This window comes from Phyllobates terribilis, unplaced genomic scaffold, assembly GCF_046119375.1.
Source record: "Phyllobates terribilis strain yellow unplaced genomic scaffold, ASM4611937v1 Scaffold_1__5_contigs__length_1240528914, whole genome shotgun sequence".
Taxonomy (NCBI): Eukaryota; Metazoa; Chordata; class Amphibia; order Anura; family Dendrobatidae; genus Phyllobates; species Phyllobates terribilis.
In genome coordinates, this window is record NW_027362761.1 from 1,002,300,637 (window position 1) to 1,002,444,815 (window position 144,179).

At 40.9% G+C, this 144,179-nt stretch overlaps 1 non-coding gene across 1 annotated transcript; it reads left to right on the forward strand.

Annotated features, from left to right (window-relative positions):
• The first annotated feature begins 103,506 nt into the window (after positions 1–103,506).
• Positions 103,507–103,578, forward strand: TRNAY-GUA (transfer RNA tyrosine (anticodon GUA)). The gene has a single exon. It is a non-coding gene; the product is annotated as a tRNA-Tyr (tRNA).
• The last annotated feature ends 40,601 nt before the right edge of the window (positions 103,579–144,179 follow it).

A 144,179-nucleotide genomic window follows, 5' to 3' on the forward strand; every position in this document is an offset into this window, starting at 1 on the left:
AGCGCACTCGTCTGTCTACTGACAATGCTGACAAGCTGACCCCAAAATGAACAAGGGCTGGATTGGGCCAGACTTCTCACATGCACCACTTCACACCCACACATGGGTATACGCTTCCTCATTTCGGCTGTTTTATGTTCTTCTCCTTATCCTCAGCCTCCACCACCACCACTATACCACCAGGGTGACTGTGGTCCGTGTTGCTATTATTGAAAGTTCCTCCATCCTTATTTTTGTCAGCTTTTGCTTGGAAGGCATAAGCAAAGACTGTGGGAGACCCACTCCCCAATAATGGGAATAATAGTTTTAAGATGCTGTACTGTATGGCTCTTGTAAGAGGCATTAAAAGCGTCTTGTTAAGCTACTGCGACCTCCACGACTCTTCCAACGGGCATTGCATTTCCTCCTAATTTTAGTCAGCTTTTGCTTTTCAATGCATAGGCGAACACTAAGGGAGTCCCACTCCCCAATAATGGGTAGAAGGTTTATAGTACGCTGTAATCCACGTCTGTTTCAAGGGGCATTGCAGTTCCTCATAATTTTTGGAAAGCCTTCCATTCACTGCTTAGGCCAACAGTGCACAGGAGACCCAGTTGCTATAAATGGAAAAAATGGTTTAGTTAAGGCCCTCTGACCTCCATGTCACTTCCAAGGGGCATTGGAGTGCCTCTAAATTTTTGGTAGGCATTGCAGTCAGTGTATGCCCTATAACTGTGTAGTCGAACCGCTCCTTTTGGTACAGAAACATATCCTACAATACATGTGTGGTTATCTGGCCTGATATTGATGTGAATGGTCCCTGTTCCTCCTGCTCTTTCTCCTTTGCCACTACCTCATCCATCATTTATCACCTGAAGCTTTGTTTTAACGGGAGTCATAGAACTGGGATAGTAGCAAGAAAACATCCAGCAATCCTCAGAGGAGGTAGGATATGTGCCAAAACGCTGACCACCTCAGGCCTATCCGCTACTACATACATGTGCTTGCATTCCAAGAAAACAAAGCAGATGCTAACTTCTATCATCATCATGCTCCTCACCTTGGCACTCTCAACTCCCCTGATGGAGAATCCAGGGCCCACCGGAGGAGTCTGGTTCTCTGGTTGGCTCGTCCAATGCTGCCCTAAAGCAGGACAGGCTAAGAAAAGCGTGTTGGAAGGTAACAGGAGAAATAGGGGCAGCTGGGGACCATTTATGGACACCCGGCCGCCCCCAGGCAGCTGGGGACTGTGTGTGGACACCCGGCCGTGGGGCGGCTGGGGACCGAGTATGGATACCCGGCCGCCCCCTGACGGCTGGGGACCGAGCGTGGATACCCGGCCGCCGGGCGGCTGGGGACTGAGTATGGATACCTTGCTGCGGAAGCTGCCATGAGGTAGTGGCCTGCTTCGGCCTCCTCCAAACTAAAAGGCCCCATTTCAAGTGAAAGCTAGAAGTATGGTTTTGCAGCCTGCAGTTGGGTGGGTGGTTGGTTGGCTGCATATTTGCGCTTGCATTGCAAGGAATGGGGGATGTACAATTGAACACTGCCCTGGGACAAGGACTTGCATGGGGATAGTTGCAAGTCTGCATCTTCTTATGCAGCAAGGATCACTTCTGATGGGCACACTTTTAGCCAGTGACCTGGGTGTCAGAGATGCTTCCAGGGGTCTTCCCTATGTTGTTCCCATGTCTTTTCAGCACTGTATGCATGTGTCACACAGCACATGGCCAGACAAGAATGTAAAATGTTAAAATGACATTTCCCGGTGAATGCATTTGTCATCGTTGAAAGCAATACAAAAGTGCAAAAACGCATAAAAAGTGCTACTTGTGAACATAGCCCAAGGTGTGGAGGAGTATTTTTTTGGGGGGTTATTTATTTTACCTTATACACAAGTCTTTACCCTGGAAAGGAACTTCCTTAACATATTTCACAGGAAAGCAGTTTCAGTTTTGTTTTTGAAAGTTTTATTGTGAGCCCTTAAAAGTGGCATAATACCTCTGACCACGTTGTTGACAGCAGTGACCTGGGGGTCAGAAATTCTTCCTGGGGCGATCCCCATGCTGTCCCCATGTTATTTGAGCACTGTCACTATCGTTTTGGGCACTTGTTAGGCTTTTAAAAGACTGCCGGGGATGCAGCCGCAAAAATGCTCGGGTCTCCCATAGACTAACATTGGGCTCGTTGCTCGGGTCGAGCACCTGAGTATCATGGTGAGCTCGGCCCGAGCTGCGAGCACCTGAGCATTTTATTGCTCACTCAACACTAGTTCTTATAGCTTTAATGTAATTTAAAAAAAAAAAAAAGAGTGCAGGTTATTTAAGAATTGAGAGAATAGCTCAATGGTAGAGCATTTGACTGCAGATGAATAGGTACTTGGTTTAACTTCAAGTGCCCCCTCAAAATAAGTCTTTTTAAACCAAATAATTCTTGCTTGTTTTCTTGTTTATCCATTCAAACATTTTAGGCATGTAACGTTGAATGCATATTGATGTGCATTCTTCATATGAAATCTATTTAAAAATTCAGCCAAAATTCGAAAAACCTTGCATGTAAAAAGCGAATGTGAAAAATGAATAAGATGATACTTTTAGCACTTTGGAAGACTCTAAAACTAAGAATTGACTTGTAAAATAAAAATTCCTGAGTATTTTTCTGTACTTTTCGAATTCATTAAAGATTTTTAGAGAAGAAAAATGCATAGGAAAGAAAAAAGTAATCACAATGCAAAACTTTGCAAAATGCTTTAAGGTTTAATGTAATTTAAAAAAACAAAAACCTGTATGTTTATTAAATATTGGGGATAGAGCTCAGTGGTAGAGCATTTGACTGCAGATCAAATTGTCCTTTGTTCAACTCCAAGTGCCCCCTGAAGATTAGTCTTTTTAAACCAAATAATTCTTGCTTTATTACTTGTTTATCCAATTCAAACATTTTATGAGCATAATGTTGAATTCATATGGATGTGCTTTCTTCATATGAAATCTATTTAAAAAATCACCCAGGAGTTCGAAAAATCTTGTCTGTAAAAACTCAATGTAAAAATTCTATAAGATGATACTTTTAGCACTTTGGACGACTCTAAAACTAAGAATTGACTTGTAAAATAAAAATTCCTGATTATTAGTCTGTACTTTTTGAATTCATTAAAGATTTTTAGAGTAGAAAAATGCATAGGAAAGAAAAAAAGTAATCACAATGTAAAACTTTGTAAAATTCTTATAGCTTTAATGTAATTAAAAAAAAAAAAGAGTGCATGTTATTAAAGTATTGGGGGTATAGCTCAGTGGTAGAGCATTTGACAGCATTTCACGAGGTCCTTGGCTCAACTCCGAGTGCCCCCTCAAGATAATTTTTTTTAAGCCAAATAATTCTTGCTTTATTGCTTGTATATCCATTCAAACATTTTAGACATATAACGTTGAATTCCTATAGATGTGCTTTCTTCATATGAAATCTATTTAAAAATTCAGCCAAAAGTTCGAAAAACCTTGCATGTAAAAAGTGAATGTAAAAAATGTATAAGATGATACTTTTAGGACTTTGGAAGACTCTAAACCTAAGAATTGACTTGTAAAATAAAAATTCCTGAGTATTTTTCTGTACTTTTTGAATTCATTAAAGATTTTTAGAGAAGAAAAATGCATAGGAAAGAAAAAAGTAATCACAATGCAAAACTTTGCAAAATGCTTTTAGGTTTAATGTAATTTAAAAAAAACGACTGTATGTTTATTAAATATCGGTGGCATAGCTCAGGGGTATATCTCAGTGATAGAGCGTTTGACTGCAAATCAAGAAATTCTTTGTTCAACTCCGAGTGCCCCATGAAGATAAGTCTTTTTAAACCAAACAATTCTTGCTTTATTTCTTGCTTATCTATTCAAACATTTTAGGCATATAACGTTGAATTCATATGGATGTGCTTTCTTCATATGAAATCTATTTAAAATTTCAGCCAAAAGTTTGAAAAACCTTGCATGTAAAAAGTGAATGTAAAAGATGTATAAGATGATACTTTTAGGACTTTGGAAGACTCTAAACCTAAGAATTGACTTGTAAAATAAAAATTCCTGAGTATTTTGTTGTATTTTTGAAGTCATTAATAGAGTTGAGCCACCTCCGTAGTGTTCGAGTACGGTTCGGTTCGTTGAACACCCGTATGTTCGCCGAGCTGTTCGCCGAACTGTTCGCCGAACTCCGTTAAAACCAATGGCAGGCAAACAAAAACACATAGAAACACATAGAAAACACCTTCAAAGGTGTCCAAAACCTGACAAACTGCTCAGAAGACACAACTAACACATGGAAAAGTGACAAGTACATATAGTCATGCGAAAAGAAAAGAGGTGGAGGAGTAAAAGGAGGGGGAGACACAGATATAGGCATGTCATGCCCTTCTAAAACCAAAAAAGTGCGAAGCTGACACGGCCAGTCCGTTCCTGCCCGTGCAACCTCCATGTCACCGGGTTTGTGCCTGAGCTGCGGTGGACCCTGACGGCCAGCCCCCCTCTCCCAATACTGGTGCCTGTCCGCTGGTGGGTCAAGCGAGCCCCCTGCGGTAGAGGCAGGTCTAAGCTTTTTAATTTAAATTGTCTCTGTAATTTGAATGAGTACACTTTAAATCCTTTTACAAGGATCTATTGGAGGGCAAGTCTCATGCCAGCAGCCACGGTAGCAGGAAGTGGAGGAGGTGTGGCCTGTGTTCCTAGCTGATTGAAAGCTGTGTGGAGGAGCTCCTGGGAAGCTCCAACTAGGACTTTTATCTAAGCCCGATCCTTGCCTCTTCGTTTTCCCAGGACCGAGGCCGGTCTGGGCCGGGTGGGGTCGGAGGACTGAATATGGATCCATCAGAGGACTCTGTGAGGAGGTCTGGGAGGCTGTCCCAGCGTGAAGCGGCTATGGTGAGCATGCCGGCATCGGCTAACAAGGTGACTGGCAAGCCCAAGGGAAGCAAGGGGAGTGCCCCATGGGCCGAGAGGGGCCCGGACGAGTCAGCGGAGGCTTTCTCCCAGCGGGTGGTGGAGATGTTGCGGTGCCACGAAAAGGGGAAGGTGGCACTGGCGAAACTCCTGCTGGAGTTGCGGCAGGCCAAGGCGCTATATAATGCAGCAGCCCAGAGGAAGCGCCTGGCGATCGCCACGCAAATCCAGAGGGTCAAGGATAGGATTGCTGAGGTGGAGCAGAGGCAGGCGGAAATAGAGAGGGCTGTGGGTCCCTTTCTGGAGAAATTCTCTAATGATCGGCGGTTCTCGGGCCAGGAGGGGTTAACCACGCAGCAAGGAAGGGGGACGTATGAAGGGGGCCTGCCGGCCAGTGAAGGCACTCCCAGGACTATGCATGGCAGCCAGGAGCCTGGACAGGAACGTTTGTCTGGAGCCCCGCCCCCTTGTTCCACCCACCACAGTGCTGGGTGCTGCCCCAGGGGTTACCCCAGCCATGGAGGAGGAGAAGCTGGGGGGTGGAGGAAGAGGCGTGCTGTTAGTGAGAGCAGAGGATAGTGTGGGTGTGGGCACAAAGGCCGGGGGATCATGGTCCGGGGCTCCGCCCCTTGCCCCGCCCACCTCAGAGCGCAGCGTGGCGGCTGTGAGAGCCGCAGGAGGAACTGCAGAGCCCAGCGGTCCCCGGTCCTGCAACCATCCCCTTGCCCCGCCCACCTCAGCGCTCGGCGTGGCCACCATGAGAGACACACGTGGAACTGCAGAGCCCAGCGGCACCTGGTCTGCCGGCCCGCCCCTAGCCCTGCCCACCTCAGCGCTCGGCGCAGCCACCATGAGAGGCACACGTGGAACTGCAGAGCCCAGCTGCCCACAGTCTGCCGGCCCACCCCAAGCCCCGCCCACCTCGGCACTTTGCGCGGCCACCATGAGAGCCGCGAGTGGAACTGCAGAGCCCAGCAGTTCCCGGTCTGCCGGTCCACCTCTAGTCCCGCCCACCGCAGCTCTCGGCACTGCCTCTGTACAGTCTGTGGGCGGAGGGAGGCAGGAGGGACCTGAAAGTAAAATCAGCTAGCAATGCTTATAGTACCACAAGGCTCAGCAAGCCTTGCGCCGGTGCCCCGCCCCTCGTCCTGCCCACCGCAGCACCTGGAGTTGCCCAGAATAAACCTGCGGCTGGGAGGGAGGCAGCAGGGAAGACAGCAGGAAAAACAGCAGGGAAGACAGAGGTGGATCCAGGAACAGTGTCCCAGGAGGTGGCAGTAACCCCGGTCGAGCAGCCTGCCAGCATTACTGGGGAGCCTCCTAAATCTTCCGGTCTGCGTCCTGAGCAGGTGGCGCTGCCTGCCTCCAGCACATCAGAGGAGGAGGACATGGAGGCGTCTTCGGGGTCCGGGGGGCTCATGGCGGCCATCCAGTTGCTGGAGTCCCTGGTGAAACTCCAGCATTTTTGTTTTGGGGACGAAGATCCGGGACGCGGAAAGGAGAAGAAGGGCGCAAGAATAAGGCACAGGAGACGGTGAGTATGCGTTACGTGTTTAATAGTGTTGAGCGATACCTTCCGATATCGGGAAATATCGGATCGGATTGGATCGGACCGATACCGAAAAAGTATCGGATATCGCCGATTCCGATACCGGAAACCAATGCAAGTCAATGGGACAGAAATATCGGAATGAAAATAAACCCTTTCTTTCCTTGTAGGTTAATTCTACATGAAGGAAAACAACTAAGAATAATGTAGAATGTATTGGGGGAGGTGGGGGAGACAATAAAGGCATAGAGGTTTAGCCCAATCAAATGGAATAGCAGGAATTAATATTTTTTTTTAAGACGTTCTGAGTTACGGAAATATTGACTATGTTAAGTATTTTTATATTTTGTCAGATATTTATATTTCACTACTTCCATGCTCTTCACCTTCTTTTTTACTTCTCCCACACTTTCGCCTTCATCATCCTCAGCATCTTTTTCATCCTCTTCTTCTTCACCTTCTTCATCTTCTTCTTCTTCACCTTCTTCGTATTATTCTTTTTTTTTACATTCTTCATATTCTACTTCTTCATCTTCTTCATATTCTTCTTCTTCGTCATATTCTTATTTGTGACAGGCATTCCTGTAGTTGTTATCCATAAAAGGTTGGACATTACACCTTTCGTTCTGCCGGTCACAAAAGATTTACAACAGGATTTGTCCGCGTTCAGTTTGGCCTGCAGCAGCAGGTCTTTCCCAGGGGCACCACGAGGAGGAACGGACTCACCCCCATACACTGCTTAGTCATCTTCTGCTTATAATTTAGATATTATCTTTTGCTCTGATTTTTAGTCTTATGCTTAATGTTCTTCCGCTTTTTGTTCTGCAGCTTCTTGTATTTCTGCTTCTTGGTTTTCTGTCTCTTGTTCTTCTGTATCTTGGTGCTTGTCTTCTGTTCTTTGTCCTCTTGGTCAACTTCTTCAGGGTCATCTTCTTGGTCTTCTTCGGGGTGGTCTTCAGGGTCGTCGTCTTCGGGGTCCTCGTCTTCTTTGGGTTGGTCTTCTGGGTCCTCGTCTTCGGGGTCCTCGTCTTCTTCGGGGTGGTCTTCAGGGTCCTCATCTTCTTTGTGGTGGTCTTCAGGGTCCTCGTCTTCTTCGGGGTGGTCTTCAGGGTCCTCGTCTTCTTCGGGGTGGTCTTCAGGGTCCTCGTCTTCAGGGTCGTTGTCTTCGGGGTCCTCATCTTCTTAGGGTTGGTCTTCAGGGTCCTCGTCTTCAGGGTCCTCGTCAGGGAGATCCAGAGTGATTACCAAGAACCATTTCAAAAAGCTTGAACTTGGAAATGTAGCAGAAGGTACAAGAAAGCTGAGGAACTACCGAGAACCAGCTGACGGTACTGGAACCCGGATGGGTAGCAGAAGGTGCAAGAGCCAATGGAACTGCCGAAGACCAGCTGACGGTACTGGAACTCGGTTACTAAGCAGGAGGTACCTGTGCCAGAAAGCACTACCAAGGACCAGCAGACGTTGGTGGAACTTGGATACCGAGAAGGAGGCACCTAATCCAAAGGCACTGCCGAGAACCAGCTGACGGTACTGGAACCCGGATGGGTAGCAGAAGGTACCCATGTAAAAAAAAGTTCAAGGCCGCGAGCCGGCCGCAGTTACCAAAACCCACAGTCCTACAGGGGGTGCTTGTCCTATTGGCCTATTGGCACTATGGAACCAGCCTTCATTGCCTGATCCCGCAGCCCACATAGGACTCACCTAAACTGCAGGCACCATAGAGTCGGCTAACCCGACCGCAACACGACAGGACAACGCATTGGAGGCAAAGTGACGTTGACACTACCCGGAAACAGCTGGCGTGCTGGAACCAGGCTGGGCAGGAGGGAGTACCCATGCCAAAGTCACTGCCGAGAACCAGCTGACGGTACTGGAACCCGGATGGGTAGTAGAAGGTACAAGAGCAAATGGAACTACCGAGGACCAGCTGACAGTACTGGAACCCGGATGGGTAGCAGAAGGTACAAGAGCCAATGGAACTGCCGAAGACTAGCTGACGGTACTGGAACTCGGTTACTAAGCAGGAGGTACCTGTGCCAGAAAGCACTACCAAGGACCAGCAGACGTTGGTGGAACTTGGATACCGAGAAGGAGGCACGTAATCCAAAGGCACTGCCGAGAACCAGCTGACGGTACTGGAACCCGGATGGGTAGCAGAAGGTACCCATGTAAAAAAAAGTTCAAGGCCGCGAGCTGGCTGCAGTTACCAAAACCCACAGTCCTACAGGGGGTTCTTGTCCTATAGGAACTATGGAACCAGCCTTCATTGACAGATCCCGCAGCCCACATAGGAATCACCTAAACTGCAGGCACCATAGAGTCGGCTAACCCGACCGCAACACGACAGGACAACGCATTGGAGGCAAAGTGACGTTGACACTACTCGGAAACAGCTGGCGTGCTGGAACCAAGCTGGGCAGGAGGGAGTACCCGTGCCAAAGACACTGCCGAGAACCAGCTGACGGTACTGGAACCCGGATGGGTAGTAGAAGGTACAAGAGCAAATGGAACTACCGAGGACCAGCTGATGGTTCTGGAACCCGGATGGGTAGCAGAAGGTACAAGAGCCAATGGAACTGCCGAAGACCAGCTGACGGTACTGGAACTCGGTTACTAAGCCGGAGGTACCTGTGCCAGAAAGCACTACCAAGGACCAGCAGACGTTGGTGGAACTTGGATACCGAGAAGGAGGCACCTCGTCCAAAGGCACTGCTGAGAACCAACTGACGGTACTGGAACCCGGATGGGTAGCAGAAGGTACCCATGTAAAAAAAGTTCAAGGCCGCGAGCCGGACGCAGTTACCAAAACCCACAGTCCTACAGGGGGTGCTTGTCCTATTGGCACTATGGAACCAGCCTTCATTGCCAGATCCCACAGCCCACATAGGAGTCACCTAAACTGCAGGCACCATAGAGTCAGCTAACCCAACCGCAACACGACAGGACAACGCATTGGAGGCAAAGTGACGTTGACACTACCCGGAAACAGCTGGCGTGCTGGAACCAGGCTGGGCAGGAGGGAGTACCCGTGCCAAAGTCACTGCCGAGAACCAGCTGACGGTACTGGAACCCGGATGGGTAGCAGAAGGTACATGAGCCAATGGAACTGCCGAAGACCAGCTGACGGTACTGGAACTCGGTTACTAAGCAGGAGGTACCTGTGCCAGAAAGCACTACCAAGATCCAGCAGACGTTGGTGGAACTTGGATACCGAGAAGGAGGCACCTAATCCAAAGGCACTGCCGAGAACCAGCTGACGGTACTGGAACCCGGATGGGTAGTAGAAGGTACAAGAGCAAATGGAACTACCGAGAACCAGCTGGCGGTGCTGGAACCCAGAGTAAATACTAAAAACAGAGTGGAGCCAGAGGTGTAATTGGAGCAAGTTTTAAATCAGTAGTACAGTGGATGTGGACAAAGCAGGAGAATTTGCCGGACACACAGCAGGGGAACAGCTGATGTTACTGAACCCCAATAACACTGGAGCAAGCGTTGACTGTGCAGACGGCGCTTCTGAGCAGCAACTAGCGGTATTGGAGCCCAGGGTAAATACTAAAAACAGAGGAGCCAGAGGTGTATTTGGAGGAGGTTTTAAATCAGTAGTACAGTGGATGTGGACAGAGCAGGAGAAATTGCCGTCCGCACAGCAGGGGAACAGCTGACGTTACTGAACCCCAATAACACGGCAGCAAGTGTTGACTGTGCAGACGGCACTTCCGAGTGCCAACTGGCGGTGTTGGAGCTCAGGGATAATACTGAAAACAGAGGAGCCAGAGGTGTAATTGGAGCAACTTTAAAATCTGTCGTAGTGAGAATGTGGACAGAGCTGGAGAAATTGCCGTCCGCACAGCAGGGGAACAGCTGACGTTACCGAACCCCAATAACATGGCAGCAAGTGTTGACTGTGCAGACGGCACTTCCGAGCGCCAACTGGCGGTGTTGGAGCTCAGGGATAATACTGAAAACAGAGGAGCCAGAGGTGTATTTGGAGGAGGTTTTAAATCAGTAGTACAGTGGATGTGGACAGAGCAGGAGAAATTGCCGTCCGCACAGCAGGGGAACAGCTGACGTTACCGAACCCCAATAACATGGCAGCAAGTGTTGACTGTGCAGACGGCACTTCCGAGCGCCAACTGGCGGTGTTGGAGCTCAGGGATAATACTGAAAACAGAGGAGCCAGAGGTGTAATTGGAGCAACTTTAAAATCTGTAGTAGTGAGAATGTGGACAGAGCAGGAGAAATTGCCGTCCGCACAGCAGGGGAACAGCTGACGTTACTGAACCCCAATGACATGGCAGCAAGTGTTGACTGTGCAGACGGCACTTCCGAGCGCCAACTGGCAGTGTTGGAGCTCAGGGATAATACTGAAAACAGAGGAGCCAGAGGTGTAATTGGAGCAACTTTAAAATCTGTAGTAGTGAGAATGTGGACAGAGCAGGAGAAATTGCCGTCCGCACAGCCGGGGAACAGCTGACGTTACTGAACCCCAATGACACGGCAGCAAGTGTTGACTGTGCAGACGGCACTTCCGAGCGCCAACTGGCGGTGTTGGAGCTCAGGGATTACAGTTCAGGTGGTAGAAACATGAACAGAACAGGAGACCTGGATACTTTTGCCAACAATTATTTATTCTGGAAGAGGACTGGCAAATTCATGAGAGATCCAGGCCTTGTTCATTTTGAGAAAAGTAAGCCGGTCAACGTTATCGGAGGATAGTCGCATGCGACGGTCTGTTAGTACACCACCTGCGGCACTAAAGACGCGTTCCGATAATACACTAGCAGCAGGGCAAGCTAGCACCTTCAATGCATACTGACTTAGCTCTGGCCATGTATCTAACTTACAGACCCAAAACTTGAAGGGAGAAGAGCCGTCTGGGAGTACAATAAGACGGCAAGACTTGTAGTCTGTTACCATCTGACGGAAACGTTGCCTCCTGCTGACTGGAGCCGTCTGTGATGGTATAGACATTTGTGGCGGCGGGGACACAAAACTTTGCCACATTTTGGCCATACTGGTCTTGCCTTGTGCTGAGGCGCTGCTTCTGCTCCCTCTTTGTGCAGAGCTTCCTCCACTGCCTCGACGCACTGAGCTGCTTTGTAAAGCACTAGCAGCACTGCTCTCGGTTGGAATGGAGAACATGATGAAATGCACCAGTGCGTCTTGGTACTCCCGCATTTTACGCTCCCGGTTCAACGGTGTTATGAGGCTTTGTAAGTTGTCCCGGTAGCGAGGATCTAGGAGGGTGGACACCCAATAATCAGCCGTGTTGAGAATGTGGGCGATGCGGCGGTCGTTTCTCAGGCACTGCAGCATGAAATCAACCATGTGCTGCAGACTGCCAACTGGCCAAGAAACGCTGTCCCCTGCTTGAGGCGTGATCTCTGCCTGCTCTGCATCACCCCACCCTCGCTCTAGATACTGACTACTAGAGCATTGTGTACCTCCCTCCTCTGGACAGATGTCTTCCTCATCCATTGACTACTCCTCATCCTCCTCACAAAGTGTCCCCTGCCTAGGCCTTTGTGAGGAACCACGTTGCGCAGACTGTAGAGAAGCAGATGGCATTTGTGACTCCTCATCCTCCACCTCTTCCAAAACCTCGTCCCTTAGTGCTTGCAATGTTTTTTCAAGCAGGCAGATAAGGGGGATAGTCATGCTGACTAGTGCATCATCTGCACTCGCCATCTGCGTGGAATAATCGAAGGCACGCAAAACGTGGTAAATGTCCTTCATAGAGGCCCACTCAGTGGTGGTGAAGTGTGAACGGCGCGCACTGCGACTTGTTTGCGCCTGCTGCAGCTGGTACTCCATTACTGCTGCCTGCTGCTCACACAACCTCTCCAACATATGTAACGTTGAATTCCACCTGGTGGGTAGGTCACATATGATGCGATGTTCCGGAAGACGTAATCGGCGCTGCAGAGCTGCAATGCGTGATCTTGCATTGCTGGAACGCCGCAAGTGAGCGCACTCTATGCGGACCTTGTGAAGCAGTGCATCAAGATCCGGATAGTCCCTCAAAAAACTCTGCACGACCAAGTTGAGCACATGTGCCAGACATGGGATGTGAGTGAGGTTGCCTAGGCCCAGAGCTGCCACCAGATTTCGGCCATTGTCACACACTACCATGCCTGGCTGGAGATTCGCTGGCACAAACCACACGTCGCTCTGCTGCTTGATGGCATTCCAGAGCTCCTGCGCTGTGTGGCTTCGATTCCCCAAAGAAATTAATTTTAATATGGCCTGTTGACGTTTGGCCACGGCTGTGCTCATATTGGTCACCATAACAGGTAACCGTTCACGGGTCGATGTGGAGGTAGACCGTGACGACTCCTGCAGCGCTGATTCAGAGGAACTGGAGTATGAGGAGGAGTCAATGTGTACAGACTGGATTCCTGCAATCCTTGGAGTTGGCAGAACACGTACAGCGCCACTCTCAAGATCTGTACCCGGCTCCACAACATTTACCCAATGGGCAGTGAGGGAAAGGTATCGTCCCTGTCCATGCTTACTGGTCCACGCATCGGTGGTCAGGTGGACCTTGCTACTGACGGCGTTTTGTAGCGCATGTTTAATTTTTCCCTCCACATGATGTTGCAGGGCAGGGACGGCTTGCCTGCTGAAATAAAATCAGCTGGGCACGTTGTATTGTGGGACTGCCAATGCCATAAAGTTACGGAATGTGTCAGTCTCCACCAGCCTGAATGATAGCATTTCAAGGGCCAGTAGTTTAGCAATGCCAGCATTCAGAGCCTGTGCTCGGGGGTGGGTTGCCGAGTATGGGCGCCTTTTCTCCCATGCCTGTGCTAACGATGGCTGTAGACTGGCCTGGGAGTGTGAGGATGACTGGGAAAGTGGTGCTGTGGGTGGAATTACACTGCGTCTCTGTACAACAGTGCCAGAGATTCTTCCATGGCGATCCTGTGAGGAAGCCGAACCAGCTGTGTGTGAGCTGGAGGAAGAGGCTACAACACGAGCTGAAGAGGTGGTAGGTGGCGCTGTAGGTTGGCCTAGGTCTTCAGTGTGTTTTTGTAACTCCACCACGTGCTTGGTCCGCACATGTTTCCACATATTTGTGGTATTGAGGTTGCTGACACTTTTCCCTCTTTTCACCTTCTGATTACACAGCTTGCATTTGACAAAGCAAATGTCATCTGCAACTGTGTCAAAAAAGGACCAGGCACTGCAAGTCTTGGGAGCGCCCGCTTTGGATTTTGGAAGAGCCATGCTCCTAATGGGTGCCAAAGTGGAGGCTACAGGCAACGAAGTCTGCCCCCTCCCTCTCCCTCCTTTTTGGGCTGTTCGGGGAATCTCTTCCTCAGAGCTGCTCCCACCACCTTCCTGTCCCTCAAGCCATGATGGGTCAAGGACCTCATCATCTACACCACCCTCTTCAAACAACTGCTTCTCCTGGGTAGTCTCGACAGCACAGTACGCACCAGAAAGTGGCACCTGAGTCTCATCATCAGATGCGTACTGAGGTGTGCTGCTGACCATAGGCACTGGCCCACCCGCCTCTTCAGATTCAGAGAGACAAAACGGTTGCGCATCACTGCATACTACCTTTTCTTCAAATTCTCGAATTCTGCTTGGCTGGCCCCCTCTTTCCAAGCCAAGAGATTCAGAGAACAGAAGTAGAGATGGCTCCTGTCCAGGGCTCTCTGACTGCCTGGGCAATTTGGCAGGTGGTGAAGAGACAGATGGGTGCTCTTCAGTGCTCAGGACCTAAGAGGATCTGGAACTAATTGAAGTCGATGCATTAGCTGCCATCCATTCGACAACGGCTTCAATTTGGTCCTCCCGCAGCAGTGGGGTACGGCTAGCTCCTACAAAGCTGCGCATAAAGGACTGTTCCCTGGTAAAACTGGGGGATGCTGAGTCACTGGTGCCCGCAGCAGGCACAGAATCCCCACTTCCTCTCCCTGCAGGCACAGAATCCTCACGTCCTCTCCCTGCAGAAATTCCACGCCCACGCCCACAACCACATGCCTTACTCCCTGCCTTCTTCATCTTGGTAGACTGATAAAGATAGGCAGAAAAGTACTAAGGGCTTAGTGTGCTTATTCCTGAACAGCTGCTAACAGGTATAAGAAACACTAATTTTATAAAGTGTGGACTAGACTTTAATATGAGCTAATGTGGCCTACACAACTGTAAAGTGGAGTGTTTGGTGAACTTTATTTAGGGTTTTTTTGTCACAAAAAGACACTGGATGTGCCTAAAGATGTAATAACGATAGTATCGCAAACTTTTTGTAGCTATTACAATGTAGGAAGGTAACCTACAATGCAATAGATGAGGCTGCAAAAAATAGGCTAATACTAATCTGGCTGGGGCTGCAGGGCCCAATGCTGCAGAAAGGCTCCTCTAACTACTCCTATATAGTGTGTTTGGAACCAATTTAGCTGAATACGGATGGAACCACCACACTAATAGGAGAAATCAGGAAAAATTATGAATTGGCAAAAAAGGACAATGTATGAGGCAGTGACACACACTGAGTGCACTACAACCAGACGGGGTTGAAGCACACACTACAGGGTGAGCTGCACTCACACACCAGACCTTGCAGACAGCAGTGAACAGTACAGATGCAGAGCACTTTTCACTAGCGCTGCAAGACCAAAAAAATTTCTCTATCTACTCCTATATAGTGTGTTTGGAACCAATTTAGCTGAATACGGATGGAACCACCACACTAATAGGAGATATCAGGAAAAATTATGAATTGGCAAAAAAGGACAATGTATGAGGCAGTGACACACACTGAGTGCACTACAACCAGACGTGGTTGAAGCACACACTACAGGGTGAGCTGCACTCACACACAGAGACCTTGCAGAAAGCGGTGAACAGCACAGAGAACTGTGCACTAGCACTGCAAGGCACAGCGATTTATAAAGTAGCTTGGGTAAATCAGAATAGACCAAATAGGTAGCTAAAACTGTCCCTCAGAACAACAGCATCCTATCCCTAACTGAATTCACAGCAGAGTGAGCTCAAAATGGCGGCGGCGGCTTTTATAGTGCATCATGACATCATTTCAGCAGCCAATGCCATTAGTTAAGATGCCTACATGCCTAACAGGATGTGCCCACACTTCTTAGGATCCTCATTGGCTGAATAAAATGAAAATGGCTCATTGCATTATGGGAACTTCCGATTCCGGTATACGATATTGCAAAAGTATCGGAATTAAGTATCGGAATTCCGATACCGCGAATATCGGCCGATACCCGATATTTCAGTATCGGAATGCTCAACACTAGTGTTTAATGATGATACTGATGCTGCTCCTGTCTCCTGTGTAACCCCCGCCGGTCAAGGGCACCCGGATCATGAAGTTGGTCCTCGGCGCAGGTCCGGTGGGGAGAGTAAAGGCAAATTTAAGGTGAGTGGTGATGGTGTGGCGATCCCTACGGAGGACTGCAGGGATGGCAAAGGGTCATCGCTGGCGGTGGCGCCAGACATATTCAGTGTGGTGGAGTTCCCGTCTCTGTCTCCCATGGCCTCTGGGTCTCGGGCAGAGGGAGGTGGGGGTTGTGGCGGTGGAGCCGGAGCAGCTTTTTCAGAGATCTTGGCTGAGGTCCGGAGGATGGTGGGGGAGGAGAGAGCCACTGCTTCCATATCTGGCTAGAGGGTTGAGGGGCCGCATGCTGGGGACAAGGCTGCCGGGGGTAAACCGGCCGGGGTGTCTGCACCTGTGAGGTTGGTAAAATCCGGCTCCCAAAATTCCGGCCCCTGTGATACCCAGCGCATGAATATTGGAGGGTCCAAGGTGGCAGAGGGGGAGAAGGGGAGTAAGGACAATGCTGCGAATGTGGTGAGTGTCCTGAACCCCCCCCCCCAGTGATGCCGGGACCTTGGGTAAAGCGGTTAGTACCCCACCTGTACTGGCTGGCATGGATGGGGTGCATGAGGTGGGGATGAATGGGGTACATGAAGGAGGTGAGGATGTAGGTGAGGATGCAGGTATGGAAGTGGTGAGTGGTACGACTGGTGGTGATGGTAGTGGTGCAGGGGTGGTAGGTGAGGCTGTGAGGCAGAGTGTGAGTGTGAATGAGGGGCCAAGTGTGAAGCCAAGGAATCCCGGTTCGTTGGCAGCCTCGTTAGAGGGTCCATGTCAGGGGACGCTGGGCAGGGTTACTTGCAATGGCGTCTCCTGGATGCCCTGAAGAGGGGAGAGCAGTCCATTACAGTGGAGGGTAGGGAGGTAGATTTATCATTCTGGATAGACCGACATGGTCTGTCCGCCTTCCGAGAGTTAGGGGCAGAGAACGTTACGTGGTCTCTGCCGACAGCAGTGCAGGGTGGCGTCCGTAGGAATGTGGTCCGTCTCCGGTGGGAAGGCAATGAAACGTGCCCCTCTAGGGACAAGTTGGTGGAGCTTTTCCTGGGGATGGGCTTCAGGGCTGATGACATCTATGCCCTGATTCATCCCTATAGTGCCACCTTTTTCAACGTCAGCTTTGTGAGATCGGAGGGCCTAGAGCTCTTCTGGTCTCAGTATGAGCTGGCTCGGATTTGCCCTGAATGGTGAGGGTTTATAGTCCAGGCTATCTCTCGCCAAAACTCAGTGAAGAAAGTGACCGTGCTCACCAGTAATGAGTCACTTTCTGAGATGGACATCATGACCTGGCTGAGCAGGTATGGGAGGTGGTCCAGATTCCCGAAAAGAATCTGGACAAGCATGGCATCTGGTCAGGGGCCTTAACCTTTATGGTAAAACTGAAGGTCTCCGGTTACTCGGTTACCCACATTCCCACTTCAACATTCTTGGGAAGGGACCGAATCCTGATCTTTTACCAGGGGCAGCCGAAGTTGTGCCACAGGTGCGGCAGCCCATCTCACTTCAGCACGGGGTGCAAGGTGGAGAAGTGCGCGATGTGTGGAGGGGTGGGTCATCTGGCCGCAACCTGTAGGGACTTTCGGTGTAACCTGTGTGGTGTCTTGGGACACCCGTTTAGTCGCTCTCTGCGCTCCCATGCCAATGTTGGCCTGAATCCGGGAGGTGCTGGTAGGGAGGAGGCGAGGACCAGACCAGCCAGTGAAGGGACTAGTGGTGGCGTAGGAAGTAAGGGATCGGTGAGGAGCAGAACTCCCCCTGAGGCGGGAGGGAAAGAGCAGCGTCTGAGGAGAGTGGTGGAGAGGGACCAGGGGGTTATGTACCTGCCTCTGGTCCCTAGTTCGGGGGAGCTTGCAGCTGAGGTCCCGGACAGTGAGATAGACGAAGAAGTCAGGAGGATGGTCAGGGAGGATGGGGCCACCTCTCCCTTATCCTCATTCAGCGAAGGTTTGGATGAGTGGGTGAATGAAGAGTGGCAACAGCAAAAGAAGAGGGAGAAGAAAAGGGTGAGGAAGAAGGGTAACTCGAAGGAGAAGGCCACCCAGGGCCAGGTGACAAAGGAAGGCTCTTCCTCCCTTCCTCCGGTGGAGCTCTCCAACCAGTACCAGGCCCTAAGCGAGTCTCCCTTGTCTTTGGATGGGGGGGAGGAGGGGGGTCTGGTGCTGGGGGTTGCGGACAAGAATGTAGGGGCTAAAGGTGGCGCCAGGCCCTCAACATCGGGGGTCGGGGAAACCGGGCCTCTGGTGGGGGGGGGGTCAACCCAGGGACTCCTGAAACAGTTGTGCCCGTTAAAGTTGTGTCTGGAACAGCAGGTATGGATGTGTCGGTGTGCCTGAAACGTGCTATATCGTCCTCTGAGGAGGAAAATGGAGCACATGTAAAGGGTAAGGGGGTGGGAAGAAGGTCGCTGTCCAACCTGATCACTCATGATGGCGGCACTCACCCCGTTGACGCTGGTGACCATTAATGTTGCCAGCATAAAGTCTGATGCAGCTAGGTTCACGGCCTTTCATTTTCTCGGCCAGCTTGATGCCGACATTTTGTGTTTGCAGGAGACCAGGTTGGCCGATCTCACGTCCCTTAAAAAAGCTAAGAGGGAGTGGGTACACGGGCCTTCCTATTGGTCTCTTGCGGCTGAGCAGTATAGCGGGGTGGCTGTCCTTTTCAAGACCGCAGATGTAGTATGCCGATGGGTTATTGATTTGGAAATGGGGAGATGCTTGATCTTGGATGTGTTCATAAGGGGACAAGAGCTTCGGCTCATAAACATCTATGGTCCCCAGACTAAGTGGGACCGCAAGTGTCTCTTTATGAGTATTAAACCCTTTTTGTTTTGCAGCCGACAGGTGGTCTTTGGAGAGGACTTCAACAATGTCTCAAGGCCCCAAGACAGAGGAGGTTCCAGAGACCGGTTGGCCTATGACAGCGTCGCCTTGAATAGCATAGTTAGTGAGGCTCACCTAGTGGGTGTCCACATCCGGAACACCACGGGCCACACGGGTTAAACTTATTTCAGAGGTAGTCAGAGTAGGTCTAGAATAGACAGGTTTTATTTGAAGGAGGAGGCAGTCTCTTCACCTTTATCGGTGGTAGAGGTTGAATTCTCCGACCACTGCCTGATTATGTTTTCTCTAAATGTTACAGAGACTCCTCGGATGGGAAGAGTTTTTTGGAAGCTGAATTCGTCACTCCTGAAGGAAGCAGCTGTAAGACGGTCCTTTGAGGATTTCTTTCAAAGTCAGGTACCGCTACTGGGCCTTGGTAACACTAAGTCAGAGTGGTGGGAGATCTTCAAACATCGGGTGGCGAGATTCTTCCGCCTGCTTTCTAACCTCAGAAGCCTGAACAGGGATCTCCTGTATCGGGGCCTGAGGAGGAAACTCGAGGAACTTGTCTCGACTGGGGGTGGCCGTGAGGACATCACCAGGGTGAAAGCCTTACTCAAGAGATGTCAGTATGATAGGCACACATCTTTGGTTTTTGAGAGGGACTTCGGGAAGTATCGCTCACCCGACCCTTACAGAAACTGCAAGATGTCAGTGAGTAGTAAGATAGTGGCGGGTCAGAGGGACAGTACAGGATCCCTGACCAGGTCCAGGTCAGGGATCTTGGAGGTCGTCAGATCCTTTTACTCACATCTCTTGGGGAGGAAGGAGCTGGATCGAGATGAGACGTCGTCTTTCCTGGCTGAGGCCATTCCTGAATCAGGGGTAGACCCCTCGCTCGATGTCTTGGTGGATGAGATCAAAGAAGAGGAAGTTAGACTGGCGATTGACGGGCTCCAGTTCAAAAAATCACCAGGTCCGGATGGCTTAACGTCGGAGTTCTACAAGACCTTTAAGGACCTTTTGGTCCCCTTATTGACTCAGGTTTTTAATGAGTGTCTCTCCTCGGGCACTCTTCCGAGATCAATGAGGAGGTCAGCTTTGATCCTTCTTTCTAAGGGAAAGGATCCGTCGCACATTGAGAACTGGAGGCCCATAGCGCTTCTCAATGTGGACAGGAAGGTTTTGGCTAAAGTACTCTTTAACAGGTTGGTGAAATTTGCGCCACGGCTCCTTTCAGAGTCCCAGCACTGCTGTGTTCCTGGCCGTAGCACTTTTAGTGTTGTTCTCGGTATCCAGGAGGCTGTGGAGAAGGGTAGGGCTGGCCTCTGGAAGGGGTATCTGCTGTCCTTGGATCAGGCCAAAACCTTTGACCGGGTTGATCATGAGTACCTGTGGTCCGCTCTTCTGAGGTATGGTCTGCCAGGGAGGTTCGTGGACTGGCTGAAGACATTGTACAGAGGGGCGAGAGTTTCCCACTTGTGAACGGTTGGATTGGACAGGCCTTTGCGGTGGGCTCCGGCGTTCGTCAGGGATGTCCTCTCAGTCACCTGCTATATGTGTTCGCGATTGATCCCTTCTAAAGGAGGGTGGATCGTGGACCAATAGCGGGGGTGAGGATGGACCAGGTGGGCGAATGGGTGGCCGCCCTGAAGGTAGTGGCCTATGCTGATGATGTCTCTGTTTTTGTCTCCTCGGAAGAGGAGGTGCGGGCAGTGATGTCTGAGGTGGAGGGCTTCTCCAGGGCCTCTGGTTCCATTGTCTATCGGAGCAAGTGTGGGAGTCTTTGGCTGGGGGGAGGAGATCCCAGGTTTGATCTCCCGGACACCCTCCCAGAGCCCCAAGAGTATGCCAAGATCCTAGGCGTTGAATTTGGCAAGGGTGATTACCCAACCAAAAACTGGGAAGGTAGACTTAAAACTGCCGCCCATAGAGTGGACCAGTGGAAGGGTTGGTCTTTGACCCTGAGGGAAAGGGTGAGCTTGTGCAAAGGTTTCCTTCTCCCATTGTTAATGTATCTAGGCAGCGTTTGCATTTTGCCAGAGCCTCTCTGGACCCGGGTCTACAGCCTGTTTTTCCAACTGTTATGGGGAAACAGGCTGAACCAAGTCAAGCGGGAGGTTACTTACCGTACGAGGAGACTAGGGGGGTTGAATATGGTCAACCCCGTGGTGTTCTTGGTTTGCACCTTTCTTAAGCTAAATGTATCAAACCTCTGGAAAGAGAGGGCTCCTCTGTGGGTATTCTCCTGTAGGGGATGGTTGCAGTCCTTCTTCCAGGATTGGGAGACAGGAGGGCGTGTGAAGGATCTTCGCACACCGCACGGGCATCTCCCGGCTTATGTTACCCCAGTTTTGAAAGTAATACGCTGGTGGGGTTTGGGAGTGTGGGAGGTGAGGACTCTCACGAGGAAACTTCTCGAGGAGAGGATCTTATCGACCCATTTTCAAAAGCCACTGGCCCTCAGGGACTGCACAAGTCGGGATCTGGAGATGGGGTTGCGTCTTTTAAATTCAAAACGGATCGCCGCGCAGTATTGGGACTTGTCTTGGCGCTGCTTTCAGGGTAAGCTGTATGTGAGGGAAAAATTGAAGTAAAGGAACTCCGAGGATAGGAATTGTCCTCGTGAGAGTTGTGCTGACACGCTTGAGAGCATGGAGCACTTCCTGCTTCAGTGTCCCTTTAATGCAGAGGTATTCAACAGGGTGGGCGCTTCCATTGGCTGGCCTAGGCTGGAGGGCCTCTCCTACGCTGAGTGGGCCTATGGAGCGTTCAGAGACCTTGGTGGACGGAACCAGTGCACTCTTTTTCTAGTTAGCCTAGTGGTTAGGTTTTTCACATGGAATGCACGGTGTTTAGTGTCGACGGGCAGTAAAATCCTCCCAGTGGGTGAGGTATGTAGGAACATCCTTGGTGACCTGGTGAAGGTGCGCTCCTTGGAGTATGAAAGGCTGGGTGCATCAGGGGCCTCCCGTCTCTGGAGGGGTTTCTCCTTCCAGGTGCCTTAGTTCTGGATTGCTCCAATCCTCCTGGTGGTGGGCTAAGTTCTCACCATAGCTTTTTGTTTTGAGAATGGTATCATGAAAAGGGTTTACAAGCACCGAACCGGTGCGGATGGTATTTTTGTTATTGTTCTTGTTGTTGTTGTTATTATTGTTGTCTTATTTTTCTTTTACTTTGGGGGCTAGTTAGGTTGGGTGGGGGTTTTGAGGGGGGTTAAGCATGAACTTGGACTGGCCTGGGCCCAAAACTGTCGGGGTTCGCCATAAGTCCGGAAGGACTTTTTCGGAACTTAGAGGCCGGTTCGGGTTGGGGGTACAGTGAGAGTTGGGGTAGTGTATGTGTTATTATGTGTTACTCATGATTTAAGTGTTGTGTGTTATTTCAAATGGTTTATGTGGTTTATATTTTGTTACATGTATTTTGCTTCTGCATCTCTGGTTTTTGTTATGGCAGAATCAGGTGTAAGTCTGGAGGAAGTTTGAGGTATGTTTGGATAGGCTGTGGTTGTATGGTGGTTGTCAGGCAGGTGGGGTCCCTTGTATATACATTGTTTATGTATCGGTTATATTGCTGGACATTGTTTTCATTACTTGTACTAGTTTGTGTTTTTACATTTATAATAAAATAGAGTTCCAGCTCCAGTAGCGTCCACTAAAGCTGCTGCAGTTAAAAAGCTTTTATAAGGATCGAGATTGGCGGTCCACCGCAAGGCGTCCTACCACCAGTCCCAGCCCCTGTGCCTTGGGGTGCCTCCCCGATGCTTTTCACTGAGTGTCCCGGGGGCTCGAAGCATTTCCTTTGAAAAAATTAAGTGTCCAGACTACAGGTGGTGTAGCTTGCTTAACAGGTGGGATAATCCGCTGACTAGCAGACACTGCTACTAGGCACAAAGTATTTTCTGGGCTAGATGCAGTTAAAAATTTTTAATTAGATACTCTCGTTGGATGCTGAGAAAGCATTCCATAGAGTCTCCTGGCACGCCATATATTATTCTCTTAAAAAGCTTGGGGTAGGGGTCTAGGGGACCCTTTTATAGCCAAAATCATGGCCCTGTATCGCAATCCGTCAGCTAGGCTGAAGATAAATGGAACATTTTCATCACCTTTCATAATCACCAATGGGACAAGGCAGGGATGTCCTCTGTCCCCTCTCTTATACATCCTAGTGATGGAGCACCTGCTCTCATCAATTCGCGATAACCCCAATATTAGGTGCATTTGCTGATGATGTCCTAGTATATATCACTCAATCACATATATCCATCCCTGCTGTTATGGCTGAAATAGATCACTTTGTTACATGGTCAAATTTTAAAATAAATGCAGCGAAGTCTGAGGCCCTCGATGTCTCCCTCTCCAAATCCATACAGGATTCCATCCAGTCCAACTTTCCCTTTGCCTGGCCCTCACAGGGTATCAAATACTTAGGAATTCGTATTCATAGAGACCTCTCCCGTCTATGTTATCTTAATTTTGGGCCCTTTATTGAACAACTCCATAAAGATCTTACTTCTTGGACGGTGAAGGATTTTTCCTAGTTCGGCAGAATAAGTATACTAAAAATGAACATCCTGCCTAAACTCTTATACCTCTTCCAAACCATTCCCGTGGTAATTCCCTCAAATTTTTGGAAAATACTACGCAGTAGCTTTTAGTCTCCCCAGGATGACACAGGTGGGGCAGATGGTTGTTGTCCCGGCCCGCTAGGCCGCATTGTAGCACAGTGAGCTTCGCACTGCAACTTATGCTTCATATCAATGTGACGGTTCATGCATGAAGTACTCAAACTATGGATTTTTTGGCCTCTACTTAGCTTTTGGTGACAAATGTTACAGATAACACGAGTTGGGTCATCCTTAGCGATCTGAAAAAATGCACAGGCTATGCAAGGTTTAGAGCCCATGCGACTCTGCTCCTAGCAATACTATCAAATGATTGGCTGGGTTAGATGCAGAGTGTCTGGGATTGGTTGGGGGTCCCCACAGTCTGCCTAGGCTAGATGCAGTTAAAAATTCTCACCAGATACACAGGCGGTGCAGCTTGCTTTGCAGCTGGGCTAATACGCCCAAAATATTTGTAGGCTCTATACTAAATAAGGAAGGGTTCACTGACTGTGGTGACCCCTCCGTGGGCCGTGGCGATTGGTGGAGATTTGGTGGATGATTATAGGAGAAAGCTCCTTAATAGAGAAATTTGGTGGATTTATACTTTAAATACACATGTACCAGCGGCTTTAAACATCAGACATGATTTGATGTATCATTATGAGTGATCATTTTTAGATTATTATTATATATATGTTCATTTTTTCTTCTTTTCTTTGTCTTTTTGATTATTTACATTTATATGCATTGTTTCTATGCTATACGATTTTAACATGGTATGTGTGTTTAAATTTCTGATTAACTCAGCCTTGAACAGGTGCATAGCAGGACATGACATATAAATATCACTTCCTTACTGTTTTTTTGCTATGCAATGATTAAGAACTCGTATATATATTGTGCAGAAAGAAGGGTGAAAGTCCGCCCAGGCAGGAGGAAATTTGAGTTTCATAACACATATTTGAACTGGAGAGGTATTAGATGCCTGCAATGGCCACAGGTACTAATGGAGGTAATCAAGGTAGGGAGAGAGGCAAGAGGTTCGGTCATCTTAGTTATACAGGCCGGGGGAAACGACATAGCTTATCACAAGAGCACATAACTATTGGCAATAATGAAACTAGACACTGAGCTCTTCAGAGAATTTTTCACAAAACTAACTATAGTATGGTCAGAGATTGTGCCGAGAACGGTATGGCAAGGTGCGTGAGACATCACGGCCATCGAATGGACAAGGCAGGAAATAAATATTCGGATGGAAAAATTTATAAGAGACAGAGGCTGTGTAGTGATACGACACCGACCACTGGAAGGAGATAAAGCAGGCCTCATACGGCTCGACGGTGTTCACTTAATGGATATTGGACTGGACATATTACTGTCAGGACTCCAGGACGGAGTGGAACATGCGTTAAGAGTAGTGTTGAGCGATACCTTCCGATATCAGGAAATATCGGATCGGATCGGATTGGATCGGGCCGATACCCAAAAAGTATCGAATATCGCCGATTCCGATACCGGAAACCAATGCAAGTCAATGGGACACAAATATCGGAATGAAAATAAACCCTTTCTTTCCTTGTAGGTTAATTCTACATGAAGGAAAACAACTAACAATAATGTAGAATGTATTGGGGGAGGTGGTTACCCAAATCGATGGGAACAGTGCTCACAGTGAAACATGAAAAGACGGCAATTCAGCAGCGGCATACACCGGTACCCGACAATTTAAAACAGAAAGAATAGAGCTTCACCCATAGATTAGATAGATAGAAACATGTAAGTCACATATATATGAAGTACAGTGACAGTGTTGCTTACTGTACTTGTCATTTAGTGTAAAGGATTTATTAAAAAAAATATTAGTGTTTTCATGCACCGTCTCTTTAAAAAAGCCGGCCGGCAATTCAGCAGCGGTTCCCGACAATTTAGAATAGAAAGAATAGAGAATCACACATAGATTGGATAGATAGAAACATGTCAGTCACATATATATGAAGTACAGTGACAGTGCTGCTTACTGTACTTGTCATTTAGTGTAAAGGATTTATTTAAAAAAATATTAGTGTTTTCATGCACAGTCTCTTTAACAAAGCCGGCCGGCAATTCAGCAGCGGTACCCGACAATTTAGAATAGAAAGAATAGAGAATCACACATAGATTAGATAGATAGAAACATGTCAGTCACATATATAAGAAGTACAGTGATAGTGTTGATTACTGTACTTGTCATTTAGTGTTAAAATAAAGGAATTATTAAAAAAAAAATTGGCGTGGGGTTCCCCCTAATTTTAGTCTCTAGCGGAGGTTAAGTAGACGGCTGGGGCAGATGTTTGAAGCCTGGGAAGGGGGTAATACCCACTGAGCTTCCCAGGCTACTAATATCAGCCCCCAGCTGAATACCTAGCCTTTACTAGCTATTAAAATGGGGGACCCCCCCAAAAAAATGACGTGGGGTCCCCCCTATTTTAATAGCTAGCAAAGGCTAGGCAGACAGCTGGGGGCTGATATTAATAGCCCAGGAAGGGTGCCATGAATATTGGCCCCCTCCCAAGCTAGAAACACCAGCCGTCAGCCACCCCAGAAATGGCGCATCCATAAGATGCGCCAATTCTGGCACTTAACCTCGCTCTTCCCACTGCCCTGTAGCGGTGGCAGTGGGGTAATGGGGTTGGGGTTGATGTCAGCTTATAATGCGAGCTGACATCAAGCCCAGGTTAGTAATGGAGAGGCGTCTATAAGACACCCCCATTACTAACCCCATAGTCAAAGTTAAAAAAAACACAAACACCCAGAATAAAATCCTTTAATTTAAATAAACACACAATTCTTTATTGTTCTAAATTAAACCATACTTACCGTCACACCCATTCCAGCTGAAGCCAACGATCTCCTGCAATAAAAATAAAATAATAAAGCAACATCATCCTTACCTTCCCATGGCTCCCAGGACAGCTTCAGCTCTGCTACATCGAGATGACAGGCTGGACCGCAGCAGAACGCTGCCATCCAGCCTGTCATCCCGCAGACACTGAGAAGCACAGGCATGCTTGCGCTCCTCAGTGTCTGGCTGTGACGGCATCCAGATGAGCCGACAATGAACTCAGCTCACCTCATGCACGTCACTGACAGCATGGGAGAATTCTCCTGCGCATGCGGTGAGCGTGAGAGACTCGGCTCATCGGGATGCCGTCACAGCCTGAAACTGAGGAGCGCAAGCATGCCTGCGCTTCTCAGTGTCCGCGGGATGACAGGCTGGATGGCAGCGTTCTGCAGGTCCAGCCTGTCATCTCGATGTAGCAGAGCTGAAGCTGTCCTGGGAACCATGGAAAGGTAAGGATGAGGTTGGTTTATTATTTTTCATTTATTGCAGGAGATCGTTGGCTTCAGCTGGAATGGGCATGATGGTAAGTATGGTTTAATTTAGAACAATAAAGAATTGTGTGTTTATTTCAATTAAAGGACTTTATTCTGGGTGTTGTGTTTTTTTTTTAAATACTTTACTAGAAATTCATGGCGGTCATGTCTAATATTGGCATGACCCCATGAATTTCGGGCTTAGGGCCAGCTGATAATACCAAGCTGGCCCTAACCCCTTTATTACCCAGTGAGCCACCGCACCAGGGCCCTGGATGAGTTGGGTACAGCGCCAGAAGATGGCGCTTCTATGAATGCGCCATTTTCCGGGGTGGCTGCGGACTGCAATTTGCAGCGGGGGGGGGGTCCCAGAAAACTTGGGCCTCCCTGCGCTGCAGATTCCAGCCCCCAGCTGCCTAGTTGTACCTGGCTGGACACAAACATAGTGCGAAGCCCCACGTCAATTTTTTTTAAATTATTTCATGAAATAATTTTAAAAAAAAAGGGCTTCCCTATATTGTTGTGTCCGGCCAGGTACAAATAGGCAGCTGGTGGTTGGGGGCAGCCCGTTCCTGCCTGCTGTATCTGGCTAGACACAAATATAGGGCGAAGCCCCACATCAATTTTTTTTTAATTATTTCATGAATTTCCTGAAAAATTGACGTGGGGCTTCACCCTATATTTGTGTCCAGCCAGGTACAGCAGGCAGGAACGGGCTGCCCCCAACCACCAGCTGCCTATTTGTACCTGGTTGGACACAACAATATAGGGAAGCCCTTTTTTCTTTATTATTTCATGAATTTCAGGAAATAATTTAAAAAAAAAATACGTGGGGCTTCTCCCTATTTTTGTGTCCAGCCAGGTACAACTAGGCAGCTGGGGGATGGAATCTGTAGCGCAGGGAGGCTCAAGCTTTCTGGGCCCCCCCCCACTGCAAATTGCAGTACGCAGCCACCCCGGAAAATGGCACGTTCATAGAAGCTGGATGCTGTACCTGGCTGGCATACAAAAATATGGCAAAGCCCATGTCAAAATCTTTGGGAAAAATTAATTAAAAAATAAATAATAATTTAGGGACTGCATCTTTATTAACTCCTCAAATGTCATTTAGTGTTAAAATAAAGGATTTATTTAAAAAAAAATTGGCATGTGACCCCCCATAATTTTAGTCTCTAGCGGAGGTTAAGCCGACGGCTGGGGCAGATGTTTGAAGCCTGGGAAGGGGGTAATACCCACGGAGCTTCCCAGACTACTAACATCAGCCCCCAGCTGAATACCTAGCCTTTACTAGCTATTAAAATGGGGGACCCCCCCAAAAAAATAACGTGGGGTCCCCCCTATTTTAATAGCTAGCAAAGGCTAGGCAAACAGCTGGGGGCTGATATTAATAGCCCAGGAAGGGTGCCATGAATATTGGCCCCCTCCCAGGCTAGAAACACCAGCCGTCAGCCACCCCAGAAATGGCGCATCCATAGAATGCGCCAATTCTGGCACTTAGCCTCGCTCTTCCACGCTGCCCTGGTGTGGTGGCAGGGGGTAATAGGGTTGGGGTTCATGTCAGCGCCAGCTGCCATGAAGCCCAGGTTAGTAATGATGGGCATCTATAAGACACCCCCATTACTAATCTACAAAGTGTTAAAAAGAAAAAAACACACTACACCCAGAAAAAAATAATTTATTTGAAATAAAACACACCATTTTATTTAATTCTTAGTTTACTAAAAAAAATAGTTACCTGTCCACGTTCCTGCGCTGATATCCCATGCACAGCTGTCACATCTGGAGATGGTGACAGCTGTTCATGGCTGCTGTAAGCTCACGCTGCCGGGAACACGTCCGCTCCCGGCAGCGTGAGCCCCTGACTGAGATCACCGGAGTGCATTCAGGCAGCACAGCTCCGGAGACCTCCTTTACGGCACTGCTGTACCGTGGGAATTTCTCACGATACAGCAGGGCCGTAAAGGAGCTAACCGGAGCAGCGCTGCCTGAACTCCGGCGAACCCGCTTATGCAGTGACGGGGCTGCTTTACGGCCCCGCCATTCTAGCGGCGGCAGCGGTTCAGAGTGGTCACATTCTATGTGGCTGCTCTAAACTGGAGATCATCGTGGGACACTCGTGGACTACTACGGAGGGGTAAGGATAAGGTTGTGGTTTATTATTTTAGATTTTATTACAGGAGATCGATGGCTTCGGGGAATTAGGTGTCTAGTTGAGTATAGGTGTATTTTTTTATTTTTTACTTTATTTTAGGTGGCGATCGGCGGGGACAGGTAATGTATGAACTAATTTATTGTAGGTAACCACTGGCCACCAATGACATGTATTTAAAATTTATTGGGGACACAGTAGGGCAATTTAAATAGCAGGGTCAGGCTGATGGGAACTACTGCTCCCATCGAGCTGATCCTGCTGGCACGAGTGGACGGGGGACAGACATAGGCCGATGGGAGTAGTAGTGTCACATCGGCCTATGTCTGCCTACACGCACACCCCCCCCAGACATTGCACAGACACGGCGCACACCCGCACACAATCGCAGACATCGCACAGACACCGTGCACACACCCCCAGACCGCACAGACACCGCGCACACCCGCACACACTCGCAGACATCGCACAGACACTGCACACACTCGCAGACATCGCACAGACACCGCACACACTCGCAGACATCGCACAGACACCGCACACACTCGCAGACATCCACACAGACACCGCACACACCCGCAGACATCGCACAGACACCGCGCACACACTAATCATGATGGGCTGATGGTATGGGAGGTGTGGCTGACCTGTGCGGCCGTGGGAAAGTTCATGTGAGTTCATGCAATGTAGTCAAGCATGAACTCACATGAACCCTCTGAGGGCACCGCGGCTACTTCAAATGAACAGCTGATCAGCATCACCTTATACCTCAGCTGTTCATTTGAAATAACCGGCGGGAAAGCGCAGTACAGAACGGGAAAGCCGGCTGTGAAGTCTTTTCACTGCCGGCTTCCCCGCCCAGGTCCTTTGCTCCCCGCTCCTTGGTGCTGCGCTCCCCACCCGGTCCTAACTTACGATCGGGATGGGAGGTGGCGAGGGGAGCGGAGGACCGGGGTCGGAGGCTGCGGGGAAGCAGTATGGGGCTGTGTGATTGTTTAAAAGCCAGCGGCTTTTTACCGCCCGCCGGCTTTTAAACAATCAGGAGAATTCTCTCACGCTGGGATGGCATTCTGATGACAGGCTGGATCGCAGCTGAGTGCTGCCATCCAGCTTGTCATCCTTCAGAGACACTGCAGAGCGCAGGCATTATGGGAACTTCCGATTCCGGTATTCGATATTGTAAAAGAATCGGAATTAAGTATCGGAATTCCGATACCGCGAATATCGGCCGATACCCGATATTTCAGTATCGGAATGCTCAACACTAGTTAAGAGTGATGGATGGGGGTCAGAGTCCTGCATACGAGTAAGCAGGATCCTCCATGGCCTGGAAATAGAAAGGACATGTTGGAGAGTTACACTTGTTGGCCAACTTGCCGTTGTGGAGACTGGAGACACAGGGCATGCTGCAACAAGCTGAATTATTTTAGAAATAAAATGCATTTCTAATGGAATAAGTATAAACAGTTAATAAAGCTGTGACCGATCCTCACCCATGCAGTTGTAAGCGTTACACGATTGTATTGTCAATGAAAGGGGGGCGTTAGGGGGCTGAGCGTCTGGGTTTGGTTAGGGGTCCCCACAGTCTGCCTAGGCTAGATGCATTTAAAAATCATTATTAGATACACAGGCGGTGCAGCTTGCTTCGCAGCTGGGTTACTACGCTGACTAGCAGACACTGAATCTTTGGAGCAGACCTCTGAGTAAACAGCTCTTCAGACTCAACCATCTGTGTTACCCCAAGCCATAGTGTATGTATTTTCTTACGGTTAAAAGGGGGGGAGGAGACCCAACCCACCTCTAATTGACGATGGCAACGTCAAGTAAAACAAAGCAAGGGGACTCCAAAAAGAGTCTCCATTTTTTCCAAAAATTTGTGGCACAGACACCACTTAAGTGGCATCAATTGCCCCAGAGTTGCTTAAAACGGTTGGTTAGAAGGAGTACCACACACTGCTACTATGCCCAAAATAATTTTCCAGACAAGATGCAGCTAAAAATTATTAGTAATTTGCAAGCTGGTGGAGCTTAGTATAGATGGCATAATAGAATGAGTACCGCACACTGCTACAGGCCCAAAATTATTTTCCAGACAAGATGCAGCTAAAAATTATTAGTAATTTGCAAGCTGGTGGAGCTTAGTATAGATGGCATAATAGAATGAGTACCGCACACTGCTACAGGCCCAAAATTATTTTCCAGACAAGATGGAGCTAAAAATTATTAGAAATTTGAAAGCTTAAAACGATTGGTGAGGTGATTTTACGAAATCCTCAAGCTTTTACTCTCCCCAGGATGACACAGGGGTAGAAAAGTCCTTGCGGATCCATGATTTGTTCATCTTTATGAACGTGAGTCTGTCTACATTGTCAGTGGACAGCCGCGTGCGCTTATCTGTCAGCACACCACCAGCAGCGCTGAACACACGTTCAGAGAGAATGCTGGCTGAGGGACATGACAAGATCTCCAAGGCGTGAGTGGCGAGATCAGGCCATTTATCCAGATTGGAAGCCCAAAAAGAGCAAGGGTCCAGAGACACAGTCATGGCTTCAGTGTTTACTTGGAGATACTCCTGTACCATCGTCTCTAGGCGTTGACTATGTGTCAGACTTCTTGTCTCCTGTGGCCTTGCAAAGGATGGGCTAAACAAGTGGTGAAATGATTCCGCAAAATTGCTGTTACCATCAGATACTGTGTTTCTGTTACAGTTTGAGTGCTGAACTCTTGACAGTCCCACGGTTGGCAAGTTAGAACTGTGATATTCACTACGTGCACCACTGGTGTTTTTTGGAAAAGCACATGTAAGATTCTGCAACAGTCTCTGCTGATACTCCTGCATCCGTGAATCCCTTTCTATGGCAGGAATTATTTCGACAAATTTACTTTTGTACCGGGGATCTAAGAGTGTGGCAACCCAGTAGTCAGGATTATTTTGAATTCTGACAATTTGAGGGTCACATTGCAGGTAGTGCAGCAAGAAGGCACTCATGTGTCTTGCGCATCCAGGAGCACCAAGTCCCTGTTGTATTGGTGGTGAGGTAACAATCATGCTTCCTTCCTCTGCCCTCTCCCCCCAACCTCGCACAACAAAAATGTGATCAAGGTCTCCCTCATCTGATGAGTCTTCCATGCCCATCGCCAGTCCGTCCTCCACTTCTTCCTGGGCTCCTGCACCTTCCTCACTAGTTTGGCTGCTACCATGCGCCCTGGTAAATCCATCTCCCCCACCCTCACATGCCTGCCGCCTTGGTGCTGCCGACCGTCTGGACCTTGCAGATGTTAGCCCTTCTGCATACAACTCCTCCTCCTCTACTTCCTCCACCTCCTCTTGTCGCACCACCTGACTCCGAATTCTGTTTAACATGTGCTCCAGCATGTAAGTCACCGGAATAGTCATGCTGATAATGGCATCGTCAGCACTAAACATCTTCGTTGCCATTTCAAAACTGTGCAGAAGGGTGCATAGGTCCCTGATCTGAGACCACTCCTCCAGCGTGATTTGCCCCACCTCTGGATCCTGTTGGCCCAGGCTATACATCAGAATGTATTTAACCAGGGCTTGTCGGTGCTGCCACAGTCGCTGCAACATGTGCAGAGCTGAATTCCACCGGGTAGGCACATCGCATTTTAGCCGGTGAAGTGGCAGGCCCAACGACTTCTGTAGAGATGTAAGTCGCTGAGCTGCGGTATGCGAACGGCAGAAGTGAGCACACAGCGACTGTGCCCTCTGCAGAAGGCCATCTAGTCCAGGATAGTGGCCTAAAAATTGCTGGACAACCAGGTTCAACACGTGAGCCATACAAGGCACGTGTGTGACCTTGCCCCGGCGAAGGGCCGCATCGAGGTTTGCAGCATTGTCGCACATGGCCTTCCCTGGTTTCAGGTCCAGTGGAGACAACCATTCATGAAACTGGTTCTCCAGAGCTGACCACAACTCCTCAGCTGTGTGACTCACATTTTCCAGACATTTCAAAGAAAAAACTGCCTGATGACGTTGAGCCCTGCTGCCATCATAGTAAGGAGGTGTGCAGGATCCCTTCTGCGCAGTTAGAAAGCGGGTGGCATTACCAAACAGGCTTTGAGTGCAGGTGGAGGACCGAGAGGAGGTTGAGGAGTCAGATGCAGTGGAGGAACTTTGAGATAAAGAGGTTTGACGCACAACTCGTGGGGACGGCAAGACTTGGACAGCAGCCCCTTGTCCTGCTGTCACCATAGTTACCCAGTGCCCAGTCAGCGACATGTAACACCCCTGTCCATGCCTACTCGTCCAAGTGTCTGTGGTGAAATGCACCATGTCACACACAGAGTTTCTCAAAGAAGCGGTGATGTTGTGTGCGACATGCTGGTGGAGCGCAGGCACACCTTTCTTTGAGAAGTAGTGCCGACTGGGCATCTGGTACTGGGGCACTGCGACGGACATAAGGTCTCGAAAATCCTCTGTGTCCACCAGGCGGAAAGGCAGCATTTCTGTAGCCAAGAGCTTGCAGATGGTGAAATTCAACCTCTTAGCTTTCTCATGGCTAGGAGGAAATGATCTTTTACTTGTCCACATCTGAGGGACCGAGGGCTGGCTGTTGTGCTTAGACGGGGTTGAGAAGGGTGTCCCCGGCAAACTGCCGATCTGTGAGGAATATGCAAGCAGACATGTTAGGTTGCCTTTATCCAAAGGTGGTGCTCTCGATGTCGGAGAGCTCTCAACACCAGCTGGTGTTTCCACCTCCAAAGAAAATGATGACCTGCCAATCACGCTGGCTGTTGCGGGTAAAGAGCTGTCCCCCCAGTCACACAGGATGAAGAGGCCGCGGATGCACAAGATGGGGCAGACGGTGGTTGGCCCGGCCCGCTAGGCCGCATTGTAGCACAGTGAGCTTCCCACTGCAACTTATGCTTCATATCCATGTGACGGTTCATGCATGAAGTACTCAAACTATGGATTTTTTGGCCTCTACTTAGCTTTTGGTGACAAATGTTACAGATAACACAAGTTGGGTCATCCTTATTGATCTGAAAAAATGCCCAGTCTATGCAAGGCTTAGCACCCATGCTACCTGAAGAGCCACCACGACTTGTGGTCAGAGGCAGAGTTTTGTTTGAGGATGCAGTTGTTGATGTGCTTCCAGTACTACGTCTCTTTCCAGTAAGTCGCAACCTGACCTCGTTGTCAATAGCATCCTCCTCCACCTCCTCTGCTGACCTCATCGACTGGCTGACTGTGGGTTGACAGTAAGCGGGATCTGCAACCTCGTCATCATCACCCTGTGTGTTCTCACACCCGTCGTCCTCAGAGCCAACCTCTTCCTGCCCTGACAAAAAACTCAAGTTGTCGCTCCAATCAGGTATTTGAGTCTCATCATTGTCTTCCTCATTGTCTTCACCAACAGGAGTTACAGTTTGGGAATGAGGGTCTACATTATGGTCGGAACTAGAGATGAGCGGTGTTCGACTAGAACTGTTCGCCAATCTCAAATTCGAGCTGTTTTGGGCAGTGTTCGAGTTGTTCGACGAACCCGAACGATTTGCAAAAAATTCGGCTGTTCGAGGTTATGTTCGATAACTGTTCGTGCACCAAAAGCGTGTCCTGCATGTCTGGCGCTATTTAGAGCCCCAATCATGCAGGGATTGTCTGCCACTCACTGTAATGCCACAGCCATGGTGGTTGTGGCATTACAGTGATTGCCCAAATCGATGGGAACAGTGCCAACAGTGAAACATGAAAAGCCGGCAATTCAGCAGCGGCATACACCTGTATCCGACAATTTAGAACCGAAAGAATAGAGCTTCTCACATAGATTAGATAGATATAAACATGTCAGCCACATATATACGAAGTACAGTGAAAGTGCTGCTTACTGTACTTGTCATTTAGCGTAAAGGATTTATCAAAAAAAATAATAGTGTTTTCATGCACCGTCTCTTTAAAAAAGCCGGCCGGCAATTCAGCAGCGGTACCCGACAATTTATAACAGACAGAATAGAGCTTCACACATAGATTAGATAGATAGAAACATGTCAGTCACATATATATGAAGTACAGTGATAGTGTTGGTTACTGTACTTGTCATTTAGGATTAAAATAAAGGATTTATTATTAAAAAAATTGGCGTGGGGTTCCCCTTAATTTTAGGCTCTAGCGGAGGTTAAGCAGACGGCTGGGGCAGATGTTTGAAGCCTGGGAAGGGGGTAATACCCACGGAGCTTCCCAGGCTACTAATATCAGCCCCCAGCTGAATACATAGCCTTTACTAGCTATTAAAATGGGGGACCCCCCCAAAAAAATGACGTGGGGTCCCCCCTAATTTAATAGCTAGCAAAGGCTAGGCAGACAGCTGGGGGCTGATATTAATAGCCCAGGAAGGGAGCCATGAATATTGGCCCCCTCCCAGGCTAGAAACACCAGCCGTCAGCCGCCCCAGAAATGGCGCATTCATAGGATGCGCCAATTCTGGCACTTAGCCTCGCTCTTCCACGCTGCCCTGGTGCGGTGGCAGGGGGTAATAGGGTTGGGGTTGATGTCAGCTTATAATGCCAGCTGACATCAAGCCCAGGTTAGTAATGGAGAGGCGTCTATAAGACACCCCCATTACTAACCCCATAGTCAAAGTTAAAAAAAACACAAACACCCAGAATAAAGTCCTTTAATTGAAATAAAGACACAATCCTTTATTGTTCTAAATTAAACCATACTTACCGTCACGCCCATTCCAGCTGAAGCCAACGATCTCCTGCAATAAAAGAAAAATAATAAAGCAACATCATCCTTACCTTTCCATGGTTCCCACGACAGCTTCAGCTCTGCTACATCGAGATGACAGGCTGGACCGCAGCAGAACGCTGCCATCCAGCCTCTCATCCCGCAGACACTGAGAAGCGCAGGCTTGCTTGCGCTGCTCAGCGTCTCTCTGTGACGACATCCAGATGAGCCGAGTTCATGTCCAATGAACTCGGCTCACCTCATGCACGTCACTGACAGCGTGGGAAAATTCTCACGCTGAAGCGGTGAGTGCAGGAGAATTCTCCCACGCTGTCAGTGACGTGCATAAGGTGAGCTCATGTCCAATGAACTCAGCTCACCTCCTGCACGTCACTGACAGCGTGGGAGAATTCTCCTGCACTCAGCGCTTCAGCGTGAGAATTCTCCCACGCTGAAGCGCTGAGTGGAGGAGAATTTTCCCACGCTGTCAGTGACGTGCATGAGGTGAGCCGAGTTCATTGGACATGAACTCGGCTCATCTGGATGACCTCACAGAGAGACACTGTGGAGCGCAAGCAAGCCTGCGCTTCTCAGTGTCTGCGGTATGACAGGCTGGATGGCAGCGTTCTGCTGCGGTCCAGCCTGTCATCTCGATGTAGCAGAGCTGAAGCTGTCATGGGAACCATGGAAAGGTAAGGATGATGTTGCTTTATTATTTTTCTTTTATTTCAGGAGATCGTTGGCTTCAGCTGGAATGGGCGTGATGGTAAGTATGGTTTAATTTAGAACAATAAAGAATTGTGTGTTTATTTCAATTAAAGTACTTTTTTCTGGGTGTTGTGTTTTTTTTAAATACTTTACTAGAAATTCATGGTGGTCATGTCTAATATTGGCGTGACCCCATGAATTTCGGGCTTAGGGCCAGCTGATAATGCCAAGCTGGCCCTAACCCCTTTATTACCCAGTGAGCCACCGCATCAGGGCCCTGGATGAGTTGGGTACAGCGCCAGAAGATGGCGCTTCTATGAACGCGCCATTTTCCGGGGTGGCTGCGGACTGCAATTTGCAGCGGGGGTGGCCCAGAAAGCTTGGGCCTCCCAGCGCTGCGGATTCCAGCCCCCAGCTGCCTAGTTGTACCTGGCTGGACACAAAAACAGGGCGAAGCCCCACGTCAATTTTCTTTAAATCCTTTATTTTAATACTAAATGACAAGTACAGTAACCAACACTATCACTGTACTTCATATATATGTGACTGACATGTTTCTATCTATCTAATCTATGTGTGAAGCTCTATCTTTCTGTTCTAAATTGTCGGGTACCGCTGCTGAATTGCCGGCCGGCTTTTTTAAAGAGACAGTCCATGAAAACACTATTATTTTTTTAAATAAATCCTTTACACTAAATGACAAGTATAGTAAACAACACTATCACTGTACTTATTATATATGTGACTGACATGTTTCTATCTATCTAATCTATGTGTGAAGCTCTATTCTTTCTGTTCTAAATTGTCGGGTACAGATGCTGAATTGCCGGCCGGCTTTTTTAAAGAGACGGTGCATGAAAACACTAATATTTTTTTTAATAAATCCTTTACACTAAATGACAAGTGCAGTAACCAACACTGTCACTGTGCTTCTTATATGTGTGGCTGACATGTTTCTATCTATCTAATCTATGTGTGATGCTCTATTCCTTCTTGTCTAAATTGTCGGGTACCGGTGTATGCCGCTGCTGAATTTGCCGGCCGGCTTTTTTAAAGAGTGTCTTCTGAGCAGTTTGTCAGCTTTTGGACACCTTTGCAGGTGTTTTCTATGTGTTTCTATGTGTTTTTGTTTGCCTGCCATTGGTTTTAACGGTGTTCGACGGTGTTCTAAGGTGTTCGACGAACAGTTCGACGAACAGTTCCTCGAACATCCCGGTGTTCGACGAACCGAACCCGAACACTACGGGGGTGGCTCAACACTAGTCGGAACCTTCTGCGTCTGGTCCTGGATCCGACTCATAAAGATTCTGGGCATCAGTGCAGATCATTTCCTCGTCTGGATTCACAGAAGCTCTGGAGCCGACCTCTGATTCCCAGGCTATAGTATGAGTAAACAGCTCTGCAGACTCCACCATCTGTTCTACCCCATACTCAGACGGGCAGCTGGAGACTTGGGAGCTGTGAGGAAGCAAGTGCGACTGGGGTGACACCTCTGAGGACTGGAGTATTTGTGATGTTGAAGTTGAGGTGGAGGAGAGCCCACTTAAAGGAGCACTTGATATCCGCTGAAGCACCTGCTGTTTTTGTGCCTCATATGGAGTTTGTAGCGATGGACGTGGCCAACAGAAAGGGATCGTATCACATTGTCAGCTAAAAGAAGTAGACATCTTAGTTTGGCTGGAAGATGGTCTTTCTTCTGCAGATGTTACTGTTGCTTTAACACCTACCCCACGGACACAACCTTTTTTTTCCCTTCCCAACCCGCCTATTCCCCTTTTCACCAGCAGCAGGCCTTTTTCCACTAATTTTGGTGGTTAACTAATTGACAACTCTGGAGTTGTTGCACAAAAAACGATGGATGGGAACCGAGCAGAGCTGAGTGGCCAAACTGTGGTATTAGCCCAAAAGGATTGGCTGGTTAGATGCAGTAAAACAATCTTATTACATACACAGGTGGTGGAGCTTCTTATAGATGGACTAATAGAATGAGTCCCCCACACTGCTACAAGACCAAAATTATTTTCCGAGCTAGATGCAGATAAAAATTATTTGTAATTTACAAGCTGGTGGAGCTTAGTATAGATGGCCTAATAGATTGAGTACCACAAACTGCTACTATGCACAAAATTATTTTCCAGACAAGATGCAGCTAAAAATTATTAGTAATTTTCAAGCTGGTGGAGCTTAGTATAGGTGGCGTAATACAATGAGTACCACACACTGCTACTATGCCCAAAATTATTTTCCAGACAAGATGCAGATAAAAATTATTATTAATTTGCAAGCTAGTGGAGCTTAGTATAGATGGCCTAATAGAATGAGTACCACACACTGCTACTATGCCCAAAATTATTTTCCAGACAAGATGCAACTAAAAATTATTTGTAATTTGCAAGCTGGTGGAGCTTAGTATAGATGGACTAATAGAATAAGTCCCACACACTGCTACAAGCCCAAAATTATTTTCCAGACAAGATGCAGCTAAAAATTATTAGTAATTTGCAAGCTGGTGGAGCTTAGTATAGATGGCCTAATAGAATGAGTACTACACACTGCTACTATGCCCAAAATTATTTTCCAGACAAGATGCAGATAAAAATGATTTGTAATTTGCAAGCTGGTGGAGCTTAGTATAGACGGCCTAATAGAATGAGTACAACACACTGCTACTATGCCCAAAATTATTTTCCAGACAAGATGCAGCTAAAAATTATTAGTAATTTGCAAGCTGGTGAAGCTTAGTATAGATTGCCTAATAGAATGATGGTATGCCCAAAATGTTTTACTTGGCTAGGTGCAGTAAAAAAAATTGTATTCTATACACAGGTGGTGTAGCTTGCAACACAGATACGCTACTCCACTGACTAACACACACTACAAGAGGCCAAAAAGGATTTGCTTAGCTAGATTTAGCCAAATGCTGTGAAAAACATTTGCACAGCACTTGCACAGACCTGCCTGGCAAAAAGTCCAAGGAAATGCTGTAACCTAGTCCTCAAAAGGACTGCAATTACAACTAGTCCCTACTCCCAAGCTGTCTATTTAAGAGCACAGACCTGCCTGCTAAAAGTCGTAGGAAATGCTGTAACCTAGTCCTCAAAAGGACTGCAATTACAAGTAGACCCTACTCCCAACCTATCTATTTAAGAGCACAGACCTGCCTGCTAAAAGTCGTAGGAAATGCTGTTACCTAGTCCTCAAAAGGACTGCATTCACAACTAGTCCCTACTTCCAAGCTGTCTATTTAAGAGCACAGACCTGCCTGCTAAAAGTCGTAGGAAATGCTGTTACCTAGTCCTCAAAAGGACTGCATTCACAACTATTCCCTACTCCCAAGCTATCTGCATATTTCTGAGAAAATTGGCTTGAAATTAACACTGACAGTATAGCGCACACAGCAATAGCGGTGCCGTCTAAAACGCAGCTGCAGCAGTGAGAAAATGGTGGCGGTGGGGAAAATGTCTGGGTCTTATAGGGCAAGGACATGTGACATACACAGCCAATGACACATGCCCTTGCTTGTGTGAAAAAAAGCAGTTCGCTCCGTGTGTGCGCTACTGATAGGCTGACAGATTGCACCTCCCCACTGTAAATGCGGGAAATAGAAAAAAAAATGGATATCTTCATTATTTCTGCAGAGATCCATCCCCTGCCCTTCCCACACCCCACTGTACACTCAAACTGCGTATTAACATTGATTATCAGCATTACTGTGAAAAAATCCAGCTATGATTTTGGTGCACGAACAGTTATCGAACATAACCTTGAACAGCCGGATTTTTTTCAAATCGTTCGTGTTCGCCGAAAGGCTCGAACACCGCTCAAAACTGCTCGCATTTTAGATTGGCGAACAGTTCAAGTCGAACACTGCTCATCTCTAGTCATTACAGATTTTTAGAGAAGAAAAATGCATAGAAAAGAAAAAAGTAATCACAATGCATAACTTTGCAAAATGCTTTTAGGTTTAATGTAATTAAAAAAAAAAAACTGTATGCTTATTAATTATTGGGGGTGTAGCTCAGTGGTAGAGCATTTAACTGCAGATCAAGAATAGATATGAGCGGTGTTCGAATCGAACTGTTCGCCAATCTCAAATTCGAGCTGTTTTGGGCGGTGTTCGAGCCGTTCGACGAACCCGAATGATTTGAAAAAAATCCGGCTGTTCGAGGTTATGTTCGATAACTGTTCGTGCACCAAAATCATAACTGGATTTTTTCACAGTAATGCTGATAATCAATGTTAATACACAGTTTGAGTGTACAGCGGGGCGGGGGGAGGGGCATGGGATGGATCTCTGCAGAAATAATGAAGATCTCCATTTTTTTTTCTACTTCCCGCATTTACAGTGGGGAGGTGCAATCTGTCAGCCTATCAGCAGCGTACACACAGAGCGAAGTGCTTTTCTTCACACAAGCAAGGGCATGTGTCATTGGCTGTGTATGTCACATGTCCTTGCCCTATAAGACCCAGCCATTTTCCCCGTCGCCACCATTTTCTCTCTGCTGCAGCTGAGTGTTAGACGGCACCGCTGCTGCTGTGTGCGCGCTATACAGTATAACTGTATGAATTTTATCTGAAATAGACAGATAGCTTGGGAGTAGGGACTAGCTGTATTTGCAGCCCTTTTGAGGGCTAGGTTACATCAGTTCCTCTCACTTTTTGCCAGGCAGGTCTGTTAAAGTGCTGTGCAACTGTTTTTCACAGCATTTGGCTAAATCTAGCAAAGCAAATCCTTTTGGGCCTCTTGCAGTGTGTGTTAGTCAGTGGAGTAGCCTATCTGTGTTGCAAGCTACACCACCTGTGTATGTAATACAAATTTTTTACTGCACCTAGCCAAGTAAAGCCTTTTGGGCATATTAGCAGTGTGTGGTACTCATTCTATTAGGCCATCTATACTAAGCTCCATCAGCTTCCAAATTACTAATAATTTTTAGCTGCATCTTGCCTGGAAAATAATTTTGGCCATATTAGCAGTGTGTGGTACTCATTCTATTAGGCCATCTATACTAAGCTCCACCAGCTTTTAAATTACTAATAATTTTTGCTGCCTCTTGCCTGTAAAATAATTTTCGGCATAGTAGCAGTGTGTGGTACTCATTCTATTAGGCCATCTATACTAAGCTCCACCAGCTTTCAAATTAATAATAATTTTTAGCAGCATCATGCCTGTAAAATAATTTTGGGCATATTAGCAGTGTGTGGTGCTCATTCTATTAGGCCATCTATACTAAGCTCCACCAGCTTTCAAATTACTAATAATTTTCAGCTGCATCTTGCTTGGAAAATAATTTTGGGCATATTAGCAGTGTGTGGTACTCATTCTATTAGGCCATCTATACTAAGCTCCAGGACCTTTCAAATTACTAAGAATTTTTAGCTGCATCTTGCCTGTAAAACAATTGTGGGCATATTATCAGTGTGTGGTACTCATTCTATTAGGCCATCTATAATTAGCTCCACCAGCTTTCAAATTACTAATAATTTTTAGCTGCATCTTGCATGGAAAATAGTTTTGGGCCTGTAGCAGTGTGTGGTACTCATTCTATTAGGCCATCTATACTAAGCTCCACTAACTTTCAAATTACTAATAATTTTTAGCTGCATCTTGCCTGGAAAATAATTTTGGGCATAGTAGCAGTGTGTGGTACTCATTCTATTAGGCCATCTATACTAAGCTCCACCAGCTTTCAAATTACTAATAATTTTTAGCTGCATCTTGTCTGGAAAATAATTTTGGGCCTGTAGCAGTGTGTGGTACTCATTCTATTAGTCCATCTATACTAAGCTCCACCAGCTTTCAAATTACTAATAATTTTTAGCTGCATCTTGCCTGGAAATAATTTTGGACCTGTAGCAGTGTGTGGTACTCATTCTATTAGGCCATCTATACTAAGCTCCACCAGCTTGAAAATTACTAATAATTTTTAGCTGCATCTTGCCTGGAAAATAATTTTTGGCCTGTAGTAGTGTGTGGTACTCATTCTATTAGGCCATCTATACTAAGCTCCTCCAGCTTTCAAATTACTAATAATTTTTAGCTGCATCTTGCCTGGAAAATAATTTTGGACCTGCAGCAGTGAGTGGTACTCATTCTATCAGTCCATCTATACTAAGCTTCACCAGCTTTTAAATTACTAATAATTTTTAGCTGCATCTTGCCTGGAAAATTATTTTGGGCCTGTAGCAGTGTTTGGTACTCATTCTATTAGGCCATCTATACCAAGATCCACCACCTGTGTATCTAATAAAATTGTGTTACTGCTTCTAACCCAGCCAATCCTTTTGGGCTAGTACGACAATTTGGCCACTCAGCTCTGCTCGATTCCCATCCATCGTTTCTTGTGCAAACAACTCCAGAGTTGTCAATTAGTTAACCACCAAAATGAGTGGCAAGAGGCCTGATGCTGTTGGAAAGGGGAATAGGCGTGCTGGTAAGGGAAAAAAACGTTGTGTCCGTGGGGTAGGTGTTAAAGCAACAGTAACATCTGCAGAAGAAAGACCATCTTCCAGCCAAACTAAAATGTCTACTTCTTTTAGTGGATAATGTGATACGATACCTTTCTTACGGCCACGCCCATCGCTACAAACTCCAGATGAGGCACAAAAACAGCAGGTGCTTCAATGGATATCTCACAGTGGGGAGGTGCAATCTGTCAGCCTATCAGTAGCGCACACACGGAGCGAACTGCTTTTTTTCACACAAGCAAGGGCATGTGTCATTGGCTGTGTATGTCACATGTCCTTGCCCTATAAGACCCAGACATTTTCCCCATCGCCACCATTTTCTCACTGCTGCAGCTGCGTGTTAGACGGCACCGCTGCTGCTGTGTGCGCGCTATACAATATAACTGTATGAATTTTATCTGAAATAGACAGATAGCTTGGGAGTAGGGACTAGCTGTAATTGCAGCCCTTTTGAGGGCTTGGTTACATCAGTTCCTCTCACTTTTTGCCAGGCAGGTCTCTTAAAGTGCTGTGCAACTGTTTTTCACAGCATTTGGCTAAATCTAGCAAAGCAAATCCTTTTGGGCCTCTTGCAGTGTGTGTTACTCAGTGGAGTAGCCTATCTGTGTTGCAAGCTACACCACCTGTGTATGTAATACAAATTTTTTACTGCACCTAGCCAAGTAAAGCCTTTTGGGCATATTAGCAGTGTGTGGTACTCATTCTATTAGGCCATCTATACTAAGCTCCATCAGCTTCCAAATTACTAATAATTTTTAGCTGCATCTTGCCTGGAAAATAATTTTGGCCATATTAGCAGTGTGTGGTACTCATTCTATTAGGCCATCTATACTAAGCTCCACCAGCTTTTAAATTACTAATAATTTTTGCTGCCTCTTGCCTGTAAAATAATTTTCGGCATAGTAGCAGTGTGTGGTACTCATTCTATTAGGCCATCTATACTAAGCTCCACCAGCTTTCAAATTAATAATAATTTTTAAGCTGCATGTTGCCTGGAAAATAATTTTGGGCATATTAGCAGTGTGTGGTACGCATTCTATTAGGCTATCTAAGCTAAGCTCCACCAGCTTTCAAATTATTAATAATTTTTAGCAGCATCATGCCTGTAAAATAATTTTGGGCATATTAGCAGTGTGTGGTGCTCATTCTATTAGGCCATCTATACTAAGCTCCACCAGCTTTCAAATTACTAATAATTTTCAGCTGCATCTTGCTTGGAAAATAATTTTGGGCATATTAGCAGTGTGTGGTACTCATTCTATTAGGCCATCTATACTAAGCTCCAGGACCTTTCAAATTACTAAGAATTTTTAGCTGCATCTTGCCTGTAAAACAATTGTGGGCATATTATCAGTGTGTGGTACTCATTCTATTAGGCCATCTATAATTAGCTCCACCAGCTTTCAAATTACTAATAATTTTTAGCTGCATCTTGCATGGAAAATAGTTTTGGGCCTGTAGCAGTGTGTGGTACTCATTCTATTAGGCCATCTATACTAAGCTCCACTAACTTTCAAATTACTAATAATTTTTAGCTGCATCTTGCCTGGAAAATAATTTTGGGCATAGTAGCAGTGTGTGGTACTCATTCTATTAGGCCATCTATACTAAGCTCCACCAGCTTTCAAATTACTAATAATTTTTAGCTGCATCTTGTCTGGAAAATAATTTTGGGCCTTTAGCAGTGTGTGGTACTCATTCTATTAGTCCATCTATACTAAGCTCCACCAGCTTTCAAATTACTAATAATTTTTAGCTGCATCTTGCCTGGAAATAATTTTGGGCCTGTAGCAGTGTGTGGTACTCATTCTATTAGGCCATCTATACTAAGCTCCACCAGCTTGAAAATTACTAATAATTTTTAGCTGCATCTTGCCTGGAAAATAATTTTTGGCCTGTAGTAGTGTGTGGTACTCATTCTATTAGGCCATCTATACTAAGCTCCTCCAGCTTTCAAATTACTAATAATTTTTAGCTGCATCTTGCCTGGAAAATAATTTTGGACCTGCAGCAGTGAGTGGTACTCATTCTATCAGTCCATCTATACTAAGCTTCACCAGCTTTTAAATTACTAATAATTTTTAGCTGCATCTTGCCTGGAAAATTATTTTGGGCCTGTAGCAGTGTTTGGTACTCATTCTATTAGGCCATCTATACCAAGATCCACCACCTGTGTATCTAATAAAATTGTTTTACTGCTTCTAACCCAGCCAATCCTTTTGGGCTAGTACGACAATTTGGCCACTCAGCTCTGCTCGATTCCCATCCATCGTTTCTTGTGCAAACAACTCCAGAGTTGTCAATTAGTTAACCACCAAAATGAGTGGCAAGAGGCCTGATGCTGTTGGAAAGGGGAATAGGCGTGTTGGTAAGGGAAAAAAACGTTGTGTCCGTGGGGTAGGTGTTAAAGCAACAGTAACATCTGCAGAAGAAAGACCATCTTCCAGCCAAACTAAAATGTCTACTTCTTTTAGTGGACAATGTGATACGATCCCTTTCTTACGGCCACGCCCATCGCTACAAACTCCAGATGAGGCACAAAAACAGCAGGTGCTTCAATGGATATCAAGTGCTCCTTTAAGTGGGCTCTCCTCCACCTCAGCTTCAACATCACAAATACTCCAGTCCTCAGAGGTGTCACCCCAATTGCACTTGCTTCCTCACAGCTCCCAAGTCTCCAACTGCCCATCAGAGTATGGGGTAGAACAGATGGTTGTGTCTGCAGAGCTGTTTACGCATACTATAGCCTGGGAATCAGAGGTCGGCTCCAGAGCTTCTGTGAATCCAGACGAGGAAATGATCTGCACTGATGCCCAGAATCTTTGAGTCGGATCCAGGAACAGATGAAGAAGGTTCTGAGCATAATGTAGACCCTTGTTCCCAAACTGTAACTCCTGTTGGTGGAGACAATGAGGAAGATGATGATGAGACTCAAATACCTGATTGGAGCGACAACTTGAGTTTTTTGGCAGGGCAGGAAAAGGTTGACTCTGAGGACGGCGGGTGTGAGAACACACAGGGTGATGATGACGAAGTGGCAGATCCCACTTACTGTCAACCCACAGTCAGCCAGTCGATGAGGTCAGCAGAGGAGGTGGAAGAGGATGCTAGTGACGACGAGGTCAGGTTGCGCCTGCCTGGACAGAGACGTAGTGCTGGAAGCACGTCAACAACTACATCCTCAAACACAACTCTGCCTCTGACCACAAGTCATGGTGGCTCTTCAGGTCGCATGGGTTGTAAGCCTTGCATAGCCTGGGCATTTTTTCAGATCGATAAGGATGACCCAACTCGTGTTATCTGTAACATTTATCACCAAAAGCTAAGTAGAGGCCAAAAAGTGCATAGTTTGAGTACTTCATGCACGAACCGTCACATGGATATGAAGCATAAGTTGCAGTGGGAAGCTCACTGTGCTACAATGCGGCCTAGCGGGCCGGGCCAACCACCGTCTGCCCCATCTTGTGCATCCGCGGCGTCTTCATCCTCTGTGACTTGGGGGACAGCAGTCACACCTGTTTTGGAACGCAGACCTGCCACCTCTTTAACCGCAACAGCCAGCGTGATTTGCAGGTCATAATTTAATTTGGAAGTGGAAACACCAGTTAGTGTTGAGCGCTCTCCGACATCGAGAGCACCACCTTTGGATCAAGGCAACCTAACATGTCCGCCTGCATCTTCCTCACAGACCGGCAGTTTGCCGGGGACACCTTTCTCAACCCCGTCTAAGCATCACAGCCAGCCCTCGGTCCCTCAGATGTGGACAAGTAAAAGACAATTTCCTCCTAGCCATGAGAAAGCTAAGAGGTTGAATTTCACCATCTGCAAGCTCTTGGCTACAGAAATGCTGCCTTTCCGCCTGGTGGACACAGAGGATTTTCGAGACCTTATGTCCGTCGCAGTGCCCCAGTACCAGATGCCCAGTCGGCACTACTTCTCAAAGAAAGGTGTGCCTGTTCTGCACCAGCATGTCGCACACAACATCACCGCTTCTTTGAGAAACTCTGTGTGTGACAGGGTGCATTTCACCACAGACACTTGGACAAGTAGGCATGGACAGGGGCGTTACATGTCGCTGACTGGGCACTGGGTAACTATGGTGACAGCAGGACAAAGGGCTGCTGTCCAAGTCTTGCCGTCCCCACGAGTTGTGCGTCAATTCTCTTTATCTCGAAGTTCCTCCACTGCGTCTGCCTCCTCAACCTCCTCTCGGTCCTCCACCTGCACCCAAAGCCTGTCTGGTCATGCCACCCGCTTTCTAAATGCGCAGAAGGGATCCTGCACACCTCCTTACTATGCTGGCAGCAGGGCTCAACGTCATCAGGCGGTTTTTAGTTTGAAATGTCTGGAAAATGTGAGTCACACAGCTGAGGAGTTGTGGTCAGCTCTGGAGAACCAGTTTCATGAATGGTTGTCTCCATTGGACCTGCAACCAGGGAAGGCCATGTGCGACAATGCTGAAAACCAGGGTGCGGCCCTTCGCCGGGGCAATGTCACACACATGCCTTGTATGGCTCACGTGTTGAACCTGGTTGTCCAGCAATTTTTAGGCCACTATCCCGGACTAGATGGCCTTCTGCAGAGGGCACGGTCACTGTGTGCTCACTTCCGCCATTCGTATCCTGCAGCTCAGTGACTTACATCTCTACAGAAGTCATTGGTCCTGCCACTTCATCGGCTAAAATGCGATTTGCCAACATGGTTGAATTCAACTCCGCACATGTTGCAGCGACTGTGGCAGCACCGACAAGCCCTGGTGCAATACGTTCTGACTTAAAACCTGGGCCAACGAGATCCAGAGGTGGGGAAAATCACGCTGGAGGAGTGGTCTCAGATCAGGGACCTATGCACCCTTCTGCACAGTTTTGAAATGGCGACGAAGATGTTTAGTGCTGACGATGTAATTATCAGCATGACTGTTCCGTGATTTACATGCTGGAGCACATGTTAAACAGAATTCAGAGTCAGGTGGTGGGACAAGAGGAGGTGGAGGAAGTAGAGGAGGAGGAGTTGTATGCGGAAGGGATAACATATGCAAGGTCCAGACGGTCAGCAGCACCAAGGCGGCAGGCATGGGAGGGTGGGGGAGAGGGATTAACCAGGGCGCATGGTAGCAGCCAAACTAGTGAGGAAGGTGCAGGAGCCCAGGAAGAAGTGGAGGACGAACTGGCGATGGGCATGGAAGACTCATCAGGTGAGGGAGACCTTGATCACATTTCTGTTGTGCGAGGTTGGGGGGAGAGGGCAGAGGAAGGAATCATGATTCTTACCTCGCCACCAACACAACAGGGACTTGGTGCTCCTGGATGCGCAAGACACATGAGTGCCTTCTTGCTGCACAACCTTCAACATGACCCTCGAATGGTCAGAATTCAAAATAACCCTGACTACTGGGTTGCCACACTCTTAGATCCCCGGTACAAAAGTAAATTTGCCGAAATAATTTCTGCCATAGAAAGGGATTCACGCATGCAGGAGTATCAGCAGAGACTGTTGCAGAATCTTACATGTGCTTTTCCACAAAACACCAGTGGTGCACGTAGTGAATATCACAGTTCTAACTTGCCAACTGTGGGACTGTCGAGAGTTCAGCACTCAAACTGTAACAGAAACACAGTATCTTATGGTAACAGCAATTTTGCGGAATCATTTCACAGCTTTTTTAGCCCATCCTTTGCAAGGCCACAGGAGACAAGAAGTCTGACACATAGTTAACGCCTAGAGAAGATGGTACAGGAGTATCTCCAAGTAAACATTTAAGCCATGACTGTGTCACTGGACCCTTGCTCTTTTTGGGCTTCCAATCTGGATAAATGGCAGGAGCTCGCCACTCACGCCTTGGAGATCCTGTCATGTCCCGCAGCCAGCGTTTTCTCTGAACGTGTGTTCAGCGCTGCTGGTGGTGTGCTGACAGATAAGCGCATGCGGGTGTCCACTGACAATGTAGACAGACTCACGTTCATAAAGATGAACAAATCATGGATCCGCAAGGACTTTTCTACCCCTGTGTCATCCTGGGGAGAGTAAAAGCTTGAGGATTTGTTAAAATCACCTCACCAACCGTTTTAAGCTTTCAAATTAATAATAATTTTTAGCTGCATCTAGCCCGGAAAATAATTTTGGGCCTGTAGCAGTGTGTGGTACTCATTCTATTAGGCCATCTATACTAAGCTCCACCAGCTTTCAAATTACTAATAATTTTTAGCTGCATCTTGCCTGGAAAATAATTTTGGGCCTGTAGCAGTGCGTGGTACTCATTCAATTAGGCCATCTATGCTAAGCTCCACCAGCTTTCAAATTACTAATAATTTTAAGTTGCATCTTGCCTGGAAAATAATTTTTTGCATAGTAACAGTGTGTGGTACTCATTCTATTAGGCCATCTATACTAAGCTCCACCAGCTTTCAAATTAATAATAATTTTTGTTCTCTCTGAATGTGTGTTCAGCGCTGCTGGTGGTGTGCTGACAGATAAGCGCACGCGGCTGTCCACTGACAATGTAGACAGACTCACATTCATAAAGATGAACAAATCATGGATCCGCAAGGACTTTTCTACCCCTGTGTCATCTTGTGGAGAGTAAAAGCTTGAGGATTTGTTAAAATCACCTCACCAACGGTTTTAAGCAACTCTGGGGCAATTAATGCCACTTAAGTGGTGTCTGTGCCCCAAATTTTTGGAAAAAATGGAGACTCTTGCTGTGTTTTGGCATCGTCAATTACAGGTGGGTTGGGTCTCCCCCCCCCCCCTTTTAACCGTAAGAATCTACATACACTATGGCTTGGGGTAACTATGGCTTGGTTGAGTCTGAAAAACTGTTTACTCAGAGGTCTGCTCCAGAGCTTCAGTGTCTGCTAGTCAGCGTAGTAACCCAGCTGCGAAGCAAGCTGCACTGCCTTTGTATCTAATGATGATTTTTAAATGCATCTAGCCTAGGCAGACTGTGGTGACCCCCAACCAAACCCAGACGCTCAGCCCCCTAACGCCCCCCTTTCATTGACAATACAATCATGTAACTCTTACAACTGGATAGGTGAGGATCGGTCTCAGCTTTATTAACTGTTTATACTCATTACATTAGAAAGGCATTTTATTTCTAAAATAATTCAGCTTGTTGCAGAATGCCCTATGTCTCCAGTCTCCACAATGGCAAGTTGGCCAACAAGTGTAACTCTCCAACATGTCCTTTCTATTTCCAGGCCACGGAGGATCCTGCGTACTCGTATGCATGACTCTGACCCTCATCCATCACTCTTTAATGCTTGTTCCACTCAATCCTGGAGTCCTGACAGGAATATGTCCAGTCCAATATCCATTAAGTGAACACAGTCGGGTCGTATGAGGCCTGCTTTATCTCCTTCCAGTTGTCCGCCTCTGTCTCTTATAAATTTTGGCATCCAAATATTTATTAACCGCCTTGTCCGTTCGATGGCCGTGATGTCTCGGGTACCTTGCCATACCGCTCTCGGCACAATCTCTGACTATTTTTGTGAAAAATTCTCTGAAGCGCTCAGAGTCTAGTTTCATTATTGCCATTAGTTATGCGCTCTTGTGATTTCCTAGGTCATTTCCCCCGGCCTGTATAACTAAGATGACCGGACCTCTTGCCTCTCTCCCTACCTTGATTACCTCCATTAGTACCTGGGGCCATTGCAGGCCTCTAATACCTCTCCAGTTCAAATATGTGTTATGAAACTCTAATTTCCTCCCACCTGGGCGGACTTTCGCCCTTTTTTCTGCCCAATATATATACGAGTGGCCTATCACCCACACTGTTGGCTTAGCGTCACCTGTAAAAGAAACAAACCACGTTAGTATAACAAGTCCGGTCTTATGTATCCCGCCAAACACGTGGATCGCCATCTCCCTATCCTCTGAACTTCCGTTTGCGACAGTCCTGCTCTTGCTGCTTCCATGGCCGCGCCTATGCGGAATGAGTGTGTCCCATTATCTTTGGGGTGGTTCCCTGCCGATGTTATGCATTTATTAAATATAGCTTGGAACTGGTATCTTGATAATGGCGTTCCATCAATGTGTGATAGGAAGAAATTACTTTGTGATCTGATGGTTATACTGTATATGTTTTTACTATTGTTACCCGACTCAGCGTACCATTTGTGGGTTGTAGAAGTACCCAAGTGCCCCTGCCCGCTGGAACCGTTTTTGATTTGCGTATGTGTAGACGTATTGCATTATTGGCTATGACTACGTCCTGGTGTAATAAGCCTCCACTGGTGTTAATTTTGGATTGAGGGACTAATTCGATTATGCATAGCGCCCCAAAGAAGGCGATCGCAAATACAGTAGACAGTAGTGTTGCTTCGTATTGTGAGTATCATGTTAATGGTTTTAGGGATATGATGTGAGAAATCAGTTTTAGTGACACGGGACGGGATGTCTACATTCCTGACTTGGCTGACCCCTTTTCTACCATTTTATGGATTGTCTGATGATGAATCTCTTTGTCAAATGTCCCCAATTCAGTAGTTGGAAGTGAAATGCTACTCCAGTCAGCCACCGCTGCGCTGACGCCCCTGATATGCCCCTCATCATTTAGCTGGTGGAGAAATTCTATGGTGAGTTGTAATCTGGCATGTTCACATTGGTCAACCCGTCTGCCTGCTACTAGTCATGTCCACTGTTCCCATGCCTTACCGTATGCTTGCCACATCGACGGGGCAACTGACGCTCTGATTAATGGCATCAACTATTCTCCACTAGATCCCATAGGGAGGCTGGGCAACTGTTGCCCGATGGGTGGGCATTGGAGAGGAGCTCTGTCAAAATCTGCCAATTGAATTGTGATAAAGCGTTAGCAGCAGCGTTAGACCCCTCAGCATCGTGGCTAGCACGGACCCATACATTGTGTTTAGGCACAGGAATGCTAGCCGGCATAGTAGGCCTAGCACTGGGAGAGACGATGATGCCATATTATTAATGAAGTGCGCTAGGCTGGTGTTTTTTTTTATGAAGAGTATATTTTTGTTAGCCAGGCGCGCGCCCCATATTTCTATTGCTACCACTATTGGAAACAGTTCCAGGACTGTCTGCTTTTTTTGTCAGCACTTGTTCTGCCCAATACGGAGGCTATAAGCTTGTGCACCATTGGTTATTTAGTATCACTGCATATCCGCCTGATTCTGCCGCCCCGGTGAATTATCTTAGTTGAATGTTGGACTGTTCTGCTGACACAAATAACGTGTGACCGTTGAATGATTCTAAGAAGGTTTTCCACACCTCTAAGTCCGCCTGTAGCTGCCTGCTGATTCTGATTGTATGACTCGGTTTAGATGCCCCTTTTGTTGTGGGCGATAAATGAAGAGAAAAATCCCTTACGACTGGTATCACCCGGCTCGCAAACACGAGGAGACCTAGTAATACTTGCATCTGCTGTAGTGTTACTTTCCATACTGCACAAAAAACCTAGATCAGGTGTAATGTTTTGGTATTTTTTCTCATGGGAGGCGGAACTACTTTTCTGTGGTGTTGATTTCGATGCCTAAGAACGATTTTTTTCAGTTGTGGGGCCTATGTTTTTGGTTGGGCATAATGGGACTCCAAACCGACGGGAGATGTTTGTGAATTCGTTGAGTAAGGGGCAGCGAAAGTGGATGACCAATCGCCACATGGCAGAAAAAGAAAGGAAAAAATCAGCTCACCCACCTAGAAGATCAACAGCACGGAGCCAGGAGTGCTACCAGATGAACATGAGGAACCAGGAAGATCCAGCTGAACAAATCTTCTAAAATCCACTTTTTATTGGGTCATACAAAAAATATTTTAAAAGTCCAACTTGGAGAAGAACAGCAAACGCGTTTCGAAATAAAGGTTCTTAATCATTGCATAGCAAAAAAACAGCAAGGAAGTGATATTTATATGTCATGTCCTGCTATGCACCTGTTCAAGGCTGAGTTAATCAGAAATTTAAACACACATACCATGTTAAAATCGTATAGCATAGAAACAATGCATATAAATGTAAATAATCCTAAAGAAAAAGAAAAGAAGAAAAAAGGAACATATATATAATAATAATCTATAAATGATCATTCATAATGATACATCAAATCATGTCTGATGTTTAAACCCGCTGGTACACGTGTATTTAAAGTATACTGTAAATCCACCAACTTTATTAAGGAGCTTTCTCCTATATTCATCCACCAAATCTCCACCAATCGCCACGGCCCATGGAGGGGCCACCACAGTCAGTGAATCCTTCCTTATTTAGTATAGAGTCTACCAATTCTTTGGGAGTATTAGCTCAGCTGCGAAGCAAGCTGCACCACCTGTGTATCTAATAATAATTTTTAACTGCATCTAGCCTAGGCAGACTGTGGGGACCCCCAACCAAACCCAGACGCTCTGCATCTAACCCAGCCAATCATTTGATAGTATTGCTATTAGCAGAGTCGCATGGGCTCTAAACCTTGCATAGCCTGTGCATTTTTTCAGATCGATAAGGATGACCCAACTCATGTTATCTGTAACATTTGTCACCAAAAGCTAAGTAGAGGCCAAAAGATCCATAGTTTGAGTGCTTCATGCATGAACCGTCACATGGATATGAAGAGTAAGTTGCAGTGGGAAGCTCACTGTGCTACAATGCGGCCTAGCGGGCCGGGACAACCACCATCTGCCCCACCTGTGTCATTCTGGGGAGAATAAAAGCTTGAGGATTTTGGAAAATCACCTCACCAACCATTTTAAGCAACTCTGGGACAATTGATGCCACTTAAGTGGTGTCTGTGCTACAATTTTGGGAAAAAATGGAGACTCCTTTTGGAGTCTCCTTGCTGTGTTTTACATGACGTTGCCATCGTCAATTCCAGATGGGTCGGGTCTCTCCCCCCCTTTTAACCGTAAGAAACTACATACACTATGGCTTGGGGTAACACAGATGGTTGAGTCTGAAGAGCTGTTTACTCATACTATAGCCTGGGAATCAGAGGTCTGCTCCAAAGCTTCAGTGTCTGCTAGTCAGTGGAGTAGCCACCGCCTGTAGATCTAATTACAATTTTTTTTTTCAAATTCAACTTTTTTTTTATTTTTGTGTTGAAAAAGTACAAAAAATACAATATACATAGTAAAAGGGGTAGTATAATTATAAATCTATGCATAACGACAGTACATTGGGGGGTACAGGGAGGGTTTTCCATCAATATCCAGATCAAGCATGTATTTTTCCATATGAAAGATAGAGAGAGAGGGAGCGGACCACGGCAGACCACCAATCAATAGAGTGCTGTATCATACCTGGAGGCGTCCTTGCATAGTGGTCCTTCTCCCACTGTGCAAGAGCGCGCACTTGATTTCCAGTCCAGTCTGCCACTTTGGCTTCTTTCCATAATCTCTGCTTCGCTCTGCTTCTGCTGTTTAGGGCGACGCCCGCCGAACTTCCTGATTCTTGTAGCTGCTGCAGACACACCCCTAATGCGTCCTCAGCCTATTGCTGTCTGTCACCTGGTATTTAAACCAGCTCCTCCTTGGAATCCATGCCTGAGCATCTTGTTCTGTCAGTTGGCTTCTAGTCACTGATGTGCCAGGTCCTGTCTATGTTTCCTGCTTTGCGGTATCAGTTCCCGTGTCTGAACTGTGTCCTCTCTGTGCACTCTAGCCAGCTGTCTTTCTGCCTTTCCTGGAGGCTGTATTTCCAGGCCGTGTGAACACGCTCTTAGCCTGTTCGTCCCGCCCTCTGGGGGCCGCATACCCAGACTCGCTCCTGTATCTCGCTTCAGTAACAGTTCCTGTCTGAACTGTCTCCTAACCTGCTTCCTGTTTTTCTCTATGTCCGTACCTCCCCTTTCTCCTGCATTGTCTGAACCAGCACTTGGCTTTACCTTGGCTCGTTCCTGTATTAGTTGCAGGTACAGTTCCTGTCTGAACTGTCTCCTAACCTGTCTCCTGTTTTTCTCTATGTCCGTACCTTCCCTTTTTCTGCAGAGTCTGAGCCTGCACCTAACTCCTACTCGTTGTCGCTGTACTTTCGTTTGTGAGTTTAGAGTCCACTCGCTACTTCATTGCAAGTATCTTGTGTGTATCTGGTTCTGCCTTTCCCTTCCAGTCTGTTCCGTGTGAACAGAGCCCTGTCCCCTCTGCTCAACCTTGTTCGCCGCTCCGGCGGTTTCTGCCTGCTCTGCCTTGCTCACCGCACCGGCGGTTCTTGCCTGCTCTGCCTTGCTCACCGCTCCGGCGGTTCTTGCCTGCTCTGCCTTGCTCACTGCTCCGGCAGTCTCACTCTGCTCTGACCCTTTGCTCACTGCTCCGGCAATCTCGCTCTGCTCTGACCCTTTGCTCACTGCTCCGGCAGTCTCGCTCTGCTCTGACCCTTTGCTCACTGCTCCGGCAGTCTCGCTCTGCTCTGACCCTTTGCTCACCGCTCCAGGTGGCCTCGTCCTGCTCTACTCTCGCTCACCGTGCCAGGCGGTCCCGTCTTGCTCTGCTCTTGCTCGCCTCTCCAGGCGGCCTCACTCTGCTGTGTTTGTCCACCGCATCTGGGGTTCTGTTCCTGAGTCCCAGTCTGTACTGGGACCTATCCACTCTGTGCTCCAACCTGTCGTACCTGCCAGTACCTCCCTGCCTGCATACCAGTCGTACTTACCAGCATCCACCTGCCTGCATACCGGCCGTACCTGTCAGTACCTCTCTGTTTGCATACCAGTCGTGCTTGCCAGCAGCCACCCATCTGTGTGCCAGCCTAACCTGCCAGTTCCTGTATTCCACGGTGTGGGTCAACAGCCGTGTCCGGGGTCTGACCTGGAGTAGCCCCTGGTCCCTCTGCTCGGTTCCTCCTTGGTGCACTGGCGTAAAATGCCGTCGTGCAACCTTGGTCGGATCAGGTGGATACTTAGTTACACCCCTCCAGGCATTCACTCTCCGGTTCGGTCCAGTGGAATCACTACATATAGACGCACACGCCAGTCAGTCCGGGCGTGTGCATTACAAGTGCGATTATGATCATTGTTGTGCCGACATCACGGATAACTTTAGTTGGGGGCTAGATGGTAGGCGTCAGAGTTTTGCAAATCAATCCAATCCCTCCAAATCACACAGTATCTATCAACATCAGCCGGTGAGATGGCAATCAGATGCTCCATCCTATTAAGGAGGGAGATCTCCGCAAACCATTCCTCCACAGTCGGTGGGTCTCTGCTTTTCCAGTGTCGTGGAATGACATTCTTAGCCGCCTGTATTAGGTAGCCTATTGATGACCCTTTATAACTACGTTTACTTATTGATAACATTGATAAAAGGAGGGCTTCTGGCGTATTAGGGATAGTCAAACCTGTTATTTTCTCAATCATGGGAACCACCTTTGCCCAAAATGCATTTATTATAGGGCATTCCCACCATATGTGTGACATTGTAACTTCCCCCTCCCCACATCTCCAAAATCTATCTGAGACCACTGGATACCATCTATGAAGGACTGCTGGTTAGTGTTGAGCCACCCCCGTAGTGTTCGAGTTCGGTTTGGTTCGTCGAACACCCGTGTGTTCGCCGAACTGTTCGTCGAACACCTTCGAACACCATTAAAACCAATGGCAGGCAAACAAAAACACATAGAAACACATAGAAAACACCTTCAAAGGTGTCCAAAAGCTGACAAATTGCTCAGAAGACATAACTAACACATGGAAAAGTGACAAGTACACATAGTCATGCGAAAAGAAAAGAGGTGGAGGAGTAAAAGGAGGGGGAGACACAGATATAGGCATGTCATGCCCTTCTAAAATCCAAAAAGTGAGAAGCCGACACGGCCAGTCCGTTCCTGCCCGTGCCACCTCCTTGTCGCCGGGTTTGTGCCAGAGCCGCGGTGGACCCTGACAGCCAGCCCCTCTCTCCCATTACTGGTGCCTGTCCGCTGGTGGGTCAAGCGAGCCCCCCTGTGGTGGAGGCAGCTCTAAGCTTTTTAATTTAAATCGTCTCTCTAATTTGAATGAATACACTTTAAATCCTTTTACAAGGATCTATTGGAGGGCAAGTCTCATGCCAGCAGCCGCATAATTCCAGCTCCAGTAGCGTCCACTAAAGCTGCTGCAGTTAAAAAGCTTTTATAAGGATCGAGCTCGGCTGTCCACCGCAAGGCATCCTACCACCAGTCCCAGCCCCTATGCCTTGGGGTGCCTCCTGATGCTCTTCACTGAGTATCCCGTGGTCCCGAAGCATTTCCTTTGAAAAAATTAACAGCTTAACAGCTGGATAATCCGCTGACTAGCAGACACGGCTACTAGGCACAAAGTATTTCCTGGGCTAGATGCAGTTAAAAATTTGTAATTAGATACTCTCGTTGGATGCTGAGAAAGCATTCCATAGAGTCTCCTGGCACGCCATATATTATTCTCTTAAAAAGCTTGGGGTAGGGGTATAGGGGACCCTTTTATAGCCAAAATCACGGCCCTGTATCACAATACGTCACCTAGGCTGAAGATAAATGGAACAGTAGCACCCTGAGGGCTCGGTTGCTACAGCAGTATTGCACCTCACCCAGAGGTGTGATATCTTACTCTCAGGTAAGGATGGAGTGTGGCTCAGGACCCGACACCTGCATGCATTACACCACATTGCCATGGGGCAGGGCGACCAATATGCCCCTGAGATGGGCACGACAGTCCCTCTCCCTGGCTGGAGAGGGGGGAGGGAACACTGAGGAAGGGGAACCCTGTAGTGCAGGAGCAGGGAGGAAGCAGTTCCTGGGTGCATTGAGAAGGGAGTATAAAAGGTGGGCACCATCTTAGTTCAGTGCAGAGAAGTCTGAGCAGAAGTGACAGGGAGCAGGGGCTCTGCATGAGCTCTGCTCCGGAGGCGGGCCTAGTAACAGAGGCCCAGGCCTGGAAGAAGGAGAAGGAAGGAAGAGGAGCGGAGAAGGCTCCAGGAACGAGGAACGAAGGGATCCCAGAGCTGCGGTCGGGCGAGTCGCCACCCCACACCCGAATCCACCTACGTGGAGGGGTCAGGCCAAAGGGGGAGACCGGTCCCCGAAACTAGTGGAGGAGGGAAACGACCCTCAGCTAGAAACCGGAGGCTGTGACATTTTATGTGGCGCAGCCCCTCGCTACACCCGCTAGGAAGGCACCACATAGGGTCAGGGAAACTGGCGCCAAGTTTACCAAGAGGAGGCCCGAGGCAGCCAGACAGAAGGGTTGGTAAGAAAGGCCAGACAAAGGACACACAAAGGGGGTCCTGTGAAGCGCTCCAAAGTTATCTGGGAGTTGTCTGAGCCCCTCACTTGGTGAGTACAGTACGACGTGGGCAGCCGTTACCTGCAGAAGTGGTCTGGATAATAAAAACTGTGAGTAAAGGCCCTGGACTGCATCACTGACTCCGTGTCGTTACTGCTACTGCCCTGCACCATCACCCCCATCCTCCGCATACACTGCCCTGAGGCTATACTCCTCCCGTGGGGAGTTATGCTACGCTCTGCTGCACCCACAACACCAGCCTCAGCGGTCTGCCCTGCAGCGGCGGTTCACTCTGACCACAATCCACGGGTGGCGTAGACGGACATTTAACATCAAAGCCACATAAATAGTTCCGCCACTGGTTTGACCGCCCTGAGCCACGGAACCGGGTCGCCGCCACGGAGACTACAACCACCAGCATCCACCAAAAAGGGTCCGGCTCTGGGTGTCCCAAGGCCCAGGGGGCGCGTCAGAACATTTTCATCACCTTTCATAATCACCAATGGGACAAGGCAGGGATGTCCTCTGTCCCCTCTCTTATACATCCTAGTGACGGAGCACCTGCTCTCATCAGTTCGCCATAACCCCAATATTAGGTGGATTGAGGTGGGAGGCACCGAGTACAAGTGCTCTCTATTTGCTGATGATGTCCTAGTATATATCACTCAATCACATATATCCATCCCTGCTGTTATGGCTGAAATAGATCACTTTGTTACATGGTCAAATTTTAAAATGAATGCAGCGAAGTCTGAGGCCCTCGATGTCTCCCTCCCCAAATCCATACAGGATTCCATCCAGTCCAACTTTCCCTTTGCCTGGCCCTCACAGGGTATCAAATACTTATTAATTCCTATTCATAGAGACCTCTCCCGTCTATGTTATCTTAATTTTGGGCCCTTTATTGAACAACTCCATACAGACCATGGTTGGCAAGTTAGAACTGTAAGATTCACTTCGTGAACCACTGGTGTTTTGTGGAAAAGCACATGTACACTGTGCTCCAAATTATTATGCAAAAAGTGTTTAGGAGTGATAAGGGAAGAATTTGTTTGTTTGTCAGTTAAACTCATTGATGGTGATGTGTGTCAGGGCTCTTTATATCACTGTAAGCAATTGCAGACACCTGTGCTAATTAGTTTGGCAGGTGTGTCCAATGAAAGGCAAGACTACTTAAGAAGGCTGTTCCACATTATTAAGCAGCCTACATTTTCTGCCAAAATGGGAAAGAAAAAGGATGTGTCGGCTGCTGAGAAGCAACAAATTGTGGAGTGTTTAGGTCAAGGCATGACTACAATCAACATTGTGCGATGATCAGGATGAAGTGTCTTGGCAATCAAGAAGTATGTAGCTGATTCACAGTACACACGTGTGCGTGCTTATAAGGGCAAATTGAGGACTCTTTCCTACAGGCAATTACGTCAGGTTAAAAGAGCAGCGGCAAAAAAGCCTTGTCATAGCAGCAGACAAGTTTTTGAAGCTGCTGGTAACTCCAATGTCCCCCGAACAACAAGATGCAGGGTCCTTCAGAGGTTTGCAGCTGTGCGTACGCCATCCTGTCGACCTCCTCTATCCACTGCACACAAGCAGAAACGGCTTCAGTGGGCCAAACATTACATGAAGACTGGTTTCAAAACTGCTTTGTTCACGGAGGAGTGCCGTGCAACGCTCAATGGTCCAGATGGATGGAGTGGAGGATGGCTGGTTGATGGACACCCCACGCAAACACGGCTACAGCGCCAACAAGGAGGAGGTGGAGTAATGTTTTGGGTTGGAATCATGGGGAGAGAGATTGTCGGCCCCTTTAGGATCCCTGAAGGGGTAAAGATGAACTCCATAATGTATGTGGAGTTTCTCAAACAGCACTTCCTGCCATGGTTCAAGAAGAAGAACCGTGTATTCCACAGCAAGATTATTTTCATGCATGATAATGCACCGTCTCATGCTGCACATAACACATCTGCATCTCTGGCTGATATGGGCATAAAAGGGGACAAACTTATGATGTGACCCCCCATGCTCCCCTGACCTCTACCCCATTCAGAACATCTGGAGCATCACCAAAAGGAGTGTCTATGATGGCGGGAGGCAGTTCACATCTAAGCAACAGTTCTGGGAGGGTATTCTGTCCTCATGCAAAACAATTGAAGCAGAAACCATCCAAAACCTGACAAATTCAATGGACGAGAGAGTTCAGAAGCTCCTTTCGAACAAGGGGTCCTATGTGCAAATGTAACATCACCTAGAATAAAGTTTTGAGTTGAAAACTGTTTGATTTCAGTTTCTAATAACCTGCTAATGCTTATAATTTCAAAAATGACCATTTTTTTGGTCTTTATTAAAATGAAAAGGTTGATCGAAGAGTGTGGGGGATCTAAGAGTGTGGCAACCCAGTAGTCAGGATTACTTCGAATTCTGACAATCTGAGGGTCATGTTGCAGGTAGTGCAGCAAGAAGGCACTTATGTGTCTTGCGCATCTCGGAGCCCCAAAATTATTTTCCAGGCTAGATGCAGATAAAAATTATTATTAATTTTAAATCCGGTGGAGTTTAGTATAGATGGCTCAATAGAATCAGTACTGCACACTGCTACAAAGCCCAAATTATTTTCCAGCCAAGATACAGATAAACATGATTAGTAATTTTAAATCTGGTGGAGCTTAGTATAGATGGCCTAATAGAATCAGTGCTGCACACTGCTACAAAGCCCAAATTATTTTCCAGCTAAGATACAGAAAAACATGAGTAGTAATTTTAAATCTGGTGGAGCTTAGTATAGATGGCCTAATAGAATCAGTACTGCACACTGCTACAAAGCCCAAATTATTTTACAGCCAAGATACAGATAAACATGATTAGTAATTTGAAAGCTTAAAACGGTTGGTGAGGTGATTTTAATCAATCATCAAGCTTTTACTCCCCCAAGGATGACACAGGGGTAGAAAAGTCATTTCAGATCCATGATTTGTTCATCTTTATGAACGTGAGTCTGTCTACAATATCAGTGGAGAGCCGCGTGCGCTTATCTGTCAGCACACCACCAGCAGCGCTGAACACACGTTCAGACAGAACGCTGGCTGCGGGGCATGACAAGATCTCCAAGGCGTAAGTGGCTAGCTCTGGCCATTTATCCAGATTGGAAGCCCAAAAAGAGCAAGGGTCCAGTGACACAGTCATGGCTTCAATGTTTACTTGGATATACCATCGTCTCTAGGCGTTGACTATGTGTCAGACTTCTTGTCTCCTGTGGCCTTGCAAAGGATGGGCTAAAAAAGTGGTGAAATGTTTCCGCAAAATTGATGTTACCAGCAGATACTGTGTTTCTGTTACGGTTTGAATGCTGAACACTCGACGGTCCCACGGTTGGCAAGTTGGAACTGTGAGATTCACTACGTACACCACTGGTGTTTTGTGGAAAAGCACTTGAAAGATTCTGCTGATACTCCTGCATGCGTGCATCCCTTCCTATTGCAGGAATAATTTCTGCAAATTTACTTTTGTACCGGGGATCTAACAGTGTGGCAACCCAGTAGTCAGGATTATTTCTAATTCTCACAATTCGAGGGTCATGTTGCAGGTAGTGCAGCAAGAAGGCACTCATGTGTCTTGCGCATCCAGGAGCACCAAGTCCCTGTTGTGCTAGTGGCAAGGTAACAATCATGCTTCCTTCCTCTGTCCTCTCCCCCCAACCTCGCACAACAGAAATGTGATCAAGGTCTCCCTCATCTGATGAGTCTTCCATCAGTTCGTCCTCCACTTCTTCCTGGGCTCCTGCACCTTCCTCACTAGTTTGGCTGCTACCATGCACCCTGGTAAAACCATCTCCCCCACCCTCACGTGCCTGCCGCCTTGGTGCTGCCGACCGTCTGGACCTTGCAGATGTTAGCCCTTCCGCATACAACTCCTCCTCCTCTACTTCCTCCACCTCCTCTTGTGCCACCACCAGACTACGAATTCTGTTTAACATGTGCTCCAGCATGTAAATCATCGGAATAGTCATGCTGATAATGGCATCGTCAGCACTAAACATCTTCATCGCCATTTCAAAACTGTGCAGAAGGGTGCATAGGTCCCTGATCTGAGACCACTCCGCCAGCGTGATTTGCCCTACCTCTGGATCTCGTTGGAACAGGCTATACGTCAGAACGTATTGCACCAGGGCTTGTCGGTGCTGCCACAGTCGCTGCAACATGTGCAGAGTTGAATTCCACCGGGTAGGCACATCGCATTTTAGACGGTGAAGTGGCAGGCCCAACGACTTCTGTAGAGATGTAAGTCGCTGAGCTGCGGGATGCGAACGGCGGAAGTGAGCACACAGCGACCGTGCCCTCTGCAGAAGGCCATCTAGTCCGGGATAGTGGGCTAAAAATTGCTGGACAACCAGGTTCAACACGTGAGCCATACAAGGCACGTGTGTGACATTGCCCCGGCGAAGGGCCGCACCCAGGTTTGCAGCATTGTCGCACACGGCCTTCCCTGGTTGCAGGTCCAATGGAGACAACCATTCATGAAACTGGTTCTCCAGAGCTGACCACAATTCCTCAGCTGTGTGACTCACATTTTCCAGACATTTCAAACTAAAAACTGCCTGATGACGTTGAGCCCTGCTGCCATCATAGTAAGGAGGTGTGCAGGATCCCTTCTGCGCAGTTAGAAAGCTTGTGGCATGACCAGACAGGCTTTGGGTGCAGGTGGAGGACCGAGAGGAGGTTGAGGAGGCAGAAGCAGTGGAGGAACTTTGAGATAAAGAGGATTTACGCACAACTCGTGGGGATGGCAAGACTTGGACAGCAGCCCCTTGTCCTGCTGTCACCATAGTTACACAGTGCCCAGTCAGCGACATGTAACGCCCCTGTCCATGCCTACTCGTCCAAGTGTCTGTGGTGAAATGCACCCTGTCACACACAGAGTTTCTCAAGAAGCGGTGATGTTTTGTGCGACATGCAGGTGGAGCGCAGGCACACCTTTCTTTGAGAAGTAGTGCCGACTGGGCATCTGGTACTGGGGCACTGCGACAGACATAAGGTCTCGAAAATCCTCTGTGTCCACCAGGCGGAAAGGCAGCATTTCTGTAGCCAAGAGCTTGCAGATTGTGAAATTCAACCTCTTAGCTTTCTCATGGCTAGGAGTAAATGGTCTTTTACTTGTCCACATCTGAGGGACCGAGGGCTGGCTGTTGTGCTTAGACGGGGTTGATAAGGGTGTCCCCGGCAAACTGCCGGTCTGTGAGGAAGATGCAGGTGGACATGTTAGGTTTCCTTGATCCAAAGGTGGTGCTCTCAATGTCGGAGAGCGCTCAACACCAGCTGGTGTTACCACCTCCAAAGAAAATGATGACCTGCCAATCACGCTGGCTGTTGCGGGTAAAGAGGTGGCAGGTCTGCGTCCCAAAACAGGTGTGACTGCTGTCCCCCCAGTCACAGAAGATGAAGAGGCCGCGGATGCACAAGATGTGGCAGACGGTGGTTGGCCCGGCCGGCTAGGCCGCATTGTAGCACAGTGAGCTTCCCACTGCAACTTATGCTTCATGTCCATGTGCCGGTTCATACATGAAGTACTCAAACTATGTATTTTTTGGTCTCTACTTAGCTTTTGCTGACAAATGTTACAGGTAACACGAGTTCGGTCATCTTTATCGATCTGAAAAAATGCCCAGGCTATGCAAGGCTTAGCACCCATGCGACCTGAAGAGCCACCACGACTTGTGGTCAGAGGCAGAGTTGTGTTTGAGGATGCAGTTGTTGACTTGTTTCCAGTACTACGTCTCTGTCCAGGAAGTCGCAACCTCACCTTGTCATCACTAGCATTCTCCTCCACCTCCTCTGCTGACCTCATCTCTTGGCTGACTGTGGGTTGACAGTAAGTGGGATCTCCAACCACATCATCATCACCCTGTGTGTTATCACACTCGTCGTCCTCAGAACCAACCTGTTCCTCCCCTGACAAAAAACTAAAGTTGTCGCTCCAATCAGGTATTTGAGTCTCATCATCGTCTTCCTCTTTGTCTCCACCAACAGGAGTTACAGTTTGGGAATGAGGGTCTACATTATCGTCAGAACCTTCTGCGTCTGGTCCTGGATCCGACTCTTAAGATTCTGGGCATCAGTGCAGATCATTTCCTCATCTGGATTCACAGAAGTGCTGAAGCCGACCTCTGATTCCCAGGCTATAGTATGAGTAAACAGCTCTGCAGACTCAACCATCTGTTCTACCTCATACTCAGACGGGCAGCAGGAGATTTGGGAGCTGTGAGGAAGCAAGTGCGATTGGGGTGACACCTCTGAGGACTGGAGTATTTGTGATGTTGAAGTTGATGTGGAGGAGAGCCCACTTAAAGGAGCACTTGACATCCGTTGAAGCACCTGCTGTTTTTGTTCCTCATCTGGAATTTGTAGAGATTGGTGTGGCCATAAGAAAGCGATCTTTTCACATTGTCCGCTAAAAGTAGTAGACATTTTAGTTTCGCTGGAAGATGGTCTTTCTTCTGCAGATGTTACTGTTGCTTTAACACCTACCCCTCGGACACAACCTTTTTTCCCCTTCCCAACACGCCTATTCCCCTTTCTACCAGCAGCAGGCCTTTTTCCACTCATTTTGGTGGTTAACTAATTCACAACTCTGCAGTGGTTTGCACAAAAAAACAATGGATGGGAACCGAGCAGAGCTGAGTGGCCAAACTGTGGTATTAGGCCAAAAGTATTGGCTGGGTTATATGCAGAAAAAAATTATATTCAATTTTCAACCTGATGGAGGTCAGTATATATGGACTAATAGACCAAGTCCCACACACTGCTAGAAGCCCAAATATTTTTTTCAGAGCTATATGCAGAAAAAAGTTATATTCAATTTGCAACCTGATGGAGGTCAGTATAGATGGACTAATAGACCAAGTCCCACACACTGCTAGAAGCCCAAATATTTTTTCAGAGCTAGATGCAGAAAAAAATTATATTCAATTTGCAACCTGATGGAGGTCAATATAGATGGACTAATAGACCAAGTCCCACACACTGCTAGAAGCCCAAATATTTTTTCAGAGCTAGATGCAGAAAAAAATTATATTCAGTTTGCAACCTGATGGAGGTCAGTATACATGGACTAATAGAACAAGTCCCACACACTGCTAGAAGCCCAAAAATTTTTTCAGAGCTAGATGCAGAAAAAAATATATTCAATTTGCAACCTGATGGAGGTCAGTATAGATGGACTAATAGACCAAGTCCCACACACTGCTAGAAGCCCAAATATTTTTTCAGGGCTAGATGCAGATAAAAATTATATTCAATTTGCAACCTGATGGAGGTCAGTATAGATGGACTAATAGACCAAGTCCCACACACTGCTAGATGCCCAAATATTTTTTCAGAGCTAGAGGCAGAAAAAAATTATATTCAATTTGCAACCTGGTGGAGGTCAGTATAGATGGATTAATAGACCAAGTCCCACACACTGCTAGAAGCCCAAAAATTTTTTCAGAGCTAGAAGCAGATAAAAATTATTTTTAATTTGCAACCTGATGGAGGTCAGTATAGATGGACTAATAGACCAAGTCCCACACACTGCTAGAAGCTCAAATATTTTATCAGAGCTAGATGCAGAAAAATATTATATTCAATTTGCAACCTGATGGAGGTCAGTATAGATGGACTAATAGACCAAGTCCCACACACTGCTAGAAGCCCAAATATTTTTTCAGAGCTAGATGCAGAAACAAATTATATTCAATTTGCAACCTGATGGAGGTCAGTATAGATGGACTAATAGACCAAGTCCCACACACTGCTAGAAGCCCAAATATTTTTTCAGAGCTAGATGCAGAAAAAAATTATATTCAGTTTGCAACCTGATGAAGGTCAGTATAGATGGACTAATAGAACAAGTCCCACAAACTGCTAGAAGCCCAAATATTTTTTTAAAGCTAGATGCAGAAAAAAATATATTCAATTTGCAACCTGATGGAGGTCAGTATAGATGGACTGATAGACCAAGTCCCACACACTGCTAGAAGCCCAATTATTTTTTCAGAGCTAGATGCAGATAAAAATTATATTCAATTTGCAACCTGATGGAGGTCAGTATAGATGGACTAATAGAACAAGTCCCACACACTGCTAGAAGCCCAAATATTTTTTCAGAGCTAGAAGCAGAAAAAAATGATATTCAATTTGCAACCTGGTGGAGGTCAGTATAGATGGATTAATAGACCAAGTCCCACACACTGCTAGAAGCCCAAATATTTTTTTCAGAGCTATATGCAGAGAAAAGTTATATTCAATTTGCAACCTGATGGAGGTCAGTATAGATGGACTAATAGACCAAGTCCCAAACACTGCTAGAAGCCCAAATATTTTTTCAGAGCTAGATGCAGAAAAAAATTATATTCAATTTGCAACCTGATGGAGGTCAATATAGATGGACTAATAGACCAAGTCCCACACACTGCTAGAAGCCCAAATATTTTTTCAGAGCTAGATGCAGAAAAAAATTATATTCTGTTTGCAACCTGATGGAGGTCAGTATACATGGACAAATAGAACAAGTCCCACACACTGCTAGAAGCCCAAAAATTTTTTCAGAGCTAGATGCAGAAAAAAATATATTCAATTTGCAACCTGATGGAGGTCAGTATAGATGGACTAATAGACCAAGTCCCACACACTGCTAGAAGCCCAAATATTTTTTCAGGGCTAGATGCAGATAAAAATTGTATTGAATTTGCAACCTGATGGAGTTCAGTATAGATGGACTAATAGAACAAGTCCCACACACTGCTAGAAGCCCAAATATTTTTTCAGAGCTAGAAGCAGAAAAATATTATATTCAATTTGCAACCTGGTGGAGGTCAGTATAGATGGATTAATAGACCAAGTCCCACACACTGCTAGAAGCCCAAATATTTTTTCAGAGCTAGAAGCAGATAAAAATTATTTTTAATTTGCAACCTGATGGAGGTCAGTATAGATGGACTAATAGACCAAGTCCCACACACTGCTAGATGCCCAAATATTTTTTCAGAGCTAGAGGCAGAAAAAAATTATATTCAATTTGCAACCTGGTGGAGGTCAGTATAGATGGATTAATAGACCAAGTCCCACACACTGCTAGAAGCCCAAATATTTTTTCAGAGCTAGAAGCAGATAAAAATTATTTTTAATTTGAAACCTGATGGAGGTCAGTATAGATGGACTAGTAGACCAAGTCCCACACACTGCTAGAAGCTCAAATATTTTATCAGAGCTAGATGCAGAAAAAAATTATATTCAATTTGCAACCTGATGGAGGTCAGTATAGATGGACTAATAGACCAAGTCCCACACACTGCTAGAAGCCCAAATATTTTTTCAGAGCTAGATGCAGAAACAAATTATATTCAATTTGCAACCTGATGGAGGTCAGTATAGATGAACTAATAGAACAAGTCCCACACACTGCTAGAAGCCCAAATATTTTTTCAGAGCTAGATGCAGAAAAAAATTATATTCAGTTTACAACCTGATGAAGGTCAGTATAGATGGACTAATAGAACAAGTCCCACACACTGCTAGAAGCCCAAATATTTTTTTAGAGCTAGATGCAGAAAAAAATATATTCAATTTGCAACCTGATGGAGGTCAGTATAGATGGACTAATAGACCAAGTCCCACACACTGCTAGAAGCCCAATTATTTTTTCAGAGCTAGATGCAGATAAAAATTATATTCAATTTGCAACCTGATGGAGGTCAGTATAGATGGACTAATAGAACGAGTCCCACACACTGCTAGAAGCCCAAATATTTTTTCAGAGCTAGAAGCAGAAAAAAATGATATTCAATTTGCAACCTGGTGGAGGTCAGTATAGATGGATTAATAGACCAAGTCCCACACACTGCTAGAAGCCCAAATATTTTTTCAGAGCTAGATGCAGATAAAAATTATTTTTAATTTGCAACCTGATGGAGGTCAGTATAGATCGACTAATAGACCTAGTCCCACACACTGCTAGAAGCCCAAATATTTTTTCAGAGCTAGATGCAGAAAAAAATTATATTGAATTTGCAACCTGATGGAGGTCAGTATAGATGGATTAATAGACCCTGTCCCACACACTGCTAGAAGCCCAAATATTTTTTCAGAGCTAGATGCAGATAAAAATAATTTTTAATTTGCAACCTGATGGAGGTCAGTATAGATGGACTAATAGAGCAGGTCCCACACACTGCTAGAAGCCCAAATATTTTTTCAGAGCTAGATGCAGAAAAAAAAATATTCAATTTGCAACCTGGTGGAGGTCAGTATAGATAGACTAATAGAACAAGTCCCACACACTGCTAGAAGCCCAAATATTTTTTCAGAGCTAGATGCAGAAAAAACTTATATTCAATTTGCAACCTGATGGAGGTCAGTATAGATGGACTAATAGAATGATGCTATGCCCATAAGGTTTTACTTCACTAGGTGCAGTAAAAAAATTGGTATTCTATACACAGGTTGTGTAGCTTGCAACACAGATAGGCTACTCCACTGACTAACACACTCTGGAATAGGCCAAAAAGGATTAGCTTTGCTAGATTTAGCCAAATGCTGTGAAAAAAACTTGCACAGCACTGGCTCAGACCTGCCTGGCAAAAACTGATAGGAACTGATGTAACTTAGTCCTGAAAAGGACTGCAATTACAATTAGTCTTTACTCCCAACCTATCTATTTAAGAGCACAGACGTGCCTGATAAAAGTCGTAGGAAATGATGTAACCTAGTCCTTAAAAGGACTGCAATCACAACTATTCCCTACTCCCAATCTATCTGTAGATTTGTGCGAAAATTGGCTTGAAATTAACAAGGTATAGCGCACACAGCAACAGCGGTGCCGTCTAACACGCAGCTGCAGCAGTGAGAAAATGGTGGCGACGGGGAAAATGTCTGGGTCTTATAGGGCAAGGACATGTGACATACACTGCCAATGACACATGCCCTTGCTTGTGTGAAAAAAAGCACTTCGCTCCGTGTGTGCTCTGCTGATAGCCTGACTGATTGCACCTCCCCACTGTAAATGCGGGAAAGAGAAAAAAAAAAGGAGATCTTCATTATTCCTGCAGAGATCCATCCCCTGCCCCTCCCCCCGCCCCGCTGTACACTCAAACTGCGTTAATTTTCAGCATTACTGAGAAAAAATCCAGTTATGATTTTGGTGCACGAACAGTTATCGAACATAACCTCGAACAGCTGAATTTTTTTCAAATCGTTCGTGTTCTCTGAACGGCTCGAACACCGCCCAAAACAACGCGACTTTGATGTTGGCGAACAGTTCAACTCCGAGTGCCTCCTGTATATGTCTTTTTAAACCAAATATTTCTTGCTTTATTACTTGTTTATCCATTCAAACATTTTAGGCATATAACGTTGAATTCATATGGATGTGCTTTTTTCATATGAAATCTATTTAAAAAATCTGCCAAAAGGTCGAAAAACCTTGTCTGTAAAAAGTCCATGTAAAAAATCGATAAGATGATACTTTTAGCACTTTTGATGACTGTAAAACTAAGAATTAACTTGTAAAATAAAAATTCCTGATTATTTGTCTGTACTTTTTTAATTCATTAAAGATTTCTAGAGAAGAAAAATGCATTGAAAAGAAAAAAAGTTTTCACAATGTAAAACTTTAATTTCTTGTAGCTTTAATGTATTTAAAAAAAAAAAAAATAGAGTCCATGTTATTTAAGTATTGGGGGTATAGCATTTGACTGCAGATGAAGAGGTCCTTGGTTCAACTCCGAGTGCCCCAAGAAGATAAATCTTTTTAAACAAAACAATTCTTGGTTTATTACTTGTTTATCCATTCAAACATTTTAGGCTTATAACGTTGAATGCATATGGATGTGCTTTCTTCATATGAAATCTATTTAAAAATTCAGCCAAAAGTTCGAAAAGCCTTGCATTTAAAAAGTGAATGTAAAAAATGTATAAGATAATATTTTTAAGACATTGGAAGACTCTAAAACTAAGAATTGAGTTGTAAAATAAAAATTCCTGAGTATTTTTTTGTACTTTTTGAACTCATTAAAGATTTTTAGAGAAGAAAAATGCATAGGAAAGAAAAAAGTAATCACAATGCAAAATTTTGCAAAATGCTTTTAGGTTTAATGTAATTAAAAAAACAAAAACCTGTATGCTTATTAAATATTGGGGATATATCTCAGTGGTAGAGCATAAGACTGAAGATCAATAGGTCCTTGGTTCAACTCCAAGTGCCCTCTGAAGACAACTTTTTAAACCAAATAATTCTTGCTTTATTTCTTGTTTATCCATTCAAACATTTTATGCATATAACATTGAATTCTTATGGATATGCTTTCTTCATATGAAATCTGTTTAAAAAATCAGCCAAGAGTTTGAAAAACCTTGTCTGTAAAAAGTCAATGTAAAAAATCTGTAAGATGATACTTTTAGCACTTTGGAAGACTCTAAAACTAATAATTGACTTGTAAAATAAAATTCCTGATTATTTGTCTGTACTTTTTGAATTCATTAAAGATTTTTAGAGAAGAAAAATGCATCGGAAAGAAAAAAAGTAATCACAATGTAAAACTTTGTAAAGTTCTTATAGGTTTAATGTAATTTTTTTTTTAAAAAAAGAGTGCATGTTATTTAAGTATTGGGGGTATAGCATTTGACTGCAGATCAAGAGGTCTTTGGTTCAACTCCGAGTGCCCCCTGTAGATAATTATTTTTAAACAAAATAAGTCTTGGCTTTATTGCTTGTCTATCCATTCAAACATTTTAGGCATTTGAGGTTAAATTCATATGGATGTGCTTTCTTCATATGAAATCTATTTAAAAATGCAGCCAAAAGTTCGAAAAACCTTGCATGTAAAAAGTGAATGTAAAAAATTTATAAGATGATACTTTTAGGACATTGGAAGACTCTAAAACTAAGAATTGACTTGTAAAATAAAAATTCCTGAGTATTTTTTTGTACTTTTTGAATTCATTAAAGATTTTTAGAGAAAAAAAATGCATAGGAAAGAAAAAAGTTATCACAATGCAAAACTTTGCAAAATGCTTTTAGTTTTAATGTAATTAAAAAAAAAACCTGTATGCTTACTAGATATTGGGGGTATATCTCAGTGGTAGAGCATTTAACTGCAGGTCAAGAGGTTCTTGGATCAACTCCAAGTCCCCCCCGTAGATAAGTCTATTTAAACCAAATTATTCTCGCTTTATTACTTGTTTATCCGTTCAAACATTTTAGTCATATAACTTTGAATTCATATAGATGTGCTTTCTTCATATGAAATCTATTTAAAAATTCAGCCAAAAGGTCGAAGTACCTTGCATGTAAAAAGTGAATGTAAAAAATGTATAAGATGATACTTTTAGCACTTTGGAAGACTCTAAAACTAAGAATTGACTTGTAAATAGTGTTGAGCGATACCTTCCAATATCGGGAAATATCGGATCGGATTAGATCGGACCGATACCCAAAAAATATCGGATATCGCCGATTCCGATACCGGAAACCAATGCAAGTCAATGTGACACAAATATCGGAATGAAAATAAACCCTTTCTTTCCTTGTAGGTTAATACTACATGAAGGAAAACAACTAAGAATAATATAGAATGTATTGGGGGAGGTGGAAGAGACATTAAAGGCATAGAGGTTTAGCCCAATCAAATGGAATCTCAGGAATTAATATTTTTTTTAAGACGTTTGGCGTTAGTCAATATCTTTCTATGTTAAGCTTTTTTATATTTGGTCAGATATTTATGTTTCACTACTTCCATGCTCTTCACCTTTTTTACTTCTCCCACACTTTCTCCTTCTTCATCCTCAGCAGCAGCATCTTTTTCATCAACTTCTTCTTCACCTTATTCATTTTCTTCTTCTTCACCTTCTTCCTATTATTCTTTTTTTTTTACATTTTTCATATTCTCCTTATTCAACTATTATTATTCTTCATATTCTACTTCTTCATCTTCTTCATATTCTTCTTCTTCATCATATTCTTATTTGTGACAGGCATTTCTGTAGTTGTTATCTATAAAAGTTTGAAGATTACACCTTCCGTTCTGCCTGTCACAAAAGATTTACAACAGGATTTGTCCGCGTTCAGTTTGGCCTGCAGCAGCAGGTTTTTTCCAGAAGAACCACGAAGAGGAACGGACTCACCCACATACACTGCTTAGTCTTCTTCTGCTTATAATTTAGATAATATCTTTTGCTGTGATTTTTAGTCTTATGCTTAAGGTTCTTCTGCTTTTTGTTCTTCTGCTTCTTGTTCTTCTGCTTCTTGGTCTTCTGTTTCTTGTTCTTCTGTATCTTGGTGGTTGTCTTCTTGTTCTTTGTCCTCTTGGTCATCTTCTTCAGCGTCATCTTCTTGGTCTTCTTTGGGGTGGTCTTCAAGGTCGTCGTCTTCAGGGTCCTCGTCTACTTCGGGGTGGTCTTCAGGGTCGTCGTCTTTAGGGTCGTTGTCTTCGGGTTCCTCATCTTCTTTGGGGTGGTCTTCAGGGTCTTCGTCTTCGGGGTGGTCTTCAGGGTCATCATCTTCAGGGTTGTCATCTTCGGGATCCTCGTCTTCTTCGGGGTGGTCTTCAGGGTCGTCATCTTCAGGGTCGTCATCTTCGGGATCCTCGTCTTCTTCGGGGTGGTCTTCAGGGTCGTCGTCTTCAGGGTCGTCATCAGGGAGATCCAGAGTGATTACCAAAAACCATTTCAAAAAGCTTGAACTTGAAAATGTAGCAGAAGATACAAAAAGGCTGAGGAACTGCCGAGAACCAGCTGACGGTACTGGAACCTGGATGGGTATCAGAAGGTACAAGAGCCAATGGAACTACCGAGGACCAGCTGATGGTACTGGAACCCGGTTACTAAGCAGGAGGTACCTGTGCTAGAAAGCACTACCAAGGACCAGCAGACATTGGTGGAACTCGGATACCGAGAAGGAGGCACCTAAGCCAAAGGCACTGCCGAGAACCAGCTGACGGTACTGGAACCCGGATGGGTAGCAGAAGGTACAAGAGCCAATGGAACTACCGAGGACCAGCTGATGGTACTGGAACCTGGTTACTAAGCAGGAGGTACCTGTGCTAGAAAGCACACCCAAGGACCAGCAGACGTTGGTGGAACTCGGATACCGAGAGGGAGGCACCTAAGCCAAAGGCACTGCCGAGAACCAGCTGATGGTACTGGAACCCGGATGGGTAGCAGAAGGTACACATGATAAAAAAAGTTGCAAGACCGCGAGCCTGCCGGAGTTACCAAAACCCACAGTCCTACAAGGGGTGCTTATCCTATTGGCACTATGGAACCAGCCTTCATTGCCAGATCCCGCAGCCCACATAGGAGTCACCTAAACTGCAGGCACCATAAAGTCGGCTAACCCCACCGCAACACGACAGGACAATGTATCGGAGGCAAAGTGATGTTGACACTACCCGGAAACAGCTGGCATGCTGGAACCAGGCTGGGCAGGAGGCAGTACCCGTGCCAAAGACACTGCCGGGAAACAGCTGGCGGTGCTGGAACCCGGATGGGTAGCAGAAGGTACAAGAGCCAATGAAACTACCGAGTACCAGCTGATGGAACTGGAACCCAGTTACTAAGCAGGAGGTACCTGTGCTAGAAAGCACTACCAACGTATTGGAGGCAAAATGACGTTGACAATACCCGCAAAAAGCTGGCGTGCTGGAACCAGGCTGGGCAGGAGGGAGTGCCAGTGCCAAAGACACTGCTGGGAAACAGCTGGCGGTGCTGGAACCCAAGGTAAATAGTGAAAACAGAGAGGATCCAGAGGCCTAATTGAAGCACGTTTAAAATCAGTAGTAGTGTGAATGTGGACAGAGCAGGAGAAATTGCCGGACACACAGCAGGGGATCAGCTGACGTTACTGAACCCCAATAACACTGGAGCAAGTGTTGACTGTGCAGACGGCACTTCTGAGCACCAACTGGCGGTGTTGGATCCCAGGGTAAATAGTGAAAACAAAAAGGAGCCAAAGGTCTAATTGGAGCACGTTTAAAATCAGTAGTAGTGTGAATGTGGACAGAGCAGGAGAAATTGCCAGAGACACAGCAAGGGAACAGCTGACGTTACTGAACCCCAATAACACTGGAGCAAGTGTTGACTGTGCAGACGGCACTTCTGAGCCCCAACTGGCGGTGTTGGAGCCCAGGGTAAATAGTGAAAACAGAGAGGAGCCAGAGGCCTAATTGTAGCACGTTTAAAATTAGTAGTAGTGTGAATGTGGACAGAGCAGGAGAAATTGCTGGACACACAGCAAGGGAACAGCTGACGTTACTGAACCCCAATAACACTGGAGCAAGTGTTGACTGTGCAGACGGCACTTCTGAGCACCAACTGGCGGTGTTGGAGCCCAGGGTAATAGTGAAAACAGAGAGGAGCCAGAGGTCTAATTGGAGCACATTTAAAATCAGTAGTAGTGTGAATGTGGACAGAGCAGGAGAAATTGCGGGGCACACAGCAGGGGAACAGCTGATGTTACTGAGCCCCAATAACACTGGAGCAAGTGTTGACTGTGCAGACGGCACTTCTGAGCACCAACTGGCGGTGTTCGAACCCAGGGTAAATAGTGAAAACAGAGAGGAGCCAGAGGTCTAATTGGAGCAAGTTTAAAATCAGTAGTAGTGTGAATGTGGACAGAGCAGGAGAAATTGCCGGACACACAGCAGGGGAACAGCTGACGTTACTGAACCCCAATAACACTGGAGCAAGTGTTGACTGTGCAGACGGCACTTCTGAGCACCAACTGGCGGTGTTGGAGCACAGGGTAAATAGTGAAAACAGAGAAGAGCCAGAGGCCTAATTGGAGCACGTTTAAAATCAGTAGTAGTGTGAATGTGGACAGAGCAGGAGAAATTGACGGACACACAGCAGGGGAACAGCTGATGTTACTGAGCCCCAATAACACAGGAGCAAGTGTTGACTGTGCAGACGGCACTTCTGAGCACCAACTGGCGGTGTTGGAGCCTAGGGTAAATAGTGAAAACAGAGAGGAGCCAGAGGTTTAATTGGAGCAAGTTTAAAATCAGTAGTAGTGTGAATGTGGACAGAGCAGGAGAAATTGCCGGACACACAGCAGGGGAACAGCTGACGTTACTGAACCCCAATAACACTGGAGCAAGTGTTGACTGTGCAGACGGCACTTCTGAGCACCAACTGGCGGTGTTGGAGCCCAGGGTAAATAGTGAAAACAGAGAAGAGCCAGAGGCCTAATTGGAGCACGTTTAAAATCAGTAGTAGTTTGAATGTGGACAGAGCAAGAGAAATTGCCGGATACACAGCAGGGGAACAGCTGACGTTACTGAACCCCAATACCAGTGGAGCAAGTGTTGACTGTGCAGACGGCACTTCTGAGCACCAACTGGCGGTGTTGGAGCCCAGGGTAAATAGTGAAAACAGAGAGGAGCCAGAGGTCTAATTGGAGCAACTTTAAAATCTGTAGCAGTGTGAATGTGGACAGAGCAGGAGAAATTGCTGGACACACAGCAGGGGAACAGCTGACGTTACTGATCCCCAATAACACTGGAGCAAGTGTTGACTGTGCAGACAGCACTCCTGAGCACCAACTGGCGGTGTTGGAGCCCAGGGATTACAGTTCAGGTGGTAGAAACATGAACACAACAGGAGACCTGGATACTGTTGCCAACCAATTATTTAATCTGGAAGAGGACTGGCAAATTCATGCGAGATCCAGGCCTTGTTCATTTTCAGAAAAGCAAGCCGGTCCACGTTATCGGAGGATAGTCGGATGCGACGGTCTGTAAGTACACCACCTGCGGCACTAAAGACGCCTTCCGATAATACTCTAGCAGCAGGGCAAGCGAGCACCTCCAAAGCATACTGGCTAAGCTCTGGTCATGTATATAGCTTAGAGACCCAAAACTTGAAGAGGGAAGAGCCATCTGGGAGTACACTGACAGGGCAAGACATGTAGTCTGTCACCATCTGACAGAAACATTGCCTCCTGCTGACTGTAGCCGTCTGTGATGGTGTAGACATTTGTGGCGGGGACACAAAACTTTGCCACATTTGGGCCATACTGGTCTTGCCTTGTGCTGAGGCGCAGCTTCTGCTCCCTCTTTGTGCAGAGCTTCCTCCACTGCCTCAACGCACTGAGCTGCTTTGTAAATCACTAGCAGCACTGCTCTCGGGTGGAATGGAGAACATGATGGAATGCACCAGTGTGTCTTGGTACTCCCGCATTTTACGCTCCCGGTTCAATGGTGTTATGAGGCTTTGTAAGTTGTCCCGATAGCGAGGATCTAGGAGGGTGGAAACCCAATAATCAGCCATGTTGAGAATGTGGGCGATGCGGCGGTCATTTCTCAGGCACTGCAGCATGAAATCAACCATGTGCTGCAGACTGCCAACTGGCCAAGAAACGCTGTCCCCTGCTTGAGGCGTGATCTCTGCCTGCTCTGCATCACCCCACCCTCGCTCTAGATACTGACTACTAGAGCATTGTGTACCTCCCTCCTCTGGACAGATGTCTTCCTCCTCCATCGACTCCTCCTCATCCTCCTCACAAAGTGTCCCCTGCCTAGGCCTTTGTGAGAAACCACGTTGCGCAGACTGTATAGAAGCAGATGGCATTTGTGACTCCTCATCCTCCACCTCTTCCAAAACCTCCTCCCTTAGTGTTTGTAGTGTTTTTTCAAGCAGGCAGATTAGGGGGATAGTCATGCTGACTAGTGCATCATCTGCGCTTGCCATCCGCGTGGAATAATCGAAGGCACGCAAAACGTGGCAGATGTCCTTCATACAGGCCCACTCAGTGGTGGTGAAGTGTAGAGATGAGCGGTGTTCGACTCGAACTGTTCGCCAATCTCAAATTCGAGCTGTTTTGGGCGGTGTTCGAGCCGTTCGGCGAACACGAACGATTTGAAAAAAATTCGGCTGTTCGAGGTTATGTTCGACAACTGTTCGTGCACCAAAATCATAACTGGATTTTTTCTCAGTAATGCTGAAAATTAATGTTAATAAGCAGCTTGAGTGTACAGCGGGGTTGGGGGAGGGGCAGGGGATGGATCTCTGCAGGAATAATGAAGATCTCCATTTTTTTTTCTCTTTCCCGCATTTACAGTGGGGAGGAGCAATCTGTCAGCTTATCAGCAGTGCACACATGGAGCGAACTGCTTTTTTTCACACAAGCAAGGGCATGTGTCATTGGCAGTGTATGTCACATGTCCTTGCCCTATAAGACCCAGCCATTTTCCCCGTCGCCACCATTTTCTCACTGCTGCAGCTGCGTGTTAGACGGCACCGCTGTTGCTGTGTGCGCTATACTTTGTTAATTTCAAGCCAATTTTCGCACAAATCTACAGATAGCTTGGGAGTAGGGAAGAGTTGTGATTGCAGTCCTTTTAAGGACTAGGTTACATCATTTCCTACGACTTTTATCAGGCAGGTCTGTGTTCTTAAATAGATAGGTTGTGGGAGTAAAGACTAATTGTAATTGCAGTCCTTTTCAGGCCTAGGTTACATCAGTTCCTATCACTTTTTGCCAGGCAGGTCTGTACCAGTGCTGTGCAAGTTTTTTTCACAGCATTTGGCTAAATCTAGCAAAGCAAATCCTTTTTGGCCTATTGCAGAGTGTGTTAGTCAGTGGAGTAGCCTATCTGTGTTGCAAGCTACACCATGTGTGTATAGAATACAAATTTTTTTACTGCACCTAGTGAAGTAAAACCTTTTGGGCATAGCATCATTCTATTAGTCCATCTATAATGACCTCCTCCAGGTTGCAAATTCAATATAATATTTTTCTGCATCGAGCTCTGAAAAAATATTTAGGCTTCTAGCAGTGTGTGGGACTTGTTCTATTAGTCCATCTATACTAACCTCCATCAGGTTGCAAATTCAATATAATTTTTTTCTGCATCTAGCTCTGAAAAAATATTTCATCTTCTAGCAGTGTGTGGGACTTGTTCTATTAGTCCATCTAGACTGACCTCCATCAGGTTGCAAATTCAATATAATTTTTTTCTGCATCTAGCTCTGAAAAAATATTTCAGCTTCTAGCAGTGTGTTGGACTTGTTCTATTAGTCCATCTATACTGACCTCCATCAGGTTGCAAATTCAATCTAATTTTTTTCTGCATCTAGCTCTGAAAAATATTTGGGCTTCTAGCAGTGTGTGGGACTTGGTCTATTAGTCCATCTATACTAACCTCCACCAGGTTCCAAATTAAAAATATTTTTTATCTGCATTTAGCTCTGAAAAAATATTTAGGCTTCTAGCAGTGTGTGGGACTTGGTCTATTAGTCCATCTATACTGACCTCCATCAGGTTGCAAATTGAATATAATTTTTTTCTGCATCTAGCTCTGAAAAAATATTTAGGCTTCTAGCAGTGTGTGGGACTTGGTCTATTAGTCCATCTATACTAACCTCCACCAGGTTGCAAATTAAAAATAATTTTTATCTGCATCTAGGTCTGAAAAAATATTTAGGCTTCTAGCAGTGTGTGGGGCTTCGCCTATTAGTCCATCTATACTGACCTCCATCAGGTCGCAAATTCAATACAGTTTTTATCTGCATCTAACCCAGCCAATACTTTTGGCCTAATACCACAGTTTGGCCACTCAGCTCTGCTCGGTTCCCATCCATTGTTTTTTTGTGCAAACAACTCCAGAGTTGTGAATTAGTTAACCACCAAAATGAGTGGAAAAAGGCCTGCTGCTGGTGGAAAGGGGAATAGGCATCTTGGGAAGGGGAAAAAAGGTTGTGTCCGTGGGGTAGGTGTTAAAGCAACAGTAACATCTACAGAAGAAAGACCATCTTCCAGCCAAACTAAAATGTCTACTTCTTTTAGCGGACAATGTGATAAGATCCCTTTCCTACGGCCACGCCAATCGCTACAAATTCCAGATGAGGCACAAAAACAGCAGGTGCTTCAACGGATATCAAGTGCTCCTTTAAGTGGGCTCTCCTCCACCTCAACTTCAACATCACAAATACTCCAGTCCTCATAGGTGTCACCCCAATCGCACTTGCTTCCTCACAGCTCCCAAGAGTCCAGCTGCCCGTCTGAGTATACTGTAGAACAGATGGTTGAGTCTGCAGAGCTGTTTACTCATACTATAGCCTAGGAATCAGAGGTCGGCTCCAGAGCTTCTGTGAATCCAGACGACGAAATGATCTGCACTGATGCCCAGAGTCTTCATGAGTCGGATCCAGGACCAGACGCAGAAGGTTCTGACCATAATGTAGACCCTCGTTCCCAAACTGTAACTCCTGTTGGTGGAGACAATTAGGAAGACCATGATGAGACTCAAATACCTGATTGGAGCGACAACTTTAGTTTTTTGTCAGGGCAGGAACAGGTTGGCTCTGAGGACGATGGGTGTGATAACACACAGGGGGATGATGATGAGGCTGGAGATCCCACTTACTGTCAACCCACAGTTAGCCAAGAGATGAGGTCAGCAGAGGAGGTGGAGGATGATGCTAGTGACGACGAGGTCAGGTTGCGCCTTCCTGGACAGAGACGTAGTACTGGAAGCACGTCAACAACTCCATCCTCAAACACAACTCTGCCTCTGACCACAAGTCGTGGTGGCTCTTCAGGTCGCATGGGTGCTAAGCCTTGCATAGCCTGGGCATTTTTTCAGATCGATATAGATGACCCAACTCGTGTTATCTGTAACATTTGTCAGCAAAAGCTAAGTAGAGGCCAAAAAATACATAGTTTGAGTACTTCATGCATGAACCGGCACATGGACATGAAGCATAAGTTGCAGTGGGAAGCTCACTGTGCTACAATGCGGCCTAGCCGGCCGGGCCAACCGCCGTCTGCCCCATCATGTGCATCTGCAGCCTCTTCATCCTCTGTGACTGGGGGGACAGCAGTCACACCTGTTTTGGGATGCAGACCTGCCTCCTCTTTACCCGCAACAGCCAGCGTGATTGGCAGGTCATCATTTTCTTTGGAGGTGGTAACACCAGCTGGTGTTGAGCACTGTCCGACATCGATATCACCACTTTGGATGAAGGCAACCTAACATGTCCGCCTGTATCTTCCTCACAGACCGGCAGTATGCCGGGGACACCCTTCTCAACCCCGTCTAAGCACAACAGCCAGCCCTCGGTCCCTCAGATGTGGACAAGTAAAGACCATTTACTCCTAGCCATGAGAAAGCTAAGAGGTTGAATTTCACCATCTGCAAGCTCTTGGCTACAGAAATGCTGCCTTTCCACCTGGTGGACAAAGAGGATTTTCGAGACCTTATGTCCGTCGCAGTGCCCCAGTACCAGATGCCCAGTTGGCACTACATCTCAAAGAAAGGTGTGCCTGCGCTCCACCAGCATGTCACACACAACATCACCGCTTCTTTGAGAAACTCTGTGTGTGACAGGGTGCATTTCACCACAGACACTTGGACAAGTTGGCATGGACAGGGGCGTTACATGTCGCTGACTGGGCACTGGGTAACTATGGTGACAGCAGGACAAGGGGCTGCTGTCCAAGTCTTGCCGTCCCCACGAGTTGTGCGTCAATCCTCTTTATCTCAAAGTTCCTCCACTGCTTCTGCCTCCTCAACCTCCTCTCGGTCCTCCACCTGCACCCAAAGCCTGTCTGGTCATGCCACAAGCTATCTAACTGTGCAGAAGGGATCCTGCACACCTCCTTACTATGCTGGCAGTAGGGCTCAATGTCATCAAGCGGTTTTTACTTTGAAATGTCTGTGAAATGTGAGTCACACAGCTGAGGAGTTGTGGTCAGCTCTGGAGAACCAGTTTCATGAATGGTTGTCTCCACTGGACCTGAAACCAGGGAAGGCCGTGTGCGACAATGCTGCAAACCTGGGTGCGGCCCTTCGCCGGTGCAATGTCACTCACGTGCCTTGTATGGCTCACGTGTTGAACCTGGTTGTCCAGCAATTTTTAGGCCACTATCCCGGACTAGATGGCCTTCTGCAGAGGGCACGGTCGCTGTGTGCTCACTTCCGCCGTTCGCATCCCGCAGCTCAGCGACTTACATCTCTACAGAAGTCGTTGGGCCTGCCACTTCACCGGCTAAAATGCGATGGGCCTACCCGGTGGAATTCAACTTTGCACATGTTGCAGCGACTGTGGCAGCACCGACAAGCCCTGGTGCAATATGTTATGACGTATAGCCTGGCCAATTAGATCCAGAGGTGGGGCAAATCACGCTGGAGGAGTGGTCTCAGATCAGGGACCTATGCACTCTTCTGCACAGTTTTGAAATGGCGACGAAGATGTTTAGTGCTGACGATGCCATTATCAGCATGACTATTCCGGTGATTTACATGCTGGAGCACATGTTAAACAGAATTCGGAGTCAGGTGGTGGGGCAAGAGGAGGTGGAGGAAGTAGAGGAGGAGGAGTTGTATGCAGAAGGGCTAACATCTGCAAGGTCCAGACGGTCGGCAGCACCAAGGCGACAGGCATGTGAGGGTGGGGGAGATGGTTTTACCAGGGTGCATGGTAGCAGCCAAACTAGTGAGGAAGGTGCAGGAGCCCAGGAAGAAGTGGAGGACGAACTGATGGAAGACTCATCAGATGAGGGAGACCTTGATCACATTTCTGTTGTGCGAGGTTGGGGGGAGAGGACAGAGGAAGGAAGCATGATTGTTACCTCGCCACCAACACAACAGGGACTTGGTGCTCCTGGATGCGCAAGACACATGAGTGCCTTCTTGCTGTACTACCTGCAACATGACCCTCGAATTGTGAGAATTAGAAATAATGCTGACTACTGGGTTGCCACACTGTTAGATCCCCGGTACAAAAGTAAATTTGCAGAAATTATTCCTGCCATAGAAAGGGATGCACGCATTCAGGAGTATCAGCAGAGACTGTTGCAGAATCTTACATGTGCTTTTCCACAAAACACCAGTGGTGCACGTAGTGAATCTCACAGTTCCAACTTGCCAACCGTGGGACCGTCGAGGGTTCAGCACTCAAACCGTAACAGAAACACAGTATCTGCTGGTAACATCAATTTTGGGGAATCATTTCACCACTTTTTTAGCCCATCCTTTGCAAGGCCACAGGAGACAATAAGTCTGACACATAGTCAACGCCTAGAGACGATGGTACAGGAGTATCTCCAAGTAAACATTGAAGCCATGACTGTGTCACTAGACCCTTGCTCTTTTTGGGCTTCCAATCTGGATAAATGGCCGGAGCTCGCCACTTACGCCTTGAAGATCTCGTCATGCCCCACAGCCAGCATTCTGTCTGAACGTGTGTTCAGCGCTGCTGGTGGTGTGCTGACAGATAAGCGCACGCGGCTCTCCACTGATAATGTAGACAGACTCAAGTTCATAAAGATGAACAAATCATGGATCCGAAATGACTTTTCTACCCCTGTGTCATCCTGGGGAGAGTAAAAGCTTGATGATTTGTTAAAATCACCTCACCAACCATTTTAAGCTTTCAAATTACTAATCATGTTTATCTGTATCTTGCCTGGAAAATAATTTTGGCTTTGTAGCAGTGTGCAGTACTGATTCTATTAGGCCATCTATACTAAGCTCCACCAGATTTAAAATTACTAATCATGTTTATCTGTATCTTGGCTGTAAAATAATTTTGGCTTTGTAGCAGTGTGCAGTACTGATTCTATTAGGCCATCTATACTAAGCTCCACCAGATTTAAAATTATTAATCATGTTTATCTGTATCTTGGCTGGAAAATAATTTGGGCTTTGTAGCAGTGTGCAGTACTGATTCTATTAGGCCATTTATACTAAGCTCCACCAGATTTAAAATTAATAATAATTTTTAGCTGCATCTAGCCTGGAAAATAATTTTGGGTCTCCTAGATGCACAAGACACATGAGTGCCTTCTTGCTGCACTACCTGCAACATGACCCTCAGATTGTCAGAATACGAAGTAATCCTGACTACTGGGTTGCCACACTCTTAGATCCCCCACACTCTTCGATCAACCTTTTCATTTTAAGAAAGAACAAAAAAATTGAAATTTTTGAAATTATAAGCATTAGCAGGTTATTAGAAACTGAAATCAAACAGTTTTCAACTCAAAACTTTATTCTAGGTGATGTTACATTTGCACATAGGACCCCTTGTTCGAAAGGAGCTTCTGACCTGTCTCGTCCATTGAATTTGTCAGGTTTTGGATGGTTTCTGCTTCAATTGTTTTGCATGAGGACAGAATACCCTCCCAGATCTATTGCTTAGATGTGAACTGCCTCCCGCCATCATAGACACTCTTTTTGATGATGCTCCAGAGGTTCTGAGTGGGGTTGAGGTCAGGGGATCATGGGGGTCACACCATAAGTTTGTCCCATTTTATGCCTATATCAGCCAGAGATGCAAATGTGTTATGTGCAGCATGAGACGGTGCATTATCATGCATGAAAATGATCTTGCTGTGGAATACACGGTTTTTCTTCTTGAACCATGGCATTAAGTGCTGTTTGAGAAACTCCACATACATTATGGAGTTCATCTTTACCCCTTCAGGGATCCTAAAGGGGCCGACAATCTCTCTCCCCTTGATTCCAGCCCAAAACATTACTCCACCTCCTCCTTGTTGGCGCTGTAGCCATGTTTGCGCGGGGTGTCCATCAACCAGCCATCCTTCACTCCATCCAACTGAACCATCGAGCGTTGCACGGCACTCATCCGTGAACAAAACAGTTTTGAAGTCAGTCTTCATGTAATGTTTGGCCCACTGGAGCCGTTTCTGCTTGTGTGCAGTGGATAGAGGAGGTCGACAGGATGGCGTACGCACAGCTGCAAACCTTTGAAGGACTCTGCATCTTGTTGTTCGGGGGACGTTGGAGGCACCAGCAGCTTCAAAAACTTGTCTGCTGCTATGACAAGGCTTTTTTGCCGCTGCTCTTTTAACCTGACGTAATTGCCTGTAGGAAAGAGTCCTCAATTTTACCTTATCAGCATGCACACGTGTGTACTGTGAATCAGCTACATACTTCTTGATTGTGCGATGATCAGGATGAAGTGTCTTGGCAATGTTGATTGTAGTCATGCCTTGACCTAAACACTCCACAATTTGTTGCTTCTCAGCAGCCGCCACATCCTTTTTCTTTCCCATTTTGGCAGAAAATGTAGGCTGCTTAATAATGTGGGACAGCCTTCATAAGTAGTCTTGCCTTTCATTGGACACACCTGCCAAACTAATTAGCACAGGTGTCTGCAATTGCTTACAATGATATAAAGAGCCCTGACACACATCACCATCAATGAGTTTAACTGACAAACAAAAAAATTCTTCCCTTATCACTCCTAAACACTTTTAGCATAATAATTTGGAACACAGTGTACATGTGCTTTTCCACAAAACACCAGTGGTTCACGTAGTGAATCTTACAGTTCTAACTTGCCAACCGTGGTCTGTATTGGGTTGTTCAATAAAGGGCCCAAAATTAAGATATCATAGACGGGAGAGGTCTCTATGAATAGGAATTCCTAAGTATTTGATACCCTGTGAGGGCCAGGCAAAGGGAAAGTTGGACTGGATGGAATCCTGTATGGATTTGGGGAGGGAGACATCGAGGGCCTCAGACTTCGCTGCATTGATTTTAAAATTTGACCATGTAACAAAGTGATCTATTTCAGCCATAACAGCAGGGATGGATATATGTGATTGAGTGATATATACTAGGACATCATCAGCAAATGCAGAGCACTTGTACTCGGTGCCTCCCACCTCAATCCACCTAATATTGGGGTTATGGCGAATTGATGAGAGCAGGTGCTCCGTCACTAGGATGTATAAGAGAGGGGACAGAGGACATCCCTGCCTTGCCCCATTGGTGATTATTAAAGGTGATGAAAATGTTCTGACGCGCCCCCTGGGCCTTGGGACACCCAGAGACGGACCCTTTTTGGTGGATGCTAGTGGTTGTAGTCTCCGTGGCGGCGACCCGGTTCCGTGGCTCAGGGCGGTCAAGCCAGTGGCGGATCTATTTATGTGGTTTTGATGTTTAAATGTCTGACTGCGCCACCCGTGTATTGCAGTCAGAGGGAACCGTCGCTGCAGGGCAGACCGCTGAGGCTGGTGTTGTGGGTGCAGCAGAGTGTAGTATAACTCCCCACGGGAAGAGTATAGCCTCAGGGCAGTGTATGCGGAGGATGGGGGTGATGGTGCAGGGCAGCAGCAGTAACGACACGGAGTCAGTGATGCAGTCCATGGCCTTTACTCACAGTTCTTATTATCCAGACCACTTCTGCAGGTAACGGCTGCCCACGTCGTACTCTGCTCACCAGGTGAGGGGCTCAGACAACTCCCAGATAACTTTGGAGCGCTTCACAGGACCCCCCTTGTGTGTCCTTTAACATAGTAACATAGTGTAACATAGTTTTTAAAGCCGAATAAAGACTTGCGTCCATCAAGTTCGACCTGTTAGTTCTGTAATTGCTAAAGTTGATCCAGAGGAGGGCAAAAACCCCAAATGATTTAGCCAATCTTCACCTGAGGAAAAATTCCCTCCCGACTCTGAAACCAGCAGTCAGAATAAATCCCTGTATCAACCTACTATTTTATTTTATTTTTAAGTATGTGCTGAAATCTGCCTGGTATCTAGAAATGTATCCAGTCCCCGCTTGAACTGGTGTAGTGAATCCGACATTACCGTCTCCTCACTCAGTGAATTCCATATTCTCACTGCTCTTACAGTAAAGAACCCCTTCCTATGCTGGTGCTGAAACCTTTTCTCTTCCAGTCTTAGTGAATGCCCTCTTTTTACCGTAATATCCCTCCTTTTGAACAAATCCCGGGCAAGATCTCTATACTGTCCCCTAACATATTTGTACACTTTTATTATGTCCCCCCTCAACCTTCTCTTTTCCAGGCTGAATAGTCCTAGTTTTGCCAACCTCTCTGGGTATTGCAGTCCCTCCATTCCCTTTATTAATTTTGTTGCCCTCCTTTGTACCTTTTCAAGCTCATTTATATCCTTTCTATATATTGGGGCCCATAACTGAGCACAGTATTCCAAGTGTGGTCTGACCAGTGCTTTGTACAGTGGAAGAACAATGTTCTCATCCTTTGCAGCTATACCTCTTCTGATACATCCCATTACCCTGTTTGCCCTTACAGCAGCGGCCTGACTTTGGGCACTCCAATTTAGTTTGCTATCAATCAAGATGCCCAAGTCCTTCTCCATCTCTGAATTCCCCAATGATTTCCCATTCAGTGAGTACTGGTGACTTCCATTTTTCCTTCCCATATGTATGACCTTACATTTCTCCTCGTTAAACCTCATTTGCCATTTAATGCTCCACCTACCCAGCTTATCCAAATCCCTCTGTAGGTCTGCACTGTCCTCTTTTGTATTAATTGTTTTACATAACTTTGTGTCATCTGCAAATATTGATATTTTACTATTTATCCCGTTGACTATGTCGTTAATAAAGATATTAAATAACATTGGGCCTAGTACAGACCCCTGTGGTACCCCACTAGTGACGCTTACCCAATCTGAGAATATTCCATTTATAACCACCCTCTGCCTTCTATCCTTTAGCCAGTTAGCTACCCACTTGCAGACATTTTCCCCCAGCCCCATCATTCTCATTTTGTATACCAACCTATTATGTGGCACGCTATCGAACGCTTTTGAGAAGTCGAGATACACGACATCCACTGGTTCCCCCTGATCTAATCGAGAGCTAACCTCCTCGTAGAAGTCAATCAGGTTTGTTTGGCAGGAGCGACTCCTCATGAATCCATGTTGGTTCGGGATTAAAAGATTATTAGCATCAAGATGCTCGGTAATTGCCTCTTTAATGAAGCTTTCAAAAATTTTGCCCACAACGGACGTCAGACTCACTGGCCGATAGTTTCCGGCGTCACTTTTCGCTCCCTTTTTGAATATTGGCACAGCATTCGCCTGTCACCAATCAAGTGGTACAGACCCAGTCTCAACAGAGTCCTTAAATATAAGATATAACGGTCTGTCTATCACATTACTTAGTTCCCTTAGTACCCGTGGGTGTATGCCATCAGGTCCTGGTGATTTGTTTATTTTAATGTTACTCAGGCGTTTCTGTACCTCAACTTGGGTTAGATTAGTCATACTTAGTGGAGGATTAAGCTTGTCACTTCTCTTTCTCCTGTTAGTTCTATTTCCTTAGTGAAAGTTGTCGAAAAAAAATTATTTAATAGATTAGCTTTATCCTCATCTTTCTCTATGATTTTGCCTTCCTCACTTTTTATCGGTCCAATATTATCCGATTTAATCCTTTTATTATTTATATACGTAAAGAACAGTTTGGGATTTGATCTACTTTCCCTAGCAATACGTTTCTCTGTTTACTCCTTCGCTATTTTTATTTGTTTTTTACAGGTTCTCGTTTATTCCTTGGAACACATTAGTGCCTCCATACTGTTTTCCTGTTTTAATCTCTTGAATGCCTCTTTTTTGCTATTTAACGCCCCTTTTACGTTCTTGTTCAACCATATTGGTTTCCTCTTATTTCTGGCCCTTTTATTCCCATACGGTATATACCTCTCGCACTGAGTATTCAGAATTCTTTTGAAGGTTTCCCATTTACTATTCGTATTCCATTGATTAAGTATTGTCCCAGTCAATAAGTTGAAGGTTTTCTATCAGCTGATCAAACTTCGCCCTCCTAAAGTTTAATGTTTTTGTTGTTCCCTTATTGATAACCCTACTGAAGGGCATTTTGAAGTCGATAATATTATGATCGCTATTACCTAGGTGCCCCCCTATCTGTACCTCAGTTATTCTATCAGGCCAATTAGTCAATATTAAGTCCAACACGGCCTTCCCTCTCGTTGGTTCCTGCACTAGTTGAAAGAGATAATTATCCTTAATATTTGCCAAGAACCTTTTTCCTTTCTGAGATCTACAGGTTTCTGTTTCCCAGTCAATATCCGGGTAGTTGAAATCCCCCATTACAATCACTTCATTATGTTTTGCTACTTTGTCTATTTGTCCTAATAGCAGATTCTCATTCTCCTCTGTTATATTTGGTGGCTTATAGCAGACCCCCAGTAATATTTTATTATTATTTTTTGCCCCCTCTATCTCTACCCACATGGACTCGACCCCCTCTTCTCCCTCTCCTATATCTTCCCTTAGTCTGGGTTTTAGACATGACTTTACATATAAGCAGACTCCTCCGCCTTTCCCCTGTTTCCAGTCCCTTCTAAATAAACTATAATCTAATAAATTTACCGCCCAGTCGTAGCTATCGTCTAGCCAAATCTCTGTTATACCTACGATGTCCTACCTCTCCTCCGATATAAGCGCCCGCAGCTCATCCGCCTTATTGGTCAGGCTTCTTGCGTTGGTCAGTATGCAAGATAAAACTTTGGGGTTATTTAGCATCCTATTCTTCTCTAACGATCTAACTGTACTATCCCCACCCCCTCTCCACCCTCATTATATTCACTTCTCCCCTTCCCCCTTGCTTGCCTCACATCCCACCTATTTCCTTGGTTTCCCCCCCGTCTCTAGTTTAAAAACTCCTCCAACCTATTAGCCATCTTTTTCCCCAGCACCGCTGCACCCTCCCCATTGAGGTGCAGCCCGTCCCTACGGTAGAGCCTGTAGCCGACCGCGAAGTCGGCCCAGTTTTCCGTGAACCCAAACCCTTCTGCCTTGCACCAACTCTTTAGCCACTTATTCACCTCCCTAACTTCCCGTTGGCGCTCCTGTGTGGCTCGCGGGATTGGTAGTATTTCTGAGAAAACTACCTTGGAGGTCCTTGCCCTAAGCTTCCTACCTAGGTCCCTGAAATCATTTTTAAGGACCTTCCATCTACCACTCACTTTGTCATTGGTGCCGATGTGGACCATGACCGCTGGGTCTTCGCCAGCCCCACCCAGTAACCTGTCAACCCGATCCGCGATGTGCCGGACTCGAGCGCCAGGGAGGCAGCACACCGTTCGGCGATCCCGGTCTTTGTGACAGATTGCCCTGTCTGTCCCCCTACTAATAGAGTCACCCACTACCAGAACCTGTCTTGCCTGCCCTACACTTCCCCCCTCCCCCTCATTACTGGAGCATACACTCCCCCGGCGGTCAGAGGATCTGTCATGCTCCAATAATGCCGGTTATGAACCAGCCTTCCTATACTTCTTCCCTCTATCCCTCCTAACTGTTATCCAGCTCCCTGCCTGTTCAGCCTGCACTTCTCCTCTATGCTCCACTCCCAGTATTGACCCATTGAGTGTCTGCTCGGTGAGCAGCAAACTCTGTTCCATGTTGTCGATGCTCCTCAGTATCGCTATCTGAGCACTTAGATCCAGAATTTGGGCTTCCAAGTGCACGATATGCTCACATCTCTCACAGCAGTATGGATCCTCGAGCGGTTGCTCACGGAATGCATACATTGCGCAAGATGTACACTGCACGGCTCCGGCCAACATGGACGTCATTCTAAATATGGGGATACAGTCAGTATATATATACAAGTACAAAACACAATTATTTATATATAGGTGTATGGACGGGGATCAATTAGGGATGTGCAAATGTATCAATTAGATATCGGCAGGGGATCAGTTAAGTATGGATGGGGGATCAATTAAGTATCAAGTATGGACGGGGGAATCAGCTAAGTAGGTCAGGTGGATTAATTAAGTAAAAAGTAAAGAAAGAATGAAATACAGTCAGCAATTCAGTCCTAAGTCGTCCCTTCCAAACTCCCTGAATCCAAAGTCACTGAAAAACAAGTCACACACTTACTTTCGTTCGCACTTACGCTCCGGACACACGCAGCTCGTTCACACTCGCAAACTAAGAGATTTAAAGAGTTTTTTTTTTTCCTTTTCCAGCAATGTACCCTTCACCTCAATGCACTTCTTTGTCTGGCCTTACTTACTTTCTGTCCGGCTGCCTCGGGCCTCCTCTTGGTAAACTTGGCGCCAGTTTCCCTGACCCTATGTGGTGCCTTCCTAGCGGGTGTAGCGAGGGGCTGTGCCACATAAAATGTCACAGCCTCCAGTTTCTAGCTGAGGGTCGTTTCCCGCCTCCACTGGTTTCGGGGACCGGTCTCCCCCTTTGGCCTGACCCCTCCATGCAGGTGGATTCGGGCGTGCGGTGGCGACTCGCCCGTCCGCACCCCTGGGATCCCTTCGTTCCTAGTTCCTGGAGCCTTCTCCGCTCCTCTTCCTTCCTTCTCCCTCTTCCAGGCCTGGGCCTCTGTTACTAGGCCCGCATCCGGAGCAGAGCTCATGCAGAGCCCCTGCTCCCTGTCACTTCTGCTCAGACTTCTCTGCACTGAACTAAGATGGTGCCCACCTTTTATACTCCCTTCTCAATGCACCCAAGAACTGCTTCCTCCCTGCTCCTGCACTACAGGGTTCCCCTTCCTCGGTGTTCCCTCCCCACACTCCAGCCAGGGACAGGGACTGTCGTGCCCATCTCAGGGGCATATTGGTCGCCCTGCCCCACGACAATGTGGTGTAATGCATGCAGGTGTTGGGGTCGTTATCACACTCCATCCTTACCTGAGAGTGAGATATCACACCTCTGGGTGAGGTGCAATACCTCTGTAGCAACCGAGCCCTCTGGGTGCTACAGTTCCATTTATCTTCAGCCTAGGTGACGTATTGCGATACAGGGCTGTGATTTTGGCTATAAAAGGGTCCCCTAGACCCCTTCCCCAAGCTTTTCAAGAGAATAATATATGGCGTGCCAGGAGACTCTATGGAATGCTTTCTCAGCATCCAACGAGAGAATCTAATTACAAATTTTTAACTGCATCTAGCCCAGGAAATACTTTGTGCCTAGTAGCAGTGTCTGCTAGTCAGCGGATTATCCCAGCTGTTAAGCAAGCTACACCTCCTGTAGTTTGGACACTTAATTTTTTCAAAGGAAATGCTTAGGGACCCCGGGATACTCAGTGAACAGCATCAGGAGGCACCCCAAGGCATAGGGGCTGGGACTGGCGGTTGGACTCCTTGCGGTGGACCGCCGAGCTCGATCCTTATAAAAGCTTTTTAACTGCAGCAGCTTTAGTGGACGCTACTGGAGCTGGAATTACGCGGCGGCTGGCATGAGACTTGCCCTCCAATAGATCCTTGTAAAAGGATTTAAAGTGTATTCATTCAAATTAGAGAGACAATTTAAATTAAAAAGCTTAGACCTGCCTCCACCACAGGGGGGTTCGCTCGACCCACCAGTGGACAGGCACCTGTATTGGGAGAGGGGGGCTGGCTATCAGGGTCCACCGCAGCTCTGGCACAAAGCCGGCGACACGGAGGTCGCACGGGCAGGAACGGACTGGCCGTGTCGGCTTCGCACTTTTTTGGCTTTAGAAGGGCATGACATGCCTATATCTGTGTCTCCCCCTCCTTTTACTCCTCCGCCTCTTTTCTTTTCACATGACTATATGTACTTGTCACTTTTCCATGTGTTAGTTGTGTCTTCTGGGCAGTTTGTCAGCTTTTGGACAACTTTGAAGGTATTTTCTATGTGTTTCTATGTGTTTTTGTTTGCCTGCCATTGGTTTTAACGGTGTCAAAGGTGTTCGACGAACAGTTCGACGAACAGTTCGGCGAACATACGGGTGTTCGACAAACTGAACCGAACTTGAACACTACGGGGGTGGCTCAACACTAGTGAAGTGTGAACGGCGCTCAGGGCAACTTGTTTGCGCCTGCTCCAGCTGGTACTCCATTACTGGTGCCTGCTCCTCACACAACTTCTCCAACATATGTAACGTTGAATTCCACCTGGTGGGTAGGTCACATATGATGCGATGTTCTTGAAGGCGTAATCGGCGCTGCAGAGCTGCAATTCACGATCTTGCGATGCTGGAACTCCGCAAGTGAGCGCACTCTATGCGGACCTTGTGCAGCAGTGCATCAAGATCCGGATAGTCCCTCAAAAAACTCTGCATGACCAAGTTGAGCACATGTGCCAGACATGGGATGTGAGTGAGGTTGCCTAGGCCCAGAGCTGCCACCAGATTTCGGCCATTGTCACACACTACCATGCCTGGCTGGAGATTCGCTGGCACAAACCACACGTCGCTCTGCTGCTTGATGACATTCCAGAGCTCCTGCTCTGTGTGGCTTCGATTTCCCAAATAAATGAATTTCAATACGGCCTGTTGACGTTTGGCCACGGCTGTGCTCATATCGGTCGTCACAGGTAACCGTTCACGGGTCGATGTGGAGGTAGACTGTGACGACTCCTGCAGCGCTGATTCAGAGGAACTGGAGTATGAAGAGGAGTCAATGTGTACAGACTGGATTCCTGAAATCCTTGGAGTTGGCAGAACATGTACAGCGCCACTCTCAAGATCTGTACCCGGCTCCACTACATTTACCCAATGGGCAGTGAGGGAAAGGTATCGTCCCTGTCCATGCTTACTGGTCCACGCATCAGTGGTCAGATGGACCATGCTACTGACGGCGTTTTGTAGTGCATGTTTAATTTTTCCCTCCACATGTTGTTGCAGGGCAGGGACGGCTTGTCTTCTGAAATAAAAGCGGCTGGGCACATTGTATTGTGTGACTGCAAATGCCATCAAGTTACGGAAGGTGTCAGTCTCCACCAGCCTGAATGATAGCATTTCAAGGGCCAGTAGTTTTGCAATGCCAGCATTCAGAGCCTGTGCTCCGGGGTGGTTTGCCTAGTATGGGTGCCTTTTCTCCCATGCCTGTGCTAACAATGGCTGTAGACTGGATTGGGAGTGTGAGGATGACAGGGAACGTGGTGCTGTGGGTGGAATGACACTGTGTCTCTGTACAATAGTGCCAGAGGTTCTTCCATGGCGATCCTGTGAGGAAGCCGAACCAGCTGTGTGTGAGCTGGAGTAAGAGGCTACAACACGAGCTGAAGAGGTGGTAGGTGGTGCCGTAGGTTGGCCTAGGTCTTCAGTGTGTCTTTGTAACCTCACCACGTGCTTGGTCCGCACATGTTTCCACATATTTGTGGTATTGAGGTTGCTGACACTTTTCCCTCTTTTCACTTTCTGATTACACAGCTTGCATGTTATGTTCTGCTACCAGAGCTAAGGAAAGAGAGGAGATCTGTCCCTACGATAGAACTCAGCTGAATCCCTATGATGTAACAGGGAACCTGATCCTGCGATCAGACCTGCTAAAGTCCTAAGCGAGACCTATAGATGTGGGGAAGGAATCCCTACAAGTACTAAGGACTGGGAGGAAAATGGGACACCTCCTAACAGAAATAGTAGCAGACAGACGAACAAACAAAATATATAGAACATAGAGGTCCGTAGACCAAGCAAAGTAACAGAGTTAGATACAGAGCACAGGCTAGCTAGAAAGTAGTTATACAATGAAGTCCAGCAAAGCCAGAAGGGCGGAGCGGGATTAAATAGGCCAACAAGGTCATGTGACCAGCAAAGGAAAAAACCTAAGAGCAAGGTTCTAACAGTACCCCCCCTTCTAAGAGGATCCTCCGGATCACCTAGGACCAGGCTTATCAGGAAATCTCCTGTGAAACGCTCTGATAAGTCTGGACGCGGAAACATCATCTGACCTCACCCAAGAGTTATCCTCGGGTCCGAAACCTTTCCAGGCCACAAGATACTGCAAACTACCTCTATACCGTCTAGAGTTAAGGATGCGAGAAATTTCATATTCCCCGTTCTCCACCACCGGAGGAACAGAGGCAGAGGCGTCACCATCCGACACAACAGCTTTTTTTAACAGAGAGACATGAAATACCGGATTAATTCTCCAGGAGGTAGGAACCTCCAACCTAACAGCAGATTGGTTGACAACCTGAAGCACCTTAAAGGGCCCTACAAACTTGGGACCCAATTTCTTAGAAGGAATCCTCAACCGCAGATTCCTAGAGGACAACCAAACCATGTCACCAACAGCGAACAAAACCTCCTGTCGTTTCCTATCAAAGTAGTCTTTAGATTTTCTGTTGGCCTCCTGAAGATTACCACGCACATCCGTCCAAACTCTCTCCAAATCACCGGAAAAATTCTCCTCCTCAGGCACGGCAGATCCCAACTTGGAGAACGACCCAAACGACGGATGTCTCCCAGAACAACAAAAAAAAGGCGAACAACCAGCAGAAGAAGATGTATGATTGTTCAGAGCAAATTCAGCAAGTGGCAGAAACTCAGACCACCCCTCTTGATTGTCTGCCACAAAACAACGCAAGAACTGCTCAACATCCTGGTTTTTCCTTTCTGTCTGGCCATTAGATTCAGGATGATATCCGGACGAGAACGACAAATGAACTCCCAACCTGTCACAAAAGGCACGCCAAAAACGAGCCACGAACTGAGGACCCCTATCAGAAACAATGTCAGTAGGAACGCCATGAAGTCTGACAATTTCCTTGACAAAGGCCTTAGCGAGAGTTTTAGCGCAGGGCAGTTTGACGAAGGGAACCAAGTGACACATCTTGCTAAAACGGTCCACGACCACCCAGATGACAGTAAAACCCTCAGAGGGGGGATGGTCAGTTATAAAGTCCATAGCCAAATGTGTCCAAGGAGCACTGGGAACCTCCAAAGGACAAAGCAACCCCGCAGCAGGAGTATGTGAGGACTTAGATCTAGCACATATAGTACATTGACGCACCCACTTAATGACCTCCTTCTGCCATCCAGGCCACCAAAAACTGCGACCCACCAGTCTCTTGGTCTCAGAGATTCCGGGATGACCTGCCAACCGAGACTCGTGACACTCAACAAACAAATCTCTCCTAAAGGTCCCAGGCACAAACAACCTCCCATGAGGAGTGTTAGATGGGGCATTCTCCTGTGCTTTAAGAATCTCATCTTCCAAAATGGAACAACACCTTCTTGTAAAATGTTCGCCTCTTTCTCAGCACCGACTATGGGAGAAAAACTGCGAGACAAGGCATCCGCCTTAACATTCTTAGTACCAGGGATGTAAGTAATGGAAAAATTAAACCGCGAGAAAAACAGTGCCCACCTAGCCTGACGGGCATTCAGGCGCTTGGCAGCATCAAGATATATCAGATTTTTATGATCCGTAAGAACCTGAACGGGAAATTCCGCACCTTCCAAGAAGTGGCGCCAGTGTTCAAATGCGAGTTTAATAGCCAATAATTCCCGATTACCAATATCGTAATTCAGTTCAGTCTCCGAAAATTTTTTTGAAAAAAAGGCACAGGGATGTAATCCATCCCCGTTATCCTGAGACAATACTGCGCCAACCCCCACAGAGGAAGCATCAACCTCAACCAAAAACGGCTTAGTCACATCAGGCTGCATAAGGATGGGAGCAGAGGTGAACCTCTCCTTGAGATACACAAAAGCTTCAATGGCCTCAGAAGACCACTGAACCGCATCAGCACCTTTCCTGGTGAGATCGGTCAGAGGTTTGACAATACTAGAAACATTTTTTATGAATTTTCTGTAATAATTGGCGAAACCTAAAAACCTCTGTATCGATTTCAAACCAATAGGCCTAGGCCATTCCTGTACAGCTTGAACTTTCACCGGGTCCATCTCAAAACCATCGCTGGAGATAATGTAACCCAAAAAACTAATTCTCTGTACAGCGAACTCACATTTCTCCAGCTTAGCAAAAAGCGAATTGTCCATTAATAACTGTAATACCTCACGTACGCTCCGCCAATGAGACTCCAGATCCGGCGAATAAATCAAAATGTCATCCAAATACACAACCACATTTTTGCCGATCAAAGGTCTAAGGATGTCATTAATAAGATTCTGAAAAAATGCAGGAGCATTAGTAAGACCAAAAGGCATAACCAGATTCTCAAAATGACCCACAGGAGTGTTAAAAGCAGTCTTCCATTCGTCACCCTCCTTCATGCGCAACAGATTGTATGCCCCCTTAAGGTCAATTTTAGAGAACCACTTGGCCCCCATTAACTGGTTAAACAGATAAGGAATCAATGGCAGTGGGTAAGGAATGCGTACAGTAATTTTGTTAATCTCACGAAAATCCAGACAAGGACGTAAACCGCCGTCCTTTTTTTTTACAAAAAAAAATCCAACCGCCACAGGAGACTTAGAAGGCCTAATGTGACCGGCGGCCAAACTTGTCTGTATGTATTCCTCCAAAGCCTTCCTCTCAGGAATAGTAAGGTTAAATAAACGACTTTTAGGAAGAGTCGCTCCAGGAACAAATTCAATAGAACAATCATAGTCTCTATGGGGAGGCAAAACCTGCGATTCCTTCTCAGAAAAAACTCTCCAAAAATCCTGAATAGGAACAGGCAATTCTCCCCTATCCAAAGCTGCAATACGCCCGTTACAACACTTGTCATAACATTTATGGCTCCAGGATTTAATTTCACTGGTAGACCAATCCAGTACAGGATTGTGAAATTTTAACCAGGGCAATCCCAATATTACTGGAGAAGGCAAGTTATTCAAAACTACCACATCCAATTTCTCATGGTGAACACCATTAATAGTGAGAGGAAATTCACAGACCTTGAGAGTAATATTCTTCAAAGGGGAACCATCCACAGAAACCACAGCAATGGGGGATGATAAAGGTTCGGGTTTTAAATTGAGTCTTTCCAAGAATCCCCCATCAATTACATTCAGAGTAGACCCACAATCAACAAACACCCGAAATTCCATTAATTTTTCCTGAGCAATCGTGGAAGCAGCTAAAAATACACCCTTGGAATTTAAACAGGCAATTCGGGCATGACTGACCATTTTTTTTTCTTTCTTCATACGAAGCTCACAGCCTTTAATCAAATGACCAGATTTTCCGCAATAGAAACACAAGCCTTCAAAAAATCTACGGTCTTTTTCTTGAGAGCGAGGTGCCACCGATAAAATCTCCATCGGTTCACCACTGTTAGTACACACATTCTCATAACCAGAAACTGACATAGCAGAGGATTTGCTCTCATTAACCCTTGCACGCAGTCTCCTATCCACCCGTATGGCTAATTGCATAGCCTGTTGCAAATCTTCAGGTGTAGGATAAGCAATTAGCAGGTCTTTAACCCTTTCATTGAGCCCAGCAAGAAATAGACTTTTCAGAGCAGAATCGTTCCACCCTGTTTGAGTAGACCAACGACGGAAATGAGTACAATATTTTTCCACATTACCTGATCCCTGTTTCAAACGTCTCAACTAAGTCTCAGCTGATGCAACACGGTCAGGATCATCATATAATAGTCCCAAAGCAGAAAAAAAACTATCCACTGATTTGAAGCATGTATCACTAGGTTGCAAAGAAAAGGCCCACTCCTGAGGCTCTTTGCGCAAAAGTGACATTATGAACCCTATACGCTGGGATTCATCCCCAGAGGACTTGGGTCTCAAACGAAAATACAATAAGCAAGCATTTTTAAATGAAAAAAATTCTCGGTGTTCACCAAAAAATAAATCCGGCAAACATACCTTAGGCTCCAAGAAATGTGCTCCAGGACAGTTACTCACGTGCTGACGGAGCTCGGCCACCTCCAGAGAGAGTCCCTGCAGGCGATGAGCCAAATCCTGAACCGACACCATGATGGAACAGAAAAATCTTTCCTTAGAGAATTTGCAGGCTGGACTTACTGTTATGTTCTGCTACCAGAGCTAAGGAAAGAGAGGAGATCTGTCCCTACGATAGAACTCAGCTGAATCCCTACGATGTAACAGGGAACCTGATCCTGCGATCAGACCTGCTAAAGTCCTAAGCTAGTGTGTACGGAGACCTATAGATGTGGGGAAGGAATCCCTACAAGTACTAAGGACTGGGAGGAAAATGGGACACCTCCTAACAGAAATAGTAGCAGACAGACGAACAAACAAAATATATAGAACATAGAGGTCCGTAGACCAAGCAAACTAACAGAGTTAGATACAGAGCACAGGCTAGCTAGAAAGTAGTTATACAATGAAGTCCAGCAAAGCCAGAAGGGCAGAGCAGGATTAAATAGGCCAACAAGGTCATGTGACCAGCAAAGGAAAAAACCTAAGAGCAAGGTTCTAACATTGCATTTGACAAAGCAAATGTCATCTGCAACTGTGTCAAAAAAGGACCAGCCACTGCAAGTCTTGGGAGCGCCCGTTTTGGGTTTTGGAAGAGGCATGCTCCTAATGGCTGCCGAAGTGGAGGCTACAGGCAACCAAGTCTGCCTCCTCCCTCTCCCTCCTTCTTGGGCCATTTGGGGAATCTCTTCCTCAGAGCTGCTCCCACCACCTTCCTGTACCTCACGCCATGATGGGTCAAGGACCTCATCTTCTACACTACCCTCTTCAAACAACTGCTTCTCCTGGGTAGTCCCAAGAACACAGTACGCACCAGAAAGTGGCACCTGAGTCTCATCATCAGATGTGTACTGAGGTGTGCTGACCATGGGCACTGGCCTACCCGCCTCTTCAGATTCAGAGAGACAAAGCTGTTGTGCATCACTGCATACTACCTCTTCTTCAAATTCCAGAATTCTGCTTGGCTGGTCCCCTCTTTCCAAGCCAAGAGATTCAGAGAACAGAAGTAGAGATGGCTCCTGTCCAGGGCTCTCTAACTGCCTGGGCAATTTGGCAGGTGGTGAAGAGACAGATGGGTGCTCTTCAGTGCTCAGGACCTGAGATGATCTGGAACTAATTGAGATTGACGCGATAGCTGCCGTCCATCCGACAACGGCTTCAATTTGGTCGTACCGCAACAGTGGGGTATGGCGAGCTCCTACAAAGCTGCGCATAAAGGACTGTTCCCTGGTAAAACTGGGGGATGCTGAGTCACTGGTGCCCACAGCAGGCACAGAATACCCACGTCCTCTCCCTGCAGGCACAGAATCCCCACGTCCTCTACCTGCAGAAACTCCACGCCCACGCCTATGACCACATGCCTTACTCCTTGCCTTCTTCATTTGGTAGACTGATAAAGATAGGCAGAAAAGTACTAAGGGCTTAGTGTGCTTATTCCTGAACAGCTGCTAACAGGTATAAGAAACACTAATTTTATAAAGTGTGGACTAGACTTTAATATGAGCTAATGTGGCCTACACAACTGTAAAGTGGAGTGTTTGGTGAACTTTATTTACGTTGTTTTTTTTCATAAAATGACACTGGATGTGCCCAAAGATGTAAAACCGATAGTATCACAAACTTTTTGTAGTTATTACAATGCAGGAAGGTTAACTACAATGCAATAGATGAGGCTTCAAGAAAAAGGCTAATACTAATCTGGCTGGGGCTGCAGAAAGGCTCCTATATCTACTCCTATATTGTGTGTTTGGAAGCAATCTATCTGGATACGGATGGAACCACACTAATAGGAGAAATCAGGAAAAATGAGCAGCACTAATGCAAAAAAGCACAATGTATGAGGCAGTGACACACGCTGAGCGAACTACAACTGGACATGGCTGCAGAACACACTACAGTGTGAGCTGCACTCACACACAGAGACCTCACAGACAGCCATGAACAGTGCAGAGAACTGTGCACTAGCACTGCAAGGCAAAAGAAAGCTTTATAAAGGAGCCTGGGTAAAGCTCAATTAAGCAAATAGGTAGCTAAAACTGTCCCTCAGAACAGCAGCGTCCGTCCCTAACTGAATTCACAGTAGAGTGAACCCAAAATGGCGGCGGCGGATTTTATAGTGCATCATGACATCATTTCAGCAGCCAATCACAGCCATGCCATTAGTTAACATGCCTAACATGCCTAACAGGATGTGCCCACACTTCTTAGGATCCTCATTGGCTGAATAAAATCAAACTGGCTCATTGCATTATGGGAACTTCCGATTCCGTTATTCGATATTCTAAAAGTATCGGAACTCAGTATCTGAACTCCGATACCGCGAATATCGGTCGATACCCAATATTTCAGTATCGGAATGCTCAACAATACTTGTAAAATAAAAATTCCTGAGTATTTTTCTGTACTTTTTGAATTCATTAAAGATTTTTAGAGAAGAAAAATGCATAGGAAGAAAAAAGTAATCACAATGCAAATCTTTGCAAAATGCTTTTAGGTTTAATGTAATTAAAGAAAAATAAACCCTGTATGTTTATTAAAAATTGGGGGTATAGCTCAGGGGTATACCTCAGTGGTAGAGCATTTGACTGAGTATCAAGAGGTCCTTGGTACAACTCCAAGTGCCTCCTGAAGATAAGTCTTTTTAAACCACATAATTCTTGCTTTATTACTTGTTTATCCATTAAAACATTTTAGGCATATAACGTTGAATGCATATTGATGTGCTTTCTTCATTTGAAATCTATTTAAAAAATCAACCAAAAGGTTGACCAAACCTTGTCTGTAAAAAGTCAATCTAAAAAATCTATAAGATGATACTTTTAGCACTTTGGAAGACTCTAAAACTAAGAATTGACTTGTAAAATAAAAATTCCTGATTATTTGTCTTTACTTTTTGAATTCATTAAGGATTATTAGAGAAGAAAAATGCATCGGAAAGAAAAAAATAATCACAATGTAAAACTTTGTAAAGTTCTTATAGCTTTAATGTAATTTAAAAAAAATAAAAAAAGAGTGCGCATTATTTAAGTTTTTGGGACATATCTCAGTGGCAGAGCATTTGACTGCAGATCAAGAGATCATTGGTTCAGCTCCATGTGCCCACTGAAGATAAATCTTCTTAAATCAAATAATTCTTGCTTTATTACTTGTTTATCCAATAAAACATTTTAGACATATAACGTTGAATGCATATTGATGTGCGTTCTTCATATGAAATCTATTTAAAAATCAGCCAAAAGGTCGAAAAACCTTGTCTGTAAAAAGTCAATGTAAAAAATCTATAAGATGATACTTTTAGCACTTTGGAAGACTCTAAAACTAAGAATTGACTTGTAAAATAAAAATTCCTGATTATTTGTCTGTACTTTTTGAATTCATTAAAGATTATTAGAGAAGAAAAATGCATCGGAAAGAAAAAAATAATCACAATGTAAAACTTTGTAAAGTTCTTATAGCTTTCATGTAATTAAAAAAAAAGAAAAAAAGAGTGTGCATTATTTAAGTTTTGGGGGTATAGCTCAGTGGTAGAGCATTTGACTGCAGATCAAGAGGTCCTTGGTTCTACTCCAAGAGCCCCCTGAAGATAAATCTTTTTAAACCAAATAATTCTTGCTTTATTACTTGTTCATAAATTAAAACATTTTAGGTATATAACGTTGAATGCATATTGATGTGCTTTCTTCATATGAAATCTATTTAAAAAATCAGCCAAAAGGTCGAAAAACCTTGTCTGTAAAAAGTCAATGTAAAAAATCTATAAGATGATACTTTTAGCACTTTGGAAGACTCGAAAACTAAGAATTGACTTGTAAAATAAAAATTCCTGATTATTTGTCTGTACTTTTTGAATTCATTAGAGATTATTAGAGAAGAAAAATGCATCGGAAAGAAAAAAATAATCACAACGTAAAACTTTGTAAAGTTCTTATAGCTTTAATGTAATTTAAGAAAAGAAAGAAAAAAAGAGTGCACATTATTTAAGTTTTGGGTATATAGCTCAGTGGTAGAGCATTTGACTGCAGATAAAGAGAACATTGGTTCAACTCCGAGTGACCTTTGAAAATAAATTTTATTAAACCAAATAATTCTTGCTTTATCACTTGTTTATCCATTAAAACATTTTAGGCATATAACGTTGAATGCATATTGATGTGCTTTCTTCATATGAAATCTATTTAAAAAACAGGCCAAAAGGTCGAAAAACCTTGTCTGTAAAAAGTCAATGTAAAAAATCTATAAGATGATACTTTTAGCACTTTGGAAGACTCGAAAACTAAGAATTGACTTGTAAAATAAAAATTCCTGATTATTTGTCTGTACTTTTTGAATTCATTAGAGATTATTAGAGAAGAAAAATGCATCGGAAAGAAAAAAATAATCACAACGTAAAACTTTGTAAAGTTCTTATAGCTTTAATGTAATTTAAGAAAAGAAAGAAAAAAAGAGTGCACATTATTTAAGTTTTGGGTATATAGCTCAGTGGTAGAGCATTTGACTGCAGATAAAGAGAACATTGGTTCAACTCCGAGTGACCTTTGAAAATAAATTTTATTAAACCAAATAATTCTTGCTTTATCACTTGTTTATCCATTAAAACATTTTAGGCATATAACGTTGAATGCATATTGATGTGCTTTCTTCATATGAAATCTATTTAAAAAACAGGCCAAAAGGTCGAAAAACGTTGTCTGTAAAAAGTCAATGTAAAAAATCTATAAGATGATACTTTTAGCACTTTGGAAGACTCTAAAACTAAGAATTGACTTGTAAAATGAAAATTCCTGAGAATTTGTCTGTACTTTTTGAATTCATTAAAGATTTTTAGAGAAGAAAAATGCATCGGAAAGAAAAAAATAATCACAATGTAAAACTTTGTAAAGTTCTTATAGCTTTAATGTAATTAAAAAAAAAGAAAAAGAGAGTGTGCATTATTTAAGTTTTGGGGATATAACTCAGTGGTAGAGGATTTGACTGCAGATCAAGAGATCATTGGTTCAGCTCGAAGTGCCCACTGAAGGTAAATCTTTTTAAACCAAATAATTCTTGCTTTATCACTTGTTTATCCATTAAAACATTTTAGGCATATAACGTTGAATGCATATTGATGTGCTTTCTTCATATGAAATCTATTTAAAAAATCAGCTAAAAGGTCGAAAAACCTTGTCTGTAAAAAGTCAATGTAAAAAATCTATAAGATGATACTTTTAGCACTTTGGAAGACTCTAAAACTAAGAATTGACTTGTAAAATAAAAATTCCTGATTATTTGTATGTACTTTTTGAATTCATTAAAGATTATTAGAGAAGAAAAATGCATCGGAAAGAAAAAAATAATCACAATGTAAAACTTTGTAAAGTTCTTATAGCTTTAATGTAATTAAAAAAGAAGAAAAAAAGATTGTGTTTTATTTAAGTTTTGGGGGTATACCTCAGTGATAGAGCATTTAAATGCAGATCAAGAGATCATTGGTTCAACTCCAAGTGCCTCCTAAAGATAAATCTTTATAAACCAATTAATTCTTGCTTTATTACTTGTTTATCCCTCACAACATTTTAGGCATATAACGTTGAATGCATATTGATGTGCTTTCTTCATATGAAATCTATTTAAAAATCAGCCAAAAGGTCGAAAAACCTTGTCTGTGAAAAGTCAATGTAAAAAAATCTATAAGATAATACTTTTAGCACTTTGGAAGACTCTAAAACTAAGAACTGACTTGTAAAATAAAAATTCCTGATTATTTGTCTGTATTTTTTGAATTCATTATAGATTATTAGAGAAGAAAAATGCATCGGAAAGAAAAAAATAATAACAATGTAAAACTTTGTAAAGTTCTTATAGCTTTAAAGTAATTAAAAAAAAAGAGTGTGCATTATTTCAAGTTTTGGAGGTATAGCTCAGTGGTAGAGCATTTGACTGCAGATCAAGAGGTCCTTGGTTCTACTCTGAGTGCCCCTAAAGATAAATCTTTTAAACCAAATAATTCTTGCTTTATTATTTGTTTATCCATTAATTCATTTTAGGCATATAACGTTGAATGCATATTGATGTGCTTTCTTCATACGAAATTTATTTAAAAAATCAGCCAAAAGGTCAAAAAACCTTGTCTGTAAAAAGTCAATGTAAAAAATCTATAAGATGATACTTTTAGCACTTTGGAAGACTCTAAAACTAAGAATTGACTTGTAAAATAAAAATTCCTGATTATTTGTCTGTACTTTTTGAATTCATTAAAGATTATTAGAGAAGAAAAATGCATCGGAAAGAAAAAAAATAATCACAATGTATATCTTTGTAAAGTTCTTATAGCTTTAATGTAATTAAAAAAAAAAAAAAAAAAGACTGTGCATTATTTAAGTTTTGGGGGTATATCTCAGTGGTAGAGCATTTAACTGTAGATCAAGAGGTCCTTGGTTCAACTCCGAGTGCCCCCTGAAGATAAATCTCTTTAAACCAAATAATTCTTGCTTTATTGCTTGTTTATCCATTAAAACATTTTAGGCATATAACGTTGAATGAATATTGATGTGCTTTCTTCATATGAAATCTGTTTAAAATATCAGCCAAAAGGTCGAAAAACGTCTGTAAAAAGTCAATGTAAAAAATCTATAAGATGATACTTTTAGCACTTTGGAAGACTCTAAAACCAAGAATTGACTTGTAAAATAAAATTTCCTGATTATTTGTCTGTACTTTTTGAATTCATTAAAGATTTTTAGAGAAGAAAAATGCATCGGAAAGAAAAAAATAATCACAATGTAAAATTTTGTAAAGTTCTTAGAGCTTTAATGTAATTAAAAAAAAAAAAGTGTGCATTATTTAAGTTTTGTGGGTATAGCTCAGTGGTCGAGCATTTGACTGCAGATTAAGAGGTCCTTGGTTCAACTCCGAGTGCACCCTGAAGCTAAATCTTCTTAAACCCATTAATATTTGCTTTATTACTTGTTTATCCATTAAAACATTTTAGGCATATAACATTGAATGCATATTGATGTGCTTTCTTCATATGAAATCTATTTAAAAAATCAGCCAGAAGGTCGAAAAACGTTGTCTGTAAAAAGTCAATGTAAAAAATCTATAAGATAATACTTTTAGCACTTTGGAAGACTCTAAAACTAAGAATTGACTTGTAAAATAAAAATTCCTGATTATTTGTCTGTACTTTTTGAATTCATTAAAGATTTTTAGAGAAGAAAAATGCATCGGAAAGAAAAAATAATCACAATGTAAAACTTTGCACAGTTTTTATAGCTTTAATGTAATTTAAAAAAAAAAAAAAAAGAGTGTGAATTACTTAAGTTTTGAGGGGTATAACTCAGTGTTAGAGCATTTGACTGCAGCTCAAGAGGTGCTTGGTTCAACTCCGAGTGCACCCTCAATTGAAATCTTCTTAAACCAAATAATTCTTGCTTTATTACTTGTTTATCCATTAAAACATTTTAGGCATATAACGTTGAATGCATATTGATGTGCTTTCTTCATATGAAATCTATTTAAAAAATCAGCCAAGAGGTCGAAAAACGTTGTCTGTAAAAAGTCAATGTAAAAAATCTATAAGATGATACTTTTAGGACTTTGGAAGACTCTAAAACTAAGAATTGACTTGTAAAATAAAAATTCCTGAATATTTGTCTGTACTTTTTGAATTCATTAAAGATTTTTAGAGAAGAAAAATGCATCGGAAAGAAAAAAAAATCACAATGTAAAACTTTGCAAAGTTTTTATAGCTTTAATGTAATTTAAAAAAAAAAAAAAAAGAGTGTGCATTATTTCAGTTTTGGTGGTATATCTCAGTGTTAGAGCATTTGACTGCAGTTTAAGAGGTGCTTGGTTCAACTCCGAGTGCACCCTCAAGAGAAATCTTCTCAAAAAAAAAAAATTCTTGCTTTATTACTTGTTTATCCATTAAAACATTTTAGGCATATAACGTTGAATGCATATTAATGTGCTTTCTTCATATGAAATCTATTTAGAAAATCAGCCAAAAGGTCGAAAAACGTTGTCTGTAAAAAGTCAATGTAAAAAATCTATAAGATGATACTTTTAGCACTTTGGAAGACTCTAAAACTAAGAATTGACTTGTAAAATAAAAATTCCTGATTATTTGTCTGTACTTTTTGAATTCATTAAAGATTTTTAGAGAAGAAAAATGCATCGGAAAGAAAAAATAATCACAATGTAAAACTTTGTAAAGTTTTTATAGCTTTAATGTAATTTAAAAAAAAAAAAAAAAGATTGTGAATTACTTAAGTTTTGGGATATAGCTCAGTGTTAGAGCATTTGACTGCAGCTCAAGAGGTGCTTGGTTCAACTCCGAGTGCACCCTCAAGAGAAATCTTCTTAAACCAAAAAATTCTTGCTTTATTACTTGTTTATCCATTAAAACATTTTAGGCATATAATGTTGAATGCATATTGATGTGCTTTCTTCATATGAAATCTATTTAAAAAATCAGCCAAGAGGTCGAAAAACGATGTCTGTAAAAAGTCAATGTAAAAAATCTTTAAGATGATACTTTTAGCACTTTGGAAGACTCTAAAACTAAGAATTGACTTGTAAAATAAAAATTCCTGATTATTTGTCTGTACTTTTTGAATTCATTAAAGATTTTTAGAGAAGAAAAATGCATCGGAAAGAAAAAATAATCACAATGTAAAACTTTGTAAAGTTTTTATAGCTTTAATGTAATTTAAAAAAAAAAAAAAAAAGAGTGTGCATTACTTAAGTTTTGGGGGTATATCTCAGTGTTAGAGCATTTGACTGCAGCTCAAGAGGTGCTTGGTTCAACTCCGAGTGCACCCTCAAGAGAAATCTTCTTAAAAAAAATAAATCTTGCTTTATTACTTGTTTATCCATTAAAACATTTTAGGCATATAACGTTGAATGCATATTGATGTGCTTTCTTCATATGAAATCTATTTAGAAAATCAGCCAAAAGGTCGAAAAACGTTGTCTGTAAAAAGTCAATGTAAAAAATCTATAAGATGATACTTTTAGCACTTTGGAAGACTCTAAAACTAAGAATTGACTTGTAAAATAAAAATTCCTGATTATTTGTCTGTACTTTTTGAATTCATTAAAGATTTTTAGAGAAGAAAAATGCATCGGAAAGAAAAAATAATCACAATGTAAAACCTTGTAAAGTTTTCATAGCTTTAATGTAATTTAAAAAAAAAAAAAAAAAGAGTGTGCATTATTTAAGTTTTGGGGGTATATCTCAGTGTTAGAGCATTTGACTGCAGCTCAAGAGGTGCTTGGTTCAACTCCGAGTGCACCCTCAAGATAAATCTTCTTAAACTAAATAATTCTTGCTTTATTACTTGTTTATCCATTAAAACATTTTAGGCATATAACGTTGAATGCATATTGATGTGCTTTCTTCATCTGAAATATCTTGAAAAAATCAGCCAAAAGGTCGAAAAACGTTGTCTGTAAAAAGTTAATGTAAAAAATCTATAAGATGATACTTTTAGCACTTTGGAAGACTCTAAAACTAAGAATTGACTTGTAAAATAAATATTCCTGATTATTTGTCTGTACTTTTTGAATTCATTAAAGATTTTTAGAGAAGAAAAATGCATCGGAAAGAAAAAAAAATCACAATGTAAAACTTTGCAAAGTTTTTATAGCTTTAATGTAATTTAAAAAAAAAAAAAAAAGAGTGTGCATTATTTCAGTTTTGGTGGTATATCTCAGTGTTAGAGCATTTGACTGCTGTTTAAGAGGTGCTTGGTTCAACTCCGAGTGCACCCTCAAGAGAAATCTTCTCAAAAAAAAAAAATTCTTGCTTTATTACTTGTTTATCCATTAAAACATTTTAGGCATATAACGTTGAATGCATATTAATGTGCTTTCTTCATATGAAATCTATTTAGAAAATCAGCCAAAAGGTCGAAAAACGTTGTCTGTAAAAAGTCAATGTAAAAAATCTATAAGATGATACTTTTAGCACTTTGGAAGACTCTAAAACTAAGAATTGACTTGTAAAATAAAAATTCCTGATTATTTGTCTGTACTTTTTGAATTCATTAAAGATTTTTAGAGAAGAAAAATGCATCGGAAAGAAAAAATAATCACAATGTAAAACTTTGTAAAGTTTTTATAGCTTTAATGTAATTTAAAAAAAAAAAAAAAAGATTGTGAATTACTTAAGTTTTGGGGGTATAGCTCAGTGTTAGAGCATTTGACTGCAGCTCAAGAGGTGCTTGGTTCAACTCCGAGTGCACCTTCAAGAGAAATTTTTTAAACCAAATAATTCTTGCTTTATTACTTGTTTATCCATTAAAACATTTTAGGCATATAACGTTGAATGCATATTGATGTGCTTTCTTCATATGAAATCTATTTAAAAAATCAGCCAAGAGGTCGAAAAACGATGTCTGTAAAAAGTCAATGTAAAAAATCTATAAGATGATACTTTTAGCACTTTGGAAGACTCTAAAACTAAGAATTGACTTGTAAAATAAAAATTCCTGATTATTTGTCTGTACTTTTTGAATTCATTAAAGATTTTTAGAGAAGAAAAATGCATCGGAAAGAAAAAATAATCACAATGTTAAACTTTGTAAAGTTTTTATAGCTTTAATGTAATTTAAAAAAAAAAAAAAAAGATTGTGAACTACTTAAGTTTTGGGGGTATAGCTCAGTGTTAGAGCATTTGACTGCAGCTCAAGAGGTGCTTGGTTCAACTCCGAGTGCACCCTCAAGAGAAATCTTCTTAAACCAAAAAATTCTTGCTTTATTACTTGTTTATCCATTAAAACATTTTAGGCATATAATGTTGAATGCATATTGATGTGCTTTCTTCATATGAAATCTATTTAAAAAATCAGCCAAGAGGTCGAAAAACGATGTCTGTAAAAAGTCAATGTAAAAAATCTTTAAGATGATACTTTTAGCACTTTGGAAGACTCTAAAACTAAGAATTGACTTGTAAAATAAAAATTCCTGATTATTTGTCTGTACTTTTTGAATTCATTAAAGATTTTTAGAGAAGAAAAATGCATCGAAAAGAAAAAATAATCACAATGTAAAACTTTGTAAAGTTTTTATAGCTTTAATGTAATTTAAAAAAAAAAAAAAAAGAGTGTGCATTATTTAAGTTTTGGGGGTATATCTCAGTGTTAGAGCATTTGACTTCAGCTCAAGAGGTGCTTGGTTCAACTCCGAGTGCACCCTCAAGATAAATCTTCTTAAACGAAATAATTCTTGCTTTATTACTTGTTTATCCATTAAAACATTTTAGGCATATAACGATGAATGCATATTGATGTGCTTTCTTCATCTGAAATATCTTTAAAAAATCAGCCAAAAGGTCGAAAAACGTTGTCTGTAAAAAGTCAATGTAAAAAATCTATAAGATGATACTTTTAGCACTTTGGAAGACTCTAAAACTAAGAATTGACTTGTAAAATAAAAATTCCTGATTATTTGTCTGTACTTTTTGAATTCATTAAAGATTTTTAGAGAAGAAAAATGCATCGGAAAGAAAAAATAATCACAATGTAAAACTTTGTGAAGTTTTTCTAGCTTTAATGTAATTAAAAAAAAAAAAAAAAAAGATTGTGAATTACTTAAGTTTTGGGGGTATAGCTCAGTGTTAGAGCATTTGACTGCAGCTCAAGAGGTGCTTGGTTCAACTCCGAGTGCACCTTCAAGAGAAATCTTCTTAAACCAAATAATTCTTGCTTTATTACTTGTTTATCCATTAAAACATTTTAGGCATATAACGTTGAATGTATATTGATGTGCTTTCTTCATATGAAATCTATTTAAAAAATCAGCCAAGAGGTCGAAAAACGATGTCTGTAAAAAGTCAATGTAAAAAATCTATAAGATGATACTTTTAGCACTTTGGAAGACTCTAAAACTAAGAATTGACTTGTAAAATAAAAATTCCTGATTATTTGTCTGTACTTTTTGAATTCATTAAAGATTTTTAGAGAAGAAAAATGCATCGGAAAGAAAAAATAATCACAATGTAAAACCTTGTAAAGTTTTCATAGCTTTAATGTAATTTAAAAAAAAAAAAAAAAAGAGTGTGCATTATTTAAGTTTTGGGGGTATATCTCAGTGTTAGAGCATTTGACTGCAGCTCAAGAGGTGCTTGGTTCAACTCCGAGTGCACCCTCAAGATAAATCTTCTTAAACGAAATAATTCTTGCTTTATTACTTGTTTATCCATTAAAACATTTTAGGCATATAACGTTGAATGCATATTGATGTGCTTTCTTCATCTGAAATATCTTTAAAAAATCAGCCAAAAGGTCGAAAAACGTTGTCTGTAAAAAGTTAATGTAAAAAATCTATAAGATGATACTTTTAGCACTTTGGAAGACTCTAAAACTAAGAATTGACTTGTAAAATAAATATTCCTGATTATTTGTCTGTACTTTTTGAATTCATTAAAGATTTTTAGAGAAGAAAAATGCATCGGAAAGAAAAAAAAATCACAATGTAAAACTTTGCAAAGTTTTTATAGCTTTAATGTAATTTAAAAAAAAAAAAAAAAGAGTGTGCATTATTTCAGTTTTGGTGGTATATCTCAGTGTTAGAGCATTTGACTGCTGTTTAAGAGGTGCTTGGTTCAACTCCGAGTGCACCCTCAAGAGAAATCTTCTCAAAAAAAAAAAATTCTTGCTTTATTACTTGTTTATCCATTAAAACATTTTAGGCATATAACGTTGAATGCATATTAATGTGCTTTCTTCATATGAAATCTATTTAGAAAATCAGCCAAAAGGTCGAAAAACGTTGTCTGTAAAAAGTCAATGTAAAAAATCTATAAGATGATACTTTTAGCACTTTGGAAGACTCTAAAACTAAGAATTGACTTGTAAAATAAAAATTCCTGATTATTTGTCTGTACTTTTTGAATTCATTAAAGATTTTTAGAGAAGAAAAATGCATCGGAAAGAAAAAATAATCACAATGTAAAACTTTGTAAAGTTTTTATAGCTTTAATGTAATTTAAAAAAAAAAAAAAAAGATTGTGAATTACTTAAGTTTTGGGGGTATAGCTCAGTGTTAGAGCATTTGACTGCAGCTCAAGAGGTGCTTGGTTCAACTCCGAGTGCACCTTCAAGAGAAATCTTCTTAAACCAAATAATTCTTGCTTTATTACTTGTTTATCCATTAAAACATTTTAGGCATATAACGTTGAATGTATATTGATGTGCTTTCTTCATATGAAATCTATTTAAAAAATCAGCCAAGAGGTCGAAAAACGATGTCTGTAAAAAGTCAATGTAAAAAATCTATAAGATGATACTTTTAGCACTTTGGAAGACTCTAAAACTAAGAATTGACTTGTAAAATAAAAATTCCTGATTATTTGTCTGTACTTTTTGAATTCATTAAAGATTTTTAGAGAAGAAAAATGCATCGGAAAGAAAAAATAATCACAATGTAAAACTTTGTAAAGTTTTTATAGCTTTAATGTAATTTAAAAAAAAAAAAAAAAGATTGTGAATTACTTAAGTTTTGGCGGTATAGCTCAGTGTTAGAGCATTTGACTGCAGCTCAAGAGGTGCTTGGTTCAACTCCGAGTGCACCCTCAAGAGAAATCTTCTTAAACCAAAAAATTCTTGCTTTATTACTTGTTTATCCATTAAAACATTTTAGGCATATAATGTTGAATGCATATTGATGTGCTTTCTTCATATGAAATCTATTTAAAAAATCAGCCAAGAGGTCGAAAAACGATGTCTGTAAAAAGTCAATGTAAAAAATCTTTAAGATGATACTTTTAGCACTTTGGAAGACTCTAAAACTAAGAATTGACTTGTAAAATAAAAATTCCTGATTATTTGTCTGTACTTTTTGAATTCATTAAAGATTTTTAGAGAAGAAAAATGCATCAAAAAGAAAAAATAATCACAATGTAAAACTTTGTAAAGTTTTTATAGCTTTAATGTAATTTAAAAAAAAAAAAAAAAAGAGTGTGCATTATTTAAGTTTTGGGGGTATATCTCAGTGTTAGAGCATTTGACTTCAGCTCAAGAGGTGCTTGGTTCAACTCCGAGTGCACCCTCAAGAGAAATCTTCTTAAACCATTTAATTCTTGCTTTATTACTTGTTTATCCACTAAAATATTTTAGGCATATAATGTTGAATGCATATTGATGTGCTTTCTTCATATGAAATCGATTTAAAAAATCAGCCAAGAGGTCGAAAAACGTTGTCTGTAAAAAGTCAATGTAAAAAATCTATAAGATGATACTTTTAGCACTTTGGAAGACTCTAAAACTAAGAATTGACTTGTAAAATAAAAATTCCTGATTATTTGTCTGTACTTTTTGAATTCATTAAAGATTTTTAGAGAAGAAAAATGCATCGGAAAGAAAAAATAATCACAATGTAAAACCTTGTAAAGGTTTCATAGCTTTAATGTAATTTAAAAAAAAAAAAAAAAAAAGAGTGTGCATTATTTAAGTTTTATGGGTATATCTCAGTGTTAGAGCATTTGACTGCAGCTCAAGAGGTGCTTGGTTCAACTCCGAGTGCACCCTCAAGATAAATCCTCTTAAACGAAATAATTCTTGCTTTATTACTTGTTTATCCATTAAAACATTTTAGGCATATAACGTTGAATGCATATTGATGTGCTTTCTTCATCTGAAATATCTTTAAAAAATCAGCCAAAAGGTCGAAAAACGTTGTCTGTAAAAAGTCAATGTAAAAAATCTATAAGATGATACTTTTAGCACTTTGGAAGACTCTAAAACTAAGAATTGACTTGTAAAATAAAAATTCCTGATTATTTGTCTGTACTTTTTGAATTCATTAAAGATTTTTAGAGAAGAAAAATGCATCGGAAAGAAAAAATAATCACAATGTAAAACTTTGTGAAGTTTTTATAGCTTTAATGTAATTAAAAAAAAAAAAAAAAAAAGAGTGTGCATTACTTACGTTTTGGGTGTATGTCTCAGTGTTAGAGCATTTGACTGCAGCTCAAGAGGTGCTTGGTTCAACTCCGAGTGCACCCTCAAGAGAAATCTTCTTAAACCAAATAATTCTTGCTTTATTACTTGTTTATCCATTAAAACATTTTAGGCATATAACGTTGAATGCATATTGATGTGCTTTCTTCATATGAAATCTATTTAAAAAATCAGCCAAGAGGTCGAAAAACGTCTGTAAAAAGTCAATGTAAAAAATCTATAAGATGATACTTTTAGCACTTTGGAAGACTCTAAAACTAAGAATTGACTTGTAAAATAAAAATTCCTGATTATTTGTCTGTACTTTTTGAATTCATTAAAGATTTTTAGAGAAGAAAAATGCATCGGAAAGAAAAAATAATCACAATGTAAAACTTTGTAAAGTTTTTATAGCTTTAATGTAATAAAAAAAAAAAAAAAGAGTGTGCATTACTTAAGTTTTGGGGGTATATCTCAGTGTTAGAGCATTTGACTGCAGCTCAAGAGGTGCTTGGTTCAACTCCGAGTGCACCCTCAAGAGAAATCTTCTTAAACCAAATAATTCTTGCTTTATTACTTGTTTATCCATTAAAACATTTTAGGCATATAACGTTGAATGCATATTGATGTGCTTTCTTCATATGAAATCTATTTAAAAAATCAGCCAAGAGGTCAAAAAACGTTGTCTGTAAAAAGTCAATGTAAAAAATCTATAAGATGATACTTTTAGCACTTTGGAAGACTCTAAAACTAAGAATTGACTTGTAAAATAAAAATTCCTGATTATTTGTCTGTACTTTTTGAATTCATTAAAGATTTTTAGAGAAGAAAAATGCATCGGAAAGAAAAAATAATCACAATGTAAAACTTTGTAAAGTTTTTATAGCTTTAATGTAATTTAAAAAAAAAAAAAAAGACTGTGCATTATTTAAGTTTTGGGGGTATATCTCAGTGTTAGAGCATTTGACTTCAGCTCAAGAGGTGCTTGGTTCAACTCCGAGTGCACCCTCAAGAGAAATCTTCTTAAACCAAATAATGCTTGCTTTATTACTTGTTTATCCATTAAAACATTTTAGGCATATAACGTTGAATGCATATTGATGTGCTTTCTTCATATGAAATCTCTTTAAAAAATCAGCCAAAAGGTCGAAAAACGTTGTCTGTAAAAAGTTAATGTAAAAAATCTATAAGATGATACTTTTAGCACTTTGGAAGACTCTAAAACTAAGAATTGACTTGTAAAATAAAAATTCCTGATTATTTGTCTGTACTTTTTGAATTCATTAAAGATTTTTAGAGAAGAAAAATGCATCGGAAAGAAAAAATAATCACAATGTAAAACTTTGTAAAGTTTTTATAGCTTTAATGTAATTTAAAAAAAAAAAAAAAAGATTGTGAATTACTTAAGTTTTGGGGGTATAGCTCAGTGTTAGAGCATTTGACTGCAGCTCAAGAGGTGCTTGGTTCAACTCCGAGTGCACCCTCAAGAGAAATCTTCTTAAACCAAATAATTCTTGCTTTATTACTTGTTTATCCATTAAAACATTTTAGGCATATAACGTTGAATGCATATTGATGTGCTTTCTTCATATGAAATCTATTTAAAAAATCAGCCAAGAGGTCGAAAAACGATGTCTGTAAAAAGTCAATGTAAAAAATCTTTAAGATGATACTTTCAGCACTTTGGAAGACTCTAAAACTAAGAATTGACTTGTAAAATAAAAATTCCTGATTATTTGTCTGTACTTTTTGAATTCATTAAAGATTTTTAGAGAAGAAAAATGCATCGAAAAGAAAAAATAATCACAATGTAAAACTTTGTAAAGTTTTTATAGCTTTAATGTAATTTAAAAAAAAAAAAAAAGAGTGTGCATTATTTAAGTTTTGGGGGTATAGCTCAGTGTTAGAGCATTTGACTTCAGCTCAAGAGGTGCTTGGTTCAACTCCAAGTGCACCCTCAAGATAAATCTTCTTAAACGAAATAATTCTTGCTTTATTACTTGTTTATCCATTAAAACATTTTAGGCATATAACGTTGAATGCATATTGATGTGCTTTCTTCATCTGAAATATCTTTAAAAAATCAGCCAAAAGGTCGAAAAACGTTGTATGTAAAAAGTCAATGTAAAAAATCTATAAGATGATACTTTTAGCACTTTGGAAGACTCTAAAACTAAGAATTGACTTGTAAAATAAAAATTCCTGATTATTTGTCTGTACTTTTTGAATTCATTAAAGATTTTTAGAGAAGAAAAATGCATCGGAAAGAAAAAATAATCACAATGTAAAACTTTGTGAAGTTTTTATAGCTTTAATGTAATTTAAAAAAAAAAAAGAGTGTGCATTACTTACGTTTTGGGGGTATATCTCAGTGTTAGAGCATTTGACTGCAGCTCAAGAGGTGCTTGGTTCAACTCCGAGTGCACCCTCAAGATAAATCTTCTTAAATGAAATAATTCTTGCTTTATTACTTGTTTATCCATTAAAACATTTTAGGCATATAACGTTGAATGCATATTGATGTGCTTTCTTCATATGAAATCTATTTAAAAAATCAGCCAAGAGGTCGAAAAACGTCTGTAAAAAGTCAATGTAAAAAATCTATAAGATGATACTTTTAGCACTTTGGAAGACTCTAAAACTAAGAATTGACTTGTAAAATAAAAATTCCTGATTATTTGTCTGTACTTTTTGAATTCATTAAAGATTTTTAGAGAAGAAAAATGCATCGGAAAGAAAAAATAATCACAATGTAAAACTTTGTAAAGTTTTTATAGCTTTAATGTAACTTAAATAAAAAAAAAAAAAGAGTGTGCATTATTTAAGTTTTGGGGGTATATCTCAGTGTTAGAGCATTTGACTTCAGCTCAAGAGGTGCTTGGTTCAACTCCGAGTGCACCCTCAAGAGAAATCTTCTTAAACCAAATAATTCTTGCTTTATTACTTGTTTATCCATTAAAACATTTTAGGCATATAACGTTGAATGCATATTGATGTGCTTTCTTCATATGAAATCCCTTTAAAAAATCAGCCAAAAGGTCGAAAAACGTTGTCTGTAAAAAGTCAATGTAAAAAATCTATAAGATGATACTTTTAGCACTTTGGAAGACTCTAAAACCAAGAATTGACTTGTAAAATAAAAATTTCTCATTATTTGTCTGTACTTTTTGAATTCATTAAAGATTATTAGAAAAGAAAAATGCATCGGAAAGAAAAAAATAATCACAATGTATAGCTTTGTAAAGTTCTTATAGCTTTAATGTAATTAAAAAAAAAAAAAAAAGAGTGTGCATTATTTAAGTTTTGGGGGTATAGCTCAGTGGTCGAGTATTTGACTGCAGATTAAGAGGTCCTTGGTTCAACTCCGAGTGCACCCTGAACATAAATCTTCTTAAACCCAATAATTTTTGCTTTATTACTTGTTTATCCATTAAAACATTTTAGGCATATAACATTGAATGCATATTGATGTGCTTTCTTCATATGAAATCTATTTAAAAAATCAGCCAGAAGGTCGAAAAACGTTGTCTGTAAAAATTCAATGTAAAAAATCTATAAGATGATACTTTTAGCACTTTGGAAGACTCTAAAACTAAGAATTGACTTGTAAAATAAAAATTCCTGATTATTTGTCTGTACTTTTTGAATTCATTAAAGATTTTTAGAGAAGAAAAATGCATCGGAAAGAAAAAATAATCACAATGTAAAACACTGTAAAGTTTTTATAGCTTTAATGTAATTTAAAAAAAAAAAAAAAACATTGAACATTGCTTAAGTTTTGGGGGAATATCTCAGTGGTAGAGCATTTGACTGCAGATCAAGAGGTCCTTGGTTCAACTCCGAATGCCCCCTGAATATAAATCCTTTTAAACCAAATAATTCTTGCTTTATTACTTTTTTATCCATTAAAACATTTTAGGCATATAACGTTGAATGCATATTGATGTGCTTTCTTCATATGAAATCTCTTTAAAAAATCAGCCAAAAGGTCGAAAAACGTTGTCTGTAAAAAGTCAATGTATAAAATCTATAAGATGATACTTTTAGCACTTTGGAAGACTCTAAAACTAATAATTGACTTGTAAAATAAAAATTCCTGATTATTTGTCTGTACTTTTTGAATTCATTAAAGATTTTTAGAGAAGAAAAATGCATCGGAAAGAAATAAAAATCACAATGTAAAACTTTGTAAAGTTTTTATAGCTTTAATGTAATTTAAAAAAAAAAAAAAAAGAGTGTGCATTACTTAAGTTTTGGTGGTATATCTCAGTGTTAGAGCATTTGACTGCAGCTCAAGAGGTGCTTGGTTCAACTCCGAGTGCACCCTCAAGAGAAATCTTCTCAAAAAAAAATAATTCATGCTTTATTACTTGTTTATCCATTAAAACATTTTAGGCATATAACGTTGAATGCATATTGATGTGCTTTCTTCATATGAAATCTCTTTAAAAAATCAGCCAAAAGGTCGAAAAACTTTGTTTGTAAAAAGTCAATGTAAAAAATCTATAAGATGATACTTTTAGCACTTTGGAAGACTCTAAAACTAAGAATTGACTTGTAAAATAAAAATTCCTGATTATTTGTCTGTACTTTTTGAATTCATTAAAGATTTTTAGAGAAGAAAAATGCATCGGAAAGAAATAATAATCACAATGTAAAACTTTGTAAAGTTTTTATCGCTTTAATCTAATTAAAAAAAAAAAAAAAAAAAAAGAGTGTGCATTACTTAAGTTTTGGGGGTATATCTCAGTGTTAGAGCATTTGACTGCAGCTCAAGAGGTGCTTGGTTCAACTCCGAGTGCACCCTCAAGAGAAATCTTCTTAAACCAAATAATTCTTGCTTTATTACTTGTTTATCCATTAAAACATTTTAGGCATATAACGTTGAATGCATATTGATGTGCTTTCTTCATATGAAATCTATTTAAAAAATCAGCCAAGAGGTCGAAAAACGATGTCTGTAAAAAGTCAATGTAAAAAATCTATAAGATGATACTTTTAGCACTTTGGAAGACTCTAAAATTAAGAATTGACTTGTAAAATAAAAATTCCTGATTATTTGTCTGTACTTTTTGAATTCATTAAAGATTTTTAGAGAAGAAAAATGCATCGGAAAGAAAAAATAATCACAATGTAAATCTTTGTACAGTTTTTATAGCTTTAATGTAATTTAAAAAAAAAAAAAAAAGATTGTGAATTACTTAAGTTTTGGGGGTATATCTCAGTGTTAGAGCATTTGACTGCAGCTCAAGAGGTGCTTGGTTCAACTCCGAGTGCACCCTCAAGAGAAATCTTTTTAAACCAAATAATTCTTGCTTTATTACTTGTTTATCCATTAAAACATTTTAGGCATATAACGTTGAATGCATATTGATGTGCTTTCTTCATATGAAATCTATTTAAAAAATCAGCCAAGAGGTCGAAAAACGTCTGTAAAAAGTCAATGTAAAAAATCTATAAGATGATACTTTTAGCACTTTGGAAGACTCTAAAACTAAGAATTGACTTGTAAAATAAAAATTCCTGATTATTTGTCTGTACTTTTTGAATTCATTAAAGATTTTTAGAGAAGAAAAATGCATCGGAAAGAAAAAATAATCGCAATGTAAAACTTTGTAAAGTTTTTATAGCTTTAATGTAATTTAGAAAAAAAAAAAAAAAGAGTGTGCATTATTTAAGTTTTGGGGGTATATCTCAGTGTTAGAGCATTTGACTCCAGCTCAAGAGGTGCTTGGTTCAACTCCGAGTGCACCCTCAAGATAAATCTTCTTAAACCAAATAATTCTTGCTTTATTACTTGTTTATCCATTAAAACATTTTAGGCATATAACGTTGAATGCATATTGATGTGCTTTCTTCATATGAAATCTCTTTAAAAAATCAGCCAAAAGGTCGAAAAACTTTGTTTGTAAAAAGTCAATGTAAAAAATCTATAAGATGATACTTTTAGCACTTTGGAAGACTCTAAAACTAAGAATTGACTTATAAATAAAAATTCCTGATTATTTGTCTGTACTTTTTGAATTCATTAAAGATTTTTAGAGAAGAAAAATGCATCGGAAAGAAAAAATAATCACAATGTAAAACTTTGTAAAGTTTTTATAGCTTTAATGTAACTTAAAAAAAAAAAAAAAAGAGTGTGCATTATTTAAGTTTTGGGGGTATATCTCAGTGTTAGAGCATTTGACTTCAGCTCAAGAGGTGCTTGGTTCAACTCCGAGTGCACCCTCAAGATAAATCTTCTTAAACCAAATAATTCTTGCTTTATTACTTGTTTATCCATTAAAACATTTTATTCATATAACGTTGAATGCATATTGATGTGCTTTCTTCATATGAAATCCCTTTAAAAAATCAGCCAAAAGGTCGAAAAACGTTGTCTGTAAAAAGTCAATGTAAAAAATCTATAAGATGATACTTTTAGCACTTTGGAAGACTCTAAAACTAAGAATTGACTTGTAAAATAAAAATTCCTGATCATTTGTCTGTACTTTTTGAATTCATTAAAGATTTTTAGAGAAGAAAAATGCCTCGGAAAGAAAAAAATAATCACAATGTAAAATTTTGTAAAGTTCTTAGAGCTTTAATGTAATTAAAAAAAAAAAAAAAGAGTGTGAATTACTTAAGTTTTTTTGGTATATCTCAGTGGTAGAGCATTTAACTGCAGATCAAGACTTCCTTGGTTCAACTCTGAGTGCTCCCTGAAGATAAATCTTTTTAATCCAAATAATTCTTGCTTTATTACTTGTTTATCCATTAAAACATTTTAGGCATATAAGGTTGAATTCATATTGATGTGCTTTCTTCATATGAAATCTATTTAAAAAATCAGCCAAGAGGTCGAAAAACCTTGTCTGTAAAAAGTCATTGTAAAAAATCTATAAGATGATACTTTTAGCACTTTGGAAGACTCTAAAACCAAGAATTGACTTGTAAAATAAAAATTTCTCATTGTTTGTCTGTACTTTTTGAATTCATTAAAGGTTATTAGAAAAGAAAAATGCATCGGAAAGAAAAAAATAATCACAATGTATAGCTTTGTAAAGTTCTTATAGCTTTAATGTAATTAAAAAAAAAAAAAAAGAGTGTGCATTATTTAAGTTTTGGGGGTATAGCTCAGTGGTCGAGCATTTGACTGCAGATTAAGAGGTCCTTGGTTCAACTCCGAGTACACCCTGAACATAAATCTTCTTAAACCCAATAATTTTTGCTTTATTACTTGTTTATCCATTAAAACATTTTAGGCATATAACATTGAATGCATATTGATGTGCTTTCTTCATATGAAATCTATTTAAAAAATCAGCCAGAAGGTCGAAAAACGTTGTCTGTAAAAAGTCAATGTAAAAAATCTATAAGATGATACTTTTAGCACTTTGGAAGACTCTAAAACTAAGAATTGACTTGTAAAATAAAAATTCCTGATTATTTGTCTGTACTTTTTGAATTCATTAAAGATTTTTAGAGAAGAAAAATGCATCGGAAAGAAAAAATAATCACAATGTAAAACACTGTAAAGTTTTTATAGCTTTAATGTAATTTAAAAAAAAAAAAAAAAACATTGTACATTGCTTAAGTTTTGGGGGAATATCTCAGTGGTAGAGCATTTGACTGCAGATCAAGAGGTCCTTGGTTCAACTCCGAATGCCCCCTGAAGATAAATCCTTTTAAACCAAATAATTCTTGCTTTATTACTTTTTTATCCATTAAAACATTTTAGGCATATAACGTTGAATGCATATTGATGTGCTTTCTTCATATGAAATCTCTTTAAAAAATCAGCCAAAAGGTCGAAAAACGTTGTCTGTAAAAAGTCAATGTATAAAATCTATAAGATGATACTTTTAGCACTTTGGAAGACTCTAAAACTAATAATTGACTTGTAAAATAAAAATTCCTGATTATTTGTCTGTACTTTTTGAATTCATTAAAGATTTTTAGAGAAGAAAAATGCATCGGAAAGAAATAAAAATCACAATGTAAAACTTTGTAAAGTTTTTATAGCTTTAATGTAATTTAAAAAAAAAAAAAAAGAGTGTGCATTACTTAACTTTTGGTGGTATATCTCAGTGTTAGAGCATTTGACTGCAGCTCAAGAGGTGCTTGGTTCAACTCCGAGTGCACCCTCAAGAGAAATCTTCTCAAAAAAAAATAATTCTTGCTTTATTACTTGTTTATCCATTAAAATATTTTAGGCATATAACGTTGAATGCATATTGATGTGCTTTCTTCATATGAAATCTATTTAAAAAATCAGCCAAGATGTCGAAAAACGATGTCTGTAAAAAGTCAATGTAAAAAATCTATAAGATGATACTTTTAGAACTTTGGAAGACTCTAAAACTAAGAATTGACTTGTAAAATAAAAATTCCTGATTATTTGTCTGTACTTTTTGAATTCATTAAAGATTTTTTGAGAAGAAAAATGCATCGGAAAGAAAAAATAATCACAATGTAAAACTTTGTGAAGTTTTTATAGCTTTAATGTAATTTAAAAAAAAAAAAAAAAAGAGTGTGCATTACTTAAGTTTTGGGGGTATATCTCAGTGTTAGAGCATTTGACTGCAGCTCAAGAGGTGCTTGGTTCAACTCCGAGTGCACCCTCAAGAGAAATCTTCTTAAACCAAATAATTCTTGCTTTATTACTTGTTTATCCATTAAAACATTTTAGGCATATAACGTTGAATGCATATTGATGTGCTTTCTTCATCTGAAATATCTTTAAAAAATCAGCCAAAAGGTCGAAAAACGTTGTCTGTAAAAAGTCAATGTAAAAAATCTATAAGATGATACTTTTAGCACTTTGGAAGACTCTAAAACTAAGAATTGACTTGTAAAATAAAAATTCCTGATTATTTGTCTGTACTTTTTGAATTCATTAAAGATTTTTAGAGAAGAAAAATGCATCGGAAAGAAAAAATAATCACAATGTAAAACTTTGTGAAGTTTTTATAGCTTTAATGTAATTTAAAAAAAAAAAAAAAAAAAGAGTGTGCATTACTTACGTTTTGGTGGTATATCTCAGTGTTAGAGCATTTGACTGCAGCTCAAGAGGTGCTTGGTTCAACTCCGAGTGCACCCTCAAGAGAAATCTTCTTAAACCAAATAATTCTTGCTTTATTACTTGTTTATCCATTAAAACATTTTAGGCATATAACGTTGAATGCATATTGATGTGCTTTCTTCATATGAAATCTATTTAAAAAATCAGCCAAGAGGTCGAAAAACGTCTGTAAAAAGTCAATGTAAAAAATCTATAAGATGATACTTTTAGCACTTTGGAAGACTCTAAAATTAAGAATTGACTTGTAAAATAAAAATTCCTGATTATTTGTCTGTACTTTTTGAATTCATTAAAGATTTTTAGAGAAGAAAAATGCATCGGAAAGAAAAAATAATCGCAATGTAAAACTTTGTAAAGTTTTTATAGCTTTAATGTAATTTAGAAAAAAAAAAAAAAAGAGTGTGCATTATTTAAGTTTTGGGGGTATATCTCAGTGTTAGAGCATTTGACTCCAGCTCAAGAGGTGCTTGGTTCAACTCCGAGTGCACCCTCAAGATAAATCTTCTTAAACCAAATAATTCTTGCTTTATTACTTGTTTATCCATTAAAACATTTTAGGCATATAACGTTGAATGCATATTGATGTGCTTTCTTCATATGAAATCTCTTTAAAAAATCAGCCAAAAGGTCGAAAAACTTTGTTTGTAAAAAGTCAATTGTAAAAAATCTATAAGATGATACTTTTAGCACTTTGGAAGACTCTAAAACTAAGAATTGACTTATAAATAAAAATTCCTGATTATTTGTCTGTACTTTTTGAATTCATTAAAGATTTTTAGAGAAGAAAAATGCATCGGAAAGAAAAAATAATCACAATGTAAAACTTTGTAAAGTTTTATAGCTTTAATGTAACTTAAAAAAAAAAAAAAAAGAGTGTGCATTATTTAAGTTTTGGGGGTATATCTCAGTGTTAGAGCATTTGACTTCAGCTCAAGAGGTGCTTGGTTCAACTCCGAGTGCACCCTCAAGATAAATCTTCTTAAACCAAATAATTCTTGCTTTATTACTTGTTTATCCATTAAAACATTTTATTCATATAACGTTGAATGCATATTGATGTGCTTTCTTCATATGAAATCCCTTTAAAAAATCAGCCAAAAGGTCGAAAAACGTTGTCTGTAAAAAGTCAATGTAAAAAATCTATAAGATGATACTTTTAGCACTTTGGAAGACTCTAAAACTAAGAATTGACTTGTAAAATAAAAATTCCTGATCATTTGTCTGTACTTTTTGAATTCATTAAAGATTTTTAGAGAAGAAAAATGCCTCGGAAAGAAAAAAATAATCACAATGTAAAATTTTGTAAAGTTCTTAGAGCTTTAATGTAATTAAAAAAAAAAAAAAAGAGTGTGAATTACTTAAGTTTTTTTGGTATATCTCAGTGGTAGAGCATTTGACTGCAGATCAAGACTTCCTTGGTTCAACTCTGAGTGCTCCCTGAAGATAAATCTTTTTAATCCAAATAATTCTTGCTTTATTACTTGTTTATCCATTAAAACATTTTAGGCATATAAGGTTGAATTCATATTGATGTGCTTTCTTCATATGAAATCTATTTAAAAAATCAGCCAAGAGGTCGAAAAACCTTGTCTGTAAAAAGTCATTGTAAAAAATCTATAAGATGATACTTTTAGCACTTTGGAAGACTCTAAAACCAAGAATTGACTTGTAAAATAAAAATTTCTCATTGTTTGTCTGTACTTTTTGAATTCATTAAAGGTTATTAGAAAAGAAAAATGCATCGGAAAGAAAAAAATAATCACAATGTATAGCTTTGTAAAGTTCTTATAGCTTTAATGTAATTAAAAAAAAAAAAAAAGAGTGTGCATTATTTAAGTTTTGGGGGTATAGCTCAGTGGTCGAGCATTTGACTGCAGATTAAGAGGTCCTTGGTTCAACTCCGAGTACACCCTGAACATAAATCTTCTTAAACCCAATAATTTTTGCTTTATTACTTGTTTATCCATTAAAACATTTTAGGCATATAACATTGAATGCATATTGATGTGCTTTCTTCATATGAAATCTATTTAAAAAATCAGCCAGAAGGTCGAAAAACGTTGTCTGTAAAAAGTCAATGTAAAAAATCTATAAGATGATACTTTTAGCACTTTGGAAGACTCTAAAACTAAGAATTGACTTGTAAAATAAAAATTCCTGATTATTTGTCTGTACTTTTTGAATTCATTAAAGATTTTTAGAGAAGAAAAATGCATCGGAAAGAAAAAATAATCACAATGTAAAACACTGTAAAGTTTTATAGCTTTAATGTAATTTAAAAAAAAAAAAAAAAACATTGTACATTGCTTAAGTTTTGGGGGAATATCTCAGTGGTAGAGCACTTGACTGCAGATCAAGAGGTCCTTGGTTCAACTCCGAATGCCCCCTGAAGATAAATCCTTTTAAACCAAATAATTCTTGCTTTATTACTTTTTTATCCATTAAAACATTTTAGGCATATAACGTTGAATGCATATTGATGTGCTTTCTTCATATGAAATCTCTTTAAAAAATCAGCCAAAAGGTCGAAAAACGTTGTCTGTAAAAAGTCAATGTATAAAATCTATAAGATGATACTTTTAGCACTTTGGAAGACTCTAAAACTAATAATTGACTTGTAAAATAAAAATTCCTGATTATTTGTCTGTACTTTTTGAATTCATTAAAGATTTTTAGAGAAGAAAAATGCATCGGAAAGAAATAAAAATCACAATGTAAAACTTTGTAAAGTTTTTATAGCTTTAATGTAATTTAAAAAAAAAAAAAAAGAGTGTGCATTACTTAACTTTTGGTGGTATATCTCAGTGTTAGAGCATTTGACTGCAGCTCAAGAGGTGCTTGGTTCAACTCCGAGTGCACCCTCAAGAGAAATCTTCTCAAAAAAAAATAATTCTTGCTTTATTACTTGTTTATCCATTAAAATATTTTAGGCATATAACGTTGAATGCATATTGATGTGCTTTCTTCATATGAAATCTATTTAAAAAATCAGCCAAGATGTCGAAAAACGATGTCTGTAAAAAGTCAATGTAAAAAATCTATAAGATGATACTTTTAGAACTTTGGAAGACTCTAAAACTAAGAATTGACTTGTAAAATAAAAATTCCTGATTATTTGTCTGTACTTTTTGAATTCATTAAAGATTTTTTGAGAAGAAAAATGCATCGGAAAGAAAAAATAATCACAATGTAAAACTTTGTGAAGTTTTTATAGCTTTAATGTAATTTAAAAAAAAAAAAAAAAAGAGTGTGCATTACTTAAGTTTTGGGGGTATATCTCAGTGTTAGAGCATTTGACTGCAGCTCAAGAGGTGCTTGGTTCAACTCCGAGTGCACCCTCAAGAGAAATCTTCTTAAACCAAATAATTCTTGCTTTATTACTTGTTTATCCATTAAAACATTTTAGGCATATAACGTTGAATGCATATTGATGTGCTTTCTTCATCTGAAATATCTTTAAAAAATCAGCCAAAAGGTCGAAAAACGTTGTCTGTAAAAAGTCAATGTAAAAAATCTATAAGATGATACTTTTAGCACTTTGGAAGACTCTAAAACTAAGAATTGACTTGTAAAATAAAAATTCCTGATTATTTGTCTGTACTTTTTGAATTCATTAAAGATTTTTAGAGAAGAAAAATGCATCGGAAAGAAAAAATAATCACAATGTAAAACTTTGTGAAGTTTTTATAGCTTTAATGTAATTTAAAAAAAAAAAAAAAAAAAGAGTGTGCATTACTTACGTTTTGGTGGTATATCTCAGTGTTAGAGCATTTGACTGCAGCTCAAGAGGTGCTTGGTTCAACTCCGAGTGCACCCTCAAGAGAAATCTTCTTAAACCAAATAATTCTTGCTTTATTACTTGTTTATCCATTAAAACATTTTAGGCATATAACGTTGAATGCATATTGATGTGCTTTCTTCATATGAAATCTATTTAAAAAATCAGCCAAGAGGTCGAAAAACGTCTGTAAAAAGTCAATGTAAAAAATCTATAAGATGATACTTTTAGCACTTTGGAAGACTCTAAAATTAAGAATTGACTTGTAAAATAAAAATTCCTGATTATTTGTCTGTACTTTTTGAATTCATTAAAGATTTTTAGAGAAGAAAAATGCATCGGAAAGAAAAAATAATCGCAATGTAAAACTTTGTAAAGTTTTTATAGCTTTAATGTAATTTAGAAAAAAAAAAAAAAAGAGTGTGCATTATTTAAGTTTTGGGGGTATATCTCAGTGTTAGAGCATTTGACTCCAGCTCAAGAGGTGCTTGGTTCAACTCCGAGTGCACCCTCAAGATAAATCTTCTTAAACCAAATAATTCTTGCTTTATTACTTGTTTATCCATTAAAACATTTTAGGCATATAACGTTGAATGCATATTGATGTGCTTTCTTCATATGAAATCTCTTTAAAAAATCAGCCAAAAGGTCGAAAAACTTTGTTTGTAAAAAGTCAATTGTAAAAAATCTATAAGATGATACTTTTAGCACTTTGGAAGACTCTAAAACTAAGAATTGACTTATAAATAAAAATTCCTGATTATTTGTCTGTACTTTTTGAATTCATTAAAGATTTTTAGAGAAGAAAAATGCATCGGAAAGAAAAAATAATCACAATGTAAAACTTTGTAAAGTTTTATAGCTTTAATGTAACTTAAAAAAAAAAAAAAAAGAGTGTGCATTATTTAAGTTTTGGGGGTATATCTCAGTGTTAGAGCATTTGACTTCAGCTCAAGAGGTGCTTGGTTCAACTCCGAGTGCACCCTCAAGATAAATCTTCTTAAACCAAATAATTCTTGCTTTATTACTTGTTTATCCATTAAAACATTTTATTCATATAACGTTGAATGCATATTGATGTGCTTTCTTCATATGAAATCCCTTTAAAAAATCAGCCAAAAGGTCGAAAAACGTTGTCTGTAAAAAGTCAATGTAAAAAATCTATAAGATGATACTTTTAGCACTTTGGAAGACTCTAAAACTAAGAATTGACTTGTAAAATAAAAATTCCTGATCATTTGTCTGTACTTTTTGAATTCATTAAAGATTTTTAGAGAAGAAAAATGCCTCGGAAAGAAAAAAATAATCACAATGTAAAATTTTGTAAAGTTCTTAGAGCTTTAATGTAATTAAAAAAAAAAAAAAAGAGTGTGAATTACTTAAGTTTTTTTGGTATATCTCAGTGGTAGAGCATTTGACTGCAGATCAAGACTTCCTTGGTTCAACTCTGAGTGCTCCCTGAAGATAAATCTTTTTAATCCAAATAATTCTTGCTTTATTACTTGTTTATCCATTAAAACATTTTAGGCATATAAGGTTGAATTCATATTGATGTGCTTTCTTCATATGAAATCTATTTAAAAAATCAGCCAAGAGGTCGAAAAACCTTGTCTGTAAAAAGTCATTGTAAAAAATCTATAAGATGATACTTTTAGCACTTTGGAAGACTCTAAAACCAAGAATTGACTTGTAAAATAAAAATTTCTCATTGTTTGTCTGTACTTTTTGAATTCATTAAAGGTTATTAGAAAAGAAAAATGCATCGGAAAGAAAAAAATAATCACAATGTATAGCTTTGTAAAGTTCTTATAGCTTTAATGTAATTAAAAAAAAAAAAAAAGAGTGTGCATTATTTAAGTTTTGGGGGTATAGCTCAGTGGTCGAGCATTTGACTGCAGATTAAGAGGTCCTTGGTTCAACTCCGAGTACACCCTGAACATAAATCTTCTTAAACCCAATAATTTTTGCTTTATTACTTGTTTATCCATTAAAACATTTTAGGCATATAACATTGAATGCATATTGATGTGCTTTCTTCATATGAAATCTATTTAAAAAATCAGCCAGAAGGTCGAAAAACGTTGTCTGTAAAAAGTCAATGTAAAAAATCTATAAGATGATACTTTTAGCACTTTGGAAGACTCTAAAACTAAGAATTGACTTGTAAAATAAAAATTCCTGATTATTTGTCTGTACTTTTTGAATTCATTAAAGATTTTTAGAGAAGAAAAATGCATCGGAAAGAAAAAATAATCACAATGTAAAACACTGTAAAGTTTTATAGCTTTAATGTAATTTAAAAAAAAAAAAAAAAACATTGTACATTGCTTAAGTTTTGGGGGAATATCTCAGTGGTAGAGCACTTGACTGCAGATCAAGAGGTCCTTGGTTCAACTCCGAATGCCCCCTGAAGATAAATCCTTTTAAACCAAATAATTCTTGCTTTATTACTTTTTTATCCATTAAAACATTTTAGGCATATAACGTTGAATGCATATTGATGTGCTTTCTTCATATGAAATCTCTTTAAAAAATCAGCCAAAAGGTCGAAAAACGTTGTCTGTAAAAAGTCAATGTATAAAATCTATAAGATGATACTTTTAGCACTTTGGAAGACTCTAAAACTAATAATTGACTTGTAAAATAAAAATTCCTGATTATTTGTCTGTACTTTTTGAATTCATTAAAGATTTTTAGAGAAGAAAAATGCATCGGAAAGAAATAAAAATCACAATGTAAAACTTTGTAAAGTTTTTATAGCTTTAATGTAATTTTAAAAAAAAAAAAAAGAGTGTGCATTACTTAACTTTTGGTGGTATATCTCAGTGTTAGAGCATTTGACTGCAGCTCAAGAGGTGCTTGGTTCAACTCCGAGTGCACCCTCAAGAGAAATCTTCTCAAAAAAAAATAATTCTTGCTTTATTACTTGTTTATCCATTAAAACATTTTAGGCATATAACGTTGAATGCATATTGATGTGCTTTCTTCATATGAAATCTATTTAAAAAATCAGCCAAGATGTCGAAAAACGATGTCTGTAAAAAGTCAATGTAAAAAATCTATAAGATGATACTTTTAGCACTTTGGAAGACTCTAAAACTAAGAATTGACTTGTAAAATAAAAATTCCTGATTATTTGTCTGTACTTTTTGAATTCATTAAAGATTTTTTGAGAAGAAAAATGCATCGGAAAGAAAAAATAATCACAATGTAAAACTTTGTGAAGTTTTTATAGCTTTAATGTAATTTAAAAAAAAAAAAAAAAAGAGTGTGCATTACTTAAGTTTTGGGGGTATATCTCAGTGTTAGAGCATTTGACTGCAGCTCAAGAGGTGCTTGGTTCAACTCCAAGTGCACCCTCAAGAGAAATCTTCTTAAACCAAATAATTCTTGCTTTATTACTTGTTTATCCATTAAAACATTTTATTCATATAACGTTGAATGCATATTGATGTGCTTTCTTCATATGAAATCCCTTTAAAAAATCAGCCAAAAGGTCGAAAAACGTTGTCTGTAAAAAGTCAATGTAAAAAATCTATAAGATGATACTTTTAGCACTTTGGAAGACTCTAAAACTAAGAATTGACTTGTAAAATAAAAATTCCTGATCATTTGTCTGTACTTTTTGAATTCATTAAAGATTTTTAGAGAAGAAAAATGCCTCGGAAAGAAAAAAATAATCACAATGTAAAATTTTGTAAAGTTCTTAGAGCTTTAATGTAATTAAAAAAAAAAAAAAAGAGTGTGAATTACTTAAGTTTTTTTGGTATATCTCAGTGGTAGAGCATTTGACTGCAGATCAAGACTTCCTTGGTTCAACTCTGAGTGCTCCCTGAAGATAAATCTTTTTAATCCAAATAATTCTTGCTTTATTACTTGTTTATCCATTAAAACATTTTAGGCATATAAGGTTGAATTCATATTGATGTGCTTTCTTCATATGAAATCTATTTAAAAAATCAGCCAAGAGGTCGAAAAACCTTGTCTGTAAAAAGTCATTGTAAAAAATCTATAAGATGATACTTTTAGCACTTTGGAAGACTCTAAAACCAAGAATTGACTTGTAAAATAAAAATTTCTCATTGTTTGTCTGTACTTTTTGAATTCATTAAAGGTTATTAGAAAAGAAAAATGCATCGGAAAGAAAAAAATAATCACAATGTATAGCTTTGTAAAGTTCTTATAGCTTTAATGTAATTAAAAAAAAAAAAAAAGAGTGTGCATTATTTAAGTTTTGGGGGTATAGCTCAGTGGTCGAGCATTTGACTGCAGATTAAGAGGTCCTTGGTTCAACTCCGAGTACACCCTGAACATAAATCTTCTTAAACCCAATAATTTTTGCTTTATTACTTGTTTATCCATTAAAACATTTTAGGCATATAACATTGAATGCATATTGATGTGCTTTCTTCATATGAAATCTATTTAAAAAATCAGCCAGAAGGTCGAAAAACGTTGTCTGTAAAAAGTCAATGTAAAAAATCTATAAGATGATACTTTTAGCACTTTGGAAGACTCTAAAACTAAGAATTGACTTGTAAAATAAAAATTCCTGATTATTTGTCTGTACTTTTTGAATTCATTAAAGATTTTTAGAGAAGAAAAATGCATCGGAAAGAAAAAATAATCACAATGTAAAACACTGTAAAGTTTTTATAGCTTTAATGTAATTTAAAAAAAAAAAAAAAAACATTGTACATTGCTTAAGTTTTGGGGGAATATCTCAGTGGTAGAGCATTTGACTGCAGATCAAGAGGTCCTTGGTTCAACTCCGAATGCCCCCTGAAGATAAATCCTTTTAAACCAAATAATTCTTGCTTTATTACTTTTTTATCCATTAAAACATTTTAGGCATATAACGTTGAATGCATATTGATGTGCTTTCTTCATATGAAATCTCTTTAAAAAATCAGCCAAAAGGTCGAAAAACGTTGTCTGTAAAAAGTCAATGTATAAAATCTATAAGATGATACTTTTAGCACTTTGGAAGACTCTAAAACTAATAATTGACTTGTAAAATAAAAATTCCTGATTATTTGTCTGTACTTTTTGAATTCATTAAAGATTTTTAGAGAAGAAAAATGCATCGGAAAGAAATAAAAATCACAATGTAAAACTTTGTAAAGTTTTTATAGCTTTAATGTAATTTTAAAAAAAAAAAAAAGAGTGTGCATTACTTAACTTTTGGTGGTATATCTCAGTGTTAGAGCATTTGACTGCAGCTCAAGAGGTGCTTGGTTCAACTCCGAGTGCACCCTCAAGAGAAATCTTCTCAAAAAAAAATAATTCTTGCTTTATTACTTGTTTATCCATTAAAACATTTTAGGCATATAACGTTGAATGCATATTGATGTGCTTTCTTCATATGAAATCTATTTAAAAAATCAGCCAAGATGTCGAAAAACGATGTCTGTAAAAAGTCAATGTAAAAAATCTATAAGATGATACTTTTAGCCCTTTGGAAGACTCTAAAACTAAGAATTGACTTGTAAAATAAAAATTCCTGATTATTTGTCTGTACTTTTTGAATTCATTAAAGATTTTTTGAGAAGAAAAATGCATCGGAAAGAAAAAATAATCACAATGTAAAACTGTGTGAAGTTTTTATAGCTTTAATGTAATTTAAAAAAAAAAAAAAAAAGAGTGTGCATTACTTAAGTTTTGGGGGTATATCTCAGTGTTAGAGCATTTGACTGCAGCTCAAGAGGTGCTTGGTTCAACTCCAAGTGCACCCTCAAGAGAAATCTTCTTAAACCAAATAATTCTTGCTTTATTACTTGTTTATCCATTAAAACATTTTAGGCATATAACGTTCAATGCATATTGATGTGCTTTCTTCATCTGAAATATCTTTAAAAAATCAGCCAAAAGGTCGAAAAACGTTGTCTGTAAAAAGTCAATGTAAAAAATCTATAAGATGATACTTTTAGCACTTTGGAAGACTCTAAAACTAAGAATTGACTTGTAAAATAAAAATTCCTGATTATTTGTCTGTACTTTTTGAATTCATTAAAGATTTTTAGAGAAGAAAAATGTATCGAAAAGAAAAAATAATCACAATGTAAAACTTTGTAAAGTTTTTATAGCTTTAATGTAATTTAAAAAAAAAAAAAAAGAGTGTGCATTATTTAAGTTTTGGGGGTATATCTCAGTGTTAGAGCATTTGACTTCAGCTCAAGAGGTGCTTGGTTCAACTCCGAGTGCACCCTCAAGAGAAATCTTCTTAAACCAAATAATTCTTGCTTTATTACTTGTTTATCCATTAAAACATTTTAGGCATATAACGTTGAATGCATATTGATGTGCTTTCTTCATATGAAATCTATTTAAAAAATCAGCCAAGAGGTCGAAAAACGATGTCTGTAAAAAGTCAATGTAAAAAATCTATAAGATGATACTTTTAGCACTTTGGAAGACTCTAAAACTAAGAATTGACTTGTAAAATAAAAATTCCTGATTATTTGTCTGTACTTTTTGAATTCATTAAAGATTTTTAGAGAAGAAAAATGTATCGAAAAGAAAAAATAATCACAATGTAAAACTTTGTAAAGTTTTTATAGCTTTAATGTAATTTAAAAAAAAAAAAAAAGAGTGTGCATTATTTAAGTTTTGGGGGTATATCTCAGTGTTAGAGCATTTGACTTCAGCTCAAGAGGTGCTTGGTTCAACTCCGAGTGCACCCTCAAGAGAAATCTTCTTAAACCAAATAATTCTTGCTTTATTACTTGTTTATCCATTAAAACATTTTAGGCATATAACGTTGAATGCATATTGATGTGCTTTCTTCATATGAAATCTATTTAAAAAATCAGCCAAGAGGTCGAAAAACATTGTCTGTAAAAAGTCAATGTAAAAAATCTATAAGATGATACTTTTAGCACTTTGGAAGACTCTAAAACTAAGAATTGACTTGTAAAATAAAAATTCCTGATTATTTGTCTGTACTTTTTGAATTCATTAAAGATTTTTAGAGAAGAAAAATGCATCGGAAAGAAAAAATAATCACAATGTAAAACTTTGTAAAGTTTTCATAGCTTTATTGTAATTTAAAAAAAAAAAAAAAAAGAGTGTGCATTATTTAAGTTTTGGGGGTATATCTCAGTGTAAGAGCATTTGACTGCAGCTCAAGAGGTGCTTGGTTCAACTCCGAGTGCACCCTCAAGATAAATCTTCTTAAACCAAATAATTCTTGCTTTATTACTTGTTTATCCATTAAAACATTTTAGGCATATAACGTTGAATGCATATTGATGTGCTTTCTTCATCTGAAATATCTTTAAAAAATCAGCCAAAAGGTCGAAAAACGTTGTCTGTAAAAAGTCAATGTAAAAAATCTATAAGATGATACTTTTAGCACTTTGGAAGACTCTAAAACTAAGAATTGACTTGTAAAATAAAATTCCTGATTATTTGTCTGTACTTTTTGAATTCATTAAAGATTTTTTGAGAAGAAAAATGCATCGGAAAGAAAAAATAATCACAATGTAAAACTTTGTGAAGTTTTTATAGTTTTAATGTAATTTAAAAAAAAAAAAAAAAAAGAGTGTGCATTACTTACGTTTTGGGGGTATATCTCAGTGTTAGAGCATTTGACTGCAGCTCAAGAGGTGCTTGGTTCAACTCCAAGTGCACCCTCAAGAGAAATCTTCTTAAACCAAATAATTCTTGCTTTATTACTTGTTTATCCATTAAAACATTTTAGGCATATAACGTTGAATGCATATTGATGTGCTTTCTTCATCTGAAATATCTTTAAAAAATCAGCCAAAAGGTCGAAAAATGTTGTCTGTAAAAAGTCAATGTAAAAAATCTATAAGATGATACTTTTAGCACTTTGGAAGACTCTAAAACTAAGAATTGACTTGTAAAATAAAAATTCCTGATTATTTGTCTGTACTTTTTGAATTCATTAAAGATTTTTAGAGAAGAAAAATGCATCGGAAAGAAAAAATAATCACAATGTAAAACTTTGTAAAGTTTTCATAGCTTTAATGTAATTTAAAAAAAAAAAAAAAAGAGTATGCATTATTTAAGTTTTGGGGGTATATCTCAGTGTTAGAGCATTTGACTGCAGCTCAAGAGGTGCTTGGTTCAACTCCGAGTGCACCCTCAAGATAAATCTTCTTAAACCAAATAATTCTTGCTTTATTACTTGTTTATCCATTAAAACATTTTAGGCATATAACGTTGAATGCATATTGATGTGCTTTCTTCATCTGAAATATCTTTAAAAAATCAGCCAAAAGGTCGAAAAACGTTGTCTGTAAAAAGTCAATGTAAAAAATCTATAAGATGATACTTTTAGCACTTTTTTAAGACTCTAAAACTAAGAGTTGACTTGTAAAATTAAAATTCCTGATTATTTGTCTGTACTTTTTGAATTCATTAAAGATTTTTAGAGAAGAAAAATGCATCGGAAAGAAAAAATAATCACAATGTAAAACTTTGTGAAGTTTTTATAGCTTTAATGTAATTTAAAAAAAAAAAAAAAAAGAGTGTGCATTACTTACGTTTTGGGGGTATATCTCAGTGTTAGAGCATTTGACTGCAGCTCAAGAGGTGCTTGGTTCAACTCCAAGTGCACCCTCAAGAGAAATCTTCTTAAACCAAAAATTCTTGCTTTATTACTTGTTTATCCATTAAAACATTTTAGGCATATAACGTTGAATGCATATTGATGTGCTTTCTTCATCTGAAATATCTTTAAAAAATCAGCCAAAAGGTCGAAAAACGTTGTCTGTAAAAAGTCAATGTAAAAAATCTATAAGATGATACTTTTAGCACTTTGGAAGACTCTAAAACTAAGAATTGACTTGTAAAATAAAAATTCCTGATTATTTGTCTGTACTTTTTGAATTCATTAAAGATTTTTAGAGAAGAAAAATGCATCGGAAAGAAAAAATAATCGCAATGTAAAACTTTGTAAAGATTTTATAGCTTTAATGTAATTCAAAAAAAAAAAAAAAAAAAAAGAGTGTGCATTATTTAAGTTTTGGGGGTATATCTCAGTGTTAGAGCATTTGACTGCAGCTCAAGAGGTGCTTGGTTCAACTCCGAGTGCACCCTCAAGAGAAATCTTCTTAAAAAAAATAATTCTTGCTTTATTACTTGTTTATCCATTAAAACATTTTAGGCATATAACGTTGAATGCATATTGATGTGTTTTCTTCATATGAAATCTATTAGGAAATCAGCCAAAAGGTCGAAAAACGTTGTCTGTAAAAAGTCAATGTAAAAAATCTATAAGATGATACTTTTAGCACTTTGGAAGACTCTAAAACTAAGAATTGACTTGCAAAATAAAAATTCCTGATTATTTGTCTGTACTTTTTGAATTCATTAAAGATTTTTAGAGAAGAAAAATGCATCAGAAAGAAAAAATAATCACAATGTAAAACTTTGTGAAGTTTTTATAGCTTTAATGTAATTTAAAAAAAAAAAAAAAAAAGAGTGCATTACTTACGTTTTGGGGGTATATCTCAGTGTTAGAGCATTTGACTGCAGCTCAAGAGGTGCTTGGTTCAACTCCGAGTGCACCCTCAAGAGAAATCTTCTTAAACCAAATAATTCTTGCTTTATTACTTGTTTATCCATTAAAACATTTTAGGCATATAACGTTGAATGCATATTGATGTGCTTTCTTCATATGAAATCTATTTAAAAAATCAGCCAAGAGGTCGAAAAACGATGTCTGTAAAAAGTCAATGTAAAAAATCTATAAGATGATACTTTTAGCACTTTGGAAGACTCTAAAACTAAGAATTGACTTGTAAAATAAAAATTCCTGATTATTTGTCTGTACTTTTTGAATTCATTAAAGATTTTTAGAGAAGAAAAATGCATCGGAAAGAAAAAATAATCACAATGTAAAACTTTGTAAAGTTTTCATAGCTTTAATGTAATTTAAAAAAAAAAGAGTGTGCATTATTTAAGTTTTGGGGGTATATCTCAGTGTTAGAGCATTTGACTGCAGCTCAAGAGGTGCTTGGTTCAACTCCGAGTGCACCCTCAAAATAAAACTTCTTAAACTAAATAATTCTTGCTTTATTACTTGTTTATCCATTAAAACATTTTAGGCATATAACGTTGAATGCATATTGATGTGCTTTCTTCATCTGAAATATCATTAAAAAATCAGCCAAAAGGTCGAAAAACGTTGTCTGTAAAAAGTCAATGTAAAAAATCTATAAGATGATACTTTTAGCACTTTGGAAGACTCTAAAACTAAGAATTGACTTGTAAAATAAAATTCCTGATTATTTGTCTGTACTTTTTGAATTCATTAAAGATTTTTTGAGAAGAAAAATGCATCGGAAAGAAAAAATAATCACAATGTAAAACTTTGTGAAGTTTTTATAGTTTTAATGTAATTTAAAAAAAAAAAAAAAAAAGAGTGTGCATTACTTACGTTTTGGGGGTATATCTCAGTGTTAGAGCATTTGACTGCAGCTCAAGAGGTGCTTGGTTCAACTCCAAGTGCACCCTCAAGAGAAATCTTCTTAAACCAAATAATTCTTGCTTTATTACTTGTTTATCCATTAAAACATTTTAGGCATATAACGTTGAATGCATATTGATGTGCTTTCTTCATCTGAAATATCTTTAAAAAATCAGCCAAAAGGTCGAAAAATGTTGTCTGTAAAAAGTCAATGTAAAAAATCTATAAGATGATACTTTTAGCACTTTGGAAGACTCTAAAACTAAGAATTGACTTGTAAAATAAAAATTCCTGATTATTTGTCTGTACTTTTTGAATTCATTAAAGATTTTTAGAGAAGAAAAATGCATCGGAAAGAAAAAATAATCACAATGTAAAACTTTGTAAAGTTTTCATAGCTTTAATGTAATTTAAAAAAAAAAAAAAAAGAGTGTGCATTATTTAAGTTTTGGGGGTATATCTCAGTGTTAGAGCATTTGACTGCAGCTCAAGAGGTGCTTGGTTCAACTCCGAGTGCACCCTCAAGATAAATCTTCTTAAACCAAATAATTCTTGCTTTATTACTTGTTTATCCATTAAAACATTTTAGGCATATAACGTTGAATGCATATTGATGTGCTTTCTTCATCTGAAATATCTTTAAAAAATCAGCCAAAAGGTCGAAAAACGTTGTCTGTAAAAAGTCAATGTAAAAAATCTATAAGATGATACTTTTAGCACTTTGGAAGACTCTAAAACTAAGAGTTGACTTGTAAAATTAAAATTCCTGATTATTTGTCTGTACTTTTTGAATTCATTAAAGATTTTTAGAGAAGAAAAATGCATCGGAAAGAAAAAATAATCACAATGTAAAACTTTGTGAAGTTTTTATAGCTTTAATGTAATTTAAAAAAAAAAAAAAAAAGAGTGTGCATTACTTACGTTTTGGGGGTATATCTCAGTGTTAGAGCATTTGACTGCAGCTCAAGAGGTGCTTGGTTCAACTCCAAGTGCACCCTCAAGAGAAATCTTCTTAAACCAAAAATTCTTGCTTTATTACTTGTTTATCCATTAAAACATTTTAGGCATATAACGTTGAATGCATATTGATGTGCTTTCTTCATCTGAAATATCTTTAAAAAATCAGCCAAAAGGTCGAAAAACGTTGTCTGTAAAAAGTCAATGTAAAAAATCTATAAGATGATACTTTTAGCACTTTGGAAGACTCTAAAACTAAGAATTGACTTGTAAAATAAAAATTCCTGATTATTTGTCTGTACTTTTTGAATTCATTAAAGATTTTTAGAGAAGAAAAATGCATCGGAAAGAAAAAATAATCACAATGTAAAACTTTGTAAAGTTTTCATAGCTTTAATGTAATTTAAAAAAAAAAAAAAAAGAGTGTGCATTATTTAAGTTTTGGGGGTATATCTCAGTGTTAGAGCATTTGACTGCAGCTCAAGAGGTGCTTGGTTCAACTCCGAGTGCACCCTCAAGATAAATCTTCTTAAACCAAATAATTCTTGCTTTATTACTTGTTTATCCATTAAAACATTTTAGGCATATAACGTTGAATGCATATTGATGTGCTTTCTTCATCTGAAATATCTTTAAAAAATCAGCCAAAAGGTCGAAAAACGTTGTCTGTAAAAAGTCAATGTAAAAAATCTATAAGATGATACTTTTAGCACTTTTTTAAGACTCTAAAACTAAGAGTTGACTTGTAAAATTAAAATTCCTGATTATTTGTCTGTACTTTTTGAATTCATTAAAGATTTTTAGAGAAGAAAAATGCATCGGAAAGAAAAAATAATCACAATGTAAAACTTTGTGAAGTTTTTATAGCTTTAATGTAATTTAAAAAAAAAAAAAAAAAGAGTGTGCATTACTTACGTTTTGGGGGTATATCTCAGTGTTAGAGCATTTGACTGCAGCTCAAGAGGTGCTTGGTTCAACTCCAAGTGCACCCTCAAGAGAAATCTTCTTAAACCAAAAATTCTTGCTTTATTACTTGTTTATCCATTAAAACATTTTAGGCATATAACGTTGAATGCATATTGATGTGCTTTCTTCATCTGAAATATCTTTAAAAAATCAGCCAAAAGGTCGAAAAACGTTGTCTGTAAAAAGTCAATGTAAAAAATCTATAAGATGATACTTTTAGCACTTTGGAAGACTCTAAAACTAAGAATTGACTTGTAAAATAAAAATTCCTGATTATTTGTCTGTACTTTTTGAATTCATTAAAGATTTTTAGAGAAGAAAAATGCATCGGAAAGAAAAAATAATCGCAATGTAAAACTTTGTAAAGATTTTATAGCTTTAATGTAATTCAAAAAAAAAAAAAAAAAAAAAGAGTGTGCATTATTTAAGTTTTGGGGGTATATCTCAGTGTTAGAGCATTTGACTGCAGCTCAAGAGGTGCTTGGTTCAACTCCGAGTGCACCCTCAAGAGAAATCTTCTTAAAAAAAATAATTCTTGCTTTATTACTTGTTTATCCATTAAAACATTTTAGGCATATAACGTTGAATGCATATTGATGTGTTTTCTTCATATGAAATCTATTAGGAAATCAGCCAAAAGGTCGAAAAACGTTGTCTGTAAAAAGTCAATGTAAAAAATCTATAAGATGATACTTTTAGCACTTTGGAAGACTCTAAAACTAAGAATTGACTTGCAAAATAAAAATTCCTGATTATTTGTCTGTACTTTTTGAATTCATTAAAGATTTTTAGAGAAGAAAAATGCATCAGAAAGAAAAAATAATCACAATGTAAAACTTTGTGAAGTTTTTATAGCTTTAATGTAATTTAAAAAAAAAAAAAAAAAAGAGTGTGCATTACTTACGTTTTGGGGGTATATCTCAGTGTTAGAGCATTTGACTGCAGCTCAAGAGGTGCTTGGTTCAACTCCGAGTGCACCCTCAAGAGAAATCTTCTTAAACCAAATAATTCTTGCTTTATTACTTGTTTATCCATTAAAACATTTTAGGCATATAACGTTGAATGCATATTGATGTGCTTTCTTCATATGAAATCTATTTAAAAAATCAGCCAAGAGGTCGAAAAACGATGTCTGTAAAAAGTCAATGTAAAAAATCTATAAGATGATACTTTTAGCACTTTGGAAGACTCTAAAACTAAGAATTGACTTGTAAAATAAAAATTCCTGATTATTTGTCTGTACTTTTTGAATTCATTAAAGATTTTTAGAGAAGAAAAATGCATCGGAAAGAAAAAATAATCACAATGTAAAACTTTGTAAAGTTTTCATAGCTTTAATGTAATTTAAAAAAAAAAGAGTGTGCATTATTTAAGTTTTGGGGGTATATCTCAGTGTTAGAGCATTTGACTGCAGCTCAAGAGGTGCTTGGTTCAACTCCGAGTGCACCCTCAAAATAAAACTTCTTAAACTAAATAATTCTTGCTTTATTACTTGTTTATCCATTAAAACATTTTAGGCATATAACGTTGAATGCATATTGATGTGCTTTCTTCATCTGAAATATCATTAAAAAATCAGCCAAAAGGTCGAAAAACGTTGTCTGTAAAAAGTCAATGTAAAAAATCTATAAGATGATACTTTTAGCACTTTGGAAGACTCTAAAACTAAGAATTGACTTGTAAAATAAAATTCCTGATTATTTGTCTGTACTTTTTGAATTCATTAAAGATTTTTTGAGAAGAAAAATGCATCGGAAAGAAAAAATAATCACAATGTAAAACTTTGTGAAGTTTTTATAGTTTTAATGTAATTTAAAAAAAAAAAAAAAAAAGAGTGTGCATTACTTACGTTTTGGGGGTATATCTCAGTGTTAGAGCATTTGACTGCAGCTCAAGAGGTGCTTGGTTCAACTCCAAGTGCACCCTCAAGAGAAATCTTCTTAAACCAAATAATTCTTGCTTTATTACTTGTTTATCCATTAAAACATTTTAGGCATATAACGTTGAATGCATATTGATGTGCTTTCTTCATCTGAAATATCTTTAAAAAATCAGCCAAAAGGTCGAAAAATGTTGTCTGTAAAAAGTCAATGTAAAAAATCTATAAGATGATACTTTTAGCACTTTGGAAGACTCTAAAACTAAGAATTGACTTGTAAAATAAAAATTCCTGATTATTTGTCTGTACTTTTTGAATTCATTAAAGATTTTTAGAGAAGAAAAATGCATCGGAAAGAAAAAATAATCACAATGTAAAACTTTGTAAAGTTTTCATAGCTTTAATGTAATTTAAAAAAAAAAAAAAAAGAGTGTGCATTATTTAAGTTTTGGGGGTATATCTCAGTGTTAGAGCATTTGACTGCAGCTCAAGAGGTGCTTGGTTCAACTCCGAGTGCACCCTCAAGATAAATCTTCTTAAACCAAATAATTCTTGCTTTATTACTTGTTTATCCATTAAAACATTTTAGGCATATAACGTTGAATGCATATTGATGTGCTTTCTTCATCTGAAATATCTTTAAAAAATCAGCCAAAAGGTCGAAAAACGTTGTCTGTAAAAAGTCAATGTAAAAAATCTATAAGATGATACTTTTAGCACTTTGGAAGACTCTAAAACTAAGAGTTGACTTGTAAAATTAAAATTCCTGATTATTTGTCTGTACTTTTTGAATTCATTAAAGATTTTTAGAGAAGAAAAATGCATCGGAAAGAAAAAATAATCACAATGTAAAACTTTGTGAAGTTTTTATAGCTTTAATGTAATTTAAAAAAAAAAAAAAAAAGAGTGTGCATTACTTACGTTTTGGGGGTATATCTCAGTGTTAGAGCATTTGACTGCAGCTCAAGAGGTGCTTGGTTCAACTCCAAGTGCACCCTCAAGAGAAATCTTCTTAAACCAAAAATTCTTGCTTTATTACTTGTTTATCCATTAAAACATTTTAGGCATATAACGTTGAATGCATATTGATGTGCTTTCTTCATCTGAAATATCTTTAAAAAATCAGCCAAAAGGTCGAAAAACGTTGTCTGTAAAAAGTCAATGTAAAAAATCTATAAGATGATACTTTTAGCACTTTGGAAGACTCTAAAACTAAGAATTGACTTGTAAAATAAAAATTCCTGATTATTTGTCTGTACTTTTTGAATTCATTAAAGATTTTTAGAGAAGAAAAATGCATCGGAAAGAAAAAATAATCACAATGTAAAACTTTGTAAAGTTTTCATAGCTTTAATGTAATTTAAAAAAAAAAAAAAAAGAGTGTGCATTATTTAAGTTTTGGGGGTATATCTCAGTGTTAGAGCATTTGACTGCAGCTCAAGAGGTGCTTGGTTCAACTCCGAGTGCACCCTCAAGATAAATCTTCTTAAACCAAATAATTCTTGCTTTATTACTTGTTTATCCATTAAAACATTTTAGGCATATAACGTTGAATGCATATTGATGTGCTTTCTTCATCTGAAATATCTTTAAAAAATCAGCCAAAAGGTCGAAAAACGTTGTCTGTAAAAAGTCAATGTAAAAAATCTATAAGATGATACTTTTAGCACTTTGGAAGACTCTAAAACTAAGAGTTGACTTGTAAAATTAAAATTCCTGATTATTTGTCTGTACTTTTTGAATTCATTAAAGATTTTTAGAGAAGAAAAATGCATCGGAAAGAAAAAATAATCACAATGTAAAACTTTGTGAAGTTTTTATAGCTTTAATGTAATTTAAAAAAAAAAAAAAAAAGAGTGTGCATTACTTACGTTTTGGGGGTATATCTCAGTGTTAGAGCATTTGACTGCAGCTCAAGAGGTGCTTGGTTCAACTCCAAGTGCACCCTCAAGAGAAATCTTCTTAAACCAAAAATTCTTGCTTTATTACTTGTTTATCCATTAAAACATTTTAGGCATATAACGTTGAATGCATATTGATGTGCTTTCTTCATCTGAAATATCTTTAAAAAATCAGCCAAAAGGTCGAAAAACGTTGTCTGTAAAAAGTCAATGTAAAAAATCTATAAGATGATACTTTTAGCACTTTGGAAGACTCTAAAACTAAGAATTGACTTGTAAAATAAAAATTCCTGATTATTTGTCTGTACTTTTTGAATACATTAAAGATTTTTAGAGAAGAAAAATGCATCGGAAAGAAAAAATAATCGCAATGTAAAACTTTGTAAAGATTTTATAGCTTTAATGTAATTAAAAAAAAAAAAAAAAAAAAAAGAGTGTGCATTATTTAAGTTTTGGGGGTATATCTCAGTGTTAGAGCATTTGACTGCAGCTCAAGAGGTGCTTGGTTCAACTCCGAGTGCACCCTCAAGAGAAATCTTCTTAAAAAAAATAATTCTTGCTTTATTACTTGTTTATCCATTAAAACATTTTAGGCATATAACGTTGAATGCATATTGATGTGTTTTCTTCATATGAAATCTATTAGGAAATCAGCCAAAAGGTCGAAAAACGTTGTCTGTAAAAAGTCAATGTAAAAAATCTATAAGATGATACTTTTAGCACTTTGGAAGACTCTAAAACTAAGAATTGACTTGCAAAATAAAAATTCCTGATTATTTGTCTGTACTTTTTGAATTCATTAAAGATTTTTAGAGAAGAAAAATGCATCGGAAAGAAAAAATAATCACAATGTAAAACTTTGTGAAGTTTTTATAGCTTTAATGTAATTTAAAAAAAAAAAAAAAAAAGAGTGTGCATTACTTACGTTTTGGGGGTATATCTCAGTGTTAGAGCATTTGACTGCAGCTCAAGAGGTGCTTGGTTCAACTCCGAGTGCACCCTCAAGAGAAATCTTCTTAAACCAAATAATTCTTGCTTTATTACTTGTTTATCCATTAAAACATTTTAGGCATATAACGTTGAATGCATATTGATGTGCTTTCTTCATATGAAATCTATTTAAAAAATCAGCCAAGAGGTCGAAAAACGATGTCTGTAAAAAGTCAATGTAAAAAATCTATAAGATGATACTTTTAGCACTTTGGAAGACTCTAAAACTAAGAATTGACTTGTAAAATAAAAATTCCTGATTATTTGTCTGTACTTTTTGAATTCATTAAAGATTTTTAGAGAAGAAAAATGCATCGGAAAGAAAAAATAATCACAATGTAAAACTTTGTAAAGTTTTCATAGCTTTAATGTAATTTAAAAAAAAAAGAGTGTGCATTATTTAAGTTTTGGGGGTATATCTCAGTGTTAGAGCATTTGACTGCAGCTCAAGAGGTGCTTGGTTCAACTCCGAGTGCACCCTCAAAATAAAACTTCTTAAACTAAATAATTCTTGCTTTATTACTTGTTTATCCATTAAAACATTTTAGGCATATAACGTTGAATGCATATTGATGTGCTTTCTTCATCTGAAATATCATTAAAAAATCAGCCAAAAGGTCGAAAAACGTTGTCTGTAAAAAGTCAATGTAAAAAATCTATAAGATGATACTTTTAGCACTTTGGAAGACTCTAAAACTAAGAATTGACTTGTAAAATAAAAATTCCTGATTATTTGTCTGTACTTTTTGAATTCATTAAAGATTTTTAGAGAAGAAAAATGCATCGGAAAGAAAAAATAATCACAATGTAAAACTTTGTGAAGTTCTTATAACTTTAATGTAATTTAAAAAAAAAAAAAAAAAGAGTGTGCATTACTTACGTTTTGGGGGTATATCTCAGTGTTAGAGCATTTGACTGCAGCTCAAGAGGTGCTTGGATCAACTCCGAGTGCACCCTCAAGAGAAATCTTCTTAAACCAAATAATTCTTGCTTTATTACTTGTTTATCCATTAAAACATTTTAGGCATATAACGTTGAATGCATATTGATGTGCTTTCTTCATATGAAATCTATCTAAAAAATCAGCCAAGAGGTCGAAAAACGTCTGTAAAAAGTCAATGTAAAAAATCTATAAGATGATACTTTTAGCACTTTGGAAGACTCTAAAACTAAGAATTGACTTGTAAAATAAAAATTCCTGATTATTTGTCTGTACTTTTTGAATTCATTAAAGATTTTTAGAGAAGAAAAATGCATCGGAAAGAAAAAATAATCACAATGTAAAACTTTGTGAAGTTCTTATAGCTTTAATGTAATTTAAAAAAAAAAAAAAAAAAGAGTGTGCATTACTTACGTTTTGGGGGTATATCTCAGTGTTAGAGCATTTGACTGCAGCTCAAGAGGTGCTTGGATCAACTCCGAGTGCACCCTCAAGAGAAATCTTCTTAAACCAAATAATTCTTGCTTTATTACTTGTTTATCCATTAAAACATTTTAGGCATATAACGTTGAATGCATATTGATGTGCTTTCTTCATCTGAAATATCTTTAAAAAAACAGCCAAAAGGTCGAAAAACGTTGTCTGTAAAAAGTCAATGTAAAAAATCTATAAGATGATACTTTTAGCACTTTGGAAGACTCTAAAACTAAGAATTGACTTGTAAAATAAAAATTCCTGATTATTTGTCTGTACTTTTTGAATTCATTAAAGATTTTTAGAGAAGAAAAATGCATCGGAAAGAAAAAATAATCACAATGTAAAACTTTGTGAAGCTTTTATAGCTTTAATGTAATTTAAAAAAAAAAAAAAAGAGTGTGCATTACTTTCGTTTTGGGGGTATATCTCAGTGTTAGAGCATTTGACTGCAGCTCAAGAGGTGCTTGGTTCAACTCCGAGTGCACCCTCAAGAGAAATCTTCTTAAACCAAATAATTCTTGCTTTATTACTTGTTTATCCATTAAAACATTTTAGGCATATAACGTTGAATGCATATTGATGTGCTTTCTTCATATGAAATCTATCTAAAAAATCAGCCAAGAGGTCGAAAAACGTCAGGTAAAAAGTCAATGTAAAAAATCTATAAGATGATACTTTTAGCACTTTGGAAGACTCTAAAACTAAGAATTGACTTGTAAAATAA